General features: G+C 42.7%; 1 protein-coding gene and 1 pseudogene across 2 annotated transcripts; one reads left to right on the forward strand and one right to left on the reverse strand.

The window, feature by feature from the left end:
- Positions 1 to 53701: 53701 nt before the first annotated feature.
- Positions 53702 to 99868, reverse strand: MOBP (myelin associated oligodendrocyte basic protein). Of its 2 annotated transcripts, XR_007515683.1 has the most exons (7): positions 99754 to 99863; positions 88770 to 88846; positions 74441 to 74650; positions 68069 to 68291; positions 58823 to 58864; positions 56866 to 56949; positions 53702 to 56747 (listed from the first exon to the last, which is right to left on the reverse strand). XR_007515683.1 is itself a non-coding variant. In XM_049870939.1 (4 exons), exons 3-4 carry the CDS (start codon positions 74644 to 74646, stop codon positions 73892 to 73894), a joined length of 462 nt encoding a protein of 153 aa, XP_049726896.1. In that variant the 5' UTR covers positions 74647 to 74650; positions 88770 to 88846; positions 99754 to 99868. The 2 variants fall into 2 exon arrangements, 1 of the variants encoding a protein (XP_049726896.1); XM_049870939.1 differs by lacking the exons at positions 53702 to 56747; positions 56866 to 56949; positions 58823 to 58864; positions 68069 to 68291 and adding an exon at positions 73892 to 74147 and having other exon boundaries at positions 99754 to 99868.
- A 10319-nt stretch (positions 99869 to 110187) lies between these two features.
- On the forward strand, positions 110188 to 110297 carry LOC126068539 (uncharacterized; annotated as a pseudogene).
- The last annotated feature ends 6064 nt before the right edge of the window (positions 110298 to 116361 follow it).

Below are 116361 nucleotides of genomic sequence, written 5' to 3' on the forward strand. Positions count from 1 at the left end.
TCTTGAGACCAGATTTTGGTAGTAATGTTAAACTCACCTAATTAAAGAGTGGGAAGTGAAGTGTCCCCTCTCTTTCTAGTCCTTGGAGGAATCTGTGAAAGATAGGTATTATTTATTTCTTCAAAGTTTAGAAAAGTTCAACACTGAAGCCTTCTGAGTATTTTTTGTTTTGGTATTTGTATGGTATATATTTTCACCTTCAACTTTTCTGTATCTTTATTTAGTTTGTTTCTTGTAAATAACTTAGCGTTGGTTTTCCTTTTAATCTAGTCTGAGGATCTAATTCTCTTGTTTGGATTATTTAGTCCCTTTGCATTTAAAGTAATTAGTGAATTCATAAGTGCCATGTTTTTTGTTTTTTGTTTTTTTTTTTGACCCACTTGTTTCATATTCCTTTTACACCTTCTTTCTTGCCTCCTTTTGGGTTGATATAATATTTGTGTTATACTTTCCCCTCTACTGCCTTTTTAGTTTTACATTCATGCTAGAGATTTCAGCATGTGTCCTTGACTTGTTTCAGTCTAAAATAAGTTATTACTTGCATCATTTCCCTGACAGTGCCAGGCAACCAGAGCCGTTTAATTCATTTGCCAACATCCCACCTTTTGTATTATTACTGTCATGCATTTTTAATTATACACATACTTTAATCCTCAAAATACATTATTATTAGTTTTTGTACAGTCAATATTCATTTGTGTTAATATACATATTTACCATTTCTGGTGATTTTTATCTCTTCTTGCATTTCCATGTTTCCTTCTGGCATAATTTCTTTCCACTACAAACTTCCTTTAAATATTTCTTTTACTGTAGGTTTGTGGGTGACAAATTTCTTATGTTTGTCTGAAAGTGTTTTTATTTTACCTTTATTTTTGAAGGGTATTATAACTGGGTGTATATTTCTAGATTAGTAGCTACCTTCTGTTGGAAATTTAAAGATATCTTTACATTCTGTCTGGCTTTCATTATTTCTGTTGAAAAGGAAGCCATTAATCTGTTTTTCTTTTGAATACAAGGTATCTTTCTTCTCTGATAGCTCTTAAGGTTTTTTCTTTGTCTTTGTCAGTTTTACCATGGCATGCCTAGGTAAGGTTTTCTTTCTAGTCTTTCTGTTTCAGGTTACAGAACTTTTTGAATCTATGGATTATTGTAGTCTTTCATCGGTTTTGGTAAATTCTCATACATATCTCTTCAAACACTGCTTCTGCCACGATCTCTCCCTTTTCTCTTTCTAGGACTCTAATTATACCTCTGTGGAAGCTTTTCACTGTGTTCCATATGTATCTTATTGTCTTTTCTATATGTCTTCTTTTTTCTCTTCAATCTGGATATTTTCTACTGTCCTGTTTTCTAGTCACTAACTCTCTTTTGGTTGTGTCTAATCTGCCATTGAAACTATTTATTGAGTTCTTATTTTCAATTATATCTTTAGTGCTAAAATTTCTATTTGATTCTTTGTCATGAATTTCAATTCTCTGTTGAAAGTCTCTAACTTTGTTCTATTTTGTCCATCTTTCCTCCATTTTTTGAGCATATATATTTAAGATACTTTAAATACTGGCTCACATTTGGATCTGTTTTTATTATCTAATATTATCTCTTAGTTTTTAGTTATTTGGCCTTATGCCTTGGCATTCTGGTAATTTTAAATGAATGCCAAACACTCAGTATGAAAAATTGTATACCCTATTAGTGATATCTCTTCCTTCGGAGAGGGTTCACCCTTTCTTTGCTATACATATAGAATTGGGGCTGATCACTTTGGTCAAGCCAGAGGCTAGATTATACTTTAAAATATCCTTCAAAAAAATTAAGGTTAAATAATCCAACCTAAGGCTGGCTAGCAGGTTTGACAAGGCTCCATCTATCTCTAGTTTATCCCACCTCCTAGGTTTTAGCTGTCCAGGGTTCCAACCATGAACATTGGGTAATCACTGAGGTCCCTTTCCTCAAACAGGTCTTGAACTCTAATCCTCATTTCTTCAACACTGAGGACATCCAAAAACTTCTCTTGTTTCAGAAGCTTCCACTTGGCATCTTAGTCTCCTGCCCCACATAGGAGAATTAGATAAATACCTTTACAGGAAAACAAACAAATTTCAGGACTCAATTTTCTACCCCTCCTTTCTCAGCTGAATCATGGTCCCTCAAATACCCTATTTTACTGTATCTCTAGCCTCACGAGACCACCAAAATCTCTTACAGTTTCTCTGCCCGGGCCTTTTGTCTTGATTCTTAGCTGCCAGCCATTATGCTCAGAATCAGGAAATGCCTTGGGCAAAAAGTGGCTACAGAATGTTGACTCTCTGTTGCTGTGTAATAAGCCACCTTAAATTTAGTGGCTTAAGGCAGTAATGATTTATATATTCCTCCTGAGTCTGTGGTTTGGCTGGTCAGTTCTCACCTGAGCCACCTTGGCTGGGGCTGAATGGTCTATGATGGACTCATACACATATCTAGGCTCTTTGATTGGTCAGAGTGGGATGGTTGGGACTTCTGTATATGGCCTCACATACTTCTGGAGGCTAACTCAGAATTCTTCTCATGACAGTTTCAGAATTCACAGTAGCAAGAGAGCACAAAGCCAATATGCACATTTTCTCAAGGCCTGTTTGTGTCACATTGCTAATGCCCCGTTGGTCAGAACAAGTCACACGGCCAAGACCAAATTCAAGGGGTAGAGAAATAGCCTCCACCTGTCCCTCGGTGGCACAAGTGGTTTGCACTCGGCAACTAACTGGAGGAACCCTGGTGACACAGTGGTTAAGAGCTCAGGTTACTACCCAAAAGATTGAAACGTTGGCAGTTGGAACCCACTTGGTGGTGCCACAGAAGAAAGGCCTGGCAACCTGCTTCTGTAAAGATTACAGCCAAGAAGGCCCTATGGAGCTCTGTTCTACTCTAACACACGGGGTTGCCATGAGTTGGAGCTGACCTGATGGCATCAGGTTTGATGGGAAGTGGTGCAAAGGATGTCTGTTTGCTTTCCACATTCTGTCCGTAGGGTGGAGGAAGGATTGAAGAAAATGCCAAGGACATGTGCCACTTTTCTCTTAAGGAAAGACTCCTGGAAATTTTTATGGGACACTTTTGCATCTCATCAGCCAGAACTTAATTACCTGGGCATAAGTAGCTGCAAAATAGACTGGGAAGAATGGAAACCAATGCCGAGCTGAAAGAGCTAACACTTTTAGAAGGACAGTAGTGGGGAAGGGCTGACAGTCTCGTCCACATATTTGCCCTTAGCTTCTCTTCCTCATCCCTCCTCTCCGGCCAATCTAATGACAAATGCATAGGAAAGAAATGAAAATAAAGTTCAGATCAGCCTACGTCCCTGTTAAATAAAAAAAAAATAATGGATGTTGAGCTAAACACAGTCTAAAACGAATCTGGAGATTTATGAACAAATTCGATCTGTTTGTCATATCTTGTTAGTATCCTAAATTCTAAGTGGGTTGAATTTGTGGGGCTGTAATCTCTAACTAATGCTTCGTTATATTCTGCATGATGAGATGGGTGATACATGGTGTGACTGTTCTTACTCTTCGTCAAATTTTAAGAAGAATTGATGAGCAATCTGACATAGACACTTGGGAGCTTGAGGCTACCACAAATATAAGAGTAGCCTTAACAAGCGTGCTACAGACCATGACAGGGACCATTTCCTTAAATTGGCTGCCGATTTCTAGCTTGTGCTTGCTTCATTAGGAGGAGAAGCCTAAGCTCATGCGAGCCTGACTCTAATTTATCCTGGTTTGTTATCATCCTGTGACTCAGGCAAGAAGCTGCATTTCTGTTTCTAATTAAGGCTTTATTTGCTCCTAGCAAGAAACCGGGACAAAAAGCTGGTAATAGAGAAACAAGAGGATTAAACCTGGTAGACCAGAACTGGGAGCATTGAGCAAACCCTGGCCATCCTTCGCCTGAATTTGTCCTGTGCCTGTGGCTCTGCTCCATAATGGCAATATGAAACAATTGCAGATATAAAATTTACAAGTCCCCTTGAGGGCTCTGCATCCTTCCCCACCACTCCCCAGTCCTCAAACCATTTGTAAAGGCCCTTGCCATGACCTAGGGGTGGGACATGGTCAGAGACAACGTTGTATGGGGGAAAGACTTAGATTTCAGAATCATACCCACTTAGATTTGCATCTGGGCTCTTTTACACACTGGCTGAGTTACCCTGAACCCATTATCTACTCTCACCGAGCTTGTGAAGTGACAGTGACACCTACTTGGCAACATTAGCCCCACACGCTAGCATGGCAACTGCTGACATGAGTTGAATCTCAGCTTGGGCTCCCTAGCCTGCTTCTCTCTTCGTTGACTGCCTGGACACTTCCAGGATTTGAGTTTGCAAGCCCTGACCTGGTCCAGGCACCAACCACTTACTGTTTAGGTGGGGAAACAGAGGCCGGAATGAGTAAGGGAGCTGACTGCAGCCATCCTTTCCTCAAATTCCATTTTAAATATCCCCATCATCTGTGCCCACAGCTCAGAAACCGTTGGTGGAACAGGAGTCATTAATAAGAGCATTCCTGAAGGACTACGGGGGGCCCCCTGGACCAGTAGCATCAGCATCATCTTATGCTTGTTAAAAACATTTGCCATCTATTCAGCTCTGACTCACGGCGACCCCATGTGTCAGAGTAGAACCGTGCTCCATAGGCTTTTAATGGCTGATTTTCTGGAAGTAGATCGCCAACTTTTTGTTTGTGGCCAAGTGTATTACCCACTTGTACCACCCAGAGAAGAAATGCACATTCTCAGACCCCTCCCCATAGTTACTGAATCAGCCCAGCAATTTGCATTTTAACGAGCTTTCCAGGGGATTCTAACGCATGCTGAAGTTTGAGAACCACTGTCTAAGGTAAGGACTGGAGAGAACACACACCCATCTTGTTGGTCTTGTTTCAGGAAGAGACAGCTTTCACTGCAGTCAGTGACGGAGGCATAATGTGCCAACCATGCTATCTAATTCTAATCTGGATTTCTAGACTAGCAGCTATGTTTTTTGAGAAAAACATGTTTTTCCTCCGTGGCCAAAACCAGGGTGTGAAACCATATGCCCCGAGGGGTCTTGACCAAGTGACTGTGTTCACCCCTGAAAATACATGTACTTAGGAAGAGTGCTGTCTGGGTGCTATTGCCAGTGAAGTATTTTTGCAAGATAGACAAAGAAAATACATGTAAGCATCTTGTGACCATGATCGAAGCATCTGATGAAACTGTCTGTAATCACTAACTACAACTATTAATAATCAGTAACCAATCAGAGCATGATTATTACAACATTCATTTATTTTCCTATATTGCCCTCCCTATGGTTTGGTTCCTCTTTTTACCCCATAAGAATGCTTGTATGATGAAGCCTCCGCAAACTACCTGGTTCCATTTTCAATAGCCTACGTAGTTCTCCAATACAATTGTTTTAAACCCTTAATAAACCTCTCTGTTTTAACTTGAGATGGCATTTCAGTTTTTCTCTACAAGAGTCTCCTGCCTGGGAGATGGAGACAGAAAGGGGCTCTGATCTGCACTCCAAAGGCCACGGGAAACCTGTTCCTAAGCTCAAGGCTCGCTCAGGAGGAGACCAGCTGAGGAATATGTCCGAGTTCCCTCCCAGAAGTCCAGTCTCTTTAGCCTTGCTTTGCACAGTTGGCAGCCGCTGCTTCTCTAAACTCGTCTCTGCTTAGCTCTGCAGCAGCTCCTTTCTTCTCTGTTGTGTGGACACTACTCACTCACATCACCACTGACCTCGTACTGTGTGTTACAACCTTTCATAGAAATTTCACATGAGTGAAAACCCTTCCAAGATATAAAGCACGAGATCAGCTTCCCCAAAATGCGTTCCTCTTCATGTTAAGAGGTGTTACCTGAAAATAAGTTCTGTGGTCAAGTGAATGTGGGAAACCATGGCTTACATGCATTACCTCGCTGGGGCATGCATCGAAATGTTTAAGAAATCACCACCACCACCAGGTACCAGAGAGCTGACTCGGATTCATGGAGAGTATCCAATGTTAATTCCCAGGGCATTGATACAAGGGATAAATTTTCCAAACTGATTTAAACACAAAATCCCTTTCCGGGGAATATTTTGAGGAACCTCCTCTATAGGTCACACTTCCAGAAAGGTGATTCTAGACACATTATTTTTCCATGTACTTCCTTGCACAATTATTTAGATTTTATTCACAGATCCAGTCTCCCCGCCCAGCCGGATTATACAGCTGTTCTCATCGTGCTAACACCATGCTCTGGGTATCTTAGGTGTTCACCAAGAGCTTGGTGCTGCTGCTCCTGCTGCTTTCCCCAAATGGTGATAATGCTCACAATATTGTTTTGGAATCCTTAAATGAACCTACTTATAAAATAGCCAATTAATTTTTATAACATTTCTCTTTAATACTGTAGGATGAGGTAATCTTTACGGTACTTTAAGATCCAGGTAGGGCGGTAAATTCCCTCAAATGTTAAAAGGTGATATTTACAGGCTGCGCTGGATCAGAATCTAGGTGTCCTAAATCCCAGCTCAGGTTCACCTGAGCCTTGACTTGCCCAGAAGGGAAGAACAGGCCTTGGAAAATAATTTCTCCATATGCCTGAGCTGCCCTTGTCCCCGAGGGAAAACCATGGGGTGTAGGTGACGGCAGGATTCTGGGGAGCAGCACCAGCATGAAGGGTCCATTTGGAAATCATGATTTGGTAACTTCCGCACTCCCTCGTGGTTGTTCCTGCTCCTCACTGTCCAACATTGAAAATATTTGGATTTTACCAACCACAACACAGTAATTCTGACTTGTCTAGAAGCACAGAAGAAACCCTTCTTGAAAATGTACAATCAGAAGAGTTAATTGGAGTGAATAGGTGAGGGGACAGGGATGGGATGGCAGCATGAGGCCATACCTGAATTCACACTTGGCCCAAAGGCATGTGGCCCCCCAGACCACAAAATACTTGTCACAAACACTCAACAGCAGCAGCACAACAGCTCAGCATCTACAAAGAGCACGCACTGGGCATTACCTAGCCATCAGGCCCACCTGCCTCAATTTCACTAAGGTTTCCCAAAATGATAACACTCAAAATACATTTGAATTCCTTAAATGAATCTATTCTCAGCATGCTGATATCACAGACTCTTTGCAGATCATCCCATTTACTCCTAAACATCTAGATCTTGAAGGAAACATATGGAGAAAATGGAGGAATTGAAGGAAACAAATGAAGACTGAAGTTGTCAAGAATTTCATTTTACTTGGATCCACAATCTACACCCATAGAAGCAGTAGTCAAGAAATCAAATGAACACGAAAAGAGAGAGTGGAGGGAAGGAACAGGATGTCTCGTTGCGGGGGAGCAGTTAGGAGTATATAGCAAGGTGTATATAAATTTTTGTATGAGGGACTGACTTGATTTGTAAACTTTCACTTACAGCACAATAAATTTTTTTTTTTTAAATCAAAGGACACACTGCATTGAGCAAGTCTGCTGCAAAAGAGCTCTTTAAAGTGTTACAAAACAAAGATGTGTTTGCAGGAAGTAGGGAAATCTCCAAGGCACCCTCCTAAAAAAACAGTAACAAACCAAGAGCCAGAACCAGAGCTGGGAACAGAGGGTAGTGTTGCCGCGAGAGAAATGCTGACAGCAGCACTGTGATTTGCAATTGTGATATTAAACCTTGGAACACAGCCAGTGGTGTCACTAGGGTTGGGGTCACCCCTACCATAGGCCTCCTCCTGTACCAGACCATACAGAATCCTTAGTAAAGTTTTTTGTACTAATGTCACTTGTAAATCGCATTTCCTGTATATCGTTGACTATAACGGCAATAGGAGTGACATAGACTACCAAATTAAAATTATACCTTTAAATTACAATATCATGCTCGCAGCCTAAGTGTATTTCCATTACCAGTTTTAGTCATGGAATATGTGATAAATATAGTTGTAAATTACTTAAATGTAGTATTTCTTATGTTATACGAATCCTAACAGCAAAATTGTTTTGTAAAATCTTTCTACGCTGAATTACAACATTATTAGTAACTGAGCAGAAGCCTTTTTTGATTTTCTCTTCCTGTAATTACTACTTCATTCTCAAAAAAGTTAATGATATAGGTTCACAAATACTAATTACCACAATATTGTAGCTAAAACACCAGGAAATATGACAAAATCAGCAACTGTAAAAACACCAGCAGCAACAAAAACAACTGGAGCGGCGGCCTGGAGCGGCGGCCTGGAGCGGCGGCCTGGAGCGGCGGCCTGGAGCGCCGGCCTGGAGCGCCGGCCTGGAGCGCCGGCCTGGAGCGCCGGCCTGGAGCGCCGGCCTGGAGCGCCGGCCTGGAGCGCCGGCCTGGAGCGCCGGCCTGGAGCGCCGGCCTGGAGCGCCGGCCTGGAGCGCCGGCCTGGAGCGCCGGCCTGGAGCGCCGGCCTGGAGCGCCGGCCTGGAGCGCCGGCCTGGAGCGCCGCGCGTAAAGATTTAAAGCGTCGTTGTAATCGGGTAACAACGACAGTTCTGACTGGAGTCCATTAGAAGGTTCAAGACGTAGATTAGCATAGAGTTTTAGTCTTGTAGGTATATTGATACATGTAAGTTGGGTTTACGAAAAACGTTTTTGTTTTTATAACTACAGAGATTTTTATTAAAAATTTCTGCTGAAACGCTGCACAAAAATATTATAGACAGTCATTTTGGTGTCACCTCTCTGACAGTGTCACCCAGTGCAGTCTGCACCACCTGCACCTGCTAGAGACACCACTGGCCACAGCAAGGAGAGCGAGCTGAACAAAACCTCCACACCAAGCCAGTAGTAACCCTCTGGCTTGCAGCAAAAGCAGATGCACACTGTTTTTAAGGTTAAAACAGCTGTGAAAACCATCTCCCCGTGCCCATCTATTCTTCCTTCTCAGAATTTTTATGTCTATTCTCCGAAGCTTTTATTTTTTTAGATAACTTTTGTGTTAGGTATCTGGTTCTAATATGGTTTTGGGAAGAACTGGCATCTTTACAATGTGGAGCCGTCCCATGTGCTGCCTGGATATGTCTTCAGGCACAGGGATTTCTCATCCCTGAGATAGGTTACCACTGCACATTGGTGAAGATGGCTTTGGTGAGGTTGAGCAGGCTGATCTGTGGTAGAGTTGTTTCAATCTGTTATTGAAACTAAGGGACATTCCATTTAAGAGTCACTCATTGTGATAAATGGAGAAAAGACTGAAGTTGTCAAGAATTTCATTTTACTTGGATCCACAATCAACAGCCATGGAAGCAATAGTCAAGAAATGAAACGACACATTGCATTGGGCAAATCAGATGCAAGGGAGCTTTTAAAAGTGTTAAAAAGCAAAGATGTCACTTTTAGGTGCGCCTGACCCAAGCAATGGCGTTTTCAATTGCTTCATATGCATGCAAGAGCTGGACGACAAATGAGAAAGACTGAGGAAGAACTGACACTTTTGAATTGTGGTGTTGGCGAAGAATATTTAATATACCGTGGATTGCCAAAAGAATGAACAAATCTGTCTTGGAAGAAGTACAGCCAGAATACTCCTTGGAGGCAGGGATGGCAAGACTACGTCTCACATACTTTGGACATGTTGTCAGGTGGGATCAGTCCTTGGAGAAGGACATCATACTTGGTAAAGTAGAGGGTCAGCGGAAAAAAGGAAGACCCTCAACAAGATGGATTGACACAGTGGCTGCAACAATGGGCTCAAGCATGACGACGATTGTGAGAATGGCGCAGGACCAGGCAGCATTTTGTTCTGTTGTACACAAGGTGGCTATGAGTTGGAACCGACTGGACAGCACCTAACAACAACAACAGCAACACAGTGGGCATCCCATGGGCCAGGTACTGTATCGTGTGCTGTTAGGGGAGATTCAGAGATGAGTGAGAGTGAGTGGCTGTCCTCAGGGGGGAAGAGCAACAGCAGGAGGCTCAGGACCACACAGGTGACAGGGTCTGCGAAGTCAATGGAGAACAGCTGACATGTGGCAGTTGTTGTTGTCATTGTTCTTAGTCACCGCCAAGTCGGCTCTGAATCTTGACAACCCCATGTACAACAGAACAAAATGTTGCCCAGTCCCGCACCATCTTCACAATTGTTGGTGTGATTCGGTCCATCCTTGCAGCCACGGTATATTTTGAGTGCCTTCCAACCTAGGGGGCTCATCTTCCAGCACTATATTGTGGGCAATGTTCTGTTGTGATCCATAGGGTTTTCACTGGCTAATTTTCAGATGTAGATCACCAGGCCTTTCTTCCTAATCTTAGTTCTGGAAGCTCCACTGAAACCTGCCCACCATGGGCTACCTTGCTGGTATTTGAAATACCAGTGACATAGCTTCCAGCATCATAACAATACACAAGCCACCACAGTATGACAACCAGACAGATGGGTGATGGGTATGTGACATGGACCTCCCTCTGCAGATGACTAATTTCCCAGGTGCTTGGCAGCCAGGGTGGCATTAGGAAGTACATCAGGCTAATAGAACAAGGGTCAGAAGAGGCTTCTTCAAATCATATTCCAAAGACCATGATAGCATTATTCTGTCATTTGGTGCATTCATGGACTTCCTGAAATATAAACCGCACCCCCCATCCGCACCGCCCAATTTTTGAATTTCCTTCTATCTCCTTCTTCTCTGTTTGTCCTCACACGTCTCTTAGGTAGCCTGACATTGTTCCTGACAGGTGCTGTGGCTCGAGCCTGGCTCTGGCAGGCGTCCGTGGCTCTCAGGTGCGTGGTGTACATTTTCCTGCTCCAGAAGCTTGCATTTCTCATTTCAGAAGCTTGTGTTATTAATCACAACGGGCCGAAGCACACTTTGGAAGGTAAGCCCACTAGCCTGCATCAACTGCAGAGCTGACAACTAATTGAAAGTGTAGGTGTTGGCATTAAGCATCCAAAGAAATCCATAGAAATGTATCTAGATATGATCTAAACATGGAACAAAGAAGCTAAAATGTCTGCAGTGGGAGGCCTGCAGAATCATAGCCTACATCCTAGCAACAACCGTCGTTTGTAAATGTAAAAGGTCAATCTTATCAAGAAAGTTTTCTGTTCTGGAAAATGCTGTTATTTATTATTAAAATGTGTTATTTATATTAACATTAATCTATTTCTTAATGAATTTCCCTAAATCCCACCCATATTTTTTAAAGGTACAGGATAATCCAGACTGTCTCTAATTCATCCTTGATTGCAGAATTTGTACAATTCCTGTGTTGGCACATAGCATTTGTCTTCAGAAAAGGGTGTTCAGCACTTATTTTTGTCCTTCCTTACCTCCACATCAGCTGTCATTCTGCTTTGTGGAAACTTCTGGGATCTTGTCCCCACAAAGTGAGCCAATTCCACATAAAGGGCAGATGATGAGAGAGTTGGTGAAGATACAGGGAAAACCCATCGGACAAATGTTTTCTTCTTCATTACCCTTTCCCTCACTCACGATTGTCTCCTTAGTGAGCAAAAGTGAAATATGAGTACTATTAGGTCAGTTTCCAACGAACACTGTGGCCAGGTCTTGAAAACATGGCTTTCCACATCTTTATTTCTGAGAACAGTAATCGTTCTCTCCGTGCGAGTGGGAAATACAATGTCCTACTACGGTGTGGATAATCAGAGATTTCCTGGGGGGCAGTGCCACTCTTTTGTTAACATCACTTAAAACAGTAGCAATATCCTCTGGTCATTGCACTTGCCAGGATAGGTGGAGTTGTGAGCAACTTTCATACGTCGTATCAGTTAAGCCCCCAAAACTCTTAAAGGATTGACCTATGATCATTCTCATTTTTCCAGAGGAGGAAGCTGAGATTAAAGGAAGTTTAGTAACATGCCCAAAGTAGGTGGAAGGGCTCTGTCTCCAAGATTCCAGCCATTAACCATTAAGCAACACAGCTTCTCTGGCAGATTTTAGTCTACCTCTTCCAGCACCTGGATGCTAGCTTTCCAATCATCCAGGGGCTTCTGTGTTCAGGTTCTGATCCAACTAACTTACTAGGCCTTTATTTACACTAACTTTTTTAGTTCTAAAGTTATTTGCCCTCTTAGACAGGTCATATTACCTCCATCTGAAATAGGTTTGAGAAGATCAACAAATTTGCTCAATGTCACCAGGCTAGAAACCTACACTGAATGTTTCATTGACATTGGCCTTCACTGTCCATCTCTGATGAACTTGAAGCTGGAGGAAATGGTCCTCTGCATGCCCTCCACAGGCATGTTTGAGAAGGGGATCAGGATGTGGTCCCACAAACCAGCAGGAGGAGATTGGCTGGGACAGCATCCCCTCTGGATGTCCTCCTCACCAGGTAAGAACCCCAATAGGACTCTGGGGTTCTGAGTCTGGGTCAGCCCTCTGACCCTCTAACTTTTATTTGGGAGGGTCACATAGGCAGCATCCTTCAGGTGGTGACAGCAGTCTACTTACCTCCCTGGGTAAATACAGCCTGAGAATGACAGGGAAGACAGACCACAGCTGCAACAAACTAACCCCCACCAGTCCCTGCAGAGGCAAAGGTAGCGCTGATGTCCTGACAAAAAAGAGGCGTTGAACCCCTGTGAACATGGCAATGTTGACAAAGTCATCAAAGATTGTGTGCTGTACTCCGGTATTGCCCCATCAGCCTTCACGTTGTTTTCCTTCTGTCGTCTTCCTTTGCTCTCTTTCTCTTATCCATGTATTTTTGTTCTTTTGTATTGCCCTTATTTCTCTAACTGCTCTCAGATCTCCTTTGTAAACAAGATATAGAGAAATCGATGAGAAGAATGTGTGAGTTTCCTGCTGACTCCCAGTTTACTGTTAACCAATCCTTCTCCAAGAAGCACGTTGTAGAAGAGTCAGAAAAAGCCTGACCCCAGAAACTACAATTCTCTGCTATTAGAAGAAATAGCTAGTGATGAATCCAGCCATTTATATCTTCTCATGAACTCAGCCACAGATTGTTCAGGAATCGTATTTCCAGTTGTCCGGCTAAGAGGAGTCTGCTAAGGACAGGGGAACTCTGGACCCAGAAACTCATGGCTGGTGGTGTTAGAGGCGTATTTGTGGTTGGCTATCTCTGGATCTCTAATCAAGTGGTCATGGCTTATGAACATCTTAAAGTTGAACATGAATTTGGTGCTTCTCTAAGCGTAGGCATCTGTCTGTTAGGTCTGATGGGCCAAAGAGAGCCTGCTTGGTTTATTCTACTTCTGCCAACAACAAAACATACTGTCGGTACAAAACAGTCTTTGGGCAGAGAATGCCTTGGGCGCTGGAGGCAGGAATCCTACAGAGGGCAGGGGTCTTAGTGAAGACATATTTGAATAGTGATGATAGTAGTGTGTGCACCTTTGTTTCCCCAGCGTAGTATTCTTTGTAGGCAGACGTACTGCCAACTGGGCAAGAAACCGCACTCCCCCACCTCACACTGTATAGAAGGGGGGCTTGAAGTGTGGACATACCCAGGGCATTAACTGAGGTCATACCATTGGTCTAGGTAGAGATAACGTCCTTGCGGAAGGCTGGTTTCCTATTTACTGTGTGAGAACACCTGCCTTCAGGCAACGCAAGTGCTGGCGGAAGCCGCGCCCCATCTGAGACAGGTTTCTTTCTAGAAATGTGCTTATTTGAAGCAACCCTGTGATAAATCTTTAAAAACAAATATTCTCCCCTAAGTATACCTACACACCTATGGACAACCACACATGGAGGTGCCTCCCCGCACACACACATCCTGTTCTGACTCTGACATTGTTTATCACTTTCCAAATCAAAGAATTCCAAATGGAGGCTCTCATAGATGCGGTAGGTTGCTGCCTCTGATGCCTTTTGGTTCATGGGGAAGTATCCTATGTTTGATGGGTTTATGTAGGACAAACAGAAAGTAGCAATGTCAAAACTAGGAATAAAATCAGACCCATCTTCCTTCTCTTACTTTGTCATAACTGGACAGCCATCACAGTTAGGCTCCCATGAAAGCTGAGCTTTTCCTTCAGATTAATTAACAGAATACTGAGCCAGGCCCATACGGTATCTTTCAAGGGTTCAAGAGCACTGGAAGCTGCTAAGCCCTGAACCGGGGAAGTCAATTGTTACTTCTCTGCCCACATAATTTTGGGGGAGAAGTGATCCCATCCATAACTCCTACTGAAGGAACAGTCTGAGGTACCAGGTGACTTGTGAGTTCTAATCCACCAGCCACTCCTTGGAAACCCTATGAAATGGTTCTACTCTGTCCTATAGGGTCGCTATAAGTCAGAATTGACCTGACAACAACAGGTTTGGGTTTTTTTGGTTTGTGGTAGGAGAGTGGGAAAATCACACTACAAAAGAGCACACAGGGTGGGAGGTGCTATATTGTTATGATCATGTTGTGATAAACATTTACCACGCTGATCTCAGGAAACTGGCTTGCGCAAATGGTTAAGCACTCTGCTACCAGCCAAAAGGTTGGCAGTTCAAACCCACCCAGAGGCACCACGGAAGATAGGCCTGGTGGTCTACTTCCTAAAAGTCACTCTGCAGACATGAGGTTGCCATGATCTGGACTACAACATTTCTGTCATCCTAGGAAGTTTCCACGTGCTTCCTTCCAGTCAATCCCCTCCCCACCCCACAAGAAACTAATGTTCTATCACCATAGATTAATTTTACCTGTTCTTAAATGGCACATAAATGAAATCATGTGTTTATTCATTTTCCTATTGATGGGTATTTGAGCTTTTTAAGGTTTGGGGCTATTAGGAATAAAGTTCCTATGAACATTCTTATACAAGTCTTTTTGTGGACATATGTTTTCATTTTCCTGGGTAAATACCTAGGAATGAAATTGCTGAGTCATATGGTAAGGGTGGAAACCCTTGTGGCATAGTGGTTAAGTGCTATGGCTGCTACCAAAAGGTTGGCAGTTTGAATCCACCAGGCACTTCTTGGAAACGCGATGGGGCAGCTCTACTCTGTCCTATAGGGTCGCTATGAGTTGGAATTGACTCGCTGGCAAGGGGTTTGGGTTTTTTTTTTTTTTTTTTTTTGGTTTTATGGTAAGGGTTGAGCCCTGATGGCGCAGTGGTTGAGAATTCCACTGCTAACCAAAAGGTTAGCAGTTCAAATCCACCAGCCACTCCTTGGAAACCCTGTGGGGCAGGTCTACTCTGTCTTACATGGTTCCTGTGAGTCGGAATCAACTCGATGGCAATGGGTTTTTTTGGTTTATGGTAAGGGCATGTTTATAACACTTCCAAACTAGCTTCCAAAGTGGTTGGTTTTGGTGACATGTCCAAGAATTGTTTGCTTAACCCTAGATAATGAAGATTTTCTCCTAGGTTTTATTCTAAGGATCTATGGTTTTATATTTTACATCTATATCTGATACATTTTAGGATAATTTTTGTAATAAATGTGAAATTTAGGTCAAGGTTCGTGTAACAGATTGAATCGTGTCCCTGAAAAATATGTGTCAACTTGGTTTCTGTGCAGGTGTCCTCCATTTTGTGATTTTCCTATGTGTTATAAGTCATCATCTCTGCCTGTGGTTAAAAGGATTACTCAGGTCACCTCCCCGATCCAAAAGGGAGTTTCCCTGGGGTGTGGCCTGCACCACCTTTTATCTTTCAAGAGATAAAAGGAAAGGGAAGCAAGCAAAGAGTTGGGGAAAGTAGCAACCAGGAGCAGATCCCATCCTCTGGGCCCAGGGTCCCTGCGGGCCTGAGAAGCTCCTCGACCATGGAAAGATTGAGGACAAGAACCTTCCTCTAGGGTCTACAGAGAGAGAAAGCCTTCCCCTGGAGCTGACAACCTGAATTTGGACGTGTAAACTAGTAGTGAGAAAATAATTTTCTCTTTGTTAAAGCCATCCACCTGTGGTATTTCTGTTATGGCCACACTAGATGACTAAGACTCATATTTTGCAGATAAGTGTCCAATTTTTCCAATGTCATTTGTTAAAAAAAAAACAATATGACTACATTGAATTACCTTTGCACCTCTATTAAAAATTTGGCTGTATTTCTGGCCTCTATTCTGCTCTGTTGATCTATGTGTCTATCATCTTGCTAATACTACACTGTCTTGATCAGGGTAGCTTTATAGTCAATCCTAGTATGATTCCGCCAACCTTATTCTAATTCCTCAAATTATTCTGGCTGTTCTTGCTTTTGCCTTTATAAACTTTAGAATCAGTGTGTTCCTGTTTAAAAACTTCTATGGGACTGTGATTGAAATTCTATTAAATCTACATTCATTTTGGGAGAACTGACACCTTTTCTATGTTGAGCCTTCCAATTCATGGTTGCAATATGGCTCTCTGTTTATTCAATTCTTCTTTGATTTATCTTATCAGTATTTTGTAGGTTTCAACATACAGATCCTATGCCAGTTGTATTAGATTTATACCTTATTATTCATTCTTTTGGAACTATTGTAAATGGTACTGTTATTTTTAAAGTTTGGTTTAAAATTATTCATTGCTAGTTTGTAGAAATATGGTTGATTTTTGTGTATTGACCTTGTATCTTGCAAACTTGCTAAACTCATTATGTTCCAGAAGGTTTTTTTCTGTAAATTTATTGGAATTGTCCACATAAACAATTAGGCCATCTTCAAACAGGGAGACTTTTGTTCTTCCTTTCCAGTCTGTATACTTTCCTTTTCTTTCTCTTGCCTTAATGCACCGGCTAGGACCTCCAGTGAGATGCTGAGTAGAAGCGGTTAAGAGCAGACATCCTTGCCTGGCTCCCAATCTTCAGAGGGAAGCCTTCAGCCTTTCACCGTTAAATATCACGTTAGCTGTAAGTTTTAGACAAATGCCCTTTATCAGGTTAATGAAGTTGCCTTCTATTCCTGAGAGCTTGTATCGTAAGTGGTTGTTAAGTCTTGTCAACTGCTTTTTCTGAACCAATAGATATGACCATGCGATTCTCCTTCAGGCTGTTAATAGGCGGAAGGCAATGATTTGGTATAGTGAACAAGGCTTTCAACCCCAGGATAAACCCCAGGAAAGCAGTTACTTCTGGAGAAAAAGAAGAACGGACCTTCAATCCTGTAATATTTTCTTCTTTAGCTATGCAAAAGGAACTTTGTTATAACAGTCTGCTAAATGTTTTAAAAGTTATTACCTATGCTACCCCGTTGAACTTAGAGTATGGTTAACCAACTAAACTATTTTTAGGAAAAAAAAAAATATCCTTAGTTTTTACATATATGCTTTTAATCCAAGGCCAAGAGCTTCTATTGTAAAGATATTGGGTGATTTTCCAGGGGCGCAGCAAGCACAAATCATCAAGAGATTATTGTTAAGGTTGAACGTTACTCATTCTAACGTTGTGAGTTGTTGGAGTTCAGTCTTATTAACATTGCACCTAGAGTCTAAGCGTTTTAAAAGATTGGAATCCCCTCCCCCCGCCAAAAAAAGTTGGTGCGACTAATGTCTCTGTATTAACTTGTGTAACGTTTGAGCATTTTGACAACAGCTATGCCTGGCCTAGACTCCTGAACTCACTATCACAAACATCTTTTCCTTCTAACACCAAGGATTTTTTTTTTTTTTTTTTTTTTGCATAATGTTGTAGTATTTCCTTCTTGCTTCCTCTCTCAATGAATATGGTCATCGCTATTTCCTAGGCACCCCAAGCTAAGAAAAAGTGTGGGATCTACCACTCCTTCATCTTCCATTATCCAATCTATTCAACAAGTCTTCTAGGTCCACCTTCAAAATCTCTTTAATCCATCCTGACTTTTTACTTCCACTGCAGTCTTCTTGCTCTGGATGAGCTTGAACAGCCTCCTAACTAGCCCTGCACCTGACAGGGATTATCTCCCCAGGGCCCTACATTCCACTGGGAGGCCCTTCCAATCAGGCCGTCAATCAATCAAAGGTTTTCTTTCATTGAAATTGGTGAGTTAATGACTGTTTATTTTCCTAAGCAACTTTTCCCAATTAGAAAATATTTATTTGATTACAAGACACAGACTTTTGGTTTCAGCTCAGACATACAGAAAAATGGAAAGAGCATTGCTCAGAACAAACTGCAAATTAACATTTTTTCTTGAACCTTTCAAAGAACTAAGGCCACAGGGCAAACAACGAATTCAAAATCTGAAGACAGGCATCTTCTTGGAGAAACAGGACCCAAGCATTTGCTTCCCTGGGACAGACCCTGCCAACTGCAGTGTAAACTGGCAAAAAAAAATCCAGCTAGACTATCTTCTAAGGAATTAGTAAAAGCCCAGTGTGGGCTCGTGTGACAGTGTAAAGTCCCTGGGGGCCAAGGGCATGGGAATTCATTCTCTCTTGCAGGATTTTCTTCCAGGGACCCTAACAAGCACTCACAAGGAAGATTGGGGAGAATTCTAAGAAAGCTTTCCCCATGGTGCCAAAACTCTGTCCAGACCCACCCTCCTCTGTCTCCCCGAAGAAACAAAGGCCTTAAGCTGAAGAAGAAAGGGAAGGCAGCTACCACCAAAACTCCACCCGGGCCCACATCTCTGTCTCCCCTAAGGAACAAAAGCCTTAATCTCCAGGGAAAAGAGCAACAAAACTAATCTGAATGTGTTGGTAGAAACTCGCTACACCTGGGAGGGGGAACAGGAAAAAGCAAACCTGTGCCCCCTGGGGGAGGAGCAGGAACAAGTGCTTAAGGCCCAGCATTACATCCGGAGGAGGGACAGAGACACTACTGGAGGCCACACCACAGAGACTGAGGCTCACAGTGCCTGCTAAGACAGAGGCTTAATACCTGGCATCAACGTTTCTTTCTCAGTGGTCCAGACAATACAAACAATGGAATTGAAGAAATATGGCTAGTTTTTAAACTCTATGGTGAAAAAATGGTTGGGGTTTTTTATGATTATTATGACAAACCTGTCTACATTAAAATGAGGTACAGGCAAGGAGGTGGACAAATCCATCAGGGCACTGAGACAATGGGAAGATGAAGGGGGAAGGGGCGACTGGAAAGGCATCAAAGTTGTGGGGGGTTTTTAAATCTTTTTTTTGTTGTACTTTAGATGAAGGTTTATAGAACTAGTTTCTCATCAAACAGTACACACATTGTTCTATGACATTGATTAACAACCCCACGACACGTCATCACTCTCCCTTCTCAGCCCTGGTTTCCCTATTACCAGCTTTCCTGTTCTCTCCTGCCTTCCAGTCCCTGCCCCAGGGCTGGTGCCCCCCTTTAGTCTTGTTTTGTTCCATGGGCCTGTTCAATTCTTGTCAGTTTATTTTTAATTGTATGAGTCAGAATCAACTCGACGGCAGTGGGTTTGGTTTTTTGGTTTTGGTTTATATCTTACAGATATGTTATATTATTTTTAATATATTCAATGTAGAATAAAAACAATTTTTAAAAAAATTTTAAGGGACTCAGGCTTAATTATAACATCAGAGCATGACCCTCCCTGGCCCCCACTACTGAGATAGGGAAGAAACAGGGACTGAACCCCTAGGCAAGGAGCTCTGCAACACCTGCAACTTACTTACAATCCTATGTGTTTGACTAATGACATAAAACCCCCATCCTGGAATGTGTGATAAGGAAAGAACAAACAGTGTACCCCCTTGTAAGATGTTTTTCAGAAGAACAGACCAGTCTGGTCCCTGGAGCATGCACAGACATCTGCAAGGTGACCAACGGATGACTTCTGCCTGATGCAATTACCTGTGACAGGAATTGAACTGGCACCACAGGAGGGACTGCTAAGGTGTGACACCCCATAATAAGTCCTGCTATGAATCCCAGAGGCCCCTGGGGCAGGATCTGTCTTAAAGCCGTCTAAGAAAGCTGTTGCACGTGCACCGAGGTTAACACATCCCCACCCAGACAGGCCACATGCCAGAAAACCCTACCTATACCTATGAATAAACATAAATCTTCCCCCTCCCCCACTCAAAAGCCTCTAAAAACCCATGCAACTCCCTTGTTCTGGTAGACAGGAGCAGGTGTTGCCTAGGCCCTCCTCATCCCCACTTGCAAGCCTCTTTTAATAAAGCTTTGCTTGTGTGGAAAATTCTCCGTGCCTTACCTGTTCATTTTTGACCAGGAGAAGCAAGAACCTTATTTAATTAAAGGCATAGAGGCGCTGGCAACAGTACCACAGCCAACAGTGCGGAGTGAAAATAAACAGTGAAACAGAAGTGGGAGAGCTACCAGACACGGGCTTTCTCTTGAGATCAGAATAAACGGAAGACCCAAAGCCAAGGAGGAAACAAACTTCAAATCCAGCCCAACTTCTAACTAGATTAACAAACTCCCACACTAAATGCCTGGAAGATGAAAAGGTAAGCTCACATCTAGGCATAAAAAAATATTACCTCAGCATCTACTGTCCTACACAGGAGACAGAAAACAAGAAACAAAGAGCAAATGGGAACAAATAGAAAACAAGCTAGCAACCATACCAATCATCACTTTAAATATGAATGATCTAAATACACCAGTTAAAAGACATTGACAGGTTGAATAAAAAAGCAAGACCCAACTATATGTCAGCTACAAAAGAACCCATTTTTAATATAAAGACATACATAAAAGGATGGAGAAAGATATACCACACAAACAGTAACCAAAAGGAAGGTGAAATAACCGTATTAATTTCAGACAAAGAAGATTTTTAGAAAAACAAAGACTATAAGGGATAATATACAACCAGAAGTATTAAAATTCGGTTTTAAATTATTGCAATATGACAGAAGGAAAAAAAAGCTTCATGAAATCTTATTCAAATTGAAATTTAATTTCACATATGCTTTGACTTAGATTTTCTTATTGCGTGCTTATATGTATAAGGAGTCGTGGTGGTTCAGTGGTTAAGCATTTGGCTGCTAATCAAAAGGTCAGCAGTTCAAACCCACCAGCCACTCCGTAGGAGAAAGATGTGGCAGTCTCCTTCTGTAAAGATTTATGGCCTTGGAAACCCTATGGGGCAGTTCTGCTCTGTCCTCTAGGGTCGCTATGAGTCAGTATCAACTTGACAGCAACGGGTTCGGTTTTTGGTTTTGCATACATTTACCAAATGAAGAATTACTGACATTTTGTCATTTAAAAATGTTGACTCTTCTTAGCATTTGGTACTTTGGGCCACAGTCACGTACCTTTCTGATTCCCACAGATAGTTTATTACTTTGGTGTGCTTCTGACTTCTTATAAGTGTCTTCCTCTGCAGGAAGATTTTGTCTTTCGGGACCAGTTGGTAGGGAACACACCAGCATCCCACTGAAAATGTTCAGGGTGGTAGGTATTTAATGTGTTTTCTCCTCATTGTGGATTGATGCAAATCCAGCTGGAGATCCAAGGAGGAGTGAACTAAATTACGTTCTTTGTGTATCAGGCGTCGCTTTCACAGTCGTCTGAGTGTGGATGGGAGCAGAGAATCTGAGTTTGTCTCCTTTTCTTGCAGTGTTTTCTCCCTTGGGAGATACTGGAGTCAAGACAAAAGCATTTGCCCATATCTGCCAGTAGGTCTGAAGTCAGTTTATCTTTGAATCAGAAGGTTGTACTGCTTTATGAATTTATGCAGGGTAAATTGACTGGTAATCCTCGATTTCAAGGCTTAAAGAGTCAGAGTAGATTAATGATATACGTGTGAGTATATTTTGTTGCTAATATATAGTCATATTCAAAGGACTTATAATGAAGCATACAGTTGTGACCTAGGGCTATTATAATGCATCAGCTACCATTTTTAACTAATCTGATTTAATTTACATTATGTTAGGAGTTTTGAATTTCTTGATAAGTGGCCTTCTTGAGAATAAATGATTCCCAAGGGTGGTGACTATAGGAAGAAATGACTAATATACTCATTAATCCACTTCTAATGAAATAGTTATTGGCTAGATATTATGAATATTTAAAGAAGCTAAAAGAAAACTCTTCATGTGGGCAGGCTGTTGCCTTGAAGCACCTTGAAATAAATTCATTGGTGTTTATAACGTTAATGAGTTTCATGCAGGCTTGAGGACAAACACTGCAAATGGCACAGCATTTAAGGCGCTTCCATTAAATGGGGGGAAAAATCCTAGCCAGCCCTGGAGACCTCTGGCCTCTGGCCTTACTATTATCAGATTGTACACTTTCAGGTAAGATAGTAAATCTGTGTGTGTGTGTGTATGTATGTGTCTTGGTTTCCTCAACTGTAAAAAGATATGAACCAACCTCCCAAAGTGGTCTTGAGAATCATATTAAATGAGAGGACAGATAATATAGCTGAGAAAAGATTAGAGTAACACTACAAATATGATCGAAGAAAATAGGGCTCATCTCATAACGCAGAAGCATACTTTTTTTGTGTTTTTTTTCCCAGTTGCTGTGGAGCCGATTCCAACTCATGGAGACCTCATGTGTGTTAGAATAGAACTAATTTTTCAGAACTAGATCGCCAAGACTTTCTTCCAAGACACCTCTTGCTGGACTCTAACCTCCAACCTTCCCATAAGCAGCCAAGCATGTTCACCATTTGCACCACTCAGGGACTCACAAATGCTTTAGTCCCATTTATTCTACTCATCTGCCTACACAACACAGTTGTTTTGACATGAGGGTTTTAATGGCCAATTGTCTCTTTACCAAACCAGAAAATACATAATAGCGGTGTTCACAATGAACGATTCTCAAAATAAAGGAATACTCTTGTCATTTCTGGAATTATGAGTAGGCCACAGCTTATTCCAAAGTGCATTATTTGAGGGAGATGAGATGTGATGATACTCAAGAATCTGACTAAAAATAATAATAAAGGAAAGTAGGCGCTACAAAGGAAGAAAATGAATGTTGCTGACAACACTGAGTGCATGTTATGTGTTGACTCTTGGACTCGGCCCTGTGAAGTAATTGTTATCATCAATCACATTTTGCTGTTAAGCAAAGTTCAAAGGGAAGTAAAATCGATTTATCTAAACTCCCTTGATTGTATCTACTTCTTTTGACCTTCTCCAAGCTCGTTCTCTTTCCAACACATCACAACCCGTGAAAGTACCTAAACAGAAGGCCAAAAGCACGATCAAATCCCTCTGAAAACTATTCAGTTTCCTAAGAACACAGCCCCGAAGTTATTTACTTTCGATCTTTTCGGCCTTCATTTGCCATGGTGTACACCGAGTCTTGAAATTATCAAAGCCCCTGTAAAACTTGATCTATCTCTAAAATATAAGAAAATCATTTTTACCGTCTGTGAACAGACCATGTAGAAAGACGCCAACATGGATACTGACATTTCAAAGAGCTCCCATTGTGAAGCTACTTTCATCTGTTTTAGTTGAATCTCAAGTAATCTGAGCTAAGTCTAAAGCTTGACTTGCCCAAATTCATGTGTAAAGTGAGAAAGAAGCAAGGGTGGTAACATTGCCTTTCATTTGTCTGTGATGCTTACAAAGTTTTAGGTTTGGATGTGGTAGCTACAAACCTCAAATATATTGTAGAAATTCTATTTATGATTAAATCTGGTTAGAAACTCTTGACAGGGACTTTCCCAATGTATGAATACCCACAAAATTTGTAACCCACAACTGTACAGAAACCAGAATTTGACCGGCTGCTAGTTACCAGACTCTAGTAAGAATTTTCACTGAACAATAGGCACCTGGATGCAGCCACAGAAAGTCACCTGGTGGTCCATGCTTCACACCATGAAGCAGTTCTGCTTGTTTTGAAAGAAAATTTTTTCATCTCTTTCCCACTGTGTGTCTTCTGGCTCAGACGTTGTACCAATGCAACATCTGAGTAGCTGTCTTTCTGCTGGGTAGGCTGTGTCTCAGAGTAGTCAAGGTGTTATTCCCTGTCCCCGTACTTTTGTACAATAGGAGCCATGTATACCCATTTGGAGCCTAGAACTTCTAGAAAACATCAGGGCAGCAAGTAGTAACGAGGCACCAACAAGGCTCACAGCTTTCTAAGAAGTTTGGGGCAAGTTGTGTGAGAACCTTGGATGGAGGGAAGTAAGACTTTCCCTTGAAAGCCCAATTGCAAACGGCAGAGAATGAAATAGAGGAAACTTACCTTAAGGAGTCAGGGTGGATCGCTGTTTAGCAGACTGGATATGTTGACATCTGAAGAAGGAGGGTCCTCAGAAGAGGATGTCAGCCACACAGAAACAGGAAAGGCCCCTAAACACCAGAGCGATGAGAAGCTAAACCTTGTCCAGCAGACAGGGATCCATACCCAACGGCCTGGAACATTTGGGCTGTGATGGCTGAGACTCTAACATGAAGATGGACATAGAGATGGCAGAAGCTGGGAGGGAAGCAGCCGAGGCGGCGCGGGGCCTTGACTTGGAAGGTTTCAGGGACAGATACACTATCTCCAAACACAGGTAGTCACATGACCCATCCTTCCAGATCCACCACCACCCCGCCCCACCCTGCACTTGCAGGGAGTGCCCCTCAGAGGCAGGAAGGGAGGCTCCCCCTCAAGTCTTCCAGAAGAAGAAAGCCAGGTTTATCTCACTGAGTTGTCCTAGCAGAATTTCCCCTTAATCTCCAGATATCTCCTTCCCGCTGGGCAGTCCCTCAGTCAGAGGGCTCTCACTCCACAGTTCAATACCGAAGGTGCATCCCGAAAAGTTTCCATGGGACTGGCGATGGCCGCTTCCTCCCAGGGTTGAGAGAGCTTGCAATGGCCTAGAGGAGACAGAGCAGGACCTGGGCATCTAGGAGTCTGGGGCTTGCCCCTGAGAGGGGAGAAAACGATTCAGAAAAAAGAAATTGGGGAGGCAGGGTAGCACCCCACCCATATCACGTGATGAGAAGCACCACGAAGAGATACTTATGTCTTGCAGCTGAAGAAGAGTCTGTTGTGCTTTACATCCTGAACCAAATCATGTGTGACGCTGCAGACCTGTAAGCCTGTTGCTGTTAAGCTGATTCCAATTTAGGGTAACCCCGTGTGGCAGGGAGCCCTGCTGGTGCAGTGGTTAAGAGCTTAGGCTGCTAACCAAAAGGTCAGCTGTTCAAATCCACCGGCCGCTCCTTGGGAACCATATGGGGCCGTTCTTCCCTGTCCTCTAGGTCACTATGAGTTAGAATAGACTCGATGGCATCGGACTTTCATGTGTGTCACAATAGAACTGTGCTCCACAGGGTTTTCAGTGGCTGAGTTTTTGGAAGTTGATGGCCAGGCCTTTTTTCCAAGGTGCCTGTGGGTGGACTCAAGCCTCTAACTTTTTGGTTAACAGCCAAGAGTGTTAATCATTTGCACCCCAGGGGCCCCTAGTGTAGGAGAAAGGAATGCCCTCAGGACCTACGCTGCATTAGCTTAGCCAGGATCTTTCCATAACCCTCCTGAGGGAAGGGGGAAGTTATAAATACTGTCTGTTGTTGTACTGTCAAGTCTATTCCAACTCATAGTGACCGTATAGGACAGAGTAAAGCTGCCCCACTGGGCAATCTTTATGGGAGCAGATCTCCAGGTCTTTTCTCCCATGGAGCCCCAGGGTGAGTTGGGACTCTCGACCTTTCAGTTAGCAGCCAAGCCATACAGGGCTTGGTGTGGAAATGAGTGAAACGGCTACAACAACGCATGAGACAGAGGACCCTAGATGTCTCAGCTTTATATTCATCATGCAAACCAACACTTAGTGAGCACCTGCTGTGCGCCTGGGTTAGGGTTAGGGTTAGGGTTAGGGTTAGGGTTAGGGTTAGGGTTAGGGTTAGCGTTAGCGTTAGCGTTAGCGTTAGGGTTAGGGTTAGGTCGCCTTCTGAAAATCTTTAAGAGCTCCACGTGGCTGTAGGATGGAGTTCAAACTCCTTAACTCTAAGGACCTCAGGATTGGGGATCTGCCCTGATTTCCAGGTTTGTTTTCACTGTTATAACTGAATTGTTTCCTCCAGAAAGGTATGCTTAAGTCTAACCTCTGGTACCTGTGAGTGTGGCCTTGTTTGAAAATAGGTCTTTGAAGATGCTGTCTGTTAACCTGTGGTCATAGTGGAGCAGGGTGGGTCCTAATCTTGTGAGTCGTGTCCTTACAAAAAAGGAGACACAGAGAAACACACAGGGGAAGACGGTCATGTGACGATGGACACAGAGATTGTAGGAGGCAGACTTGTACGCCAAGGAATACCAAGGATTGCAGGGAGCCCCAGGGGCTAGGAGAAGAGACACAGAGAGACACACAGGATAGACAGCCAGGTGACGACGGACACAGAGATTATAGGAGGCAGACCTTTATGCCAAGGAAGGCCAAGGATTGTGGGGAGCCACCAGGGGCTAGGAGAGACAGGGAAAAGATTCACACTCAGAGCCCTCAGAAGGAATCAACATGGCCGACACCCTGATTTGAACTTTGAGCCTCCAGGAGTGTGAGACAATAAATTTCTGTTCTTCTAACCCACCCAGTTTGTGGTACTTTGTTATAGCTACCTAGGAAACTAATGCACTCACACACTCCTCAGCTCTGGAGAGGCTAATGTGGGACAGCACCTGGCGAGGCGTCCTCTGAGGTGATCGTCCCCACCCATCCCACAGGTAACAGTGGGCTCATTTCTCACAGCTACAAAGATCTGTTTCCACTCACAACCTCCACACTAAAAGGGCCCCAGCTCCATAGCCCCCAGCTTCCCTTCACTGATAAAATACAGGTAGGAGGGAAATAGAGAAAAGACTCCCATCCCTAGTACAGCCAGATTCTGTCTTGGGGACAGAGAAGGGACAAAAGAAGTGACACCCTCAAGAGGGTTCAACCGAATTCATAAATCTGAACATCAGTATGTGGACTTGAAGTCTGGCAGGATGTTTGAACAAAACCCATTGCCTTCCTATTACAAGCGCTCACCAGGATGTACCATGAATGTGCACATTACTTAGGTGAAAACTTGGTTTATTAGTTTCTATTGCTACTGTGACAAATGACCACAAGTTTAGCAGCTTAAAAAAGCTCACATTTTTACCTCATAGTCTGTAGGTCAGAAGTTTGGGTTGGCTTGCCTTGGCTGGTTTCTCTGCTTGGTTTGACAAGGCCAGATGGAGACCCTGCTTGTGGGCTCTTGTGGTGAGCCTGTGGGAAGAACCCATTTTCAGTCCCACCCAGGTTGTCAGCAGAATCCAGTTCCTTGCAGCTGTAGGATTGAGGTCCCTGTTTCCTTGCTGGTTGTCAGCTGAGGCCACCCTTAGCTTCTAGAGACCCCTCTCAGTCCTTGCACGGGGACCCCTACATCTCAGAGCCAGCAACTGGATACTGAATCTTTTTCACCCTGGGAATCTCATGTCTCTGACTTCCAGCCAGAGGGAGTTCTCTGCCCACCCAGAGAATCCAGTATAATCTCCTATGTGAAGACCCATAGCCTCAATTACATCTGCAAAGTCTGCTTTGCCGTAGCCACAGGTTCTGGGGTGAGGATGTAGACATTTTGGGGGGCCATTGTTTTGCCTACCACACTGGGCTTCTGTCTTAGTTCCCCAGAAGCAGACGCCGAGATGAGGATTCAAGTGAAAGCAATGTGTTAGAAAGTGGATGCAGGGAAAACCTGTAGAGGAGAAGGGAGTGTGGGATCGGGAAAGGAAAAGGCCAAGCAACGTCCAGTGTCAAGTAACTTCCCACAGAGGGAACTATGACTCCGCTTTGCAGGGGGATCTGGAGACAGGTTAGGTGACACCTCACAGTTGCCCAAGGAAAAGTGGAATATTTCTGTTTCTGTTTATACTGAGGTCTCTGCGTGGCACAAGAAGCTTGCCAACAGCTGCTAACCTAAAGGTTGGCAGTTCAAACCCACCCAGTGGTGCCAAAGAAGAAAGGCTAAGCTGTTTCTGTAAAGATTACAGACAAGAAAACCCTATGGAACAGTTCTACTCTGTTCATGTTTATTTATATTTATAATCAGCCATTGGTCAAGGGCCGATGCCGAGAGGATCAAATATCTCCCGGCATATCTAGCACTTTGTATACCCAGGCAAAGCAGGCCCCATAGCTGAGGTAGCCTCCAACTGTACAAGGGGAGGTGCATGGAAGGCCCATGTGCACCAAAATGCTAAAGGGATCTGGCTGGACATAGGTGTGGAGCGCTAAAAGTGTCTGCTATAACTTTTAGGAGTTTCCAAGAGATTTCTGCAGGTGACTTCCAGCTGGAACTGATGGGACCCAATGCTCTGGGAATCGATTCTGGCAGAATTATTTCCGGGAAAACTAACAACCCAGGCACCAAGTGGCCATAAGACTCCAGCATCATGAAGAAATGTAAACCATGAGCCACCAGCCATTGGGGGTAGAGGGGAAACTCCACAGGCACAAATGAGAAGACTGGACGATATCAAGTTGCTGGAGTCCCATTGCTGAGTTTTGAAGAGCCTTTAGCAGACTTTGGAAACCCTAGTGGCATAGTATTTAAGAGCTACAGCTGCTAACCAAAAGGTTGGCAGTTTGAATCTACCAGGTGCTCCTTGCAAACTCTATGGGGCAGTTCTACTCTGTCCTATAGAGTCACTATGAGTCGGAATCGACTCAGAGGCAACGGATTTACAGGTTAGCAGACTTCTGGCTGTGCACCCTGCCTCTTGTCCTTGTCCCTGCTGTTCTTTCTGGCTGGAGAGTCCTCACTCCATTTATCTAGATCCTACATATCATCTAGCCCTGGTGAAATGCCCCCTCCTTCATGAAGCAAATCCTGGTTCCCTTCACTCTGGACATCCCTGGATCTCATCAAAATCTCTTGTAGAACATGTGACCTTCTGTTTTGCATTATGCTGTTTATGTCTGTATCTTATCTCCCCAGCTAGACTTCATGCTTTCTGGTATAGGGACCGTGCTGTGTCCACTCTCTGCCCAACGCCTAGCACTGTGCCTTCTCACACAGTCGTTGTTGTTCGGCGCCATCGAGTCAATTTTCGACTCATATCAACCCCATGTGACAGAGTAGAACTGCCCCATAGGGTTTTCTAGGCTCTAATACAGGAGCAGATTGCCAGGTCTTTTGCCCGCAGAGCCACTTAAAAAAAATTTTTTTTTTAATTTTTTTTTTTTTTTTTACTAGGTGGGTTCAAATCACCAACCTTTCGGTTATCAGCTGAGTGCTTAACTGTTGCGCCACCGGGGCTCCTTTTGCACACAGTAGTACTCATAAACATTGGCTGAAAGTCACATGAATCAATCTCCCTGTCCCTGTCAACACTGTTGCACATGGTCAACTTGGGAAGACGTGGGCTCCCTCCCAGAAACAGGCCAGCCTTCGTGCCATTGGAATGCACTCAGGCTCTTCCACTCTCCGTACCCATATCAGCCAATTGCCCACTTCCTGGCATTACAGCTGACTGCAGAGTTGTTCCCTTGCTCCTGTGGGTGATCAGAAGTCTGGATTTTCTGCTCTGACCAAGCAGATTTCATCAACTGCCTTTCTAGCAGTTTTGGTTCCCAGAAAGCAAACCAAGGACAGAGCTGAGAAGTGTTATCTCATAACACTTCCAGCAGCAAGCTGGGAGAGCAGATCTGACTACTGTTGACAGAGTGAGGCGGGATTGAGCCTCAAGTCCTCGAATTCCAGGCTCTCCTTCACTTACCCCATTCCCCATTTCCCCAGGCTGTGAGGACAAGTTAGCAGTCTCTGTCCAACAGTTCAGAGGTTTTCATTCGGCTCCCCTGGCCTTCAGTATTCCACTACCAACCTACATTCTGAGGAGCAAGTGTCCCTCAGAGCAAGAGGACCAAACCTGTTTCACTGTGCAGGAGCCAAATTTAGCCCAACTGGGCTGGGCTTTGGAGACTGCATGCTTCAGCCTGACCCTCGCCTCTGCTCCTCACCCCCTTGGCAACCCTGGGAAAATTGCTTCACCTAAGTCTGAGAAGAAATAAGGGACTCAACTGCAAAAAGCGTTCTCTCAGGTGTTCTCTATCTCGTAGGGGACTGTGAGACTCAGCTTGGCATAATTGATATGCAAATGTGTTGAAAGCTGCTAGGTGATGCTCTTGTTAACAGTTACTCCAGTCTGAAGTTCAAGGATAAACAGACCTAAAGTCATTTCTTGGGTCCCTAGACCAGGATGGTGAGGGCACGTTGAAACAGATGCGGTTCCTTTTAACGTGGGTGAGCCAGATACAAGCTCTTTTATGTACACTCATTGATGCATTCATGCAACATACATGTGTTGAGTGCTTGCTACATGCCAGATGCTCTCCTAGGTGCTGGGGCAAGTCTGTAGGCAGGGAGACTCCAAAGGATGTTATTTCTATAGTTCAGGCAAGACATGATGGTTCCCCGAGATCATGGCAACAGGACTAAAGAGAAGCACATAAGTTTAACCGATATTTAAGAAGCAGAATTAACAGAATATGATTGATCCGTAAGGAAGTGGGATGTTGGTGAGAGGAGGAAGGAAGTCAAGGATATCTCCCACCTTCTGACTTGAGCAACTAGATAGATGATGACAGCAAACACAGGGGTCAGGAGCCCCGGAAGAGGAGCAGGTTGGGTAGGGCACATGGTGAGTTCAGGTTGTGTCACAGTGAGTTTGAAGTCCCTGTAGACCATCCGGTGAGAGGTATTTGCTGATGATTAGGTCTGGAAGCTGGGGGGAAAAGCTGGGTTCAGCATCTAAATTTGGGAATCAGCTTATAGATGGGAGTGGATGGGACCATTCATGAAGCATCTATTACACACCAAGCATGTGCGAGGCCCTGGAGATACAGAGATGGAGAACCTCTTTCCTCAAGAAGCGTACAGTCTAAAGGAGGAGGCAGACGCAAGAATTAACTCTAACACAATAACAGTAATGATAGTATAGTGTGCAAAGGACTGTGGGAACTCGGAGAGGGAAGATATTAGTCCTGCCTGGGAAGGCTGGAGAAAGCTTCTCAAAAGAGCTGACGTTTGCCCTGGGCCCTGAAAGTCACACCCAGAGGGGAAGGGGCGGGGGATGCAGAGGTGATGGAAGAGCTCGTGGAAAGCGACCCTGAAAGCGAGAGTAAAAAAGTGCTGAGCTGTGGCATTTTTTGGGGGGGGGGGGGACAGTAGGGGTGGGGAAATTGCAGGGTGGGGTAGGAGAAATGAGGCTGGAAAGGCGTATTGAAGTCCAGTTGCGCCAGGTTAAAGGGCTGGTTATAATTCTGTGGCCTCCGGAGGTTTTCTGTTTCTTTGTTCATGTTTGTTTTTAGGGGACGAGCACAATCAAGTCTGCATCTTCAGAGGATGGGGGAGGCTGGACGGAAGAAGGAGACACGACAAGCACTGTGGAGGCTGGACGGCAGGAGGAGGCACGACAAGCGCTGCGGAGGCTGGACGGCAGGAGGAGGCACGACAAGCGCTGCGGAGGCTGGACGGCAGGAGGAGGCACGACAAGCGCTGCGGAGGCTGGACGGCAGGAGGAGGCACGACAAGCGCTGCGGAGGCTGGACGGCAGGAGGAGGCACGACAAGCGCTGCGGAGGCTGGACGGCAGGAGGAGGCACGACAAGCGCTGCGGAGGCTGGACGGCAGGAGGAGGCACGACAAGCGCTGCGGAGGCTGGACGGCAGGAGGAGGCACGACAAGCGCTGCGGAGGCTGGACGGCAGGAGGAGGCACGACAAGCGCTGCGGAGGCTGGACGGCAGGAGGAGGCACGACAAGCGCTGCGGAGGCTGGACGGCAGGAGGAGGCACGACAAGCGCTGCGGAGGCTGGACGGCAGGAGGAGGCACGACAAGCGCTGCGGAGGCTGGACGGCAGGAGGAGGCACGACAAGCGCTGCGGAGGCTGGACGGCAGGAGGAGACACGACAAGCGCTGTGGAGGCCGGACGGCAGGAGGAGACACGACAAGCACTTTTATGTGAGAACATGAGTACATTTTCTGTTCATTTCTTCACTTGCTGCAGAGAACCAGGGCTGGAGGAGAACTCGGGCTGTGGGCTAATTCTACCGTTAACATTTGCTGCGTTTTTGTGCAAAGCACATTTTGGCAAGATTTCAACTGTAAAATGAATTTCATAATAGCCCTGCTTTCCTCAGTGTATTCTGGGAAGATGCAATAAGAAAATGTATGAAATAAATTGACAAGTATTCAGTGAGATTTTGGATCCCAGGAGAGTTATTTGCATACATGGTGGGATAGGGTCTTTGGTAGAATACAGTCAAGAAGCAGGGACCATATTAGCATAAGAACTCACCAAAGTTTGGCCATGGAAGCCCACCAAAATTAGCAAGAGAAAGGTTTGTGTGTCTCATAGATGCAGCTACCAGAAGACATTGATTCTACTACGAAAATCATACAAGAAGGAGAGTGTTGACATGTCATGGGGTTGGTAACCAATGTCACAAAACAATATGTGTATTAATTGTTTAATGAGAGGCTAGTTTGTTCTGTAAACCTTCATCTAAAGTACAATAAAAAAAAAAAAAACTGGCTCAATTTGGACTAGCCACATTTCGAATGCTCTATAGCCATGTGTGGCTCATGGCTCCTGTATGAGGCGGTAGAGCTCTAGGCTGTGTGATCTCATTGCTCTGCCTCTGTCAAGACTCGGTGGCCCCTGTGAGCTGGGGAACAAAAGTGTGACGGAGGGAAAAGAGCTCTGGCTGTGAGGGCCAAAGAGGCCAAATGAAGCAAGTCATTCTCCTCAATATTGGGTGCTCCCTTCAACCTCTCCACAACCATGGCTTTTTAACTTTGGCCTTAACACTTATGATGTTAGGAGGAGAACAGATACACAAGAAAGTAGTGAGATGAATCCATGCCCATGCCATCGAGTTGATTCTGACTCATGGGGAACCCATGTACTTCAGAGTAAAATTGTGCTCCACAGGATTCTCAATGGCTGTAATCTTACAGAAGTAGATTGCCAGACCTTTCTTCTGTGGTGCCACTGGGTGAATTCAAACTGTCAACCTTCCAGTTAGTAGTCAAGCACAAACCATTTGTGCCACCCAGGGAGCTAGTGAGTTGAATAGTGGCCCCCAAAAAGATAGTCCAATCCTAGTGCCTGTGAATGTGACCTTATGTAGAAAAAGGGTCTTTGCAGATATAATTAAGGATCTCAAGATGAGATCATCCTGGAATTAGCATTGGTTGGCCCCATTCCAGGAGGCAAAGCTCTAGCACCCCAAGGAAGAGATGGCGTTATGAGAAACAGAAAGGCAGAGGGAGATGTGAGACACAGAAACACACAGGGAGACGTTAATGTGCAGATGGAGGCAGAGATTGGAGTGATGTATCTACAAGACAGGGAGCGTTAGGACTGCAGTGACACCAGGAGCTAGGAGAGGGGCATGGGGCCAGCACTCCCTCAGAGCTTCCAAGAGGAACCAATCCTGCCAACACCTTACTTTTAGATTTCTAGCCTCTAGAACTGTAAGAAAGCAAATTCCTATTGCTGTAAGTGACCAAGTTTGCGCTAATTCGTTACAGCAGACCTGGGAAACTAATACAGATAGAGACAGGACTTTATAAGCTGAAGAGCGAGAAAACCTGCCTGTACATACCGCTCAGGCTAATGCTTAGGCAAAGGATAAACTACTCCATTCATCTCCTCCTGACGCAGCCTCCTGGCCTGTGGCCAACCGATGCTCAGAACGTCATCTCCACCCCAGGCTGGCTGGCAATGGATCCACTCTGAGTGACTCACAGTAGAGCTACTCTCACTACTTCCCAGAGACACAAACAAAGATTCACTGCCATTCCAAAGCCTCAAGTCTAGTTGTGAGAGTAACTACATCTATTTGTCTGACTCTGGGTAGCCTCACCACGGTCTGAAGCTCTTCCTACCCAGCCTCCTTCCTCCCCCCTCCTCTTTCACAGGTAACAGACATTCTCAATCTGGAGCCTTTCTCTGCCTTCTCCTGCTCCCTGTCCCCTTAATATCTCACAGGCATCACCCCCAGGGAATCTCTAGCCGTTCTAGCTCCGTCTTGACACCTGCTCGCTGAAGGACACGGGCTGACACAGATGGGTTCTCACACATCAACAGGGGAATTTGCAAAAATGGAACTCTACCCACAGACAGTCAAAATCAGGAGACCAAGGATTCAGGACCAACTTGTGGCCAACCTTCTGGAGTCAACAGGCTCACCACAGGGTATAACTGGAACTTGAACCCAACACTTAACCAGGGATTAAGACTCCAGGGAACTTGAGCACGATTTGAACTACAGAAATGTGGTGGATTTTGCAAAGAGAAATAGGAGCTCACATTGGCTCAGAAGTGGGAACAGAAGCTGTGTCACTAGGCAGTCGCTACGCAGTTCAGCCCTGTGCTGGAGGAGAGGACACAGGCGATGGAGAGGTTTTTAAGAAGTAAAATAAGAATTGGGGAGCGCCATCAGTAAAGATGTCTGAATTTTGCAGAACAAAACAACAAAAATAGGAATGTCTGAAGTGGCCTTTTCTAAAAGAATATGCCTAACTGGATTTTACCTACAAATATTGTAAATTTAACATCACAAGTAACTCTTGGCAGAATATTTCTGCAGATATGATTCACGTTAGATAGATCAAGACCCAGTATCTGGGGAAAGGCAAGTAAACAGAGAAAAGGGAGAGAAAAGACTCTTGATTTCGGTCTTACTGGGGTACTAGACAACCTGGCTTTTTACATTTTTCCACCCATGTATGTATGCGTTAGGAGCCCTGGTGGCACAGTGGTAAAGCGCTCAGCTGCCAACCAAAAGGTTGGTGGTTCAAATCCACCAGCTGCTCTGCAGGAGACAGATGTGGCAGTCTGCTTCCGTAAAGACTACAGCCTTGGAAACCCTATGGGGCAGTTCTACTCCGTCCTATAGGGTCACTATGAGTTGGAATTGATTTGATGGCAACAGGTATATATGCCTTAAAATATAAGGTATACAAAGATAATCATATTATATGTATTTTTTGTCTCTTACTCCTTTTTCCTTTCACTCAATATTATGCTAGCGAGAAATGCAATTTATCAATTGACAACTAATTTATTGTCAGTTCTACCGTGGATTAACATTCAGGTTATTTCCAGTTTGGGGCTATTAAGAGCAATAATGTTATAAGCATTCTTATATTTGTCTCTTGGTGTATATGAATGTTACATTTTCTAGCATATGTGCTAAGGACTAACATTGCTGATTCATAGAGTTTACATCTCTTCAAATCCGCTAGATAAGCTCAAACTGTCACCCAAAGTGGTGTTACCAACTCACGCTCCCGTCAGCAATAAATGAAAGTTCTTCAGGCTACAACTCCAACATGTCGTATGGTCAGATTTTTATATTCGTGCCAATCTGGCAGCTGTGTGATAAGTATCCATGTGTTTAATGGCATTTATTTATAGTTTGAGAGTCCTGGATGGTGCAAATGGTTAACATGCTTACCTGCCAACCAAAAGGTTGGAGGTTTGAGTCCGCTCAGAGGCTCCTTGGAAGAAAGTCCTTACAATCTACTTCCGAAGAATAAACCGTGGAAGCCCTGTGGCGCACAGCTCAGCCCTGACACACATCAGGTCGCCTACAGCTGGAATCAACTCGATGGCCACTGGTGGTAAAACTATGATTTAATTTGCGTTCCCATCCTACTAATAAGGTTGAGTGACTTTTGTGTATTTATTGGCCTTTCGCATTTCCTCTCTTAGAAAGTGTCTATTCAAGACTTTTGCCCATTTTTCTATTAGCTCTTCTGCTCAGCGGAGAAGGGGGCTGGGGAGAGCCCTTATGCATCTTTGGTACTAGTTCCTTTCTTCGTTATGTACGCCTTCCTTATTCTGTGTCTCAAACATTTACTCTCTCTACAGAGACTGATGAACAGAAGCTCTTCAATGTGGTCAAATTTATTAATCATTGCAATTTTGTTTAGCATTTTTTGCGTCTTATATTAAAAATCTTTCCTTATTCACAGTTATGAAAACATTCTCTGATATTATCATCTAGAATCTTCATAGTTTTTTCTTTACATGGAATTGATTTTTGTGTATGATGTTGAAAGGTATCAGATTCCCTTTTCCTTTATTACATGGATACCGTATGCTATTTATTGGACTATAGGCTGCTTACTGAAAAGTCTTTCTTTTTCTAGTGATTGTCAATGCTTCCTTTCTTATAAATCAAACATTTGTATAAAAATGGGTCTGAGTTCAGCCTCTCTGTTCTGGCCCATCAGGATGTTTCTCTGTCCTTGTTTCGATACCACACTGCCTTTACTACCAAAGCTTTCTATCAATCTTGGTATCTGGTAGGCATGTCTCGTACCTCATTCTTCTTCTTCAGGACAATCTTGGCTATTCTCAGCCCTTTGCAAGTCCATATATACATGAGAATCAACTTTTAAAGTTCCACAGAATAAGCCTTTTGGAGTTTATTCATCAATTTGGGAAAAATGAACAACTTCACAATACTGAGTTTTCCAATCTATGACCATAGTATGTATCTGCATTTAGGTAGGTCCACTGTGTCTCTCAGTATAATTTTATAATTTTCATCATAGATATTTTTCACACATTTTATTATGTATTTTTAGATACATCATAATTTTGATGCTCTTATCAATTTAACTTTTTTCTAATCTGTTGCTGATACATAAAGTGAAATCGGTTTATATTATATATTGATTCTGTATCCAGCAAACTTGCAAAACTTGGTTAATTTTTGTGTATCTGTAGATTCTTTGGAATTTTCTGCAAAAAAAAAAAAATCAATTCTGATTCTTTATTTTCATTTCTGGCTAAGACCGACAGCACAGTGTTGAAGAGCTGCGGTGATGGTGGGTATCTTTGTCTGCTCTGGACCTCAGAGGTGCGGCCTTGACCTTTAGCCACGGAGAACAACATTGGTCGTGGTTATTTATAGATGCCCTTTACCAGACTGAGGAAGTTCCCTCTGGCACCAGGGTTGATAATTTTCTAAAATCATAAATCGGTGTAGACTTCATCAAATGCTGCTTCCGTATTAACTGCAAGTCATTTAATTATTCTGTAATCTGTTGAATATTAATTATTATTATTAATATAATTATGTAATATTATATAATAATAATATATAATAGATATTATATAATTATATAATATATAAATAATAACAGCTTGCATATCACATTAATTAATGCTTTCCCATTAAACCAACACAGTCCTCCTGGGGTTAACCCCACTCAATCATTATGTAGCATTTTTTTTACACATTGCAGGATTTACTTTGCTACCAATTTAAATCCACTTTCATGAGTGATAATTGGCCTGAAATTTCCCTTTTACCTGCTGTCTTGAGAGGTTTTGGTATTAAAGTTAAGCTACCTCCTTAAAACACTTTGGGGAGGAGTCCTTTCTTTAAATGTTATCTCAGAGATCGTATAGATTGAGATTATTTATTTCATGATTGGTAGAAGTTACTGAAGAACTTCTCTGGACATCTGGTTTCCTCTGTGGTTGTTACCATATTCCTGGATATTGTATTTACAACGCCATTTCTTCATGTGTCAACTTCACAGCATCATACTTTAACTTCTTTTCAAGGTGCTTAAAGACTTAGCTCTTATCTCTCAAAGTGTTAAACCTCTGGGGGGATTTTGGGAAGTCTGGCTCATATTTGCACTCAAAAGCACCTCGGAGAACAGGCCTGGCAATCTGTTTCCAAAAGGTCACAGCCTTGAAAACCTTACGGAACAGTTCTACTCTGCCCACACGGGGTCACCCTGAGTTGGAATGGATTCGACAGCGACTAACGGGAATAGCAATCATGAAGTGCAAATGTGCCCAGTGGGAGAGGCCAAGCAGGGCTTGACTGCGGGCAGAGCCGGGGCCGGGCTGGCAGCCTCTGAGGGTCTTCCTGTGGTCCTGAGAAATACAGCTAGTGCCCCAAATTTACAGGCTGTATTTAGCAAGGTAAAAGCTCTGCAGGTAACCCCAATCCACCATTTTTCCCCTAGCCCACCAATTTTAGAAGTCTGTTTAGCAGCCCTGTGTGAGAGCCTGGTGCATATCTCACATCCTTCTCTAACTGTAATCTTCATGCGTCTTTCTTTTCCTTTGCTTGTTTCACTCCCAGTGATGCTGGTGTCCAGGGTAACTGCCGGTCGGCATGCCTCTACCCTAACTCTGAGGATGGGGCACAGCCTTCAGGGCTTTGAGCAAGCAAAGTCTGGGTCAGGTACACGAACTGTTATCTGAGAAGCCAGCTCCATCCTCTTTAAGGGAATCTAGAAGGAAGTTGGAATCTCTCAGTGGTGCAAATGGCTAATGTACTTGGTTACTAACTGAAAGATTGGAGGTTCGAGTCCACCCAGAGGCACCTCAAAAAAAAAAAAAAAGACCTAGCAGTCTACTTCTGAAAAATCAGCCACTGAAAACCCCGTGGAGCACGGATTTACTCCGACACACATGGGGTCACCATGAGTTGGAGTTGATTTGACAGCAGCTGGTGGAGGAACTTGGGTCCAAGCTATTGAACTGAAAGGAATGGGGTAGAGTTGCAGGCGATATCATGGCTCAGGCACAGAGCTCTTCTCCCTGGGCCCAGGGAGGTGCCACCTAATGTCACGTGACGGCAGACAGAGGAAGCAGAGCTGTGTCTTGAAGGCTGAGTGGGCGCGAAGCAGGAAAGGGGATTGCAAGAATGGAGGAGAGCATTTTAGACTTAGGGTATGTCATGAACCAAACCCCAGGGGCAGGAACAGCCTGGCTTATGCCGTTTGGTGGGGTCAGAGGATTGATTGTGAGGTGGGGTGAGGTCAGAGACAGGGCTGGAGGAGCCAGCCCATGAAGACTCCTGAGTATATAAAGGTCTATTCTATAGTGATTTAAAAAAAAAATTTGTTGCCATCAAGTCGGACTCACAGCTACCCTATAGGACAGAGTAGAACTGCCCCATAGGGTTTCCAAGGTGCAGCTGGTGAATTCGAACTGCTGACCTTTTGGTTAGCAGCCAAGCTCTTAACCACTACACGACCAGGACCCCTCTATAGTAGGCACCATGAAAAGGTTTTAAGCAGAGCTGCAGCAGGTTCAGACCCCTGGCCTGGCTCCTAGACTGCTGGCACCGGGGAGACAATAGGGAAGCTCCCCACAGCAAGACATTGAGGGCTATGGGTTCTGTTATCCTTGAGCCACTTCATCCTTGATAAGACATGACAGAAGATAATATCCAAGCCCTGACTGGACGGACCATGGGGAGAGAGCCCACCCTCATTCTGCCAATAGTTCCGGTAGAGGCAGCTGGGATTTTGACATCTGACTGGGCAGCTGAGCGGGGTTCTTCTGCACCCCTTGTCATCTGTGAACCATCAAAACTGAGGGAGCCAAGATGCCCCTCTTCATTTCAATGATTCGGATGAATGTCTTCTCTTGGGTTGTTATTGTGTGCCGTCAAGTCCATTCAGACTCATAGCGACCCCATGTGACAGAGTAGAACTGCCCCATAGGATTTTCTAGGCTGTGATCTTTACGGGAGCAGATTGCCAGGTCTTTTCTCCTGGGAGTCACTGATGCATTCAGACCGCCTATCTTTCAGTTAGCAGCTGAGCGCTTAACCATTGTGCCACCAAGGCTCCTTCTCTTGGAATAGAGGATAGGATTTCCCCCTGAGGATACGGTGGCCATTAGATCTACCTCATGAATTTCCTGCTCATTTTTGGGGGGGGGTGGGGACAGACAGCTGATTTCACCAAGATGTACGCTAAATTTCATCACTGATTGAATCAATACTGTTGTCTGCGTCAAGCCTCAAGGAAGACTTTTTCCTTCTTTCTAATCCTCTTAAAGATTTGGCTTTTTCCCTGGAGGAAATTAACATCATATTTTGACTGACGCTTCATACTCTTGCAGATTTTAAACACAAACTGTTCAGTTTGAGAACGATGTAACCAAATCCCTGGGACACAAATAAAACACTTTTTTTTTTCCATGAGATCTTCTATGTCTTCTATTTCATTCTAGTTAACATGGGAATTTAGCTAGCACTTGAGCCGTGGTGTAGTGGTTAAGTGCTACGGCTGCTAACACAAAGGTCAGCAGTTTGAATCCACCAGGAGTTCCTTGGAAACTCTATGGGGCAGTTCTACTCTGTCCTCTAGGGTCGCTATGAGTCGGAATTGACTTGATGGCCATGGGTTTAGTTTGGTTTGGAGAGCCATATTGTTTGGGCAATGAACTTATCTATAAATAATCACTACCCCTGGAAAGAAATACTATTTGGGTAGTGGGCTATTTTATAGGGAAGGTGGGAGCCCCTGCCACAGGTTCTTGGAGGAAAGCATTGTGGGAATTCTTTTGCGGGGGCAAGGCTTGGCCAAAGCCAACAACAATCACACGTGAAATGGCAGGTGAGATTCCAACCAAAACTCAAGAGGTGGCCAAAGCCAACTGTGCTTGCATCAGGAAATCATTTGCACATGGTATGCTTCTGGGCTAACCACATTGGTTGACGTCCCCTGTGTTGGGTCAGCCCAGGGAGATACCTAATTTCTTTAGTGCAATCTCATAGACCAGCATGAAGGCAAAAAAAAAAAAAAAGCCCCGTCGTGATTCCAACTCATAGTGACTCTATAGGTCAGAGTAGAACTGCCCCATAGGGTTTCCAAAAGCAACTAGTGGATTTGAACTGCCAACCTTTTGGTTAGCAGCCGAGCTCTTAACCACTGTGCCACCAGGGCTCAAAGGCAAGGATACAGCTATTGGGAAATTACCCTTCATCTGGATAGTCTGGGCTGGACCAGCCCACAATGCAGCTGCAGACAACCCACCTTGCCCACCCAAAGGGTCTCGTTGGCACAGAGAAAGGAAGAGGTGCAGTAACAGCAAGAGAGTCAGGGAGGGACCCTGTGTAGATCTATTCTGCACAGAGAATTGGAGCGTGTCGAAGGGTCCCTGCATGCAAGTGTTGGGTAGTTTTGTTTAAGTTTACAGAGAGAATTCATACTAAGCCTTCATGGGCTGGTGTCTTATTTCCCATCCACTTCTTGGTAAACTCTGAGGACATGGCAGGTGACTTATCTATAAGAAAATGGGGTTTAACCCTTCAGAGGTTAAACAAGTATGCCCAACCTGCCATATTTAACCAGAAGCCTAAAGCCTCATTTTTTCTAGATCCCTCGTATGTTATCAGAAATCTAAATAACATTTCATCACTTCCTAAAAGCTTATAAAATCCCAGTAGACTTGATGTTGTTGATTATGGGGCTGCTTCCTTGTGACCTTCTTGCCTTTGCGCTGGTCTACAGAAAGAACCACTTTAGTCCCATGCCTCGACGTCTCCAAATCACATTACAAGAGAGAATGGATTTCACCCACCCAAAGGGCTATGACTTTTGTCAGCTTAGCCATAAAGGCTGCTGTTGCTGTCCTTGCCCTGTGACTTGGGGGTGAGTTTCACTTTTGAATCTATGAACTGCGATCCCTGCTTCTATTAAGTCAGAGACAAGCAGGGTCTTCCCTACACCCATCTTCTCTGGGGCAAACTCCCACTATACCTGCCCACCAGTCAGAAGAGTGTTGACCTATGACCATGAAATTACATCTTGCCCATGTATGGGACTAAAGATCTGAAGACCGAGATTCACACTCCAACTTTATCACTGACCAGGTGTGGAAACTTGAGCAGGTAATTCTAAAGCCTCAGTTTCCTCACCTGCAAAATAGAGGCTTATCTATCTCACAAGGCTTTTGTGAGGAATAAATGAGATCAAATACATGCCTGACAAGTAGAAGGTAGTCAATGAACAGTGATCTGGGTATTCTCCATCCAAGTGCATTAAAATCTAGAACGGCCCATGGATTCTGTGGAGATGTATCCACTCCGTTGTGCTCCTTCAGTTGAAATGCTAAGCTTAGAAATTACCTCTTCTCTCTCTTTTTAGAAGTTGATGATAGAGCCATAGTTTATATCACCATATAATCTGAATAGGTTTGAGCAGTGCTTCTCGAACTTTAATACGCACACAGATCACCTGGGGATCTTGTTCAAAGGAAGGCTCTAAAGTAGGTGGGGGTTGGGGTAAAGCACGTTGCTACACGTCCTCAGGTTATAGGTTTTGACCTCTGTTAACATCTCCCAGTCACAGTTGTAGTCTGTGCCATCATCAGTCAGAATGGGATCCAGGTGAGACAGTAGGGGATAGAGGTAGAGAATGGGGTGGGAGGCAGGGCTGTGGGGTGAAAAAAGCACCAGCGTAGTATCAGACAGATTCGGGGTTGAAGTCCAGCCCTGCCACTTGCTAACTGTATCACTGTTAGCGAATCATCAAAATTCTTTGAGGATCAGTTTACTCAGCTCTAAAATGGGTATGATAACCCCCAGACACCCTGCTAACTCAGAACTGAAGCCATTCCTGAAGTCCACATTTCAGCCAAAGATTAGACAGGCCTATAGAGAAACGTGCTTCTTAGTTCAGTCAAGTACACGAGACCAAACAGACAACGCCTGCCCAAAGCAAAGATGAGAAGGGGGAAGGGACAGGAAAAGTGGACACAGGGATCCTGGGGCGCAAAGGGAAAGGGGGAGAGTGCTGACACACTGCAGGGATTGCAACCAATGTCACAAAATGATTTGTATATAAAATTTTTGAATGAGAAGCTAATTTTCACTGTAAACTGTCACCTAAAACACAATAAAAGATCAATCAATAAAATGGGTATGATAATCCCTACCTCACAGCATTGTTGTGAAACTTAAATCAGACTAAATTCCCACCACTCGGTCACTGTGTCCTAGAGTTTCAATTTCACATGAACACTCTCAGAGTCCTGGAGTCGGAGTAAAGCATTCTTTACTGCCCCACCCCGGTAATTTTCAGTTCACCCAGAATTCATCTCATGGGGACACCCAAAGCCTCTTCTCCTTCGTCTCCTCCTACTTCCTTTGCCACTCAACTGCGCCCTCCACAGGGACCCAGCTCCAACCTGCCACAGTCCCTTGGTGAGGACTGGTAGACCTAGTCCCAGCTTCTTCCTGGGAGAGGTAGACTGGAGCTTCTATGAGGCAGATACTCGAATAATTGCCTCTCAGCACAAGTTCCATGTGTTACTGTGCTAAGGGAGCCCCTCGTCATCAGAGGTGAGAAAGAGAACCCCTCCCCTCCTAAAACGTAAAGGACATCACACATGGGAAGCCCTTCCCTCTTCAGCTCCAAACCATTAAACCACTCTTGAGAATGGGGGATGGTAAGGCAAAGCTCTTTCTCTAATCCCAAGGTTTGCTGAACGCCTCCCTGCGTATCGTCCTTAAAATCTGTGTCGAGGCTTCCTCGAGGCAGAGCCAAGCTAGCAAAAGGAGCTCAGAGCTGTATTCGCCAGCACAGCACCTCCAGCTGCCGTCCAGTGTGTCATGTGCTTTGGCAAGAAATACCAGGCTGCTGAGTTAGCACAACACAGTCCGTTCCCTGTAAATGGACTTGCCACTCTGCAGAGCTTTCCTGCTGACCCTGGCGTTTCCTCTTCTGCCTCCATCCAGCCAGGCTGCAGGACTGCAGGAGCAGAAAGAATGTTGAAACCAGAGAGCAGTGATTCCCTGAGGCAGGGGCGGATTATTCAATAGGCAAGGTGCTAACCACAGCATCTGTAGTGAACAATTTCACAGCTTTTCACCACATCCAAGGTTCTGCTCCTAGGTGTGGCTGGCATCTGTCTCCCTCCCAATCCCACAGCATCTTCCTACAGAATCAAAGTCTTTTTTCAAATTTACAATCCCTGATGGGGTGGGTGACCCACGAAGCAAGGTAACCATGGGGTTACTTACTAATCTGTAGCACACAATTTCACCTGTTTTTCAGGTTTATTTACTAATCTGTAGTGCACAATTTCACCTGTTTCTCCCCTATCAACAATGTGAAACCCATGTGGAAATTTTGCACTACAGATTAAGTAAGCACAAGTAAGCTCATGCTTACCTTGCTTACTGGGTGCTTGGACCCTGTCCTGAGGCCACACCAAGTAGGCTCTCAATGGGCTGCTGGGAGACTTGATGAGAAAGGAAACAGCTGACTAGGGTCCTCCTCTTGATGTGACGTATTGTCTTGATGACAGTTCAGAAGCAAAACTGCAAAACTGATTTATTTCAGAATAACAAGTTGAACGTAAGGGGTGATGCTATTTTGTTAAAGATAATACATCGGTGTTGGTTTAACAGAAAGATCTCTGTGTGTGTGTTTCATTTTTTTACTTGTTGGCCTATTTTATTTTTATTTTTGAGCATGCTGAGTCGTTGCTATTTTTTCATTGAACAGTGATCCATTATGATGATGGGAACAATCGATGAAACTGCAGCTCAAAATACCGAGAATGTACTGAATATCTTCACAGTTATTGCTACCAAACTCGTCCGAGTTGTTCAAACAAAACCAGGGTCTGCAGGAAGCCTCTACTTCCTGTGAGTATAGCTGTATCCGCTGTGATGCCTTTGGGGTTCAGCCTGTCTGTGATGTGGGTGTTGAGTGAGGACTCAGCTCTCCTCCCTCCGTTCTTTCCAAACCACCACACAAGCCTCCCGGCACGGAGCTTACTCAGCTCCCTGAGTCCCCAGGCGGCTTTCACTCACGTGGGTGCATTGGTTAGGTGTCACTGTTCTGTTCTCATCTCATTAGCCAAGAAATGGAAACAGTACGTGCTTTCCTCTCCTGCAGTAATTTTCATTACGTCAAGTCAGAGTCACAGTTTGCGAAATGACTTATGACTCCAAAGCCTCACTCCAGGACAGTGCTTTAAATTGCATGTTATCCCTGCTGAAGAGAAAATTTGTCTCTTTAACGTAAGTACAACAGTAGTTATAAGTCAACCCTTGTCATTTCCACAACAGCAACCTGATGTCACCCAGACAGGCTCAGCAACACTTTCAAAGTTCAATGCCGTTGCTTCAAGACAGAGATCACTCCGTGCCAACAAACCCTGAAACGTCACAGCAGAAGCTGGTTGGGAGCGTGTCATCCACCCGACCGGGAGTATGGTTAAATGGCCCTTTTAAGATCAGGCTTTGAGACCATAACATTTTCAAGATGGTTGTCTCTTGAAAAATGAAAAATTTATAAATTCTGGTAACATTTTCCCATCCCCTAAGAAATGTCCCCAGACTCCAATGTGTGGTAAACACTAGTCTCTGGTATCGTCTTCCTTATTCAGGAGAAGACTTAGGCTGGGAGAGAGGGGAGGAAGCGACTCAAGGGCACACAGCCACTGCCTGAAACAACTGGAGCTCGAGCCCAGGGCCTTGGAGTCCCACCCAGCTACATCTCTGGACCCACTGGGCTCTTGTGCTCCAGGAAGCAAGCCTGGTCCCACTCAGGTCAGGCAAGACAAAGTGTTGTTAAAGGGTGCTTAGTTTGGGGGGGTTGTTGTTTTTATAGTCTCTGCGTCTCTAGAGTCTATCAGTTTTGTTAATATCAATTCACTGAGGATAATTGTTTTTAAGCTGCAACCAGAGCTCCCTCTAGTGGCTGTTTGTTTGAACAGCAAGTTCTTTGGAAGATGAAATATCCCTGTTTATTTGGAACCAAGAAGGACTTTTTTTTTTTAATGAGCCACAATTTGCCTTTACAGCTAGATAATTTGTATCCCATTCGGTATATAGGCTCTAGAAGACCCGGATATCCCCACCTGGAAAATCTCGTTAACCCCGTTGCCGCGGATTCTGACTCCCAGCCACCCTGCTGGACAGAGCAGAACTGCCCCCAGGGGGTTCCAAGCAGCGGCTGGTGGATTTGAACTGCGGACCTTTTGGTTTGCAGGTGAGCTCTTAACCACTGCGCAAACAGGGCTCCAAAAACCACATTAGTATAAGTGAAACAAAACTTACTTGATTTCAAGGAGTCTGGAAAAACCAATGAAAATAAAAGATGTTTGGACCCTGCTGTTACCCAGTCGGTGCAGGGAGGCTACCCCTCGGGCAGCGTCCATCTGCCTGCGGCGTGGGTGGTTTAGACTAATTAGCTGTCAGGTCATGCTGACAGTGAAGAACACTGAAGAAACACTGAGATCTCTGAGCACTGATTTTTTTAAGTACCACACAAAAATATATTCAACAAAAATATCAAGTCTACTGGCCTTGCATTTTACATTTCATGCTTCCTGTCACACTTGATGGATTTGATCCTCCCAGCAGTTCTGACAGATCGAGCACACACTTGAGCTCAGTCTACAGACAGGTGACCTGATTCCCACAGGGGTGCCCACTGCTAACACTGTGCCCCTCGGCCATTCTGGGCCACAAGCCAGCCAGGCGACATTTCCAGTACTTCTGTAGCCACGTTTTCCTTGTGAAGAATTTCACAATATTCCGCTAAGCAGAGGGGAGTGCACTACTATTTCAGTCGTTTACGTGGTTTTGATTCTTTCATTTTCCATACAAAGCTTTTCCCTTATTTAGCATGATCTTAGATTTCCTGAAGCAAAATGGCTCAGCCAAGGGTAGGGCAGTTTTTAAAACAATGATTTTTAAGTGTGAGTAAAACAATCCCGAATAGTTAGAACCAATCCTCCTTAAAGAGCTGTCAGTCATGCCCCGTGAATTTGTGCACCGGTCACTGAATCATTCAACTGGGCAAAATTCCCATAATTAATCCTATGCACCTCCCTTGATAAAAACCCTCAAAATATTCACAACATACATATTATACATACAGTGTATAATATATACAATATATTCATACACACAGCATACGTCCATCCATCCCTCAGCATCAAATCTATCATGGCTCATGGCAACCCCATGTATTACAGAGCAGAACTGCTCCAGGGTTTCTTGGCTGTAATCTTTTACAAAAGCAGATTGCCAGGCCTTTCTTCCACGGTGCTTCTAGATGGACTCCAAGTGCCAGCCTTTAGGTTAATAGTCAAGTGTGAACCATTTTCATCACACAGGGACCTCTTACTCAGGATACACCCAGCTTATGTCTAATGTGGGTATGTAAGTATGTGTGCATTTATGTAAAAGTATACATATAAATACTGGACAATATGTGCACAGTGTTCACATGTACAATTTTATATAAATACACACATACATATCCAGATGTAAAATTGCAAAATTAATAAATTTGAAGTGAGAGGATATGATGTTAAAATGTCAGGTTACAATATAAATTGCATTAAGTGATTTCAAGAGTTGTCAAGAAGTGAAATCCACTAAATTGATGATATTTATTAACGGTGAATTATCTTCATAGTAAATATAATTAAATAAAAAAGATATTGATCCAAACCCTCGTGCTGGTACCTGGTGAATCACCAGGAAATAAGAGTTTCCTTGGCTTCGTTACTAACTCACAGAATCCTTCTTGTTTTTTTTTTAATGGTTCAAAAGCAGAAAATATAAACACTCAGACAACAAAATGTTTCTCCTATTCCTATCTCCCTTCCACCTAGTTCCTTCCAAGACCCAGCCTCTCAACAGGTAACCACTGCTATTAGAAGGTCCTTTTAGAGTGTCTTTACCCAACACAGAAAATGGCGAGCAATTCCCAGCTCCCCGTTACACAAAAGGTGGCATGTTACACACTTTCTACGTCTTGCTTGTAATTGTTATTATCACTGACAATCTATCCTGGAGCTCTCCCCATGCTGATACATAGAGAACATCCTCATTCCTTTTCATAGCTTCGTAGTATTCCATTGCACAGGTGTGCTATAATTTATTTAACTAGATTCCAGTTGATGGACATTGGGGTTGTTTCTGATCTTCTACTGTTCAAACATGCTGCAATGAATATATTGTACATACGTCATTTTTCACATATGCCAGTATAGTTACACAAAAAAAACAAAAACCAAACCCTTTGCCATCAAGTCAATTCCAACTCATAGGAACCCTATGGGCCAGAGTAGATCTGCCCCATAGGGTTTCCAAGGCTGTAAATCTTTACAGACACAGACTGGCACACCTTTTCCAGCAGAGCAGCTCGTGGGTTCAAGCTGCTGACCTTTCGATTAGCAGCCAAACGCTTGAACCACAAACAAGAGACGATTTCAAATATTGGTGTTGTGTTGAGGAAGATAGTGTCTCTGACACATTACAAGTTCTTCTGCAGGTCAGGTGGTTTCCTACCCCTTACTTTTAACAAAATCAAAGGAGGATTTCATAGAATTGACTACTGATGGATCCTTAAAAATAATTTTGTCTGGTAAACTATTATGTAATGTTTGATATGTAATTTGGGTTTTCAAAACAATTGAGTAACAATGACACAACAAAACTCTTTTCATTTCCATCATTCCTTCCCATAAATGAGGCTTATCAGTGCTTTTCTCTATAAAAAAGGGGAAAAAAGGATTTGAATGATGCTGATGCCTGCCTGTTCTGACTATCATTTATGTTTATGTGCAGACATACGCACAAATTTTTTTAAATTCCATCCATCTTATTAAGATATGATAAAACTTTCAATTTTATGTTTAATAACTATGTTTTCTATCATAATTCATGTTGTTTTACAAGTAGGTACTAATAATTATAATTGTAACTCAATCATAAGAAGTTTTTTAATTGTACAATTTTATGCTACATAATGTATGCTTTGCACGGACATGTGACACAGTGTGAATAAAGGGCTTTATAGCGTTATATATATACATTTCTTTAGGAAATATCATGAGGGAACTGAAAATAGAAACATTAGTTCAAAGAAAAAAGGGGCTGGTAAAAATTTCCAATTGTCGAAGAAAAGCTTGTCCATGTGTTTTTTAATGAATGATCAAATTATTATGGTATTTAGTTTATAGCCTTAAATTCTTAAAAGATTAATATGAGTTTTCCTTTAAAATGTCAATGTTTACAATTTGCTGTAATTATATCCTTTGCAACTATTTAAACTTATTTAAAATGTGTGAAGGAGCATGTACTTTTAAAAATTATTTTAAATTTATAACAGGGCTTCGAGCCTTCAAACCCCTGCTGAGAATCTGCATTTCTAACAGGTTCCCAGGCGACGTTGATGCTGCTGGTTGGGAACCAGTTCTGAGAACCACTAGTACAGTGGTGGTTCTCAGAATTTATTATACATAAGAATCACCTGGGACCTTGTTAAAATGTAGGTTCTGATTCAGTATATCTGGGGGTGGAAATACAAATTCTCATCAGGGGTTCAGACCAGAAGGAACTGGTTCAAAGCCTTGGTTCGTAAGTAAAAAGACTGATAATGAGAGCTCCATGAAGAAGGGAACAGCGTGAGCTACACTGCAAAGCTGACTGGGAGAACAGAGTATTCGAGGAACCACAGGTAGTGTTAGTATGACTGGGGTGTAGCCCATGCTGTGTAGAATTGACAGAAGAGTTTGGAGATATCGGGGGACATCTAGCTCAATTGGCATAATGTAGTTTATAAAGAAAATGTTCTACGTTCTACTTTGGCGGGTAGCCTCTGGAGTCTCAAAAGCATGTGAATGGCCATCTAAGATACTCCACTGGTCTCACCCTATCAAGAGCAAGGGAGAATGAAGAAAACCAAAGACCTAAGGGAAAGATTTTTCCAAAGGACTAATGGAGCACATCTACCACAGCCTCCAGCAGACCAAGTCCTGTGAAACTAGAAGGTGCCCAGCTAAAACACTGACCTGCTCTGACAGTGATCACAATAGAGGGTCCTGGACAGAGCTGGAGAAATATGTAGAACAAAATTCTAACTCACAAAAAAAGACCAGACTTACTGGTCTGACAGACTGGATAAACCCCAAGAGTATGGCCCCCAGACCCGCTTTTAACTCAGTACAGAAGTCACTCCTGAGGTTCACTCTTTAGCCAAAGATTAGACAGACCCATAAAACAAAACGAGACTAAATGGGCACACGAGCCCAGGGGCAAGGATGAGAAGGCAGGAGGGGACAGGAAAGCTGGTAATGGGGAACCCAAGGTCGAGAAGGGGAGAGTGTTGAGATGTCATGGGGTTGGCAACCAAAGTCACAAAATAATGTATTAATTGTTTAATGAGAAATGAATATGCTCTGTAAACCTTCATCTAAAGTACAATAAAAAGAAAAAAAAGAATTTGGAGATGTAGGGTGCATACCATGAAAGACCTTGTATGACACTCTAAGAGATTCAGACCTTATCCTGAATGGGTTGGGGTTCCAATAAAGGATTTTAAACTGAGAAGAGATATGACAGCTTCATCAAGAGAGAATCCTTAGGTAACAGGTACTGGTAAGGGCTGGAGAGACAGCAGAGGAGCCAACAACACCAGTTAGGAATCTATTGCAGAAACTGATGGGTGAGATTATGAGACTTCAGGGCAGAGACTCTGGTGGTACAGTGGTTAAAGCAATCAACTGCTAACCAAAAGATCAGCAGTTCAAAACCACCAGTGGCTCCTTGTCGTGGATTAAATTGTGTCCCCCCAAAATTTGTGTATCAATTTGGCTAGGTCATGAGTCCCAGTATTGTGTGATTGTCCACCAATTGTCATCCGATGTGATTTTCCTGTGTGTTGTAAGTCCTACCTCTATGATGTTAATGAGGTGGGATAGGCAGCAGTTATGTCAGTGAGGCAGGGCTCGATCTACAAGATTGGATTGTGTCTTGAGCCAATCTCTTCTGAGGTTTGAAAGAAAGAAGCAACCAGAGAGACAGGGGAACCTCATATCACTACGAAAGTAGTGTCAGGAGAAGAGCGCGTCCTTTGGACCCAGGGTTCCTGTGCAGAGAAGCTCTTATTCCAGGGCAAGACTGATGAGAAGGACCTTGCTCCAGACCCAACAGAGAGAGAAAACCTTCCTTTGGAGCTGACACACTGAATTTGTACTTCTAGCCTACTAACCCTTTGCTATCGAGCCGATTCCAACTCACAGTGACCTATAGGACGGGGTAGAAGTGCCCCATTGACTTTCCAAGGAGCATCTGGTGGATTTGTACTGCCAGCCCCTTGGCTAGCAGTTGTAGTACTTAACCACTACACCACCAGCGACTGTGAGAAAATAAATTCCCCTTTGTTAAAGCCATCCACTTGTGATATTTCTGTTATAGCAGCACTAGATAGCCAAGACACTCCTTGAGGGAGAAAGATGTAGCAGTCCGTTTCTGTAGAGATGTAAAGCCTCGGAAACCCTATAGGGTTGCTATGAGTTGGAATCAACTCCACTGCAATGGGTTTTTGTTGTTGTTTTTTTGTGTGTGTTTTTATTAGGGCAGAGACAGAGATAAGGACGTGGGACTCAGAGGACTTAAAAAAAAAAAAAAAAAACGATTATTTGTATGACTTGAGAAGCAGCAGCAGATCCCTGGCTGGCCAATGCAGGAGGAACAAGACTGGAGAGGACAGGATGTTGACTGCAGATAACTGTGAGACAGTGGATTTATGGTTCTCTGAGGCCCAGGAAATGGGTATGAGCAAAAGATGTAAATATGGAAGCTGGATTCTGATAAGTAATATTTAGTATTTTTGTGTGATTATTCATAGGAAGGATTGGTCTGTACTTTTTATTCTCTGCAGGATTTGTCAGGCTTTAGTATCAATGTTATATTCTCTAGAAAGAATATTTGGGTGGTTTTTGTCCTCTTTCAAGCTCTAGAACAGCTTACACAGAGTTAGAATGATTGTTTCTTAAAGGTTTGGTAGAATTATCTGCTCAGGCCATCATGGCTAACTGACTCCTTAGAGAATTACCTCTTTGGTGACTTTATTAATCCTATTGTAATGATACGTTTATGTTTATGTTTCTTCTGGGGTCAGTTTAGTAAATAGTATTTTTCTAAAAATACTTCCATTTTACCCAGATTTTTCAAAATACTGCAGAATTGAGGACAGTGATTTTTATGAATATTTTCATTTTTTTCTCATTTTTTCCTTCATGTAATTTTTATTTTATGAATTTATGTTTCATCTTTTTTTCCCGATTATTTCGATTGGTTGTTTTGATTTACATTGGTTTTTATAGCGAAAACACTTCTAGATTTACTAGGTTTTCTCTTTTCTGCATTAATTTTTGCTTTTATGTTCAGTAATTCCTTTCTTCTGTGCATCTTGGAATTATTTTGTTGTTTATTTTTTAACATTTTGAGAAGGGTGTTTATTTCATTTACTTTTTTTCTTTTTTTATTGATAATAATTTTAAGGCTGCTCTCATCTCAGCACATAAGATGTGCTTCAGTTTTAGCTGTATCCATGTAATTTATAGTATTTTCATTGTCTGCTTTCTCAAAATATCATAATTTTGGTTTATATTTCCTCTTTGGCCAAAAAATTGTCTGAGAGAGCTGTGAGGGTAGTGATGATGTTTTTAATTTCCAGGAGGTCTTTCTGGGTATTTAAAATATTTGTTAATAGTTTTTTTTTAATTGTGGTAAGAGAACGTTGAGAATTTATTGAGGTTTTAATTTGAGGGATAATATATGGTTAATTTTCTTGAATCTCTCATATTCACCTCTCTTTTCATACGTATCAATCAGTGCTGGTATGTATTCTATACCCTTGCTTATTTTTTTTCGCTTGCTCTACTGTGGACTGGGAGCGGTAAACTAAAGCTGTCCACTCCTTACGTGCTTCTGTCTTTATTGGCTTTCAAATCCTGTGATTTCTGTTTAATAAAGGTTTCTCTTGTTGCTTTTGTATCAACCACACACAGCATTTCATAAAGAGCACTGGCTGTATCTATTATTTCTTATTTGATATTGAGATTGTGACCTTGTCTTTTTGTATATGAAGGGGGCATTTTTTCAGGCATTCTTTTATTTTCAGCCTTTTTTTTTTTTTTCCTGTATCACTGTTTTAGATGTTTCTCTTGCATACATTTATTCTTTGCTCTGTCAATTATTAAATGTCATGTAGTCATTATTGCTTTAACTTTTGCATTTGTAGTTTGCTTGTTTTTTTGCGTGTATTTCCCCTTCTAAATGTTTGTGGAGAGGATAAGATTAAAGAAGATCTTTAACTTGTGCCTCCCTCTTTGAGGATGCCTGAGGCAGTTTTGACCCTGGCCAGAATTCTTGAAAAATGGACTGATGGAACATACTAATTAAAAAGTAAATAAGGGTGTTGCAGGTGTTTGTCTGCAGTAACTATGACCTAAGGGTGTTTTTAGTCACTTACAGCTGTTTACCTAGTCTGTTTATTGTAAATAAACCCTGAGTTTGCAGTCTGCAGGCTGAGCTCCTGCACCCTGTTTACTGAAGGTTAGAGGTAGAGCCTTCTGGAGTGTTTCATGTACAATAAGGGCAAAAGGCTTTCAATGATATCCAGACCAGGATCTCCCAAATCCCAATAAGTTACATTCAGTAATTTAAACTGCCCTTAAAGAAGGGGTGCTAATATGTTGACTGCCCCCCATTTATCCTCTCCCCAGGGATCTCATCTCTCCCCCTTTACCCTCTCTCCGAGGACCTCATCTCTCCCCCTTTACCCTCTCTCCAGGGATCTCATCTCTCCCCCTTTGCCCTCTCTCCAAGGACCTCATCTCTCCCCCTTTGCCCTCTCTCCAAGGACCTCATCTCTCCCCCTTTTACCCTTTCTCCAGGGATCTCATCTCTCCCCCTTTTACCCTCTCTCCAGGGATCTCATCTCTCCCCCTTTACCCTCTCTCCAAGGACCTCATCTCTCCCCCTTTACCCTCTCTCCAAGGACCTCATCTCTCCCCCTTTTACCCTCTCTCCAGGGACCTCATCTCTCCCCCTTTTACCCTCTCTCCAGGGATCTCATCTCTCCCCCTTTGCCCTCTCTCCAAGGACCTCATCTCTCCCCCATTTTACCCTCTCTCCAGGGACCTCATCTCTCCCCCTTTACCCTCTCTCCAAGGATCTCATCTCTCCTTCACAGATGTTAGGAACAGGAAGAGGAGTTTCTTCAGAGCAGTAAGTTGACTTGATCACTACAAATCCAGCCCAACTCATAAACCCCAAGTGTGAGTGATACCCGTAAGAGACATGCATAGAAGCTCAAGCAAGACAAATCTTCCAACCTTTACTGACTCGAATTTGGCGCGATAACAGCAAAAACACCCAACAGGATAAAAAATCACATTAGGGGCAGAACACACTAAAACCTCCTTTAAAAAACTATCCTGGATCCTTATTGGTATTTTTTATTTACCTCTATTATAAGTTCTTCTTGCTTTTCTGTAATGAGAGACTATTAATTCATTTTCCCATTTTTGAGCAACTGATTTTTCTTGTTTTCATTAATTTTAACCAAAACATGCTGTATACTACCATACCAAACCATGGTTCTAATTCACAATTGCCACCTCAAAATTCAGGAGGCTCCATATCTCTTCTTCCTTCTTGCCCCTCAGCTCAACCCTCCTGAAGCTGGATTCACAGTGTGAAGATCATGTTGGTTCTTTTGGTCAATATCAACACCAATGTCTAAAAGGAAAGAAGCTGCAGCCTCCATCTTGGGGAACATCAAAGAAACTAGGAGACATAGATACCCCATACATTTAATAGAAGGTAATAATAAAATGTAGAATATAGAAAAATGCCACTTCTCAAACTTTCTTTTAAAACAAAAATCCTCTGTCAATTTCCCCATTTAAGCTCCCCAATTTGAATTTATTTTCTCTTTATATTTTTCCGTTCACTAGTGTAAATGTGTATTTATGGAGAAGAGTTTTTAGTAGTAAACTCTAGTTTTACAGAGGCCTGTGGGTACATACAGTGGTACACTGGAGCTGGCCTCTACCAACTCATGAGTTGATCATGCACGTCTCTCCCCAGTGCTGCGTCTGGTGACATTACGTTCGAGCTTGCAACGAACCATAGTGGAAGTATTTACACCATGGGAATTGGCAAACACTGTGAATCAGAACTTTCCATCCAGAGAGCCAGTTGTTAAGCATCTCCTAGCACAACTCTGGGCATACACCTCCGTTTTCCCCAAACCAGTCAAAGTGTCGGAACATAAAATCAATTAACATCCAGAATTATCAGAGTAATATCCCAGGCATTGTGGTTGAAAATTCCCACTAAAGAACTTTACATAGGATATCTTTTGGAGCTTTATGTAATTTCTACAATGTTTACTGTGTAGTGCTCCCCAGACTGACCCTTAAAAGACAAAACATACTATTGAATTACAGCATATTTTAGTTATAATATCCAAGGTACATTACATTTAGTTATTCATCAATTTCAAGTAATTTTCAGATATTTTTGATTCGCCACCAGAAGGTTTTATTTCCACAATAGACAGAGAACTCATTACTAATGTTTCTGTGCTAATATCCAGTTTTTTTGGATGAATTAATACATGCTACACTCTCCCCTCCCCAACCTTGCATTCTGTAATAACTGTGTATCTTCTGGATAGTACGGAGGATAGAGCCCAGCGAGCTCTGAGTATGGGGTCGGTTTGGCCAAAATCTAAAATGGCCCAAAGGGATATTAAGTTTCCTTCTTGGATCTGGGTGGGACTGGACCAGTAATTTGTTCTCAGTTGCCAGTGACCTGTCATGGCCCTCCCCCTGTGTTATTCTCTGGAATGTAATGGCCTCAGATGTCTCATTGTTGAAACTGTTATAGTAGAGGTTCATATTTTTTCTTTTAGCACCTGAATTTAGGCAGGAGAAGCATTCCTATTTAAAGGGTCTGTGTAGTTCTCTTCCCCTGCCTCATTATTGGCACTTGCACAGAGCCCTAGCCTCCCCAAGTAAGGAAGCCAGGACACTCTGGCCTCCGTCCAACTGCCTAGGAGCTGATGTGGATCTAAGGCATTTCTCATCTAACTCTATCACTCTTTGTCCTCACTCAGTGACATTTCCCTCCCCCAACCCCATACCTGGAACTGAACACCCTCTAACATTGCCCCCATATTTTTACTTGCATCTTAAACTTGGCTGGGTCTGGCTGTGCTCACTCAAGGACACAGAGCCATGGCCCTGTTAGAGCTTTGGGTATCTGCCTGTGCTTGGCCATAGGAGCTCCTAGCACAAGACTGCTCCTGATGTCCTCTTTTTCCTATACTCTGAGTTTCACTCTGCTTAATACTGTCCATTTTACATCCCTCTACATTCTACAACATTCTGTTATCTTCTACTGTGTTTTCCTACTTATTAGTAAAAGGCTTTGGTGCAGAGGTGTGTGTATTCCAACTTTTCCCCTTTTTTCAACATGTCAGAAGCCAACAGAGGTCACAGCTTCAAGCTAAGATCCAAAACTTTCTCAAACCAAGTATTTTTGTTTTCTTAGAGTTGTAACCATGGAGAGACCCCAGACTTGTCATCAGTCTCCCAGCTATCTCTCCTAACAAAATTATGCCTGGCCAATATTGTCAATCATTTATATATAGTTTTTAATTTGTGTTTTTAAATCAGGAGTTATTTCAAGTCTTTTTTATTTCCTAAAAGATGGGTTTTTGTGGCTGTCCTTTTATTTTGTTGTTAATTTTGTTCTTTTTCACTGTAGAGTGTTAGATCTTACGGTTTCTGCTTCTTGGGAAATATGCAATATTTTCATGGGTTATTAAAATTTATGCATAGGGCATTATATTGTGCTTATTATGTCCTATTTGCTCTTTGTATTCCTCATTTTGTTTTCCCAATTTATCTGCCTGATGTGGGTATATCTGATTCATTCATTTTAACTGCTGCTTAGGATTTTATTTATGAACATACCCTAATTGATTCACTCATTCTATTTGCAGATATTTTGGTTAATTTCTTTCTTGTCTTTTTTTTTTCCAATGAAAAACAATGCTTTACTGATCAGCTTTATGTGTACCTCCTTTTTCCATTAATACAAATTTTCACTGGGATGGGTATTTAAAAGCATAATTGCTTGATCATAGGTCATAAAATATCCTGCCCAGATTGTGTCCCAAAGATGTTGTAACAGTTTATAAACTCCTATCAGTAGCTCGTGAGACTTTCTCTTCACATTCTTTCCAATACTAGATAATTTTTAACTTTTGCCATTATCATGGTGGTGCAAAAATATCTTTTTTTTTATTTTATTTTGCACATCCCTGAAGAAAGACATATATCTTCAGATTGAAGAAACTTGAGTCCTGAGCAAAATAAATAAAAATAAATTCATACTTAGTGACATCATAGTGAAATTGCAGAACACCAAAGACAAAGAGAAATATTTTAAAAATAACCAAAGGAAAAATACAATTTACTTACAATGGAAGGACAAGTAGACCAACAGAAGATTTTTCATTGGCAATTATGGAGGTCAGAAGACAATGGGTTGGTATCTTTAAAGTGCTGAGGGGGAAAAAAATCTGTCAAACTAGAATTCTGTATACACTTGCTCAACTCGCAATTATCACCCCAGTGGTCATATCTGCACATTCACCCTCCACCTTCTTCCAGAAATAGATCTTCATCCTTGATGACAAGGGCAGGTGGTTGCTCAAAGCTGAGCAAATCTTAGAACTTCATGCCCCCTAATCACATTATTAGTCTGAAAAGCAAGCATATAAGCAAAGAAAGACAGAGAGAGCACTGGACAGTCTCAGTGCTGAGACCAACTCAACCCTGCCTTCTCCGTGCTTTGGAGATGTATCCTCTGTTCTTGCCCTTTACAGCTAAAAGTCTTGGGAGGAAGATTTCTTGAGATAATAATAGTTAAAAAAAAGGATGGAAGGCCAAATGGGACTTGGAGGAAATGAGAGAGAGAAAAAAAAAAATTTAAGAGGTTCTAATCAGTTTGGAAACCCTGGTGGCATAGCTGTTAAGTGCTACGGCTGCTAACCAAATGGGTTGACAGTTCGAATCTGCCAGGTGCTCCTTGGAAACTCTATGGGGCTCCTTGAAAATTCTGTCCTATAGAGTCGCTATGAGTCGGGATTGACTCAACAGCCCTGGGTTTGTTTTTTGGTTTAATCAGAGTTCAGAGCCCTGCTGATATAGAAGTTAAGTGCTATGGCTACTAACCAAAAATCATCAGTTCAGATCCACTAGCCACTCCTTGGAAACCCTATGGGGCAGTTCCAATCTGACCTATAAGGTCACTATGAGTTGGAATTGACTTTACAGCAATAGGTTTTGTTTTGTTTTAGCCAGAGTTCATTTTCTAAATGGTTGGAGGTATAGGAGTGGTAGAAGCCAAGTGGATGAGTAGAGTGGAAAGATGTAGCCTGACTTGTGAAAGTTGGAAGAAAGAAACAACCAATAATAGAAATCATCGCCCATTAGTAGACGAAACTTGATAGAATTCACCTACCACAACTTTCAGCTTGGGAACTAGAGCAACTCAGTTTCTCCCTTCTGTTTACACTCCCATACACACAGAAACCATGTAGATCTGAATGTTGTCATGTTACACATCTTTGCCTTTTTTCTTCCAGCTCAGTTTTTGTTACTGAAAATCCAATGCCTTTGCCAGGAATCCAGTTTTCCTATTTTCCTGAAACTCTTTCAAAGTGCCAATAATTTAAAAACTTGTTAATTTACGATATTTGCTCTTATGTAAAGATACTAAAATTTAAGAAAATTGCCAAAATTTAGATAGCAAGATAAGAAGGAATATCAAGAAATTGAGTTTATGGTTAGAACCAGAGGATTAATTTATTTTAATCAAAATATATATTAATTCAAATTATATTGAGAGGCTAATATATTAAGATGAAATCTTAAATATAAAAATTAATTATAAACAAAACCTAAACCCATAGAAATATTGTTCAGTGCAAAGGAAAAAATGATTGTACCATTCAAGAAACCTAGCTCAGGAGAATATTGTTTTGTGAAAGCCAGTTATTTGTTAGCTTAAGAAAGACTGAGCACTTGATCATGAGAATTCTCTGTGGAATAGTTACAAGGGTATCATCTACTCCTAGACACTCTTACTAATGAAGGCAGAAGACCACAACCCATCCAAACTGGTGACTATTGACAACAGAGGAAGGAACTACCCGTTTCTTTGTCTCTGAGTGGATAACAGTTGATACATGGTCTTAGGCTAACACAGTCTCTGAATGCAACCCCTCAAGTGAGATACTTTTTCTCCACCAAGGCCAGGGCATATAAGGCAGTCACATTTTTGTCTAAACCACAGGCATAATGTCTTTGCGACTGATTGAGCTAGAGGAGAGGAGCAATCTGAGCATCTTAGGAGGAAGGATTGGCAACTTACAGCATATGGGACCAGTTATGTAAAAGTTGATGCTGCGTGTATCTGGAATAAGAGAAAGAGTAAGAGAAAGATATTTATTTATGATGATTACTTTTCTTACTATTATTATTATCTTTAAAATAGAAATTGCAAAGATGGGACATTTCTAGGTAAATTCTGTTCAATATAGCAAAGTGGAAAGTATATCAATTCCATACTCTGCAGAGTCAACAGCATGGTGACATGAAGGCTTAAAAAGGAAGTTGGAAGGAAGTTTGAGGCCATGTTTTCAAATCTGTTAAATTTCAGAAGATGACAGTTGTCCATATCCAATAATTGGGGAGAGTGAGGGACAAGTTTGAGGTGTAAATCTGTGGTCCTTGCTCTTACGAGGTTCATATTCTAGTGGTGGAGACAGGCAATAAACAAATATACAAATAAGTGTAAGAAATAAATATAGTGATAACAGCTACAATTATGGGAATGAGCATCATGTCTTCCTGTTTAACTAAATGCTTTCTATATGTCAGCTCTATGTGAGTTGCTTTACATGTTTTTTCTTATAATTGTCCTCATCTGTAAAACGAAGCTTAGGGAGCTTCTTAAGTCATTGTCTAAGGTCACACCCTTCTCCAAGGTCACATAAGTAGGAAAACTCAGGGGTTTGACCCCAGGTCCCATGCTCTGAACCATCATGTGTGCTACCTCTCCTAACAATGACAAAGTGACAACTGCCATGGTCACCTCCAACCCCTGATGAGAGTGTGAGAGCTGCCCTGATCCTGAGCCTTTAGACCACACCCACCCACACACCCAGTCACCATAAGAACATCAACCAATTACAGTGAGTGCTCGTCAACACAGTGTGTGCCCATGGGTCCTTATGCACCATAGCTTCAAGCTCCGTGACCTGGGTTAAGACGAGGAGATGGTACCACACACTCAGTGCACTCCGCTACAGATGGAAGAGTTGTGTGAACTCGGGCATCTGATTCTATCGTTTGGACCCTCTGCCTGGTAGTTGGAATTTTTATTTCCAGGTCTTTGCTTACATACTCGATAAGTCCTTAAATGATTTTTTTCTTCAATATATTTTCGTTATTTATTCTGTCAGAAAATATTGACCCTATTTGCCAGTGACAGTGGTGATGAGCAGACTTGTCCATGAATTTGGGGCACCCATTTTTATTGTGATTTCTTAAATGCACTATAAGTGCTTAGTGCTCCAGAGTCCCATGAAAGGAGGACTCCTAAAAAATAGGTGGAGAGCAAAGGTTGGGTAGTCTCCTAAGAAATTTTAAATAGAGGGCTCAGAATTTAAGACAAAATGATTTCTATATTCAGAAAGAAAAAAATAAAAACGAGCCTGATTTTTCCCCTATGTAAATAATGTGCTGGATTAAACAAGATGGCAAATGGCATTCCCTGTATAAGAAAGGCCTATATAACATGGTTCTAAATCAGTTCCATCCCAAGGGTGGGTGAACATGTTCAGAACACAGGCTTCCTTAAGGAGTGTGCTTTACAAAGCCTTTCTGGGTTATGTCTGTGCACAAAGGCCATTTCATTTTCAAGACAACCTGAGCTCCACAAGTCAGAGGGGCCAGGGAATTAGAATGAGTCGCCAGTCAAATCCCCTTCTGGGTAAGGACTAGCATGAAGTTTACCCATACCTCGGGCCCTGTACCTCCCGTCTACATGTGCTTTTGAGCAAGGAAGCGGCGGACAGGCAATGGAAGGGATGGGCCCCACCTCTCCCAGAGCACATGAAGCCATAAAAAGGGAAGAGCATGTCTCTCTCTCTCTGTCTCTCTCCTTGTCTATCTCTCTCTCTCAAGCAGACAAGCACACACACACACATACTCATGAACACATTTTGGCAAAATGTTCTTTCTCTGGACTCTAGAGATTCTCTTATTAGGACCCCAGGAGTTCACCAAAAGGCAGCTTACACCAGAAGAGGAGGAAAGGTGCACACGGGAAACTGGGCTCAAATTTGATTAAGGGCTTTTGGAGACTGGGAACAAAGCAAGTAACAATAGATGAAAGCTGTAGGTGAAAGCAAGCTATGGAGTCAGATCCGGCAGTGATACAACCATTCTAACTCACATGAGCACACCTGGAAGGCATCATGGGACCTGGGTGCCAGGCCACTTTGGGAAGAGAAGAAGGCCAGGCTTGAAGAGACCTGGAACCAGGATGCACCTGGCCGTGGGTCGGCACCACCACCTGGGGCAGCTGCTTGTAGTCTGACAGTGGGGATCTGCACAAGTCAGCGTGGTTTGGAGTAGAATCTCAGCTAGCAGCTGGGAACAAGATCCAGGAAGAGAAAGAAGAGAAGAGAGTAGGACGCCCAGAGAAATAAAAATGTGGAAAGTTTTGCTTCTCTGCTAGAAATCCACAAAGACCTTCTATGAATTTAAGTTGCAGAAAAACAGCTATTGTGGGCAGAAGTGAGGACGTTGGGGTGACGTATGAGAGGAAGACAGAAGAAAGACAGCAGCTGGAGCAACAGGAAGGGGTGGTGGTGAAGATTAATTGGAAGGAGGCGCAGGGGAGCCTGGGAGGGTCCTGCTGTCATCAGCTTGATTTAGAGGTGGGACAGAATGGAGCCTGTGGAATAAAGACAGCGACAAGGTTGACAGCGATGGAAAGGGGCAGAGAGAGGTCCACGGAGTGGAGAGAAGGCTATGGTCTCCTTCTGTCGTTACCTGCTCCTGCCCCCAACTTCACGTCCTCCTTCACCCAGCCCCTGCTGAGACCAGTGGACAAACTAGATGAGATCTCAAATCTCAGAAAGACAAAGAAATTGCGATTAGGAAAAGGCTGTAGTTGAAGTGCTGAATAAATACACTATGCAGCTGAAACTGCTTGATCTTGATTTTGGAATCTGAAAAATCATAGGGAAGGAGATGCAAGGGTGACTTTGAACATGAAGCATTAGTCGGCAGACCACCAAAGAAGAAGAAGAAAAATCGGGGGAGTGAGATTATACTGAAATCCACATTAACAAGAGCTGAAGAAGATAGATACCACTTACATTCCAAGCCGAATAATGAGGTGTCAGCAAGGCAGCCGCTGAGGAAGAATTAAGCTGGAAAATGCTTGCAGCCAAAGCTCTAGTTGAAAAAAAAAAAAAAAAGTTGAAAGTGAATGCAAAATCCTGCAGCTGCCAGTAGAGATCCTTAACTATCTCCATCAGTGGAAAACTCAGGCTCTGTTAAAGGGTCTGACTCAGAAAGATGATACAGCAGAAGAGAAAAAACAGAAGCTGTCAGCTGCAGGAGAAGAAGAGGAACACAGGGAATTCAAGAAATGGAGAGTGAATTATAGCAAAAAGATTATGTAAAAATCTGCTTCATCACCGGGAGGAAACAAAACAAAACAGGGCACCAGGCTTTTTCTTTTTGATGCAGAAAGATTTTTTCCTGGAGAAAAGAGATGCTATCCTCCTGAGACAGAAATTGCAGGGAACAAACAAAAAAATTGATGTGCTTCAGAGACCAGAGACAATAAAACCAAATCCGGGCAGATTGACTCAACCGCAACCATCAATAAGAGGTCTGGAAGCCAGGCTGACTCTCATGGGACATTCCCTGTGAGCTCTGGGGGCTCTGCTCCCCACCGTGCCACCTTCAGCTTTGTCCCACAAAGGAAAAGTCATGCCTGCAAGCGAATTAGTTGAGTGGACTACCACCTGGGAACAGAGGGTCATACAAGGTGTTAGAAAAAACTTGACCCTCTAATCTGGGGGATAATGTAATTTAATTAATGAAAAATTGCCAGAATGGCTGTTGAGTCCCCCACCACCTGAATGACAGACCACCCAACTCTCCTTAATGGTGGACGCACTAGCAATACCTCCATTTTATCATTAATCAAATAGATTTGCCTGGAGGTCAACATGGAGCCGTGCACTGGCCGCCTCCTGGCGGAGGGAGTATTTTCAGTATCTGGTAAGAAATCTGCCTCTAATGTTGGCCTTCGGGTAGCTTCATTAATAAAGAGTAGTCCAAAAAGTTATTTCCTTTCTGCATCAATGACTGGTTTGGTTAATGCTGGTGCAAATAACGCCCATCTTTATCAGGGATAAAGCCATCTCCTCAAACATGGATCCAGATACTTTCTCATCATTGCTTTCTAATGAGCTTACATCTCTCAGCTAAAAGACAGACATACCTGCTAAAAGAACCTTTAGAAACTTAGACCTTCTTGACACAAGACAGCACCTTCTTTCTGGACTCTAATTACTTGGGATTATCTATCTTTGTCTCTAAAAAGCCCTTACAGCCTTTGTGTTCTAGAGAGAAGCCACCATCCTTTCTAGATACGGCCCTTGATTCTGCACTGGGTTCCACAGGTTTCCAGACCCAGGTGATGGATGGACTGCCGGGACAGTTCATGTGCTTCAAAATCCAGTACTCTGACTTAACAGGGTCTTAGAACTTAGTTTTACTCTTAGAGGTCTTTTTAAGCCAAATGATTGAAATCTGATAGATATTTGATTTACTGTGAATGAAGGCCACCCTTAAGCTATTTTTTTTTCTTTTAAGCTATAGTCTCCCATTTTCTCTCTTCAAGCCTATTTTATGTGTTATTAATGTACTTTATGTATTTAATGTAGGTTATGCAATACGAAAGGAATTTTTAATACCATGTTGGATACAATATTTCACATAAATTTGTTTAAAAATAAAAGTAGAGGTATGATTTTCAGAATTTTTTGTGAATCTATGCTTTTTTGTTCATCCATACTTTGGATAAACCTAGCCAGTGGATCAAAAGTAAAAACGCTGAACTTGGTAGCAGGTGAATTTTTCCCTAAGAGGAAATAAGTAGTCACAGATATTCCAGCCAACTAAACCCAAACATACAATGTAACGCCAAACAGTACACTATTCAATTCAGTAAATCATTTAGAAAATAAGTAGCATATGGATTCCATATTTGTTTTCAGTGGTGAAAGTGAGATTGTCAAACTCTTTTACCCCAGCAAAACCCCTTATTTATATAAAACTAAAACTCAGCATAGACCCTAAGAGCTGCTTTGCCTGATGTGGAGCTATGGCCTGGAGCCCCGCTGGCTTCACCTCCTTCTCCCCTCATAACGTGGCACCTCCAAGGTACTCCAGAGCTCCACCATTCTCAGTCTGGAAACTCCTAGTTTGAAGCATGATGGTAATAAGATCAAGGTGTGGTCTCAGTGGCCATGGGGGCCATGACCAGTATCTCCCATTTATAAACACAAAACACCCTGTGGTGTAGGATGGCTGCATAATTGATGCTCAATAAAAAGAGGCTATTTTTATCACTACCTTTAACCAACCTTCCTATGTTACAAATGTGTATCCATGTTACAAAAAACAAAAGTGACTCACAAACCTCTCCAAATTACAACTGTACACCTTACTGTTGGGTCAAGAAAATCATCTTTGTCTATAAGGACACTTTATTTTACTTAAGCAGAGAGAGCAAGTACCTGTTAATGGTGTTATTAATAGGCCTGGAACATCTGCTATGGGGCCAGGCATAAAGCCCTCCCAGGACCCTTCCAACCCTGGGTTTCCACATTTCTCTGCTAGAGTAGCAGCCCAGATGGACATTTATCAAAGCATGGTCTCAGAGTACGGCTTGTTTCTCTGTGATCTGGTGGAATGATGGCAGTTTCCCAGAGTCAACATTTCTTTGTGGCTCTTTATTCCCTGGGGGCATTGTTGTTGTTAGGTGCCAACCGGTTGGTTCCAACTCATAGCGACCCTATGCACAACAGAATGAAACACTGCCCGAAGTGGGAGCATTGGACTCTGCCATTCTTTCCCCAACTCTCTCATTTTCCATGTAAGACCATATGGGCCTCAAATTTAGATCTAGAATTTTGGAATTGAATATTGACCCTTAAATCTAAATATGAAGTTGTAGGCAAAGACTTAGTGGCAAAATGTTGCCTTTAAATATAAATCATATATATAAAAAAAAATTCATCTGTAGGAAGTGTTATAAGATTTCAAAGACCATGGTTGAAATGATTTCTTTATAATCCTCTCCACTGTCCTCATATCTCCCACCCCAACACCACCATCCCCCACTGTGAAAAGACCATCTTGCCTCCTACTTCACAGAGAAAATCAAAGCCACAGGCAGAAACTGCCTCAAGCTCCCACCACTGACCCTGCAAGCCCACCAGAACCCACACTTTCTTCCTTCCCTCTTTTCCAATGAAAAGGCACCCCTGCTCCACACCTGATCCCCTCACCTGTGCACCAGATTCCCCTCTTCCCACCTCCTTAGTACTTGGCTCCATCAATTATCTCCTCCTTCTTCATACACCCTCTCTGTTGCCTCCTTCCCATCAACATTTTAACCTGCTCAAGTGTCTTCTGAGTTAACGGACATTCCACCTGTTGCCCTACCCTTCTGCTTCCCTTCACAGTCGACCATAGTTGAGGGAATTGTGTCTACATTCACCAATTCCTGTTCTTACCTTCCATTTACTCCTCACAGAGGTTTCCCTACAAAGGTCATCAACAGTTTTTTGTTACCAAATAGAATGGACATCTCTGACTTCTCAAAAGTATATAAACTTCGAAAATTTTTTCTTACGGAAAAAAAGCAACAAACAAACATCCATTCAGTCAATAAGTATTTATTGAGTGCCGAGGACTGAGGATATAGCAATAAACAGGTCTCGGCAATCATGGAATTTACATTAATTGGGGGAGGGAGAGCCAAGCAACAAAAAGTAAATAAATGAAAGATAATTCTAGAGGGTTATAAGTACCATGAAGACAAACAAAAGTAGAGTGATCGAATAGAGAGTAACTGGGAAACAACATTGGCTAGCCAAGGGAGCATCTCTAAGATGATGACATGTGAGCTGAAGGCAACTGCAAACAGCAGGGAGCAGAGCATCACAGCAGGATGAATAACAAGAGAGACCCCTGAGATGGGAACAAGCACCAAGGACATATGACAACACAGCGTTTACGTGTATAAAAGGAGGGAGTGGAAAGAAGTAGGAAAGCATGGTCTTCCTGGATAGGGAAGGGTTTCTGAGCCACAAGGGGAGTGGACCAGACCTGGAAGAACAGTAAGCCTTGTAGCCTTTTGGGATGGGGCCTGACTTCCCCTCCTGTCCACTGACCTCCTAAGTAGAAAAGTGTTGGAGGGGGTGAGGAGGAGTCAGGGAAGGACCTACTGCCTGCATCTTTCACACTTCAATCCCAATTTTAGGAGCTAATAAACAAATCAGCCACACTTGGGCTTGAAACAAGCTGAAATGGCTTCTGGAGTGAAATCAGCTGGGGCCTGAGCAGAGATGAAGCTATTCCAACCCCATTCCTTCCCTCCTCCAGCTCTGGGCATGCAGAGAAAGTATCCCAAGAGGGGCACCAACCAGGCCATTGCTGAGCCTACAGTGGAACACTAAGATGAGGCCAGGCCCCTGAAGGGGGTGTGTTAAAATGTAGTCTTGTCTCATGATTGACCTCTAGAGGTCAGGTGTCCAAGAGTGCATGAAACCAGCATGGAAATTGGAGGGCTCTCCAGTCATTGTGCCTCAGACAGAAAACTAGAGCTCAAGGGTATTCTCCCAAAGCTAAGTCTCCCCAACACAAAACACATACACACACAAACACACGCACAACTCTCACACATACATACACACACACACAACTCACACACACAGACACATACAACTCATACACACACACACACAACTCACACACACACACACACACACTCACACCAATCTGCAGGAACACAAGATGACCCAAGGACCCTCCCTTGGACTTGGAGGTGGAGAGGGCAAGAGATTCCCCCCAGCACGTGCATGTGTATAAGACGTGGGGTGGAAATAGCAGTTTATTCTTAGGGCCCTGAGCAGTGGGAGCCCATGATCTCTTTTAGAGATCTTTAGAGCCCAAGAGATATTTTTTAGAGATCTTTAGAGCCCAAGAGATATTTTTTAGAGATCTTTAGAGCCCAAGAGATATTTTTTAGAGATCTTTAGAGCCCAAGAGATATTTTTTAGAGATCAATGTCCTTCCAAATGGTTGGGGGCTACAGATAGTGGATGCAAAACAGAGAGAAGAGAGGGGAGGTCAACCCCCAACCCTGTCCCATTATAATTGGTTTCAGACCCCACACACCAAGGATTGGCCATCCACATGGGGAGAGAATTCCTGGACTGCCTAACCTCCCCCAACTCTTCAGCCACTGGACTTTCCCCCTCTTCCAAGGCCAAGCTCCTCTCCAGTATTTCCTGATCCCACGACAAAATCAGACTGAAGGTTGGAGGGGCCTAACCAGAGAGCACACTGCAGGACCAAGGCTCAGCCCTCCCCAGAGTTGTAGGGGACTGCAGTCTGGAAACAGCAACTGTCTAAGCATCCCTTTTGATCCTGTGAAAGGGCCCTGAGGCCATCCACCTGTGTCCCAAAGTGAGGAGTGGGAGGCCAGTACCTCCTGCTTCCGGGGGGTCCCATCCAGCACCCTGACTCCTGAGGGTCCCATTGTGCAGCCCTTCCTCCTAGGGGTCCCATCCAGCAGCCCTGCCTCTAGGATCCCTCAGGAGAGGGGAATGGGACAGGATCTCATGCTTGAAGCCAAAACACTTGTGCAAAGTTACTCAGTTTGAAAAGCAGTTAATTCTGGAGACAGGCCATCCAGATAGACTGGGCAAGGTTCTCACTGAGGCTGGGACCAGCAGTCGGTGTTCACAAAGCCCTGTATGAGGTTGGAGACAAGGACCCAGGAAGGCGGAATGGGAGGGGGCATCTTCCTGGTGCCTTTTCTCTCCGCTTCTGACTCTGCACAGTGGCTACATCTCACCCGTGAACTTAGACAACTCCCACTCTCCCTGGGTATTTCTTTGTATATCTGGGATATATGGCAGTCTAATATCTTACTCAGAAAGGACTTGAATCTTTCGCACAATTATGGCTCTGACTATGGGCTGGTATAGCGAACTGATTAAGGAGGCCAATGGAAACCAAAAGGCACTGGGAAGAGAGAAACCCTGATAGAGAATTAATTACAAAGAAAGGAGATCAAGGATACAAAGTCAGGCTCGACAAAATGATGCCGGGGCAGAGGGAAGTAGAGGTTTGGAGGACAACATGTGGGCTGGCATTTGAACCCATCCTGATCAAAGACCTTGGGGCTCGTGGACATACTGGGGAAAGAATGACCTCAGGTAGAACCAAAGAGCTGTGTCTCTGAGCTCCAGAGGGCTACTGGGACCCACCTACTGGAGATGCCCCTTCTCACCTCCAGGCAGGTTGCCCTATGGCCCCCACACCATGGGGACTGTGGGCATCTGCAGTTGCCACATCAGCAGGCGTCTGTCCCAGCATCATTTTCGAAACCAGAAAACTTGTCCAAGAGCGTGCGAGTTGAGAAGCAGTGAGTCCAGAACATGAGACCATCCATTCAGCCGAAATTCTTCGTTGGTCACTTCTTCTTTGGAGGTGGTTTGGTCTTCTTTTTCAATCTGGTTTACAAAAGATAAAAAGAAAAATCCATGACATTGGTAAGTGGTGAACACTCTCCCTCTGTGCTCAGTTAACACAACTGTGAGTTTGCTGACTATCTTTGCAGCTTATTTTTCTTCTTGGAAATCAAGCCTCAGACTCCCTCTCTTTAACTTTCTAAATTCTAGTAGTCTCTGGTCAAAATAATACAACAATATTTTTTTCCTGGCCTGAGCCTTCTCCTATCTTTATGTGTAATAATGATCACTTTTCCTGATTAATCATTGATGATAATTTTGAAACATAGAAAAACACAAAGGAAATTAAAGTACCTTCCCCCCACACACATACACACATTCCTGGAGAAAACCAGTTTTACTACCTATACACATAAAGGCCTGAATGTACACACACATACAGATAAAGAACATGTGCTAACATTATAAAATTGAGACCATATTGCCGTGTTCCTATTGAGGGGGGAGATTGTGTTGAAGAAGGATATAAACAACATCCAGTAAAGACATTATAAAGCTGTGGCTGTAGACAAGCAGACAAGCTTATCCAGATGAGGGGTTGTATTATATTAATTGCAACTTATGTAGATAACAGAATTCTATGTGATCACTTCTGAAATGAGGCTTTGTTGAATCGTCTCAGAATATCATCAAAGTTCTTGATTTAGAAAATGAACAAAAAACACCAAGATGCATGCATTATTTTCCTCTAGAGGTAGAGTTTATGGGAACCATAGCTTTGCTTGTCATTTGGGGAGTTTTAAAAATTAGAAATAAAATTCATATTCAGTTGTTAAGTGAAATAGCAGTACAAAACATATAGAAGAACTAGTCATATAAATTAAAAAAAGAAAACTGTCTTTATTGACAGACAACATGATTGTCAATGGAGAAAACCCCAGTCTACAAAAAAGTTACTAGAACGAATAAGTGAGTTTAGCAAGATCACAGGATACAAGGTCAATACACAAAAATCAATTATATTTGATTATGCTATCAGTGAACAATTGGAAATTAAAATTTTTTAAAAGCACTATTTACAATAGCACAAAAAAAAACATGAATTACTTAAGTATAAATAAAACAAAACATGTGCAAGATCTGCATGCTGAAAACTACAAAACAAAAAAGGTCAAAATGAATGGTGAGATATACCATGTTCATGAATTGGGAGACTCAGCATTGTTTCAGTTCTCCCAAACTGATTGACAGGCTCAACACAATCCCAATCAAAATCCCACCAGGATAACATTATAGAAATTGACACACTGATTCTATAATTTACATGGAAAAGTAAAGGAACTAGTCTAGCCAAAATAATATCAACAATGAAGAAAATGTAGATGGATTCACACTAACTGGTTCCAATAATTACTAGGAAGCAACAAGAGCCAAGACAGTGTGGCACTGATAAAAGAAAGACACATAGATTAGTGGAACAGAATAAAAAGTCCAGAAATAAACCCACACATATATGGTCAACTGATTTTCAATAAAGATGCTGAGGTAATTCACTGGAAAAAAAGGATAGTCTTTTCAACAAATTGTGCTGGAACAACGGGACATCCATATGCAAAAAAAAAAAAATTGGACCTCAACCCTTATCCCACACCATCAATAAAATATTAACTCTAAATGGATAAATAGACCTAAATGTAAAACTTAAAAATTAATTTTTCTAGAAGAAAATCTTGTGACCTCAGGTTAGGCAAATATTTCTCATCTACAACACAAAAAGCAAGAATCATAAAAGAAAAGAGCTGATAAATTGGACTTCATCAACATTTTAAACTTCTGTTCTTCAAAAGACACTGTTAAGAAAATGAAAAGGCAAGAATATATGGTTAAAATTCTCAAAATTTAATAAGAAAACAGCAACCCAATTATTTTTTAAATGGGCAAAAAATGAGCAAACACTTCACCAAAAAAGAAACATGGATGGCAAATAGGCTCATGAAAAGACGTTCAACAGCATTAGTCATTAAGTAGAGCAAGATTCAAGAGTGCAGTCACCCAAAGTCATAAATCAACAATGCAGGCTGCGAGGGAGGCAGGGCAACAGCCTCACCTGAGAGCTGGGGCCCTTTTCCCAACTCTGCTGTTTCCTGGGAAGCAGCAGGTTAATTTCTGGTTTTGGTTGGCTGAAGAAGCCAAAATTAGATTGCCAGGGCATAACTACCAGGGATAAGCTAATATTGATACATGCCTGGTGGAATTTCTCCACAAACATGCAGAAAGAAGTTCTTTATAAGACATGATTATAAACTCAGTGTTTGTCACCCTGGGAAATGGAGGGAGGACTCAGAAAAAAGATTGGATTGCCCAACCCTGCATGAAGAAAAGGAGAAAATGTAGCCTACCTCTTTTCCATCAGGGAGAACAAAAAGAGGACAAGTCATGTCACAGAAAGCTCCTGGAATAAGCTTGTATCCACATACTGAAAAGCAGGCAGGCTATCTCTAGCTACCGGCCAGAGCTTTAGCAGCTGGCCCTCACACCTGGAACTGTCAGCACACACTTTCAGACCCCTAACGTTAATTGCTCACGGGTTAGCGCTTTTCTGAAGTAAATTCTAGCTTGTCACTTATATAAGTGCTTATAATCGCACTCTTCTTGGGAGGTCCTGATAATCCCAAATAAACCCCAAACAATATATATATAGTTCTAGTTATAAGGGGAAAGCAGAGTGGTTTCTAGTCTCTTACAAAGGTAACCAGCATGCAGTCTTTCAGCTGGTGGTCCTGGTCGAAAACTTTGGAAGTACCTAGCCCTATGCAGCGGGCGGTCAACAAACCACCAAACCAGGGCTTGCTTCAATTTGAGGCTCAAAATTAGTGCATTCTCTGCCTCCTATAGACCAAACGTATATAGAACCTAAAGCCACTTAGCACCTTTAACCTCTAACAATCAGTCATCTTTCCTGGGCTTTGGTTTATTATCATCAGCTGAAATGAAACAAGGGGATAAATAAGTGGCTGAAAGAGGAAAGGCATCAGGGAAATTGGAACCAGTGAGCTAGGAGTTGGCCCCCTGGGAGGACCAACAGCATCACCGAGGGCTGGATCACTCGTAAATGCCGTCTACGCAGCATTCAGCATTTCCTTTAATTACCCAGAGCTTGGTGCAGTGCTGTGCACATGGTCTTGATAAATAGGCTAGATAATACGTGTTTGCTGAAATAGATTAGTCTCCAGGCTTTCAGTATGCAGGGCTCAGTTTGGCACAACGAGAAAGGCTATGAAAGAATGAGTCAAAGGCACTCACAGTGCTGCCCAAATATGCATGAAAGATTGACCCCAGATCAGCCACTCACAGCCACAATGGTTTTCAAAAAAGCATGGATCCCAGGATTTCAGCAGTGAAACCCTGAGTGACAAAGAGAGTCTCAGCCTGGCAAACACCTCTGCTAACCAGTTGAGATAAGGATTACCTTGTGAAATCTTAAAATCTTGAAGAATTGAGAGAGTAGACTAAACTAGGAGGACAAGGTCAAGGTTTCCTTCTATCAAATATGAGACTGGTACTGTGTTCAATCCGGAAGCAGAGAATCATACCAGTTGATTCTAAGATTAAATTGTACCCTGGTTTTTTAAAAGATTCATCCAAGGAAGTTACTAAGGGACCAAAAGGCCTTTGTCAAAACTGTTTAATCTCTAAATGCAACTCAGGAAGGGCATTATTTCAGAAAGCAAGTCCCCTTCAGAAGATGATTGCCATCTTTCTTCCAGTACAATTTAGTAGCTCTGCCTAAGAATAAATTTGTTCTTATTAACTGCCTCCCACTCTGTGATTTGAGAGTCAATCCATGTGAATAAAGGGGATTGGCAATATAATAAGGCTCACACATTGCCGTAGCACCTTTGGGAACCTGAGAAGGAAAAATGAGTATCTCAGGTGGACTCAGATGGTGCAAATGCAGTACAACATGGGACTTCTTGTCCTATTGAGTTAGGAACAAAGTCTTTCAGACCCTCTGTTCCCAGGAAAGGAGACAATGACAGCCTGTGGACGTATCTCCTCTGACACCCATGAGAACACTGAGGTGAGGAGTTAAAAGACGCCAACACTAGGATAACCCAGCTGTTGCGTCTGGATGAATGAAGCCAGCAAGGCTGGGTCCAAACAAACCTGTGGCTCAAATCTGCAAAATTTCCTTTCATTGTCTTCCATGTCCTTTTGATGTCCTGCCACCCAAAGAGCCGTCACTCAACTCCCTGTAGATGGTGGCTTGAAGCCACCGCCATACGTGACCTACCTGTTGTGTAATTAACCTCCTCCTCTACCCAGCACTGTGTCAAGCTGCTGTGTTGACACAGTGGCTGCAACAATGGGCTCAAGCATAACAATGATTGTGAGCATGGCGCAGGACCGGGCGGTGTTCCGTTCTGTGGTACGCAGCCTAGCTATGAGTCGGAACTGACTCAACGACACCGAGCAACAGATACTACCCAGCACATTTCCTAACCACGTCCATATATCAAAACTTACCTCTCCTGGGACGCTTTTACTCAGCCATTTAGGAAGGCCAAGATTAATGACTAAAGAACATCGTTATCCCTTTGGGGGTGGGGGTTTGTGGTTGTTGAAAATGTAGATCCCCAGGCCTCATCAGTGACCTAATGAGTTGGATTCCCTAGGGGCACCTTTAACATGCTCTACAGTGGATTCTTTTGCATACTGACTTGGTAAATATCGTAATATCCACACACAGCGATGTGCTACACAGGTGCTGGGTGTCAGAGTGGGTATGAGAATCTCAAATACAAAAGGCACCCACTACCAACTCATAAAACAGATCTAGTTCCACATATTAAAAGGACTAAAATGTTGACCTGTCTAAGACGGAGCTGATGAATCTGTCTCTCTGACTCTTCAAACCTCCTACTCCTTTCGTCTCTACGTGGATCACCCTCCTCCTACCTTCTGCTCATCCTAGCCTAACCTCCTCTGCAAAGCCCTGAATTCCTGTGGCAGAACCAATAACTCCCTGCTCAGGGCTCCTGTGGCCCAGTGTACATATTGACCGTGGTAATATTAGAGCATTTACACACCTCTCTGTGACCAACTATTCTCTTGTTTGGGCCTGGTGGATCACAACAAACTTGGCTTGTTCACTGACATATTCTCTTCCCCCGGCATGGCATATGGAACTCTCTAGTGTGCAATAAGTTCTGCTGAATAACTGAATGAGTGGATGGATAGCTAATCTTGCCACTGAGATTAACAACAGGTGAAGAAGGTTGGAAAAATGGGAATGGCTTAACCTTTCCTTTTACTCCCTTGGAGTCAACATACCTCCTCTCTGAGGCACAGGAATTGAGGTACTCACTTATGCAATCTGAACTGATAAATTACTCACTCCCTGTCCTGCTACACAAAGGAAGGAAGGAAGGGATGTAGCCATCTGAAGTATCGTACTGTACCTTGTCATGGAAAATCAAAAACCACACTAGGCATTTCAGACAAAGGGGGTTTAATGAAGGGAACGGATGACACAGGTTTGGTAAAGCTGAGAGAGGACCATTGGGATAGCTCAGGTATTAGTAAATACAGGAAGCAGCTACTAACCTTAGGACTGGGGGAACAAAAGGGAAGAGATGGTGTTACCAGAACCTAGAAGCTTTGGCAGGGGAACCCCCGCGGCTGGTGCCTGGACCTCTGAGGGGGGAGCTGCGCTGCTGTTGCTTGGGCTTCTGAGGGGGGCGCTGCTTGGCTGGTGGTGTTCGGACTTCTGGGCGGGGGCGTGGCTGACGCTCAGACCTCGGAGGGGACCGTGGCTTGGCTGGTGCTCTGACCACCGCAGGCGGTGCAGCTGGCTGGGGCTTGGGCTTCTGAGGGGACGGTGCACGGCGGCTGGTTCTGAGAGGGCCAAAAGAAGCTGGAGCCTGGAGCCATGGCTCTCTGCTGCTTAAGTGATGCTGACAGGAGCTGGAAACAGGAAGGCCTGCTCCCCCTCCCACCGTCCAGTCTCCCTTCAGGGCCTTCCAAAGGCAGAACTTAACAGGGAGTCAACGTCAGGGGTTTGGGGAAGTGTGGTTTGCAGAGTCCCGGTGCCAGCATCACGGAACAGAGTGTGAAGGGTGGGTTTGGAGCTGAGAGACAGCAAGCAAATACCCAGCCCAGGTACTGAATGGGCCGTGTGGACCCCTTACCTGGTCTTCTGGCAGGCACAGCAGATCCAGTCCTCTTCTTTCTTCTGGTAGAAGCAGCCACTCTTGCAGATGCTGTATTTTCTATCCACAATCTCCCGTTTGGAGTTGAGGAAGGTGAAGGGCGGGCAGCAGCGTATGCTGAAGTGCTCAGAAAACTTCTGGTTCTTGGAGAGCCTGGGGCCGTCCTTACTCACCTTCTGACTCATCTTACTGTAAATCATTGATGCCAGGGGAGATGGGGAGACATAAAACAGCACATCAGGCAAGGGAGCCCTCTGCTCAGGGAGCCCACTCCCTGCTACTCCAGAGTCCAACGCAACGCTAGGGTTGCCCTGCACAACAACACAAGTCTGGAAGGCCAACTGCCTGCCCAACTAGACAGAAAAAAAATAAATTGGGTTTATTAATTTTTGTGTGTGTGTTTTAAATCATATTTTCTAAGAGAGACTCTTTTTTCCTTATGTCTCAAGAGACCAATTTAGAATAGGAAAACTATTACAGAACCAAATATGGACATGGAAAACAATATTCTCACAAACACAATGCTGAACAAAAGGAGCTGGACACAAAAGAAGACAAACTGCACAATTCTGTTTACATGAAGTTCAAAATCAGACAAAACTCATCTGAGTGGACAGAAGTCAGAACATGGTTCTGCCTGAGGTGGGCTCTGACTGAGACGGGGTGAGGGAGTCTCATGGGAGCCAAAAATGTTCTAGAGATTGATCTGAGAGGTGTATACAGGTATATACATATGGAAAAACTCAATGAGCTATACGCTTCATTTTTGTGCATTTTACGAGATATAAAGTTTACCTCAGCCCAGGGGCAAGGACGAGAAGGCAGGAGGGGACAGGAAAGCTGGTAACGGGGAACCCAAGGTCAAGAAGGGAGAGAGTTGACATGTCGTGGGGGTTGCAACTAATGTCACAAAACAGTATGTGTACTGTTTAATGAGAAACTAGTCTGCTCTGTAAACCTTCATCTACAGTACAATTAAAAAAATTTTTTTTTTTAATTTACCTCAGTAAAGTTTTACCTCAGGTGGAGAAGGGAGAAGAAAAAGAAAGAACTAAAGAGCTTGAAAAAACTCCAAAAAGGGGGGGTAGTATTTAAAAAACTTAATTACTATACCACCCCTTCTAGGACTGTGACAAATGCAAAAATACTCCTACCTCCACTCCAAACCACTGAAGCACACGGGGGACTTAAGTGACAATCAATCAATAGGAGTCAACACATATACACAGAGTTGGTGTTGGTAGGTGCTGTTGGTTCCGGCTCACAGCAACCCCATGCGCAACAGAAGGAAACACTGCCCGGTCCTGTGCCATCCTCATGATCATTGTTATGCTTGAGCCCGTTGTTGCAGCCACTGTGACAATACACATATATATGTGTGTGCTGGGTGGTGGGTACATCCTGGGCACTGAAAATGTTCCTGCTGTCAACATTCGCAAGGTCAATGTGTGTTGCTAGTGGTCTTTCCCATTGCTTCACCTGCTTTTATCATGCAAAAATAATTAATTTTATGAGATGAAATTCTTAGTCCTGATTCAGACTCTTGTACTTTTCTTAGGAAGGTCTTCCCCACCCCATCAGCTTTTAAACAAGGCACATATATCCTATCTTGCATGAAAATCCTCTCTGGATGCCACTTGCACATCTATTTGCCTCCCTCTAACTCATCTTGCTTGACTGAGTTGTCAAGGGTTTCATTTTACTTGGATCCACAATCAACACCCGTGGAAGCAGCAGTCAAGAAATCAAACAACTCATTGCATTGAGTAAATCTGCTGCAAAAGACCTCTTTAAAGTGTTAAAAAAACAAAGATATTATTTTAAGGATTAAGGTGCCCCTGACCCAAGCCATGGTGTTTTCAACTGTGCCATATGCATTCCAAAGCTGGGCCATGAATAAGGAAGACCAAAAAAGAATGGATGCCTTTGAATTATGGTGTCAGAGAAGAATATTGGATATACCATGGACTGCCAAAAGAACGAACAAATCCATCTTGGAAGAAGCACAGCCAGAATGCTTCTTAGACTTCATCTCACATACTTTGGACGTGTTACCAGGAGGGATCAGTTCCTGGAGAAGGACATCATGCTTGGTGTCATGGACTGAATTACGTCCCCCGAAAAATGTGTGTATTAACTTGGTTAGGCCATGTGTTGTTGTCCTCCATTTTATGATTTTCCTATGTGTTATAAATCATAACCTCAGCCTGTAGTTAAAAGGATTAGGGTGGGATGTACCACTCTTGCTCAGGTCACCTCCCTGATCCAATGCAAAGGGAGTTTCCCTGAGGTATGGCCTGTACCACCTTTTATCTCTCAAGAGATAAAAGGAAAGGGAAGCCAGCAGAGAGTGGGGACCTCATACCACCAAGAAAGGAGCACCAGGAGCAGGGAGCATCCTTTGGACTTAAGGTTCCTACTCTGAGATGCTCCCAGACCAAGGGAAGACTGATCCATCACAAGCATCTTCCTCCACAGCCAACAGAGAGAGAAACCTTTCCCCTGGGGTTGACACCCTGAATTTGGACCTATAGCCTACTTGACTGTGAGAGAATAAGTTTCTCTTTGTTAAAGCCTTCCACTTGTCGTATTTCTGTCATAGCAGCACTAGATGACTAAGACATTTGGTAAAGAAGGATGTCAGGGAAAAAGAGGAAGACTCTCAACAAGATGGATTGACACAGTGGCTGCAACGATGGGCTCAAGCATAACAACGAATTAGAGGATGGCGCAGGAGTGGGCAGCCTTTCATCCTGTTGTACGTGGGGTCACTGTGAGTCGGAAGCAACCTGACGGCACCTAACAACAACAACTCATCTCGCTGTCACCAAAGTTCTTGAAAAAGTATCAGTACTCTTTCCTCCATTTTATATCTTGCATTCACTCCCCAGTACACTCCAATATCCCTCCTGTTCCTCTCCTTTCCAGGACAATTGGTTTTCCATAGCTCCCCCCAAAGACCTCCATGATGCTAAACTCAGCTGTCTTCTTATTTGATTCCTCTCTCCAACTAAACCCTTCCCTTTCCTGTGATGCCACGTTCCCCTAGATTTCTGCCTCTGTCTTTACTCCTCCCTTCTCAGTTTCTCCTGTAGGCTCAGATGCTTTATACAAAACTTTTTAGTGTTAGACTTCAAGATGCAATAAATACTAAATAATTCATGGGGTTACCTTCAACCATTCAGTTCAGAATTTATTAAATATATAGGTTGTGCTAGGCCCAGGGTCAGCTGCTATAGTGGACACAAAGCTGAATCATGCTTAGTCCAGTCCTTTGCTTTACAGAAGCAAACCCTCAGGCCTTTCATCTGAGGCACCTCAGGGTGGGTTCAAACCGACAATCTTTAGGTTAGTAATTGAGCACGAAGCTTTTGCAGCATCCTATCACTTCTAATTCCAAAAGTAACTCTTCAAGGTAGTCTCTTCTACCCCTATTTTATAGATGAGGAAATTCAGACAGAAGAAGTTGTTGTTGTTAGGTGCTGTCAAGTCGGTTTCGGCTCAAAGCAACCCTATGTACGACAGAACCAAACACTGCCTGGTTCTGCACCATCCTCTCAATCATTGCTATGCTTGAGCCCATTGTTGCAGACACAGTGTCAATCCATCTTATTGATTGTTGAGGGTCTTCCTCTCTTTCACTGACCCTCTGCTTCACCAAGCACGATGTCCTTCTCCAGGGAGTGGTCTCTTCTAGTAGCATATCCAAAGTACATAAGATGAAGTCTCGCCATCCTCGCTTCTAATGAGCATTCTGGCTGTACTTCTTCCGGGATAGATTTGTTCATTCTTCTGACCGTCTATGGCTGTGATGGTTAGGATTGTACATCAGCTTGGCCGGGCTATGATTCTCAGTGTCTAGGCAGTCGTATAATGTCATCACTTCCTGCTGAGATTTGATATGTGATCACCTTCATGATGGGATCTGCTCTGAGTAGGCTGTCATTTGAACCATAGTTTCCTTGGGTGTGTGGCCTACATCCAATATAAGCAGACATTCTGGCAAGGCTTGTGGATTTTTTGCTCATTCTGGATCCTGAAGCTCACTCCTGTTCATCTGACCTCCAGTTCTTGGGACTTGAGCTAGCAGTTTACCTGCATTCTTGCCTCCCAATCTTGGGATTTGTCGATCTTCACTGCTTGTGAGCAAGAGCCCTGCTCTCTGATCTGCCAGTCTTGGGTTTGCCAGTTCCTGCAGTTACATGAGTCAGGAGAAGCCTCTATCCTGACCCACAGACCTCAGGATGTTCCAGCCTCTACAACCACATGAGCCATTTCCTTGACGTAAATCTCTCTCTCTCTCTCTCTATATATATATATATTTATACGTTTTACTGGTTTTGCTTCTGTAGAGAACCCAGCCTAAGACAATGTTATATTCAATATTCTTTGCCAACACCGTAATTCGAAGGCAACAATTCTTCTTTGTCTTCCTTATTCATTGGCCAGCTTTTGCATGCACGTGAGGTGATTGAAAATACCATGGCTTGGGTCAGGCTAATCTTAGTCCTCAAAGTGACATCTCTGCTTTTGAACACTTTTAAACAAGTCTTTTGCAGCAGATTTGCCCAATGCAATGTGTTGTTTGATATCTTGACTGCTGCTTCTGTGGGCATTGATTGTGGATTCAAGTAAAATGAAATCCTTGTCAACTTCAATATTTTCTCCATTTATCATGATGTTGCTTATTGGTCCAATTGTGAAGATTTTTGTTTTCTTTATGTTCAAGTGTAATCCATACTGAAGGTTGTAGTCTTTGATTTTCATCAGTAAGTTGTTCAAGCTCTTCACTTTCAGCAAGCAAATTTGGGTCAGGAGCACCTTAGTCCTCAATCTGCATATCATAGGTTGTTAATAAGCCTTCCTCCAATCCTAATGCCATGTTCTTCATATAGTCCGACTTGTTGGGCTATTTGCTCAGCATACAAATTATTTCCTATGGTGAAAGGATAAACAACTCACAGTATCCCCTTGTTCTGTTTGAACAACTGCCTTTTGATCTATGTACAGGTTCCTCATGAGTACTATTGAGTGTTCTGGAGTTTCCATTCTTCGCAATGTTATCCGTAATTTGTTATGATCCACACAGTCAAATGCTTTTGCATAGTCATTAAAACACAGGTAAACACCTTTCTGATATTCTCTTTCAGCTAAGATCTATCTGACATCAGCAGTGATATCCCTCATTCCACATCCTCTTCTGAATCTGGCTTTAATTCTGGCAATTCCCTTTCAATGTACTGCTGCAACTGTTCTTTAATTATCTTCAGCAAAATTTTACTTGTGTGTGATACTAATGATATGTTCAATAATTTCCTCATTCTGTTGGATCACCTTTCTTTGGAATGGGCACAAATATGGAACTCTTCCAGTCATTTGGCCAGGTAGCTGTCTTCTAAATTTCTTGGCATACAATAGTGAGCACCTTCAGCACTGCATCTGTTTGTTGAAACATCTCAATCACCATCCCATCAATTCCTGGGGCCTTGTTTTTCACCAATGCCTTCAGGGCAGTTTGGACTTCTTCCTTCTATACTATTCGTTCTTGATCATATACTATGAAATGGTTGAAGGTTGGCCAATTCTTTTTGGTTCAGTGACTCTGTATATTCCTTCCATATTCTTTTGATGCTTCCCACATTGTTCAATGTTTTATCCATAGACCTTTGCACATTGCATTGCAATACTTTGTCTTCTTGAGCTTCCCTTTGAAATTCAGCAATTTTACTTCATCATTTCTTCCATTTGCTTTAGCTACTCTGTGTTCAAGAGCAAGTTTTAAATTCTCTTCTGACATCCATTTTGGTCTCTTCTTTCTTTCCTGTCTTTTTAATGACCTCTTGCTTTCTTCATATACAATATCCTTGATGTCATCCCACAGCTCCTCTGATCTTTGGTCATTGTGTTCAATCCATCAAATCTATTCTTGAAAAGGCCTCCAAATTCAGGTGGGAAACACTCAAGGTCATATTCTGGTTCTCACAGACTTGTTCTAATTTTCTTCAGTTTAAACTTGAACTTGCTTATGAGCAATTGATGGTCTGTTATACAGTCGGCCCCTGGCCTTGTTCTTACTGATGGTATTCAGCTTCTCCATTGTCTCTTCAAAAATGTTCCGCTGCTATTCATAAGGTTTTCACTAGCTAATTCTTTTCAGAAGTAGACTGCCAGGTCCACAATCAACACCCATGGAAGCAGAAGTCAGGAGATCAAAAAACCCACTGCACTGGGCAAATCTGCTGAAAAGAACCTCTTTAAAGTGTTGAAAAGCAAAGATACCACTTTGAAGACTAAGGTGTGCCTGACCCAAGCCATGGTATTTTCAATCATGTCACATGTATGTGAAAGCTGGACAATGAATAAGGAAGACCGAAGAAGAATTGACGCCTTTGAATTGTGGTGTTGGTGAAGAATATTGAACATACCATGGACAGCCAAAAGAACGAACAAATCTGTCTTGGAAGTACAACCAGACTGCTCCTTAGAAGCAAGGATGGCAAGACTGAGTCTTACATACTTTGGACATGTTGTCAAGAGGGATCAGTCCCTGGAGAAGGACATCATGCTTGGTAGACTACAGGGTCAGCAGAAAAGAGGAAGTCCCTCAACGAGGTGGATTGACACAGTGGCTGCAACAATGGGCTGGAGCATAACGGCGATTGTAGGGATGGCATAGGACTGGGAGGTGTTTCGTTCTGTTGTGCATACGGCTGCTATGAGTCGGAACCGACTTGACGGCACCTAACAACAACAACAACAACATCGTCTCTTTACACAGACAAAGTTGATATAATTTCTGTGTTTTCCATCTGGTGAGGTCCACATGTATAGTAACCATTTATGTTATTGAAAAATGACTTATATTTGTAATGAATAAGTCATTGGTCTTGCAAAATTCTATCATAAGACTGCCCATGTCATTTCTATCACCAAGGCCATATATTCCAACTACGGATCCTTCTTTGTTTCCAACTTTTGCATTTCAATCACCAGTAATTATCAATGCATCTCGATTGCATGTTTGATCAATTTTGGACTGCAGAAGTTAGTAAGAATCTTCAATTTCTTCATCTTTGGCATTAGTGGTTGGTGCGTAAATTTGAATATAGTCATATTAACTAGTCTTCCTTGTAGGTGTATGGATGTTATCCTATCACTGACAGTGTTGTACTTCAGGATAGATCTTGAAATGTTCTTTTTGATGATGAATGTGATGTCTTACTAACGGATGTTTACAGCTGCTTCTTCTCATTTTAAGTCATGCCACATCAGCAAATGAAGGTCCAAAAGCTTGACTCCATCCATGTCATTAAGTTTGATTCTACTTTGAGGAGGCAGTTCCTCACCAGTCGTATTCTGAGTGCCTTCCAACCTGAGGGGCTCATCTTCCAGCACTATATCAGACAATGTTCCACTGCTATTCACAAGGTTTTCACTGGCCAATTTTCTTAGAAGTAGACCTCCAGGTTCTTCTTACTACTCTGTCTTAGTCTGGAAGCTCCACTGAAACCTGTCCACCAAGGGTCACCCTGCTGGTATTTGAAATACTGGTGGCATAGCTTCCGGCATCACAGCAACACGCAAACCACCACAGTCCCTTCTACCCCCATTACAGATGAGGAAATTCAGACCAGAAGTTAAGTAAACTCTCCAAAATCACACAATAAAAAAATAGCAAACTAGTAATGTTCACTATGACTAGTCAACTACCCAGTATTTACTCTCCCCTTCTTCAATAACAAAACTTCATTTTGTTTGGCACAACAATATGTCCAGTTCAATATACACAAATGGCAGTGTGACCACATTCTGGTCAATGAGGCATAGACAGAAATCCGCGGGAAAGAAGACCCAGTACTTACACATGAAACATGTCCACTACCTTGAGGCTCAACTCAAAACCAAATTACATCTTGTGATGTCTTTCCGGAGCTTTCTCCTCCCCCAAGGACTAATGAACACTCCTCATTCCTTTATGCCCTGTCTTGTACATAATTCTAGGAGACCACCTGGAAACTTGTGTTATCCTTACTGTTCCATCAGCTTCTTAAATTTTCTGTCCTCAGAGCCTTGCTGAGTGCCTGGCTCAGAACAGGTGCTCAATAGATGCTTAATTAAAAATGAGAGCATGAACAAAGCATGTCTCTCACAGAAACTGCAGAAGCCCTTAACCCATTGATGTCTGTCCCCAGAAGCTCCATGAGATGTAAAATCCCTCCATAAATTCACAAAATATAGAAGTCTCAAGAAGATGGGGACATGGTCTTCCTAAGCTTTCCTTTTCTTTTCCCTAACTTGTCCTTACATGTGGCTATGATTTCTCATTAAAACCCACACCGCCTCCCTCTCTTCCTTCAGATGCACCAGAATAGTTGTAAGGACTAGATTGTAACCCATTAACCTAATCCATTACTGTCGAGTTGATTCCAACTTATAGGGACCCTATAGAACAGAGCAGAACTGCCCCACAGGGTTTCCAAGGAGTGCCTGGTGGATTCAAACTGCCGACCTCTTCGTTAGCAGCCGTAGTACTTAACCTCTACGCCACCAGTGTTTCCAGGACTAGATAGTAGTAACCAGGAATTACAATTTTCAAAGACTGGCTTTAAGCACAAGATGAATGACTTTGAAGGATGAAGAATTAACTTCAACTGCTTAAAATATTTATAAATCTTGAATGAATTTCTATTAAGTTTGCCTCTACCTCACAATTTAATATTTACTCTGAAAATCGAAGCCCTTGAGAGCAATAAAATCTTTTAACCTTCTTTCTGTTAGAGGAGACAGAAATAAAACATATTTTCAGCAATAATGTAGGAATATGCATGAAAAACAGTAAATTGAGTTTTACTTACTGGGGAAGTGGGAGCATGAAAGTAGGATCCCAAACCCAATTTCTACATATTCTCCAGAAAAAAAATGTGGTGAAGGAATTGCCAGAACAGAAAAAATGGAGTATTCACTAGTCTGTGTTTTTCCTAAAATCCAGGTAGCTTATTAAAGGAGAAAAGCTGGGGGGAAATGGGGTGGGGGTACATTGATTTTTGCAAAAAATACAATGTAAACAGTAAGAATTACATTTTTATTTAATTATTAATATTTTTATAATTGATTAATTGTAGAAATATTAGGTTGCTGTTTGAAAATTAACCAAATATTAGGCAGCCACTTTAAAAGATGCTTGTGAAGAGATCGTGCTGACATGAGAAAATACGTCTGTAACGCCAAGAGAAAGCCATTATTTACTGTACGGCAGCAACTCTGGGTAGGCGGTTGTCCCCGCTGAAGCCAGCTGACAGTCCATGGGGCAGTCCTCATAAAGAGAGCTTACAGCTCCCTCAGGTACCTCCAGGTATAGTCCTGTCAGCAGGGGGCTGGGGCAGGAGCCAGGGGGCTCTCAACAGGGGGAGGGCCTCACACCCAGGCCCTGCCTTGAATAGATGAGTTGCTAACAATTTTGGGGGCTAATTTTCAGGTGGGTGAGGACCCTTAGAACTGTAGGTGGAAGCTATCGAGACTTTATGCCCACAACGGACCCATATTACAAAGGGGCCAAGTGACATCAAGCTACACGTATAAAAAAAATATCCATGAAAAGACGGAAGATGAATGCAGCCAAATGCCAACATTTATTCCTTCATTTAAAGACAGTGCTTCTATTGCTAGTGTGAACAAGACAGAAAAGGTGCCTGTGCTCACGGACCTCAGGGTACAGTGAAGGAGATATCAGCAGGTAACCTCACAGATGGCTGCATAATTAACATGTGCTTAATCTCCAAGGGAAAGGAACTGCATTTATAGGAGAGGATACAACAGCAAGACAAATTTAGAGTGAGGAGCTAAGGAAGGATTCCCTGGAGAAGTGACATGTTATGTGGGATCTGAAGGGTAAGTGGGAGTCACCCAGGCATGGAGGGAAGAGTGTTCCAGGCAGAGGCCCAGAGATTGCTGTGCTCAAGATGCCAGAGGAGGTGGGGCGGCTGGAGCACAGAGAGGGAATTGATGGCATCAAGGCTGGAGGGAAGGTGTGGGCAAGACTGCACAGGACCTGGAGGTGACTGAGGAGCAGGAAGAATGGGAACCCATTGAAAGGTTTGACTAAAGGAGATAAATCTTCCTATTTATGTTCCATGAAAGGAACCCTGGTGGCATAAAGGTTAAGAGCTCGGCTGCTGACTGAAGGGTTGGCAGTTCAGTCCCACCCAATGGCTCTGCAGAAGAAAGACCTGGCAATCTGCTTCTGTAAAGGTTGTTGTTGTTAGGTACCATCAAGTCACTTCTGACTCATACTGACCCTACGTACAACAGAACAAAACACTGCCCAGTCCTGCACCATCCTCACAATCATTGCTATGCTTAATGCCATTTTTGTGGCCACTGCGTCAAGCTGTAAAGATTACAGCCTAGAAAATCTTATAGGACAATTCTGCCCTGTGACATGGGGTTGTCATGGGTCAGAATCAACTTAACGGCACCCGACAACAACATGCTCTGTGAAGACCACTTGGGCTTCATGAAGCATAGATTGAAGGAAGACAGGAGTGGAAGCAGAGAGCCCAGCGAGAGATGACTAGACCTTCTACTAGGGCAGTGGCAGTGGAGGTGGAGGTGGATCTTGGGGGCAAAATTCATAGGACTTGAGGATGGACTGGTTGTGGGGCCAAACGGAAAGGATAAGGAAAGGATGACTGCTTGCCTTACGGCTTGAGCAAATGCCCAAAGGAACAATTTGCTGAGGTGGGGAAGGTGTGAGGGGAGTAAGAGTACAGTTTGGGGCATTGATTTATTCAACAAATATTAACTGAACACCTACTATGTGCCAAACTTGTTAAGTCTGCTGCTTACGAGGATCTAAGTGCAAATGAGGCCACACACCAGGCTAGTATGGGCTGGAAGCAACAGCATAGGCCTCAAAGTGGATGAAACTGCTACAGGCCAGAGGATAGAGTGAGCAAATAGGGAACCCAAGCAATGAACGGGACTTGAGGACAGACTGAATGTAGGCAGGAAACAGGGGAACAGGTCTGGGGATGAGGGATGGGAAGAACCAAGAGTTCCGCCTTAGGCATGTTTGGTTTAAGAAACTTGGGAAGCATCTAAGTGGCTGAAAAAAGGAAGTAATGGGCCATATGGGTCAGGATCTCTAAAGAGAGAGAAAGGGCTGGAAATAAATTTAAGCATATTTGACATACAAATAAAATTTGTAGCCAAGAGAACACATGCAAAAACCCAGGAGAAGGGATGCAGAAAAAAGATTAACAGGAAAAAAAAATCCTATTTGCAATAGCAACAAGAATCCCCAAGTACCTGGAAATAAAGCAAAAATTAAAATGTGCAAAACCTTATGGGAGTAAATCTCAAAACTTCAGTGAAAAAGCATAAAATAACACTTAAATAAATAAAAGAAAAAATTGTTCATAGATGGAAAGAATATATATCATAAAGAACCAAACTTTTCCAAAATTGATTCATAAATCCATGCATATTTTATTAAAATCACTGAAGATCTATTGTGGAACTCGACAATCTGATCTGATAAAAGAGCAAAGGAAGAGGAAATGCCATGAAAAATGAAAAAAGGATAATGTGACTTTCTATACCAGATATCAAAATATATTATTACTAAGAGATAGTAACTAAAATAGGGCCCCACTGGCCCAGAAGTAGACAAGTAGAACAGTGGGATTGAAAATAAAGCCCAGAATTAAGTCCTTGTATTTTTTTTTTTTATATATATAAAACACCTTGATACAGGATAGAGAAGTTATTACGAATCAGTGGGAAGGGGTATTCCTCAACAAATAACATTGTTATGATTAGCTTCCAGAGTATATAACTGATTACATCAAAATTAAAAACTAGGGTTTTTGGTTTTGGTAAATCAAAAGACACCATAAACATGGTCAAAAGATGAGCAACACTACAAGAGCATACACATAGAACAGACAAAGAATTTCTCTCTGGAATCTTTACTCTTACAAATCAATAACAAAAAGTCAACCCAACAGAAAACTGAGCAAATGGTGTGAACAGGCAATTTACAAAAGAGGAACCAGTAGATGACCCATAAGTATATGAAAATACATTCAAACTCATCAATTACCAGGAAGATACACATTACATCAATAATTAGATACCCTCCTACAAGCGTCAAATTGGTGCAAGTTAAATAGCCTACCATCAAGTGAAATAAAACAAAGGCGAACAGGATCTCTTACACACAGCTGGGGGAGTGTAACTCAGAAGGACCACTTGGAAGAAAAAGCTGGCAGTATGTAGTAAAATTGAAAGTGTGAGTGTAAACACTCAGGAATTCCACTCCTAAGTACGTATCTTAGCGAAATCACAGTGCGCGTGCACAGAAAGGCTTATACAACAATGCTCACTGCAGCCTTATGAGAAAAATAAAGAAAAATGCAAAACATAAACTGTATGCTCAACACTAGATAAACTGATAAATAAAGTGTAATAAATTCATACAACGGAGTTACGTGCGGTAGTTTAAAAGAATTAACTAGGTTTCTATACAAGGACCTCTCAAAAACATACATTTGAATGGAAAAAAGAAGTTGAAAAAATGAGCAAAAAAATAAAATAGAGACCGTGCACAGACACATTGTTGACGATATCCAGCTAGTCCAAGAACCTATCATGCATTTATCATTATATTTGTTTATTTTTGCCTTCTCTCACAAAAATATAAGCTTCATGAGTGCAGACACTTTGTCTCCCATTCTATCTTCAGTGTCTTGTAGAATTCTTAGCCCATAGAAAGCCCTTAATGAATATCAGTTATTATTGCTTTTTGTTTGAATATGTGTGTGTGCTTTTTGTCCCTCTTTTTTACACAAAAGCACAAGTACACCTACATTTTTCACCTAACCATATACCGTTCTAATCTTTCCCTGTAGAACACAAAGAGCTTCCTAATTCTTTTTCACAGCTGCCTGGACTCTGTTGTAAGGGGACACTGTCATTTTTTTCCTCGTCTCCTACAAGTGAATCTTGGTTGTGTCTCATCTGTTATTATTACAATGATGCTGTAGTGAAGAAAAGTGTACACCCATTGTTTGACACATGTGGGACTAACTGAGGGATAGATTCCTAAAAATGGATTCACTGGGTCAAAGAGTTGTAGATTTTGATAGATTAGTCAAGTTGCCCTCCACAGGGTTTGTACAAATTATAATTCCACAAGCAATGCATGGTAAAGCCATTTCCCCATGGCCTCAGTGGTAATGCGTGTTATCAAACCTCCAGGTTTTTGCCAATTTGATAAGTAAAATGTTTTCGTAATGCAAACTAGAGAAAAGTAAATCTCAGAATGGTTTAACTTTGGAAAGACTGTGAGCATAACTTACTGAATATTAACAGATTAAAGGGGGGAATAAAGATGATCAGCAAAAGATGGTGCCAAGAAAGCGTTTAATAAAAACTAATACCCATTCACGATGCTCTTAGCATAGTGGAAAGGGAAGGAACACTCTCAATATAATAAAAAAACTAGCTACCAAAAATATATACAGCAAAAGCATATTGCTGGTGAAATCTCAGAAATACTTTCATCCAAATCAGACACCCTAACAAAGATGCCACCTATCATCACTACTATTCAACAACAACAAAAAAAATCAAACCTTTTGCCATTGAGTCAATTCCAACTCATAGCAACCCTGTAGGACAGAGTAGAGCTGCCCCACAGGGTTTCCAAGGAGCAGCTGGTGGATTCGAACCACCGATCTTTTGGTTAGCAGCCGAGCTCTTAATCACGGTGCCACCAGGGCTCCATGAGACACTTAGGAATACAAAAATAGTGTTTGACTCTCATTTAAAACTTGACTGCTAAGCCTTTTGTTGTTGGTAAGAGTCTACACAGCAAAACATACACCAATTCAACAGTCTCTGCATGTACAATTCAGCGACATGGATTATATTCTTTGAGTTGTGCAATTATTCTCACCCTACTTTTCCGAGTTGTTCCTCTGCCATTAACGTAAACTCACTGCCCCCTAAGATTCCTGTCTAGTCTTTTGAGTTGCTGTGGCCGATTTGATCCCGTATAGATAAATCTTGAAAGAGCACGATGCTCAAGGCAGACATTCTATACGAGTTAAGCTAAACTATTGTTTGGTTTTAAGAAGACTTCAGGGGATACTGTGGGTTTAAGGTTTAAAGACCATCTCAGGGCAATAGTTTCGGGGTGCTGAGTCTCTTGATCGTGCTTTCTACGGCGACATTCTAAATGGTAGTAATTATTATATGATGATTTAGTTGCAGGTTCAAAAGTGTGTAAGAGAGTCATCTGTACCTGTACTTTCATCCGTATACATCTGGTGATGAGACTTCTGTCACGAGGTTGTCTTGGTATCATTTGCTTCTTTTTTCCTAAAAGTCAAGCAGCAAAATGTGTTCTGGTTAATTTAGTGATTCGGTTAACTGGGTTTTACTTCCGTAGTCCTGGGAAGGACCATGACCTCTGGTCTAGATGCCATCTCTCAGTTGAGGAGCAGAAGGAAGATATAATCGCAAAATCACACATTCGGACTTTATAGAAGAAAAATGCTGCGTGATCTTTAACTCACTGTTACTAAATAAAAATCTTCTTCAGTCCTTTCTCCATTTCTCCTAGTAAATCTGTGCTCTGATTTTTGCTTATAACTCTAATGAATAAAATTTCAGAGTATGACTCTAAAAATGTAAGATTTCACAATCAAGTAAAGCCTCAAAAGAAAGGAGTTGAAGGAATATTCCCTCTCCCCCGCATCTGTGGAGGGAGAATTTTTTTTTTTGTATTATAAAACTAGATAAAAGGAATCCAACTTGATAAGGCATTAAATTGAGAACTTTCACAGGATGTCAATCTTGTTTTCCTGTGCAATATGGAGATTCATACGGAGCCCTAGTGGCACAAATGGTTAAGTGCTCAGCTGTTAACTGAGAGGTTGGTGCTTTGAACCCACTCAGTGGCTCTGAAGGACAAAGACCTGGCAATCTGCTTCCACAAAGATCATAGCCAAGAAACCCTGTCAGGCAGTTCTACGCTTACATGGGGTTGCTATGAGTCGAAAATGACTTGACGGCACCCAACAACAACAACGGGGACTTGTGTGACTACTCATAACCATTTGTTCTATTACTTCTTAATGTCTATCAAATCTTGCAAGTGTCATTTTAACAAAGAGTTCTTATGGGACTATGAAGATTTTAGATACCAAAGTAACCACCAAAAGAAATCTGTAATTCTGATTGGTTCTGTTACTTGAAATTTTTTCCTAGAATAATGAAGTAATTGACAACTTTACATAACTAAATTATAAATATTTGTAAAATTTCTCTGTCAAATCAGTTGAAGATCACTGGTATGTTCCTCTTCTCCCGCCTGTATGACAGAACAATTGAAATCCTATGACTCTGCGAGCTTTATTATTTTTAAAAATTATTCGGTCATGATGTAGTCACTATTATTGAACTTAACCTCCCACTGAAAACAACTGCAAAAGATGAACAAACTATACAAAACAGCTGTTCGCAGGCACCGGATAGCAAACACTTCAGAGCTAAGATTCTTCAGAGAAAGAACGCGAAGGAGGTAAACCCCACATTCATCCTCACTTTCTCCCTGAAGATGTTTTTTCAAATTGGTGCACAGGGAAACAGAGCCCAAGCAGAGAGAAGAAACAGAGAACAGAGATCACAGTTACTGAGGAGGAAACCACTGAGGTGAGACAGATGGATGTGTGTGTGTATATAACGTGTGTGTGTGTGTGTGTATTCTCTCAAATACTTGGCCATCTCCAAAGTTGTACAACTGCACGGTGAGACTGTGGAATGCCCAAGAAAGAACAATTGCTAAGAAGTTGATAACTGAGTAGAAATGTCCAAACTCAAGTAGTGCCGGGGAAATATTGTCAGACCTTGGTGAACCTCTAGGCTTTCAGTTGAAAATCCAGAAAGATCTCACCCTAGAGCAGGAATCATGCCTCAGAGTAAGGGCAAAGATGAAATAGACTTGCTCTAATAAAGCCTAAAACCAAGCCTTGACAGTATCAAGGTCTTTTGGTTAGCAGCCATAGCTCTTAGCCACTGCGACACTAGGGATCCATATATATATATATGGAAATATGTATATCACCACTGCCGTCGAGTCGATTCCGACTCATAGCGACCCTATAAGACAGAGTAGAACCACCCCATAGAGTTTCCAAGGAGTGCCTGGCAGATTCGAACTGCCGACCTTTTGGTTAGCAGCCGTACCACTTAACCACTATGTCACCATATATATAAATATATTTCCTAGTTCTGCAGCAGATTTACATGTAGTACCCAGATCTTGGTTTCCAAATAGAATTTACCCAATAAGAAAAACCATGGCTCTTTGAAAAAGTGGTTAATTTCCAGCTGAGGTAAAGAAAATACAAGTTGAGCCTGGAGCAAAGTGTAATTTCAGAGAGTAACAAAGTGCTCAAAGAGGATGGGGCACGTCAAAAGAGCACAGGAGTCAACCTGAAAGAGCTCCCACTGACCAAAGCCATTTAGACAAAAACATGAATAAAAATAGTATTGGATTATAAATCAAAGAATAGCATAAATATGTTCCTTGGGTCTATAATGATTAGACAGATGATAGATAGATAGATAGATAGATAGATAGATAGATAGATAGATAGATAGATAGATAGATAGATAGATAGATAGATAGATAGATAGATAGATAGTAGATAGATAGATAGATAGATAGACAGATAGATAAGCAGATCTTCTTTCTTACAGAATAATTTCAATAAATAAATGTAGAAGAAAGGAGGGAAATATAAAGTCACCACTAGAACACCGGAGTAATAATTTCTGCGGGCAAGATTCATTGATGGATGCTAAAATTAGCAGGTGAAAGTTTAAGAAGAAACGAGATAACTGTATAATCTCAAAATATCTCCCCTCAAATAAATATTAATTACAAAGGGAAAATAGTAACTTTAAAGTCAAGAAGCCTGGCAGTGATCACGGTTAGCATCACCAGTAATAGGATGGATTGACACCATGTACTCCCTGATGTGATGCACTGAGAAGGAGAAATTGTCTCTGTGGAGTTCTTCCCAATAATACAGGACCTCAATTGAATTATGAGAAAACATCAGAAAAATCTAACTGAAGGGCACATGCATGACTGACTAGTGTTCTTCAGAAGTCTCAAGTCATGAGAGACAAAGACTGAGGAACTTAGAACAGAGGATACTGAGGAGACAGGACAACTGTCTCCTTCTCTGCTCCCACAGGAGACGGTAGTGACTGAGGGATTCTGAGGTCTCCAATTTAATCTACCTCTATTTCTTAGCAAGTTCTCTTCACTGCTAAGAACTCGGTAGCTTTATTAAGAAACAAAGTTATCTTGAAGAAACACGCATTATAAGGAGAAGGTGATATCCAATCACATGTATGTAGTGGAGCTAAACGGCAACACATGCTTCCCTTCATGCCAACCATCAGTAAAATTTGTTTTTAAATCTTTTTCTCAACATCAGAATGTTAGGAGAAGGTTCCCACACAAATGGACAGAAACAATCTTCTCCCTATGAAATAGGATAGAATGCTGTGACAATCACAACACAACATTACAAGTACTAGGCTCAGGGTTGGCATCTTAGAATGACTGTGTAGGAGCCTGTTGCTTTAATGGGTGCGTATCGATGCCTTCTATGTGCCAGGCACAGTGCTAGGCACTGGCAATAAAGCAGTGAACATGCTGAGTCTGTGTACTCAAGAAGCTCACAGTTGAGTAAGACAGAGAAAGAGCAAACTAGGATGCAGTGTGGTAACCTCTAAGGTGAGCATGAATATATGACACAGTAGAGGCAAATGGCTGAGACCCTACTTCAACCCTGATCGAAGGAATCAAGGATGCCAACTCAGAGAAAGGGATAACCAAACTGGGAGCTGAATAACTGGTTGGAGTTATCCAGGTAAAGACATCAAGGAAGAGTATTCCAGGGATTGGAAATAACTACTACAAAGTTCTGCATGGGAGGAAGATTCACCTCACTGGGACAAATACCGACAGTTCGGTAGCTCGGCTTGCCTGGAGACTTGAGTGTGTATGTGGAGGTGTGGGGAGAGGGAAGGGACAATGGAGAGTGGTGAAATGAAGCTGGGGGATATGCAGGGAAATTTTGAAATTTTTTAATGTTTTATCACGGAGTTTCCAACCTGAAGTTAATTCAGCAAATTGCATCCACTCTGGTTAAGGAATGAACTATGGAATTTTTGCATGTCTATCATAAAAAACTAAAGTTCAATAAGGATTTCATCCATACCTATGGTCAACAGTTCGCCGAATGATGTCTGAAGAGGTAAATTAACATGCCCAAAGCCACATAACTAAAAAGTTGCAGACGCCGTACTGGAATCTAACTCCTAAATCATGTATTTCTGCCATTCTGCTCCACTCCTTGAAGTTCAAATTCTCAACATATTTCTAATAGGAATGGCATTTTTAACATATCAGCCTAGTACCTCCCCTTGCGAAGAAGCCCTGTTCGCCTACAAACATTCATTCACTGTAATCCCAGGCAAGAGAGCAAGGGCAAGTGCTACCTTATGGATAAAGAGGGCATGATACAGACGAGGTTCCTACATAAGAGAAAGATAAATGTAGGAAGCCTTTCCACTTATGGGAGAAAAGAATAGAAGGGGGAAAAATAGCTAGACATGCATCTGCCTGTATCTTCCAGGTCAAAATCTAAGAAATAGGGGTGGCAGAAACAGCTAGTGAAGCATGAGTCAACCCAAGAATACTGGCTCTCCCAACTGCAAGAATATTAAGGCAGGGGCAGGGTCACGGGGTGTGGGGTGCCCGAGCCTGGGAAATGCTGAGCATTCATCTGTGCAGCCCATCCTTCAAGGGAGTGATGGTGCCTGAGGTAACTGTCTAGCTATGTTTTCTCAATTCCCTTGGCATTTTTCCATGTATCTGACATGACTCCATATCTCACCAGCCTAGAAATAGGAACTGTGGTCATAATTACTTTAATATCCACATTTACATTAACCATAAACTTCTTGCAGTAAGCATAATGGTCCCTCATAAATTTGATAACCTAATCATTGAAAAATTCAAGCCTCAAGTTCCAATAGTGAAGAATTCTATAGGGAAAATATTAAACAACATAGGAAGCATCAAAAGAAGATGGAAGAGATATAGAGAGTCACTGTACCAAAAAGAGTTGGTCGATGTTCAGCAACTTCAAGAGGCTGCATATGATCAGGAACCGATGGTACTGAAGGAAGAAGTCCAAGCTCTTCTGAAGGCATTGGCGAAAAACAAGGATCCAGGAATTGATGAATATCAATTGAGATGCTTGGTCAAACGGCTGCAGCACTGGAAGTCCTCTCTTGTCTATGCCAAGAAATTTGGAAGACAGCTCCCTGGCCAACTGATTGGAAGAGATCCATATTTATGCCTATTCCCAAGAAAGGTGATCCAACCGAATGTGGAAATTATTGAACAACATCATTAATATCACATGCAAGTAAAATTTTGCCGAAGATCATCCAAAAGTGGCTGCAGCAGTATATCGACAGGGAACTGCCAGAAATTCAGGCCGGTTTCAGAAGAGGACGTGGAACCAGGGATATCATTGCTGATGTCAGATGGATCCTGGCTGAAAGCAAAGAATACCAGAAGGATGTTTACCTGTGTTTTATTGACTATGCAAAGTCATTTGACTGTGTGGATCATAACAAACTATGCATAACATTGCTAAGAATGGGAATTCCAGAACACTTAATTGTACTCATGAGGAACCTGTACATAGATCAAGAGGCAGTTGTTCAGACAGAACAAGGGGATACTGATTGGTTTAAAGTCAGGAAAGGTGTGCGTCAGGGTTGTATCCTTTCACCATACTTATTCAATCTGTATGCTGAGCAAATAATCTGAGAAGCCGGACTGTATGAAGAAGAACAGGGCATCAGGATTGGAGGAAGACTCATGAAGAGTCTGCGTTACGCAGATGACACAACTTTGCTTGCTGAAAGTGAAGAGGACTTGAAGCACTTACTGATGAAGATCAAAGACCATACCCTTCACTATGGATTATACCTCAACATAAAGAAAACAAAAATCCTCACAACTGGACCAATAAGCAAATCATGATAAACGGGGGAAAAGATTGAAGTTATCAAGGATTTCATTTTACCTGGATCCACAATCAACACCCGTGGAAGCAGCAGTCAAGAAATCAAAAGACGCATTGCATTGGGCAAATCTGCTACAAAAAACCTCTTTAAAGTGCTGAGAAGCAAAGATGTCACCTTGAAGACTCAGGTGCACCTGACCCAAGCCATGGTGTTTTCAATCACATCACATGCATGCGGAAACTGGACAATGAATAAGGAAGACCGAAAAAGATTTGACACCTTTGAATCGTGGTGTTGGCGAAGAATATTGAATATACCATGGACTGCCAAAAGAACGAACAAATCTGTCTTGGAAGAAGTACAAACAGTATGCTCGTTATAAGCAGGGATGGCAAGACTGCGTCATACCTACTTTGGACTTGTCAGGAGAGATCAGTCCCTGGAGAAGGACATCATGCTTGGTAAAGTAAAGGGTCAGTGAAAAAGAGGAGGTCGCTCAAAGAGATGGATTGACACAGTGGCTGCAACAATGGACTCGAGAATAACAATGATCGTGAGCACAGCACAGGACAGGGCAGTGTTTTGTTCTGTGGTACATAGGGTTGCTATGAGGCGGAACTGACTTGACGTCACCAAACAACAACAACCACAATTACTTAAACCTGTATGTTACATTGCATGGCAAAAAGAAATTCTGCTTATGTACCTTAAGGTTCACAGACCTCAAGACCGTGAAATTATCCTGGGTTGTTTGTTTGGTTGGGTCCCAGCTAATCACATGAGCCCTTAGAAGCCAAGAATTTTCTGGCTGGAGTTAGAGAAATGTGCCAGAAGAGGAGGTCCGAGAGCCTCAAAGCCTGAGAAGAACTTGATCCACCATTGCTCACTTGAAGATAGAGGGGGCCAGGGACCTCAGTCCTACAACCACAAGGAACTGAAGTCTACCCACAACCTGAATGAGCCTGGAAGTAGGTTCTTTCCCTAGAACCTCCAGATAAGAGCCTAGCTATCCGACATCTTGATTTCAGCTTTGGGAGAGCTCCTCCAAGCCTGCTGGACTTCTGACCCACAGAATTGAGAAAATAAACAAGTGCTGCTTTAAGCCACTAGATTTGTGGTAATTTGTTACGCAGCAACAGAAAACTAACACACACCCTCCTGTGCACCACTGGAAATCCATTCATCTCTCTTAATTTTTGGCCTCCCATAATACATACTCGACGGCAGTGGGTTCATAATACGTACACATTCCACAGTCTGTCTGTATCAGCTATCCTTGCTGCTCCAGGGTCTAAATGCTGCCCTCCTCTCGCCATGCCCATTCTCTCCAAATATGGACACTGGCCAGTCCCATAACTACCCAGAGCAGTTACACAAGGTTTTCACCTAATGCTTTAGGGGTGAAAGAAACCCCAGAGTGGCCTGCATGGGCTGTTGGAGCCCACATGTCCAAACCCAGTCCCAGGACCCAGCCCAGCTCCAGCAGACTTCCAGGTCATGGCAAGAAGCCCTTCCATGAGGCTCTTCCATCCTCCCAAGCCTGCAAGGGCCTGGCCCCCAGTTCTTTTGGCCCCAGCAAGAGAAGGAGGCTCTCATTTTCCACCCTACGATGGTTCATCATGGGAACAGATAATCCTGCAAGAAGAAAACACTTTCTCAAACCACAGAGTGACTTCCTTGACCCAGATAAGGCAATCGTAGTAGCTAATCTACATTTTCCCAAATGCTAGGTTGCTAAGCATTGAACAGCACTAGTGAAGAACCCCAAATCTCTGGTTTAATTCCATATTTAGGAAAGAAAACATTTGTCTACTCGGTCCAGGGAACAGTCCTGTTAAACACACAGTACACTCACTCTACTACAAAGATGGCAGGAGTTCATTAGGCTGCTTTCTGTCTTCAGATTTATGGTTACCTAGGAGTTTTCTCTGAGAAAAAGTGGATGCTTTATATTTGCATATCTAAAGAACTCATTTGGTAGTTTTTCCAAAGCAAAGAAAGTCTGCTAGGAAGTCAGTCTCCACTTCCAGAATGATAAAACTGCCAGCTGCCTCCAAACAAAAGTTCTGCCATTTACAAACAAAATGAATGTTCTGTCTTTACCAGGCTCCCTGCTGTAATGTCTTAAGGGTAGGGACTTGAACTTGACCTTGGAGAGACTGTTTCTTGGTTCTGGAAAAACAACCACAAAAGGTTCTTTTATAAAACCCATTAGAGTTCTCTCATAATTATAGAAATCCCAGGGGGCTTGCGGACCACCGTTCATCTGAATGCAAGTATTATACCAAGAAGTGGCCTCTTTGCTCTGCTGATGCAGAGAGAGATCTGTTAGCTGAGTCACAGCTCAGCACATCTTGCTGCTTCTTTGGAGAGCTATGGAGCATGTATCTCAGTGCGGGTTCAGATGACTGACTACGTGTAATTATTAACTGTCTGGGTACAGGTCTCACTGGGCAGTTGCTGCCAGCAGTGCACAGCTGAGATGGAAATGTCTGCAAGAGGGGCATGGCTGCCTACTTTCTGTCACACCTGAGAAGGGGCTGTGAATGGTTCCGGAATGGTGATGTCCCAGGCTTGGGGTGAGTGAAGACTGAGATATCAACAGGAGCTCCTGTCAGTCTGTTGGGCTCTGGTGTGACTGAACTGTTGAGGTAGGGGAGACAGACCATGGCCTCCAAAACAAGGTATGTACACCCCAGCAGGGGGTCTCAAGATGTTTCATTGGGGTGCAGGAAGAGCGGTAGGAGACTTTCCTTTTTATGTTTATTCTTATCTATAAAGATAAAAATGAGATCGTTACATTTAACATTTAATGTATGTATTGACCCTGCCACCCTCACGCTGCACAGCCAGCCACCTGCCCCAACCCAGGCATCGCTGACCTCACCCATCCCCTTGATTTCAGCTTACGTGAAATACTGCAGCTTGTGCCTGGTGAGTGGATGTGCTGACTGTACCATCTGGTTTTAGCTAAACTTACCTTTACCTAAGGAGCTAACTAGTAATTTAAAAATATTTACGATCGTACTAATAATATCAGCCCAAATGAATTCAAAGAAAATGGGCAGAGCTGATTCCATCCCTACTCCCAGGAAGAATGTTTTATGAGACCCATTAACAAAGAAGGGGAAAAAAAATACCTGGTAATATTTTTGGTGAGAACAAAATGTTTTGCACCATTAATAAATAAAAATTATGCTTAAAATATCATCTATCTCATCTTCAGTTTATTTTTTTAATTTTAATTTTTGTGAATTTGAACTGTATGACTTTAGTAAAGAAGAACATGCATGTTATCCATAAAAAATCAATGGATGTACAGCCTGTTTTGAGTTCTGGGCTCCACCATTCACTAGCTGTGGAATCACTAGTTTCTGAATCTCAGTTGTCTCGTCTGTAATACGTGGATAATATTCTCTACCTCACAGATTCTGTTGAGAAGCTTTGTTTTCAAAATGTTTGGTGCATCTTAGGGATCTCACAGGTTTTGGCTCACGTCCCACGGAGGGAGAGCTCTGTGCTGGGATTCGGGTGCTCATACACGTAGGAAAGTATTGATTGAGAGCCTTTTCCCAATTTTGGCAGAAGTACCTCCTCCAGCAATGCAGACTTCCTGTCGACCTGCTAAAGGACGTCAGTAAAACCGGAGTGGCCATCTGGGGCAGCTCTTTACTGAACTCGCTCTGCTTTCAGCAGATGGTCATGCTTAGAAAGCAGTGACCACATTTATGAAACGATTCCTCATAAAGTGGTAGACGTAAAGAACCAAGGCACACAAATAAGTATCTCACTGTTAGTCTGTAATTATCATTTGTAATTAAAGGGCAGCACTTACACACTCTTCGTCAATGAATACTTGGGAATTATCTGTAAAAGTTCTAGATTTTTTATGTTTTTTCTTGGTTTTTTTTTAAGATTTGGGGTGCTCATTTAAAAACCTAATTACTATTAGATTAAATAAGACTTTGAGTTAAAAGTTTGTGTGATCAGGTTCCGGTATGAATTTCGATATATGTGATCTAAAATGCAAGTATATTCCTTCTAAAATTGCATCATCTGAACCTGGTCATGAGAACACATCAGATCAGACCCAAACTGAGGGACATTTTACAAAAGAACTGACCTATAATCTTCAAAAATGTGAAGGTCATGAAAGAAAGTGGCCATCTGAGATACTGGTCCAGATCAAAGGAGGCTGAAGAGATAGGACAACCAAATGCAATGTGTGACCCTGGGTTGCTGCCTGGGACAACTGGTGGGACGTAGATGTCTATAGATTCAATGATAGTATTTTCTCAATGTTCACTTTTTTTATTTAAACCATGTCTGTAATTTAACCTCAAATTGTTCAGACAGAGACTAAAGCAAATGTAGTGAAGTGTTAACTTCACATTTCTGGAATGTGAGTACATCTGTGATTTTCTGTACTGTTTCTGCAACTTTTCAGTAAGTCTGAAACGATCTTTGAAAGCCTCTCACCAAGAAGGGCATTCTAACATAAAACAGCATATCTGTACATCTGTCTGCTTTCTGCCTCCATTTTATTTACAAAGCATTAAAAGTTTTCCCTCATTTTCCCCTATACTCTAGACAAGTTCATTACTTTACTGGCCTGCCACATAATCCTTTCTTTTTTCTATCAGCCACACAACCGAAACTGTGATTTCTCATGCACAACAAAGCACTAATGTCTTGCCATTCCAGGTTGCTGGTCTACAGAGAGCAAAGTCCTAAAAAGGTCTGGGCTTTTTGTTTGGCTAGCATCCCCCATACAAAAAACCCAACTGTAGGAGGGAAGAAGATGTTCTTGTACAAGAAAAACTCACTTTCGAATCATCACAAATAATAAAAAGAAGCTAATCACAGCATTGGTTGAGATCCAGAACTACGGGACTTTGAAATTGAGGGAATCTGAGTTATAGTCCCAAGCCTCCCCCAGGCTCAGAAAATTCCAAACGTTAGCAGGAATTCTTCAGGAGGGCCCCTGGCCCTCATCGGAATAAGCTTGGTGTCCTCTGACTTTGTTTCCTCTGCCCTTTCATGCCTTGTTATCAGAGCAAGTTTCCCCTGGGGTATAATGAAATGTCCCACACAAAAATTTACACTTGCCACTTGAAGCACAAGGTGAAGTAAGATGAAAACCAATGGAATTCCCTTACCTTCAAATAGCAGTTGTTGCCGTGAAACAGATTCTAGGCTGTACCAGGTCCTGGGGGGGTTGAGGCTACCTCAATGCATGCAGAATATATAGGGAGAGGTTATATATCTGGGTTTTTCATTACACAAGGTGTTTTCAATGGGTCCTCAGCCAAGATCCACTTAAAAACAAAAGCTACAGAAAAGCTACAAAAAGGCCACACAAAGTCTAAACAAAAGGCCAAAGAAAAGCCGAACAAAAGCCAAAGAAAGTCTAAACAAAGAGTGAAACAAAGACAAAAACAAAGGCCAAACAAAGACCAAAACAAAGGGCGAAAGAAAATCTAAACAAAAGCTAAATTACACACCAAATCTCTCTCTCTCCCTTTCTCCCTCACACACACACACCATATCCATGCTATTGACATGTTCCAGCCTCCCACCTTCTAAAAAAAAACCACACCCCATGCCACACGTCTTTCCTCACCAACTCTATCTCACGTCAACCCACATGCCAGGTCCAACCACACCACACATCAGCTCACCTCACCAAACCACACACATCTCCACCACATCCCAAGCATGCCAGCCACCATCCCACCTCATCACACCATGTCTCAACATATATACCATAAACCATGAACAAAGTCAGAGCCACAATAACAAATTCCTATCATTGGGCTCCTGTTTCCATACTCCATGCAGATTAAATACCCATCCACACTCTCCTCCCTCACACACACACACACCCCCCCCCAAGACTAACGTTCACACATGCATGTCCTTGAACACTTAATTTTAACAAGAGTAGCTTAGTCTATTTACAACTGACATGAATTTGGAAGATTCTATGACAATTACCCTATGCATTGAAATTTGTGAAAACTTTTATAAACCATCTGTAAAAATGGCGTGGGAGAGGCATCTTATCTCCTCTAACTTCATAAGGGGGAGAGAATCACCATCAGCATCAGCCTAAGGCTGATTCCTGTGAAGTAGAGGTCAGACATACCTCCTCTCTACAAACTTTTTACCAACTCTGACACCAAGCATCCCTCCCACAACATTCTCTATTTCTCTGCTGGGTTCGATAACTCATTGCAACGGCCACACCAAACTCACAGACAATACTCATGATTATGAGGTTTATTAGAGAAATAACAGGTTACAGTTCAAGATCAGGAACAACTCAATATATGCTTCTTCAGTCAGGGCAGCTTCTTGGCTGTGCCTACAGGCAGGCCTCTCTCTAGTCCTCAGCCTCTTGGTCCTTGGTCCTCTTGGATCACCCTGGAGTCTGCCCTGCTCAAGCAAGTGTTACAAAGCTCTTTAGCTCCACTAATAAGTGCCCAGAGGCACCTCACTCTGCTAGCAAGCCTTCCTGCCTGAAGGTGCTCAGCTTTCTCGATCCATGGTCCAGGAAGCCCACTGTGCCATCTCTTACCAGCCTCCTGGTTCTGCTGCCCCTGCTGGTGTGGCTTCTCTGCAGCCGCTTCTCCTGGTCTCTCACCATCTCCAGTGTTACAGCTCTCTCTCTTTGTGTCTAGGTCTAGGAGGTTCTCAGCCCAAGAATCCCAGGTCCAAAGGTTGCACTCCTTTCCTAGCTCTTCTTTCTTGGTGGTAGTGAGGTCCCCCCCGCCCCATTCACCTCTGGGATAGCTCATTTTAAGCCTAGAGGGTTAGTGAAACTGACCAATCCTCTCATTAGGGTTCCATATACTTTATTTTCATGGTCCTACCCCCCACAAAGGTGCCATGCACCTTATTTGCATTATTAGCAAGCTATCCAATCCCCTGAATGGGCCACAAGCACCTCATTTGCATAGTCCCACCCAGTCATTTGGTGAGAGTTACAAGTCCGTGGAAAGAAAGGCCATATAAAAGCGATCCATCGCACCTCACCATCTCTTATGGTGGATTATTTCTGTAAATGATGAATCTCATTCAATTAGCATGATACTGATTTCACTCTTAGACACTGACATTTTCTTATCACTTCCCAAAAGTTTGGGGCCACCCTATTAGATTCTATAACTGAGCTTCTGTTAAGTTTTATTTTAAATACATATAAATACACGCTAATGATTAAAAGGATTTCTGAAATGAAATCAACCAACAGCTGCTTTGCTCTAGAATTCCCAGCATTTCCTGCATAATAGTAAAATACACTTATCAACAGTATTGTCAAGTCTCCTTTCAGGCTCTTGTCTCAGTATATGCGAAAAAGTATCAGCCAGGAAAACCTTGAAGAGGCAATCTAATGAGACTGCAAACATCCAATATATGTCTCATTGTACGCTAACGCATTGGCTTTCTCTGAGTAAGGTAATGTATACATGTATGCTGGTGGCTTTTGCTCTTTCTGTGAGACTGCACTTTGCTTTTGCTGTAGTGAATATGGTAGAGGAATGGGGGTAGACTAAGATGGTTCAGAGCATGGCCTATGGGATAATCACCTCATAGGATTAAGATGAAGACTAAGTCAGTTAAGAAATTTACAGTGCTTGGAACGGTGCCTGGCACACAGTGGATACCAGGTCAAAGTTAGGTGTTGCAGTCCTGACTCTATAGAAGCTTGCCAAAAAGAGAAGGGTGAGAATGCTGGGCCAGTTCAGACTAGAGGGCTCCCCAAGACTATTCCCCTGAGATACTCCATAAACCTTTTTATGGATTGAATTGTGTCCCCTAAAAATATATGTTGTAAATCCTAACCCCTATGCCTGTGGTTATAATCTCAGTCGTTTAGGGATGAGTTGTCTTTGTTATGTCAATGAGGCAAGATTAATGTAGGGTGTCTTTTGAGTCAATCTCTTACAGGAGATAAAAGGAGTAGATTAAGCAAACTGAGATGTGGGAAGATAGATTGCAGGCCACTTGGAGATCTCCAAGGAACCAGGAAACAGAAGTTGAAGAAACAAAGACCTTCCCCCAGAGCCAAGAGAAAGATTTACCTTAGAGCCAGTGCCCTGAATTTGGAATTCTAGGCTCCTAAACTGTGAGAAAATAAATTTCTGTAAAAGCTATCCACTTGTGGTATTTCTGTTATGGCAGCACTAGATGACTAAGACAGTCCTTGAACCAAAACTATCCCCTAAAGTCACCTTTTAGCTAAATAACAGATTGGCTCATAAAGAATATTACCAGTGAGCACTATGTACCTTTAAAAAAATCATGTGTAGGAGACCAAATGGTCAACAGTGACCCCAAAGCAAAGATGAGAGGGTAAGGGGACAGGGAAACCAGGTTACTGAAAACAAAACATCCAGAAGGGGGAAAAAAAAAATGACATTTACACACTGAAAAATGTTAACCAATGTCTCTGAACAATTTGTGTAATTGTTAAATGGGAACCTAATTTGCTGTGTAAACTTTCACCAAAACACTAGTAAAATATAATTTTTTTTAAGAAGGGTGAGCAGCAGTTCTGACACATTTCCTATTCACAAAGCAGTTGGCAACTACATCAGACGACTGAGAAAGCGCACCATGACAGAGTGGTGTATTGTAAAGGCTTATCTTCATTAAAGGACCCCTCTGCTTCTCAAACTTTTCTACAAAGGCCTTTAAGGGCAAGTTTTGGTGACATCTCGTCCTGGGTCTTCTACTCTGTAATGTACGGAGTGATACACAATTTATGCAACCAAAGTATGGAGGTCCCACAAAACACCCATGACACCATCTCTTTTTATTCCTATTTAAATGTTGACATTTGCCCTTTATTCAGTGTCTGGAAGGCTGGCTAGGAGGCCACACTTGGGTCAGTTGTCCCTCCCCTTGAATGGCACCCTTGTGCCAGGGAGGGGAAGACCTCCCAGGACTTCAAGAGGACTTAAACAGATTGCTGGAACTACAGAAGGTTTCCCCACAGAAACTTTGACTACAACTGACAAATCCTCGTAGCTCCTGTAAGTACTTTTTTTTTTTTAATCTAAGTAATGCTGGCACAAAGCTATCAAGTATTAAAATGCTTATGATGAAAAATAATAGCCCATTTGCTACCTTATTCCAACCCATAATCTCACTCACCAGAGGCAATCACGCTAAACATTTTTTTTTCTATTTCTTCTGTATTTGCTTCCATGTTGCTAAATAATTCACACACACAGCCATTTATATACTTTTTTATTGTAGGCTATTCATCTTCTGTTGAGCGTTTCATTTTCTTACACTCTATTCCTTCCTATTTCCCTCACCCACTGAGTATAGTTATGTCCGCATTTATATTTTTATGAATATGTAAATGGTACTTCGTATAGAACCTCGTAAGGAACTGCAATAGCTTCCTTTTTTTTTTTTTACGTTATTGTACTTTAGATGAAGGTTTACAGACACTAGATTCTCATTAAACTGTTAGTACACATATTGTTTTATGACATTGGTTAACAACCCCACATGTCACCATTCTCCCTTCTCGACCTGGGGTTCCCTGTTACCAGCTTTCCTGTCCCCTCCTGCCTTTCCGTCCTTGCCCCTGGGCTGACGTGCTGCTTTAGTCTCGTTTTGTTTTATGGGCCTGTCTAATCTTTGGCTGAAGGGTGCACCTCAGGAGTGACTTCATTACTGAGCTAAAAGAGTGTCCAGGGGCCGTACTCTCACGGTTTCTCCAGTCTCTGTCAGACCAGCAAGTCTGGTCTTTTTGTGTGTGTGTGTGAATTAGAATTTTGTTCTACATTTTCTTCCAGCTCTGTCCGGGACCTTCTATTATGATCCCTGTTAGAGCAGTCAGTGGTGGTAGCTGGGCACCATCTAGTTGTACTGGACTCAGACTGGTGGAGGCCATGGTAGTTGTCATCCACAAGTCCTTTGGACTAATCTTTCCTTTGTGTCTTTAGTTTTCCTCATTCTCTCTTGCTCCTGCAGGGGCAAGCCCAGTGGAGTATCTTAGATGGGCCACTCACAGGCTTTTAAGACCTAAGACGCTATTCACCAAAGTAGAATGAGGAGCATTTTCTTTATAAACTATGTTATGCCAATTGAGCTAGATGTGTCCTGAGACCATGGTCCCCATATCCCCCATCCCAGCAATTTGGTCCCTCAGGGAGTTGGATGTGTCTATGGAGCTTTCATGGCCTTGCCTTGGACAAGTGTACTGTCTTACCCTTCACCAAAGTTACCATCTATTATTATCTATTTACTGTTTTTCCATGTAATAGTTCCTTTCTTTGTATAACTTTGTTTCTCCTGGGGTTAGTAATTGTCCTGTTTTTGCTTTCATTTATTTATTTTAATTTGCTTAGTTTTCATTTACCTGTCATTCATCTTTTCCAAGTACTGATGTGGCACAACTCAAAATAACAGCTGCAAATATCCGTTGTTGGCAGAGAATACTGAATATACCACAGATTGCCAGAAGAATGAACAAGTCTGTCTTGGAAGAAATACAGCCCGATTGCTCCTTGGAATCGAGGATGCTGAGACTTCATCTCTTGTACTTTGGACATGTTATCAGGAGGGACCAGTCCCTTGAGAAGGACATGCTTGGTAAAGCAGAGGGTCAGCCGAAAAGATGAAGACCCTCAAGAGATGAATTGACACAGTGGCTGCAACAATAGGCTCAAACATAGCAACAACTGCTATTTTTCCTGTAAAAATCTAAAAAATAAAAAAATGCATATTTTGCTTTACAAATAGCTATAAATTTTTTTATAAGACCAATTAATGATTGCAAGTAAATTATAATGAATTGATTGACCAAACCTGAGGGTAACAAACCTAGATGGTTTTTCATGTGCCCTTCAATCTTCACTTCCAGAGAAAGTATCTCTCCTCCACAGTTTTGACCTTGATCCTACAGGGTTTTGTTTTTTTTTTTTTTTTTTACGATAAACAGAGGAGTATGATACCAGTTGAGCTGCCAGCCGCTCAGACAAAGCATCTGTGTTTCCAGGCTCCCAATGTTTCCCTTTCTCTCTCTCTGCTACGCCAGGGCCTGGTCACCATTGTGTTCTGGCCAGTGGTGATAATAGTGTATGTTGTGTTCCCTGGTTAAGGGGTTGTGTGATATCCAGTTTGCCGTGCCGAAGCTCATCTGTAGGAGATAGGCTCTGTCATTAACCCTCCTAATGTCAGGTAGTTTACCCTGGGAATATTGCCATTAGACAAGGAGAGGCGGGAGTGGAGGCAGCAAGACGCAAGGATTCCAGCAAAAGGAGAGACCCAGAAAAAGTACACATCAGTGTGACTCTAATTACTGATATCAGTTATCCAGAGACCAAAAAATGTGCACAGTGAAGAAAGTAACTCCAACATTGACGGAAACAATCTTTGAAAAAAGATAGCTACCTTTGTTTTAATCCTGTGCTTGCCGAGCATCTACCATTTTTTTACCTGGTAGTTTGAGGAGACGGTACCTTGAGGAAATCATACGTCCCAGTAACCTGTTTCCACTGTGAGTTAATAGGTGGGAATTAAGGATGAGACTATTTTTTTTAAAGCCTATAACACTGCCTGTCTTGCAATCAGATTTCCATAAACAGAAGTTACCTACTGTAATTTTGAAGTCCCAGCGTGGTGAAAAAGGTTAACACACCCGTCTGCATCTGCTAACGGAAAGTTTGGAGGTTCAAGTCTACCCAGAGGTGCGTCAGAAGAAAGACTTGGCAATCTACTCCCCCAAAATCAGCTACCGTGAACCCTGCGGAGCAGAGTTCTGCTCTGACACACATGGGGCCACTATGAGTTGGAGTCAACTCGACGGCAATCGGTTGGGGGTTTTCCTTACCCTAAATTATTGCCCCTGGAAACCCTGGTAGCATAGTGGTTAAGTGCCACAGCTGCTGACCAAAGGGCTGGCAGTTCGAATCTGCCAGGTGCTCCTTGGAAACTCTACTAGGCAGTTCTATTGCCCCTGAGTAACCTAAAAATCCGGTTTCTGACGCTGTTAATCTGAAGCCCACCGAAGGCACAGAGAGCTCATTGATTGATTATGCTGAGAACAGCCTATTTTAACATAATCTTTGCTGCAGTTTTCACCCAAGTTTCCCATTGTCCCCCTGCCCTTCACTCCAAGTTCAGCTTCTCAGCTGGTGGCACGGGTTGAGAACAATCTGTACCCTGGCATAGGAGAGATGGCACCACTCACTCCCCCACGCCCTTACAGCTCTCTAGGAAGAAAGGGGTTTCACGCTGGGCATTCTCGGTACCACCCAAGCTATCTGCTCACTGTCTCAGGCTCTCTCTCCTGGGCCAAGAACGGCTCCTCTCAGCAGCCCAACTCTCGGACTCCACTGAGCAGATGGCTCCGAGACATGACCTCAGCGAGATTTCTATTAAAAACATGTGCCCCGGCCAATTAACATTGCTCTAAAAGTTCAGGGTCTGCCAAGCCTAGTCAGTGACCAGTGATTTTTCACTTAAGGCAAACTTGGCCAGGTCCACCCCAAATTACTAACCAAAAAAACCCAAACCAGTTGCCCATGAGTGGATTCCCACTGATGGCTACCCCATGTGTGTCAGAGTAGAACTGTGCTCTATAGGGTTATTAACGGCCAATTTTTTTTTTGAAATAGATCACTGGGCCTTTCTTTCAAGATGCCTCTGGGTGGACTTGAGCCTTCAACCTTTTGCTTAGTAACCGAGGACTTAACTGTAGCTGAGCACTAAATTACTAGATTCACTATTCATTCCCAGGGAGGAAGTGATGTGTACAATTGTACAATTACTTGTATACCCTTGTGACAAAAAATGTTAAATAGTTCTTACAGACAGGGTACAGTAATTATTTCATTGGCCAATAATTTACCATTACTTTTACAGCGCTAAATGCTGGAAGCCTGGCAAACCACACCTTGAAATCACCTGACGATCAATCATCAATAAAGAGAATTTCACACGATATTTGAAGTAAAGAGAAGAGCAACGTCTTCCCACTTTATAAACAGAAATATTGAAACAGGAAATGTTTTGTTTCATAATACATTTACTACCATGATTAAAAAAAAAAAGTGAAATGATTAAACAGACAGGTAATAACACTGAAAAAACAACTAATTCTGTTCTTGGTCAAACCAATGTATTAAACATTTGTTATAAGCAGCTGTTATTTGTAAGGAAGATTCTTGATTCATTTCAAGTAAAATATGTGCAGAAATTTAACTTCTTTGGTGTTGAGTCTTGTCAGCAGTGGCACCGTCCCCTCATGTAATGCCGTTTATATTTTTACGACAGTGGCTAATGAAGTGGCAATGCCATTTCAAAGTTATATTAGAAGTTTCAGAAACGTTTGGAAAAGTAAAAAAATTTGATTGGCACACGAGTACATTCACGGCTACGTCCGCTTAATATCTCTGGGTTCTTTACACAGCTCTTCTCCACAGGCTCTTATTCTGGTTTTTTTTTTGATGCTGTCTTGAAATTTCAAATTCTCATGGACTCTAGACTTTCTGGAGCCATGGAGGCTGGATGAACCCCTGAAACGTGCTCTGAGATAATCTTAAACCTTAAACCAAAAATATCCCCTGACGTCCTCCTAAAACCAAACAATAATTTAGCTTAACTAGTGAAGAATGTCTGCATCATACTGTTTCAAGAAGTATCTATATGGGATCAAACCGACCATAGCAACCCAAAAGATTAGATAGGAACCTTAGGGGGGAGTGAGTTCATGTTAATGAGGGAGGAACAACTCAGAAAAGAAGGGTGAGGATGGTTGCACAACTCCCAGAATGTAATCAATGTCAGTGAATTATACGTGTAGAAACTGTTGAATGCTTGTGTGTTTTGCTGTGTATATTCTCAACAACAAAATACATTTTTTTTAATTTAAGTACAAAAAAGACACTTCAAAGAAAACATGTGAATAGTAAATAAGCACATTAAAAGATGCTCAAAGTCATTATTCGTTAGAGAAATGTAAATTAAAGCCACAGTGAGATATCACTGAAGACCTATTAGAATGACTGAAACTAAAAAAAAGCAAACAAACAAACACCTCACAATACCAAAAGCTTGCAAAGATGGAGTGCAACGGGAACACTGCCGGTGGGGTTGCAAAACAGTAAGTCACTTTGAAAAACAATTGGCAGTTTCCCATAAAGTTAAACATTAGACTGTCTGTAACAGGATTAAATGTTCCAATTAAGACAAAAATTGTCAGACTAAATAATAAAACAATATGCTGTTTCTCCTACTGTCTTCATTCTGACCCTTCAGCTTCTCGCGGGGAGAGAGTAGGATGTGGGAGCTGCAGAGCAGGGCTGCTAGAATCTACCAGGCTCACACCTTCCCAGGTCTCCACTTCCATGGGGACACCTGTTGGCAGGCACCCCGTCCCTTCTCAGCAACAACCGCACCCTCTGCCAGGAGTTTCACTTTACTGCCACATGGGGTGCTCCCCGAGGGGCCTCTGTCTGCTCATCTCACGGCCTAGGTCAGGACCCTGACAGCTTCGTTATTACCGCCTCTGTCCAAGTGCAGGACCCGGGAGGCTGGTCAACCAGGACACCCCCTGCTACCACGGCTACACTCACCTGCCTTCAACGTGGCTCTCTGTTTAGTTTGAGGTTGGGCAGGTCCCTCAGCCCCAGTCTCACATGGTGAATCTGAAAAACGGAGATATTAATAGGTACTAGTTTTTTTTTTTTAGTTATTCTTACAAGTTCCTGGGTGGTGCCAATGGTTAACAGGTCCAGCTGCTAACTGATAAAGAGGCTGGAGGTTTCAGCACCCAGAGGAACCTCAGAAGAAAGGCCTGGTGATCTACCACCGAAAACTCAGCCATTGGAAACCCTACGGAGCACAGCTCTACTCTGACAATGTGGGGTCGCCATGAGTTGGAATCGATTCTACTCTGACAGTGTGGGGTCGCCATGAGTTGGAATCGATTCTATTCTGACAATGTGGGGTCGCCATGAGTTGGAACAGATTCGATAGCCAACTGGTTTTCTTCTCTTGGTTAACTAGAAGCTGGGGAGCGGGAGGGATGGGAGTTACTGCCAACGGGGCACTGAGTTTCTGTTTGGGGTGAAGAAAACTTGGAAACGGATAGTGGAGATGCTAGCACAACATGGTGAATGTAGCTAACGTCACTAAACTGGACACTTAAAAAATGGTTGAAATGGCAAAATTTTTGCTGTATATATTTTACCACAATAAAAGTTTTTAAAATTGAACAATAAAAGAAAGACACAGTGTACTTATGAGACAGTGGCTAAACCAAATATCAGAATGAATAAAACAGATTGACTTCTATACTTTGTTGTTGTTAGGTGCCGTTGAGTCGGTTCCAACTCACAGCGACCCTACGCACAACAGAACGAAACACTGCCCGGCCCTGCACCATCCTTACAATCGTTGTTATGCTTGAGCTCATTGTCGCAGCCACTGTGTCAATCCACCTTGTTGAGGGTCTTCCTCTTTTCCGCTGACCCTGTACTCTGCCAAGCATGATGTCCTTCTCCAGGGACTGATCCCTCCTGACAACATGTCTAAAGTTTGACTTCTATACTAGCAATGAAAATACCATTTCTTGGCCTTTTGGCTAAGACCAAGTGCAGTATCTGGTCTTGTCAGTTTAAGATCTGAAGGGGCCTTGGTGGCCCAGTGGTTAAGAGCTCGGCTGCTAACCAAAACAGCAGTTCGAATCCACCAGCTGCTCCTTGGAAACCCTATGGGGCAGTTCTACTCTGTCCTACAGGGTCACTATGAGTCGGAACTGACCCAACAGCACACAACAACAACTAAAATTAAATATACTTTTGGTTCTGATCCCAAAACAAATGTCTGTGTCTGTATTTTCCTCCTGTGGAGGAAGGTGTCTATGTAGTTCCGAATTTTTTAGGTATGCGTCATGTAATCAGTTACCTAAGAAACTTTCGAACAATGCCTGGAAGAAACAGGCTCTGAGACCCTAACTGCTATTATCGGCAGTTGTAAAGCCGAATATCAATAAACACAATAAGAGAGGGAGTGATGAGATGGTCACTTCTGCCTCCAAAAATAAAATGCTGCTGTTGCTAGTTGCTGTCAGGCCACTTCCAATTCATGGCGACCTCACATGTGCAGAGTAGGGTTTTCTGCTCTACAGGGTTTTCAAAGCTGCGATGTTTCAGAAGCAGATCACCAGGCCTGTCTTCTGAGGCACTTCTGAGTGGATTTAAACTGCCGACCTTTCAGCCAGTAGTCAAGTGCTTGACCGTATGTGCCACCCAGGGACTCCAAAGTGGAAATAAAAGGTATATCTGAGCCCTTGGCTCTAAGCAGTCATGTAAGAGACAGCTGGTACCTGTCTTGCCTCATACCTGAAGGTGTCTTATCTCACCGCCTGCTAGGATACCAGGAGCCTTGGCAGGACGGAGCTGTCAGTCTGGGCAGCCACAGTCTCCTGCCCGTGGGCTGCTTCTCAAGGAGTTTGTCCGTCCTTGCCCTTTCTGCCCCATTCTCGTTCTACACATCACTCATCCTTGAGGCCTAAAACATTCGACGTTATCTCGGGAAAGAGTCTACTATTTTATCATTAAGTAAGTTGTTTCTTCTAAATTTCTTGAAACTTCCTTTAATCAAGTTGATAAGTCTCTTTCTTTCTCATTTGTGGGAGATTATCTGGTTTTGAGCCAAATAAGGTTTTGTTTTTGTTTTCCTTTTTGACTTTAGAATTGTGTGAAAGAGAAGTATGGTTCTGGGCCTACCGCTCGCCTCTGTCTGGGTGTTAAACGTGACCGAACACAGATACTAAATCACCCCGACAGATAGCACTGCTGTCGCCAGAGGACAGTCCGAGGGCTTTTTAGGAGGCAGATAAAGTCATCTGATCCTCCCAACACCCCAAGAAGACGATTCTCCTCTCCGACATGTAGATGAAGAAACCATGGCACAGAGAAGTTAGGTAACTTCCCCAAGGTCATGGAACTAAACTGCAAAGACTAGATTTAAATCCAAACTGTCTGGCTCCTGAGCCCACACTGAACACTGTAGTGGAATGCACCTCTGGACTTGTAGGACTCCTGGCATTTTTTTTTTTTTTTTTCCAAATCACCATCTCCCTCCCTTTATTATGGCAAAGAAAAAAAAATTTCCAGGAGTACCTCAAGGACTGTAACCCAAGTCCTGGGATCACACTCATTCAATCATTTCTCCAACAGCTACCAAAACACGACTACTATGGGCCAAGCTTTGTGAGACGCTCTGGGGACAGGACAAAGGCCATGGCCTCAAAGACACAAACGGACAGCTCAAATGTACTAGAAGAAGGCTTGGAGAATGGTGAGTGGAAGATGCCATTAGAACACAGAGCAGGGCACTTCATTCAGCTGAGAAGAGGCTCAGAAGCCTTCATGGGAAAGGACTTCCAAGCTGAGTCCAAAGGAACGAGTAGGGACTTGCACAGACATCCCAGGTCCCGTCCCAGGCTCTGAGCCCTATTCAGTTGATGGGATTCAGATGGATAAGGAGAGGTCAGCACACCCAAGACAGAAGAGCTCACAGGAGAGGTCCAGATCTGTCTGTCTCTTCCTGTCTCTGTCTTCCACCAGTCCCCAGTGGAGGATCCCTTCTCCTTCGATGTCCTTCCCTAGAAATAAGGAGACTGCACTAAAGTGTTGGCATCACCATTCTTGGCAGTGGGGCAGGTCATGCTCCTGCTGAAGACTGCTTGTCATAGATTGAATTGTGTCCGCCCAAAATACCTGTCAATATGGCTGGGCCATGATTCCCAGTATTGTGTGATTGTTCACCATTTTGTCATCTGATGTGATTTTCCTATGTGTTATAAATCCTATCTCTACAGTGTTGATGAGATGGGATTAGTGGCAGTTATATTAATGAGGCAGGACTCAATCTACAAGATTGGATTGGTTTTAAGCCAACCACTTTTGAGATATAAAAGAGAGTAGTGAGCAGAGAGACACGAGGACTTCATACCACCAGGAAAGCAGTGCTGGGAGCAGAGCATGTCCTTTAGACCTGAGGTTCCTGCACAGTGAAGCTCCTAGACCAAGGGAAGATCCATGACAAGGACCTTCCTCTAGAGCCAACAGAGAGAAAAAAGTCTTCGCCGGAGCTGGCACCCTAAATTCAGACTTCTGCCTACTAGACTGTGAGAGAATAAATATCTCTTTGTTAAAGCATCCACCTGTGGTATTTCTGTTACAGCAGCACTAGGTGACTAAGACACTGCTCTTGGCCACTTACTCAGTCGGGAACTCTTCCAGCCTCTGCAGAGCTCCGGCAGATGCACCTTCCAACAGCACCATGAAATGTCAGCTCTGGTTTCCTCAAGCAGTGATGACGGCCCACCCTCTCCCAAACCCACTACAATGTCTCAGACCTCCATCACCTTCAAGTTCATAAGCTGTGCTCCACAGAGGGCCTCTCTTCTGTATACAGCCTCTACTCCCCTCAGGAGAGTCCATGAGAACAGCCCAGACCTACCAATACAAGCAAACGAAGGACCACATTCAGATATTGGTAGTTTTGTTGGCAGCTCTGGACTAAGTGAATGTTACCCTGTCATTCAGTTTTAGTTTATTAATACTTTTGAGAAATATTCTCTTTTTAAAAATAATATATACCATGTTGTTGTTAGTTTCCACCGAGTTGATTCTGACTTAGGGTGACCCCACGTGTACAGAGCAGACCTGCTCCATACAGTTTTCAACGCTGTGACTTTTTGGAAGCAGGTCACCCAGCCTCTGTGACCCAGCAATTCCACTCCTAGATATACACCCAAAACATTTGAAAGCAGGGATGCAAACAGACACATGTACCCCAGTATTCACTGAAGCACTATTCACAATAGCCAAAAGGAAGAAACAACCCAAGTGCCCATGAACAGATGGATGGATAAACAAAGTGGTATAAAATGGCATATTGTTCAGCCATAAAGAGAAACGAAGCTCTGATACGCGCTACAACATGGACGAACCTTGAAAAAAAATCACGCCGAGTGAAATAAGTATTTTGAAACACAAAAGGATAAATATTGTATGCTCCCCCTTACGTGAAATATCTAGAATAGACAAACACATAGAAACAAAAAGCTGTTAGTGGTTACCATGGACTGGAGGTAGAGGAGGTGGGAGTCATTGCTTAAGGGGTACTGAGTTTCTGTCTGGGGTGGTGAAAGGCTTTTGGAAATAGATAGCGGAGACGGTTGTACAACATGGTGACTGTAATTAATGTCACTGAATTGGACACTTAAAAATGGCTAAAATGGCAACTTTTATTATATTTTATCACAAAAAATTAAAAAACAATATAAACATAACATATAAAATCAAAACCAAACCCACTGCCATCAGGTCAGTTCTGACTCATAGCAACCCTATATGACAGAGTAGAACTGCTCCACAGGGTTTTCAAACCTGCAATCTTTACTGCCACGTCTTTCTTCATGAAGTAGAGCAGCTGGTGAGTTCAGACTGCCCACTTTTTGGTTAGCAGCCGAGCGTTTAACCACTGTGCCACCAGGGCTCCTTAACATGCGTGTAGTACATAATAAATTGCATGCATAAACATTTTCTTGGTTACTAAAAGAAAGAAATGTTATTCTTGAACATTGGAGATTACACATAAATGCATATCCAATTCCAGTGATAGTCAGAAAAAGCAGGAGAGTCCTCATTTATGTAGACTTGGTTTCATGGAGCCAGTAATCAGAAAAAATAAATGCTGAATGGCAGGGTTACATCCAGGCACGCAAATAAGGAACGTGTCCCAGCTGGCATCGTCTGCAGGGTCTTTGTTAGGCACACAAAGAACCTCAGTCCCTTCACATTCTACTTACAAACGCCATCAACTTTGTACAGATTCCAGCCTAGCAAGTCCTAATTACAGCCATTTGATAACATGGGATCCTAAGCTCTTCACAAATTGTTAACATTTTGTGTATCATTAAATCGCAGTCATTGGTCTGAAAAACAAACACAAGGCCAAAAGCCAAGACCCAGTGAAGGCTTTGGCTGAGAGGAGAATCTATTTCAGGAAACCCACTGTGGAGGCTGTATCTTAAGGCCAGTATTTTCATTTGAATATTTGTTGTTGGTTAATTCTATTTTACTCGTTTCTCAGTAAATTTCAGTGAATCACAATGTTCAATGTGATAACTTTATATTTCATTTTTATTATGGAAAATTTAAATGTACACAAAATTAGGGAAAAAATTCATCACTTAGTTCCCCACTTTTCCTTCCTGTTTTATTTCCCCCACTCCCACTCACCACCCTCACACACACATTTTTAGGGGGTGGGTCTGGAGTTTTAAGATCAAATCTCAGACATGTTTCACCCACAAATCTGTGCTATACACTGGATACTCTAACAGACTAAGTGACCACAACGTCATTGTCAAGCCTAACAATTTAACAATTATTCCTTAGTTAACAGGAGTTCTCAGGTGGTGACGACAGTTAAAACAGGTTTCTAGCAGCTAATGAGCACTTTGCAGCCAGAGCATTCTTCGATACTCATAGAAAACAAGAAGAGGCTGAATTGAAAATACTGATATGATAACCAGTAAGCTGTATTTGTTATACAACAAGTAAAGACAGGCATCTCAGTTTTTACACTTCAAGCCAGGGGGCCACACCTCGAGGATACAATGGTGTTAAGCACTTGAGATTTTCCATTGTCAAACTTCTAGAACAACAAATATTTAAGTGAAATTTCTATCCTATTCTACAAAGTCTTGACTCACTTGAAGTAGAAAGAAACCAAGACACTAAACAAGTCAAGAAAAAGTCTTAAGTACCATGAAATATGTATTAAAAAACCCAAAACCAAACCTGATGCCTTGAGTCGATTCCGACTCATAGCGGCCCTATAGGAAGGAACAGAACTGCCCCATAGGGTTTCCAAGGAGTGACCTTTTGGTTAGGAGCCGAACTCTTAACTCCGTCACCAGGGTTTCCAGGTATAAAGAAAGGCATTAGAACTTGAAACGCATTTTACAGGGGAAGGAGTGAAGCAGCAGCTGAATGCTCAGATTTGAAAATAACAAACTCACGGCCCTTAGGCGCTCTCAGAATTAATCTACCCATTCCCTATAAACCGTCTCTTGAACCTTGTGTGTTGGAGACATTCCATCCATTGATTTGTCTTTTGGATAACTGCCAATTCATATCAGTCAGCCATTGTGCTCAGCAAGCAGAAACAGTAAATTCATGCCAATGCTTGAAAGCTGGGGTTTATTGCACACACAAAATATTCACAAAAAGTAACTCTTCATGCTGTTGGAGACGTAAAATTGAAACCAAAATCCCCTGCCAATCAGAAAACCTCTCCACAAATGTAGAAGAGAAAGAAAATAGTTTACGGAATAAGCATTAAACCAGATGGTATGCGTCATAGACAACTTGCTAAAGGGGCTGCAAAGGAATCCGGCCCCTTATAGAGCTGGTGTTGTTAGAAGAGCCCTGGCAGCACAGTGGTTAAAGTGCTCGACTGCTAACACAAAGGTCGGCAGTTCAAACCCCCCAGCCGCTCCACAAGAAAAAGATGTAGCAGCCTGCTTCCGTAAAGGTTTACAGCCTCAGAAACCCTGTGGGGCAGTTCTACTCTGTCCTATGGGGTCAGTATGAGTCGGAATCAACTCCATGGCGGTGGGTGGGTGGGTTTTTGTTTTTAGGTGCTGTTGAGTGGGCTCTGAGGAAAGGCGAGCCTGTGTACAACAGAAGGAAATGTTGCCTGGTCCTGCACCA

Source organism: Elephas maximus, chromosome 27, assembly GCF_024166365.1.
Source record: "Elephas maximus indicus isolate mEleMax1 chromosome 27, mEleMax1 primary haplotype, whole genome shotgun sequence".
In the NCBI taxonomy this organism is placed as follows: Eukaryota; Metazoa; Chordata; class Mammalia; order Proboscidea; family Elephantidae; genus Elephas; species Elephas maximus.

Excerpts from the sequence above, each read along its gene's own strand:
- MOBP (XM_049870939.1), bottom strand. The coding sequence starts at position 74,646 with ATGAGTCAGAAGGTGAGTAAGGACGGCCCCAGGCTCTCCAAGAACCAG. Across the intron at positions 74,148-74,440 it reads TGTGCCTGCCAGAAGACCAG|AACCAGCCGCCGTGCACCGT; the intron begins GTAAGGGGTCCA and ends TGGCCCTCTCAG.